This window comes from Balearica regulorum, chromosome 11 (assembly GCF_011004875.1).
Source record: "Balearica regulorum gibbericeps isolate bBalReg1 chromosome 11, bBalReg1.pri, whole genome shotgun sequence".
Taxonomy (NCBI): Eukaryota; Metazoa; Chordata; class Aves; order Gruiformes; family Gruidae; genus Balearica; species Balearica regulorum.
Genome location: NC_046194.1, coordinates 64,264 through 174,207, shown reverse-complemented (window position 1 = coordinate 174,207; position 109,944 = coordinate 64,264). Strand labels below are relative to the sequence as shown.

Sequence of the window (109,944 nt, the reverse complement as noted above, 5' to 3'; positions counted from 1 at the left end):
TCCTTCTCCCCCCTGCAAAATGCCACGGGCTCACCCACAGACTCAGGCTTCACCAACTGACATCAAATTCCTCCTGGAATGTAAGCGTGCACCTCCCCAGAGGTTTTACCCTCCAGTTAGTCCCTACTCCCATGCGTATCTCCCTGACCTTCTCTCTCGCCTGCCACTGTGATTAGAAAGCCTTCGCTCCCTCACACACAGCAGCTGTTTATAATCTGACTTCCCTGTGCTTCTCCAGGGCTCCAAGACTGACTTGGTGCTACAGGCGTTCCAGCTCCTACAGAGCAGAATCGGAGCGGGGAGAAAGCTCTCAGTCTCGCTACTAATGTTAAGTCAGTTCTCCCCACTGTACTGAAACTTGGTCAAGTGAATCAATGCACTGGAACATAGGGCTCACACAGCCATAAAGAGGGAAAAGAAAACTGGCCTGTATTTCCAGGTAGTGGCATATAATGTGGAAGATGATCTCAGCGCTAACCGTTTCAGACAAACTTTACTAGTTCTTTCCATCTAAGTCTTGGCTCCATTAATTTTGCCTGAGACTTAGACCTATTTTTGGAAACCTTAAAAATATACAGGGAGTTGCCAGCCATTTTTATTCCAGTGCAGGAACATTATATACTGAAGACATTAGCCTTGGCTCCTGCTCAGATGGCAGTTTTTTTCCAGGTGAACACCAAACCCTGACCTATGACAATGTTGTTTAGGTAAGTATTGCAGTTATTTCTGGGCTAGAACATGAAGTAAACTCAAAAAAACCCAGAACGTTATCGTGCAGGAGATGCCCAGAGGGGGACTGTAATCTGGGAACATTCATGCTACCTCCCCCACCCAGCTGATTCACTCAGGAGCGAAGGGAATTCCCTCCCGCCCTATTAACGCTACACAGTGTGATCTGCAGTCAGGGTTGCATGACTGTGAGAAACACGCACCCCTGGGCAACCCGAACTCCCCCACGCTCTGCATCCAGTTCTTCTTTTCCCCACAGTAAAACACAACGATGCACCACACAGCGTGCGCGCACACCCCCCCCCCCTCGCCCAGTTAGACACAGGCATGACAGATGGCATCATTTATTTTTCCTAGGTTTTTACTAAACACGTGGCTTCTCTGATCCTAAAATGCAGAGAATTAAGGCATTTAGGATATTTGTACCAGCAGAATGAGTAGGTTATTAAAAAAAAGGAATGGATAGGTGGGGTAGATAGATAACATATAGATATATACATACATCCTATGTTCTTAGCTGTTCTCTGTCCCAGAAATGGATGCCTTCAGCAACAGACACAGGGAAGCAGAGACACTCAGTCCCAATTATGCCTCTTCTGTTTCAGGAGAATTTTTCTATCTTCATAGGGAACACAGACTTCCACTTTTAAAACACAGCCATAACTTTTTTTTCCCTTTGTCTTACAATTTTTTTCTCTAACTCAACCCATTCTGCTTGTTTGTTTGTTTGTTTTTAAGAAAATAAAATCCCCTGAGTTAAAATTACAAGGAAAAATGTCCCCAATGTCAAAACTAGTTTTTCACACCCAAACATATATTTTGAGAAGATTCCCAAGCCCAGGAGCCTTCCCCCTTCCCCACCAGAAACCTCCATCCTCAGCAGTCCTGGGGGCAGGGAGGATTAGCTTACTGATCTTTGTACAGTGCTTTGAAAACACCGAAGCTGTCCGGGTAGTTGTCTTTTAGAAACCACACAGACATCAGGATACCAAAGTCCCTCCCAGTGAAAGGCTAGCGTACAGCTAAAAATAATCATTAAGGAAAAAGGATGGCTCCTCAAGAGCACAGGAGATATCAGAAGCCCTCACTGAAGCCAAGGAGGGAGATGGCCTTCCAACAGTGCCGGGGCTGAGTCGCAACCTACTGAACTCGTGTGTCTGTGCATGTGCCTTCTCACCTTCTGCCATGGTCAGAGAGAAGCAGCAGGGCCAGGGTCAGGCTGCCTCGGCCCTCAATCACCAGCATGAGGGTCCCCTCACAGGTCAGCGAGTCTCCCTGGCCTCCAAAGGCACCATCCTCTCTGAGGGGTGGTGGAGATAACGGAGGGTGCAGCAATTTCCTACAGCACCAGTTACTGGCAGTACCAGGCTCAGGGCACGAAAGTCCCTGTCCCTCCGTAGGGAGAAGCAACCTCTGAGCTCCGAGGAGGACGACTGGAGACTGCCTCACTGTCCTCTGCTGCCAGGCACCGTGAAGGAGATGAGTGCCTAACCCGGATCAGTCAGCAGGCACTTGCTGCTCGGGGAGGAGTATAATCTGCTTCTTGCTTGTATTCCCTTCTTTCTCTTCATCGCAGGATCTCCAAAGTCAGGGAACAGACCTGCACGTTTTGAAAAACACTGAGAACTGGAGGAGGAGTTTGAGCTTCTTTGTTTCGTAGCTGCATCCAAATCACTGTTTTCATGCTTAATGAAAATGTTTGCATTGTTATTATGATTGAATTTATTTTTTCGTTTTAAAAAAGAATATAAGATACCCACACACAGCCAATTTCAGGAGCTCAGGTGTGTAAAAATTGCTGAGGATATTAGAAACTCAAGGTTGAATCATGAAAGCTGGCAATGTTGCTTCACTTTAACCCAATGGATGCCAAAATTCTCTACTGATACAGTTCCAGAGTTACAACAACAAATTTTGGCTCCATATATCTGAAAGTGATTAAACTATCACTCCTTTGGAAGAAGATTTAGCTTTAAGCTTTATGCTACATTATATATTCTCCCTGAAGGACTGCCCCACACTATTGGCTGTATTTAGTACTCTAAAATTACAAGCCGGTCTCCAGTAAGCCATTATGCATTTCATAAATCATGAGATTTTGCTTTTTTAATCATTGCGTCATTTGCTATCTGGCTTTTTTTTACCTTAGTATGAGATGTGTATCAGCACTATGAAGGTGAAAAGCTATATTTTTTCAAAACCGAGGCTGAGATGCTGATCTGGTCATGGGAGTCCATCAGGTGGGTGTTTTAAGGTTTTTATTTCAGATAGTAATAACAGAAAAATGAACGATTTCTCTTCACCCCTCCAAGTCGTTAATTGGAAGTTTTCCATTGTGTTCTCTAGGAGTCGAACAGTCAATAATAGAAGCTCGCTGGGTTGATCCTCCTCCACTGAGACAAATTTCCATCATCTGCATGAAGAACTAAGAAACTTTCCTAGGCCGTATTTGCCTTTGGCCACAGCAAAATCCTAATGCAGCTGTAATTATAGGGCTTCCCTCAGGTCACACCCATCCTGCCTGTTTCCTCAGGGGATTTACACCAGCAAGGTTTAAATTGCACAGCTGAACCATAGGATAACCTTGTTTTTCCTTTTTACTTGGCTGCAGTTTGGAAAAATCAATAGAAAGGAGAGCAGAAAACACAGCCCGTTAGATTTTTCTTTATTTACTGGCATTCACCCACATGGTTGTGTTTGCCATAGCTTATTCTGCGATGGGAACTGCTGACAGTACAAGTGGATGCACAGTGGGCGGCCTCACGGCACTTCAGAGGTAAGAAAACCAGAGGGTTGCTGGTGTTCCCGGAGGAGACTTACAAATTTACCTGCTTTGATGCATGGAAGAGCTGTATATTCTTTGCCCTCCATACCTGCAGGAACTAGCTTTCTTGTTTCCTCTTGCAAAGTCATGGGAACAGAAAAAGTAGATTTATGAGGGGCCTCAAAATGTCATCCAGCATTATCTAATCCCCATTTTGTGGACCACTAGTGGGATGCAGAACATCATACGTGCACACATTGCTTGACACACAGGGAACGGAGCCAGTTCTGCATAGGATCTGCATCTTGCAGAAGGCTCTGAGGATGCAGGAAGGTTATAAAGGAATTTGGGTTTCAATGTTTTCAGTTCAAGGAGAGAAAAGCAAAGAACAGTGAGGAGGTCCATTCTACAGTCAAAGGTAGGCTGGTCAATGAGGAGGTGCTAGAGTGCTCCAAGCTTGACCTTGACCTTAGATACAGTCTGCCTCTCTCTCTCTCTCACACACACACACACAAACATGCACTGTCAAAATGTTGGTGCATGTCAAAATGCACCATTTTGTTTAGTGAGGAAAGCTGGACGTGGAGAGAGGAAGGCACTTCCCTGAAGGTAAGGGCTCAGCACAATGTGTGAATGCAGCCAATTTGCTCCAGAGAGGTTTTCAGTCCTACACTGAAACTGGGACGCGCCCCTGTCCTAGCTGTGGCATGCAGATCCTCCTACCTCTCCCCTCCTGCCCTCCATTGTCGAGCCCACCTGATAACCTCAGCACTCTGATGAGATACAGAATAATAGAAGTTAATTCAAGGCCTTGACACCCCACTACTGTCACAGTGGTATCTGTGCTCTCCTGGTGCCTTGCTCACAGCAGAGCTGGGCATAAATATGCAGGTTCCTGATGCTGTCATCAGAATCTAGCCCTGGATTTCATTGGATGCAGGGTCCTGACAGAGCTGTGCATAAATTTAAGTTCACTTCAGTTCCCAGTGCTGCACCCTGCAGCATTGGGAATGAAAAGCAAACTACTTAATGAATAATAGTCATCTTGTATATATAGCTTTGAAAAAAGCTCCCCATAGTGAAGAATTGAATGGCTTGGTTCTCCCATCCAAAAATAGCTCATGAGGAACAACCCACTTTCGTATTCCAGTAAGTCTAAGTGACACAAATAACAGCAAAACTTATACGTGGCTGTTATTTTTTTGTCTAGTAAACTGCAAGATCATTCTGTTTCTTTTCAATGTCAATCCTAAGTGTGTTTTGTTTACTAGACTTGCTTGTATCGTTCTTCTCTAGACTGACTTGCTTCAGACTTTTCAAGTCTACTTTATGGTAAGACAAATCTAATTTTCTGATGCTATTTGGAGGTATAGGATTGGCTTAAGCCCACATTAAGAGAATACATTTCTGTTCCATAAGGCAGTGGTTCATTTAATTTCAGAGCATCAGTTTCCTTACATATAACACGAACACACTAATTTCTCCTGTTTCAGGAACAAAAAGCTGCCCTATAATTATTGATGTTTGCCAAGCAGTTGGCAGGTGTGCAAGGGAGGGTATGAGTCCAAATGATTACAAATACAGTACTGTGTTTATGAAGCTTGTTACCTTGCTTAGGAAAAAACAAATTTTGCAGGTATCCCACTGTGGTCTGTCTGAAAGGCTGCCCACAGAGACTGTGGCTGAAGAGTGTGGTGTGGAATCAGCCCAGTTATTATCCCTCTCAGAAAAGTTATGAGAGCCCATGTCTGTGAACCTGATTCTGTTCTTCCTTACAGTGGTGCAGTCTGAGTGCAGTGATTCAGAATTAACTGTAACTGAGAGGCAAATCTGACCCACTGGGTCAAATTCCAGGATAGAATACCCAGGCTCAGAAGAGCTTGGCTCTTCGCTTTCCGAGTAAATGTCTCTATTGATTTAATGCTTAGGAAAGGAGGAAGAACCTTTCGCTGTCAATCTCTGCCATATTGAGGGTAGCTTCACCTTTCAAAATTATCAAATTAATTTCATATTGGACTATTTTATATAATCCACAGCTTTTGACTTAACTACCTAGTTTGTAGAGTGATTTGGAATAAAAGTGGGTACTATAAAAAAAGTGAATGTCTGGGAACGGTGAACTGATGTGATTTTGGTGAGGGGCTCCCCTGCGCTTGTCCTCAGCTAAGACCATTTCTTGTATTTCAGCTCTGCTTCTAAAGTAACCGTGGTTCAAGGCATCAATATTTCATGAGGCATAAACAGTTCCCCTTTAGGAAAAGTAAAAGCAGTTTTTCCTGTTTGTGAAATTTCCACGTTGCCAAGAGCAAGAAAACTTTCGAAACTCTATCTTTGCTGCTTGCAGAGCTTCACTGCCTTATAGGGTCTGAATCTCCTGGATTCACACTGGGGGCGGGCTGGGAATGCTGGCGTTTCCTCCTTCTGGGTGATTCTGGGAGGCCCGCAAATGATGTCATGGTACATTTTAGGCTACAATAACAGGAAATCATCAAGTGTTTACACTGGCAGACTGGGCCGTGATGTGATTTTCCTCCTCTTCCTCTCCACCTCCCCGCCCACCTCGCCCCTGCCATTGACTTCCTTGATATATCTGCTTCCTCCAATTAAAATACTACACGGTGACAACGCTGAAGGAGGAAGAAGGAAAGTGGGGGAGGGAGACAGAAAGGCGTACTTTAAAAGGATGATTCCCCTTGTATCACTCACACAGAGTACAATCCCCCTCGCCAGCCCTGCACACAGTGTCAGTGCAGCAGCCCAGACACAAGTCAGAAACTTGGCCTACTGAGGCACTAGAGGATGGACCTCTCCAAGCTGCAGAAATAAAAAAGAAACTCTCCCCTCCCTAGCACAGATGAGTCACATCAGAGATCTCCCCGGCAAAGTTTTACTTCTGAATTTCCCCGTGGCTGGGGGCCACACAGGCACATCTGAAAATATATGGCATAGGCTGATGGACTCCAAGGAGGAGGAGGCCACACTTTCAGGGCTTGGGTAGGATGCAAGCGAGGTTTCACCCAGAGACTGTGCTTCAGTTTGAGGTGAGTGAAGGTGCTGGGTTTCAGGCACTGCTTGGACCAGGGATGGACAGCATGAATGTTAGATATTCCGTCCTTTCCAGCTTGCTAATATGGAGGGAAGAAGGAGGAAGATGTAAGGAAGCATCCAGAAGACAAGAGATTCCAATGAAGAAAAACATGAGTACTGCTAGACTAACTGGCTTTGGAGCAGTTCATGTTCCCCTGAAGAATACAGCATGACTACATCCTTCCAGCTCACTGCTACTGCACTGGGCTAGCAGAACTCACACAAGCAGCTCGGAGTTGGGGGACGCTAAGGAGTAGCTAGGGGTGGCTATCTCTAGAGCAGACATCAGGATTGCTGAAGTTGAAGGAGGATGTATGAAGAGACAGGTCATTTACAGCAATGTGGAAGAAAGCCTGAGATGAGAAATATGGCAAATATTAGAGAAGTTTTCTGTAAATTAAGTTGTGCAAAAGAAGCATACCTCAAGATAAGCTGTGGTCTCCTTTCTACGCTCCGTCACAAGACAAGGTATCCAATGAAACTGAAAAGGCAATTCACTTTAAAGATTTTCCTTTTTTTTAGCACAGTATGCACTTAACCTGACATAAGATATCACTGAGACCACAGAACTTCTGCCTGTTCAGGACAGAATTGGACTTTTTATAGGTAAAAAGGTCCATGGCATATAACATACAGAAACAAAGACTGGAGCAGCAGGGTGTACAATCAGGCTAATTTCTAACCTGTCTCTTGCTAGACTGTATGCAAACTTATCCTGCTGCAAGAAAATGGCAGAGTCACACAGGAGCCCCGTCTCTCTTCCTTCAGCTCTCCTGCCCCTTGGTTTTCCGTGACACAGGAGTTTCACGGCTTGCAACCATGTGAAGATCCTGGTGTGTGTCTTACATTTAGCCATCCTTAGGGAGAAAGGTCTTTTCTGACACCTTCAGTGACTGTGATAGATATGCAAAGAGTGGGCTTTCTGCTCTAAAATCCTTATTTTCTGTGTATGCTTTTTTAGTGTGCGTTGCCCATGAGCTCCTCTGACTACAGCAACAAAATAGTGGAAAGGACACCCCCTGAAACCATATGATTGTCCTCTCCCTGAGACCCTCTGGTAGAGCATAACTGTGTGCTTCCCAGAAACAGGCCCTAGTAAGCTCACTCAGTGGGACATTTGCTTTCTTTTGCAGACAGGAAGGACATCGCATCCTGATTAGGGAACATGTGACTTCAATACAGGAGACATCCATCTCCCATGGCCTGTCCAGTGAGAGGGTTCGCCGTCTTGACCTCGGCACGAATCATCCTCAGCCCAAACGATACTTCTCTGGAGCTGAAAAAATGCTGGATGATAAAGTGATGTGTTCGTTTATCCTCGCTAAGTTTCTAAGTTGCCAACCAAGCCTCAGGCACAGCTGATGGAAACAAAGACAGAGAATGAGGCCACACTTGTCCCAGCTGATGGCAGCCATGGAGGCTTAGCTGATGGAACTGTGTTCTTCCCTTTTATGCTGCATCTCCCTGCTCCTTTCTTGTCTTATCCTGCTAGTTCTAGACCTGAACAGGGTAGGCAGGGAGAGAGCAGCAAATAAAATAATTTTATTTCTATTGTCTATTTCTCTCAATTCATGCAACATCAGCAACATTGACAGCTTTAAATCATGTCAAGAAATCTCCCAAACGGGAAAGCAAAAAGCCTGAAATAGTCACTCTGCAAAACTGCTAGGATGCAGGAAGTCTTTCTCAGAGCACCATGGCTCTGTTCAGAGCATTTAGCAATTGCAGATCTCCATCCAGTTCATAAAGCTCAAGAGCAGAAAGGCAGGAAAACATTTTAGAAAACAATACAGTCAGAGGCACTGAACACCCTGCATCTGTGCTGCAAGCGTAAAGTGCAATTTACAGCAGTTAGCAGAAGGAACAGGAACCATGAAGATGTGACTCCACCACTTCAAGTTACTCATATACTTATCTGCGGTCAGTGACAAGCTGATACAAGCTGCATTAAAGTTGCTGGTGCTATGTTCTCAATGTTGTTACCAATGATGTTATTACCAATGATGTTATTGCCCGAGGCAGCTAAACAGGGCTGTGGGGCAAAGACCATCCCGGCAATGCTCACACTTTCATTATCCTCCAGCGTGGGTGTATCCTGGTCCACAACAAATAGGAAGCTTTTGCCCCAAGCAGGTAGCTGAGATCTTGAGCATACTTAAACATGTACTTCACTCCCAGACACGCTTAAAATGAAGCACAATCTCAAATGCTTTGCTGAATAAGGGGTTGAGGCTTTCCTCTCTTTAATAATCCCGATGACAAATTGTAAGGGTTTACCCACTGGTAAGTTGTGTGGACTAATTAGCTCATCCTTAGGAAGCACTTCAAAGATGAAGAGTCCTGTGCACTCTAATTATTATTATATTGCCTATTATCTGAGGCAGCAATGTGAAAAGAGAGAATTGTGCAGTCACAAGCTTTTTAACAGATAAAAAGCAATAGCCTAAATCTACAACCTGATATATGCTGTGAAACCATACTGGCTGCCAAGAACCATGTGAAAAGGTACGGATATGATTCTTAACACTGCTAATAAAGAGGGCACAGAGGGTCAACTTCATGTGAGGCTGGAGTGAAGGAAGGATATTCGCTTCATATTTTGCTCCCAAATAAATGCTGGGATGGAGATTTGTTTCAGAGAAAACCAAGCAAGCGGTAGATTCAAGTCAACCTCACTACATCATCCATGCCTCATTCTTAAATAGTGACAAAGGTGGCCTCACTGGAGAATGACTTCTGCAGTTTGGCAGCCAGGAGGAAGGGTGGCTGCAAGGCCTTTGGTGAGGAATAATGAGAGTCACTCCTCACCAGTTTTCCTCCAACAGCCCTCTGCAGGCAGGGGCAGGCTGAAAGAAGTATACTCAGAGTATTAAGTAGGAAGGATTTCGCCTTACCGCAGGCAGCTGTTTTTCCAGGCACAACCTTTAGGCTGAAAACAGGTTTGTTCAACACGTGGTAGCATCGGAGTGGTTACAAGCTGCCTGGCCACAGCAAGTGGACAGGACCCCCCCCCCCCCCCCCCCCCCCCCATTCTCTCTCTCTCTCTCTCTCTCTCTCCCATCACTCAGTCACCACTGATTTTCCATCACTTCTTTGCAAACTTTGTGGGATCTGAATGAAAACCTTTTCAGGCAAGTACAACAACATCAAATCTAAATATATCCAGGAGAGCAGTGCTACAATTGCACAGAAGCACAGAAAGTCAGAAACATCTGGAAGGGACACTACTTGTACTTCAGTGAGCAAAAGTTAAAGAGCATGACCGTCTGAGAGTCAGTGTATCTCTTGAGGGTGCTTGTTCTTGAGTCCTGAGAAACATCCAGATTTGGAACTTTCATTCACTTCCCACATATGCCAAATGCATTTGCTTTCTGTGAGTCAGAGCCTGGGGCTTCACCAGGCTCTGACTTCACTATCCGCAACTGAATTTCCCTTTGGTGCTGAGTCACTCTGCCCACAGACAGGCTGTGCAGATGCCCTGTATGTGCAGGCTGAATGGTTGTGGGAGTGTGCTGCACCAGACCCTAAATTTTCCATACCCTGAGAGCCCAAGAAAGTCACTGCCCTCACTGGCACAATGAGCTCTCACCAGTCATGGCACTGGCAGCATTAAGGGTAGCTGAGAACAATGCTTGTTTCTCTGAAAGTGTCCTGATCTGCATCAATGGCCCCTCTCATCCATTTCACGGGTACAGTAAGTCTGACATCCTATCCCTTCTGTGAACAGTATCCATCTCTGTAGTAGCCTTTGTAGGGGACAAGAGAAGCAGTGGATGGGGTTTGGCCCATCCCATAATGAAACACTTGATCAAGAGATTTCTTGCAAGGGACTTAACGGCTTCTTCGTCCCAGCCTTGGGCAGGTTGGGTCCAATAACTGCACCATGTTCAAAACACAGGGAGCACAGAGTTGTCACAACCCCAAGAAGCATAGCAGCAAACATACGCTTTGGAGAATTTGGGGATGCTCTGGAGTTAACATCACTGGAAATTCAGCCCATCAAGTGTGGACAATATTGGGAAAACAGACTCAGAAGAGAGGGACAGGAATACTGAACTTTTAGCTGCTTTCAGGCTGTCACTGGCTGGGAAGCAAGTGGGAGCTAATATTATCTAACAGTGACGAATGGCCACTGTGAGCAGTCTTCTACATCAGTTTGAATCCTGCTCACGTCACAAGCTCTGCAACTGTCAAAGACACAAGATCAAATTGCATCAGCTAATTTGCTGCCACTCTGTGGCAAAAGGGTTAGGGAGATGGAGCATGAAACTGGCTGCAAATCAATGCAAGAAAAGGGTGTGGGACACAGCACACTTGGCTACCTTGGTCAGGCTCCCGCTTGCAGTGGCAGCAAAGAACCTTACTTTGTGCAGTTATGCCTCAAAATCTCATTTGAGCAAGCAAACTGATAACCAGGATGGCTCATTTTGTCTTGCTGCAGAAAGCTTTATTCTTCCTCTCTCTGCTGCTCCTGATGAGTAGACAATGCTAGTCTGAAAGTCGTCGGCTGAGATGGGCACCAGCCACAAAACCCCACTCCTTTAGAAACCTGGCTTGGAAACCAAGCTCACGTGGAAGTGCCAAAGGGTGCAGGGGTCTAGCAGAGAGCTCATGACCACAAATTCATTTATCATGCAGGGCATCAGAAACAGCTTGGTCATTAACCCACTGTGAGACAATTTGTGTTAAATATTTTCAAGTGAAAGAGGAAAGAGTTTCGGAATAGGATAAGAAAACAAGCATTGAGGGTGAATGTAGCAGCCTAGAAGATAGTGACTTCTAAGCACAAAGTGCATGACATGGCTGGTTAAGGAAATCACTCATCTAAAAATCATATATTGGGAGTCCAATACAATCCATCCCCATGCCATTGCTCTCATCTGCTCCTGGATCACCTATGGGCTGAGACCTGACTCTCTACTCCTATCCAAGCACTGAAAAAGAGACTGAAAACTGATCAGAGGCTACAGTTAACCAGCTTCCCAGCAGGGCCAAAAGAGCAGGTCAGGAACATGGATATGCTTGGCGGGGGGGTTGGAACTAGATGATCTTTAAGGTCCCTTCCAACCCAAACCATTCTGTGATTCTGTGAGACGCCTCAGTACCTTCCTTTGCTGGGCTGTGCGGGAGTCATCAGGGAACTGTCTCACAAACTGCTCTTATGGCGACCAGCAGGCAGCAATGCTTTTCCCGTATCACTCACTAAAGCACAACTCTTCGCAGTGCTCCTCCTGCTTGGGAAATCTGCGGCTAAGAGGCCCCCCAAGAGAGAGAGAGGCGTGGTCTAGAGAGGAGAAGGGATTCTCACCTGCTTTGGCAAAGCTGTATTGCCAAGAACAGGCCCCTTTTCCCCATCGCTTTTGCACTGTGTGAAGCTGTGTTGGTGATGATTTCCCCAGTGACAAGCAACTCCTCATCCTTCCACGCTGGGGAGCACTAGGAACACGAAAGGAGGGGGAGCTGTATCTATTTCGTGCCGATTCAGAAGTCAGCACCAGTTAGCAGCACTGGTCAGCACGCGCGAGAGAATTTTCTGCTGTGAAAGCCTAAGCCGTTTTGCAGAACATGTTCTTTTTACTGGTATTTTCATGAAAGAAGTCAAAAGTGTACTTTGTCATATCATTTAGTTTTAGGCAGTGCTGCAAGGAGCAGGCAGCTGGACTCGATGGTCCTTATGGGTCCCTTCCAACTTGAGATATTCTATGTTTTTATGATTCTATGAAAAGTGGATTTTTTTACTTTCTGATCAATAACAATGGAAAGATTTTGATGAGCTAAAAATGCCTCATTACATCTTTCTTCTTTTGTACATTATATCTGTATTAATACATTATTGTGTGTGCATGTTAAACACAGCTGCATGTTTTCTCTCGTTTGCCTTTATTGCAATCAAGTGGTTTTACCACATCAAAATGAGACAATTTGGTATTCTCAAAGTGATTGTTTCACTCTGGACCGACCTGGTGATCACTGGGCTGTGTGAAACACACCCTAAGGATTAGGGAAGTTGCGAGTACTTTAGAGTCTCCTGCAGGACAGCGTGATCAGTGTCCTTCCCTCTCAACACAGTTACCTTTGGGCGTTTTCACACATGACAGCTATAACTTAAATGGTTTTTTGAAAACCACTAATCTTATTTTCAGCCCCAAGATACCAGTTTTCCACGCCTTCAAATCCCTAGCCCTAGTGTGGAGATAGTTTTATGATTTTTATATTATTATTTATATTATTAATATACAGAAAGCTATTTTTCCACAGTATCTTTTGGTGACTGGACAAACCTCAAAAGAGGCAACTCCAGTATGTAGCCAAGAAAATAATTTCTGTCTTTGGCACTTTGAAACTCAGCTGGATAATTATTCTCTGCAGGGAATTATATCATTCATTGCACTGTTCTCTAAGTTAAGCATATTTTTTAAGTCACTGTTTTCCTTATATATATATAGTACTTTGACTCTCAGAAAATGAGACTCTTTCCCCAAGGATACCGTAACATCTTCATTATGAAGATCATGAGCAAGGCATTGAAATCCAACTGAAGCTTGGCAACAGTTCATAGATGATGATCTTCCATATACTGCTCTTTAACTGGACAACAACTATTGATCTAACCAATTCTGCTTGCCACCAACTCCATGCAGGTTTTTTGGATTTAGAGTGCATACTCTTCCTCTGATAAACCCAGTGCTGAGTTCTCAGCAGGGTCAGGTCCGTTGATCCGGAGGAACTACCATTCCTCCATCACATCAATATTGACTTAATGTTGCTGCTCTAACTGCTGTTTTTATGACTGACTGACGTGACAGGAATGTACATTTGGATCTAAATGGAGTCGTGTTACAGTGTAATACCCTGTTCTGATGTTCACATCATGCTTCCTGTGCAGAAATGGGACTGCCATGCGCATTTAGAGAGCACCCTCTTCTGGGGGCAGCAGCGAAGGCTGCTCCCCTCAATTGCAGAAAATGTCTCAGGTGAAGCATCTGCTGAAAAACGTATGTATACCAGCAGAGCTGGCTAAGCACAGAAATAAGCACTGGAGAATTCTGAACCACGTCCTAACTTCACAGCCAGTAAGATGTAACTGTCCCAGGGATTTGACTTGGATTCTTAAAATGGGGCCGTGGCCTATGATAATATCGTGGACCCTTTCCCAGACTGGGGAGAACTCGAGAACAGGACTGGTAAATCTTTGTTAAACTGTTGCAATTAATATTAATTTCCAAGAAGATGATATATGTCCACAGAAAACATAGCACCACTTCCACCTAATTCAGAAAAATTCCTATGCACTGGCATGCGTGGCTTTACCCCGCTCACCCCCTCCCCTCTACGCATAGCAAAGGTGGGTGCACGAGAACATCTAGATCTTCCTTCCACTGCCAGGATGTCTACAACTTCTCATGTGCTTTGTGCCTGAAATGTTTGCAGTGTTTCTTCTTTCTCCTTAGACAAAAATTAATTAATTGTAATGGCATTGGAATAGAGGGAAGTTACCTGGTTTCAATAAAAATAAAGCAGCCTTAAAATGCCACCCTGAACAGAAAAATCATAGTGACAGACAAAACTTAATCAAAATTGCATTTAAAATACAGCCTTAATGAAATTTAAATACATAAATGTTATTGTATACAGAAATTTTTACTTACTAAACAAAATAATCTCAGCACATCATCCTGCTGTATAAACAATGGGATGTATTTTTTCCTCCTATCTCAACAATATTTGTTATTTCAAAATTACACATAAGTAACAATTAAGACTATCCACTTAAAAGATAAATATTCCTAGTTTATATCTATGCCTTAAGAAAGTAAATGACATTAAAATTATATTGAGTCGTGTAGATTATGTTCTCCCTTTTGAACAGCAAAACCCAGGTATTTCGGCTAATTGCTCAGTGACTTTGTTACATAAACATCAAGAACTGTTGAAACGTGTTGATCCACTGGAAGTCTCCAATGAAATTTTGATCTCAGAGGTCAATGAAAGGTTGCCATTGACTTCCGCAGAGCTAAAAAGGACTCAAATGCCACAGCAATTCCTGTGAGCCTGCAAAGCAGGTTATCAGTGCTGGCTCTCAGGACCACAGATACCCAGTGCAGCCTGCTCCCTTCTTTACATCAGTGCGGGTGTGCAGGCAAATCAGATGTACTGGCTTCTTTACGTGAAATGAAGAAACAGAACATTGTTTAAAAAAAACCCCAAGCCCATGTTTCCTCCTCGCTGTCAGATCAGGACCATGCACAAATCTTTCCCAGCATGCAAAATGAGATTATGGCCTGTCAGGCAATGGAGGGCATAGCTAGCGTCATGGGGTTTATGCCAGCTGAGGGAATACGCTGTGGCCCCAGGTCATGGAACTGGGCGACGTGGTGCACATTCAGGCTACAATGCAGCATCACAGCCTGTCTCTGAACAGCTAGATGAGCAAGAGAATCTGTGGCATGTAGAAGAGCATGGGATGAAGTACAATATGGGAAAGACCCACGGCATTCAACAGGTCTGATCAGTTGTGTACCAAGTACTGCAACCTGAGGCCTCACCAATGGTTTGAAATATGCTAAGGCAGCAAGTAAATGCAGTAAGAACTATTTGCACTCCCTTCCCACCAAAGGGAATAAACCACGCTGAAGGTTTATTGCTAAAGGCAAAGGGGAACAGAGGTTCTGAAGTGTTAATGTTTCTTGCTCCTTTTCAGTTTCTGTTTGAAGATAGCAATGTCATAATAGCTTTTAAATTTCACCAGGAAAATGGGTATTGGGATGATAATAGTTAACATGCCGAATACTGCAGCTAAGGCTGCTGTCACTTGGCCAACTGTTGTAAGAGGGATAATATCTCCGTAGCCCACTGTAGTGAGTGTGATCAAAGCCCACCAGAAGCAAACAAGAATGTCAGTGAAGTGCAGCTCTCCTGTGTAGGAGGGATGGCTACCCAGCAACTCCCCATAGAAAAAGAGAGAGCCAAAGAAGAGGGTCTCAAAGGCCAAAATCATCAGCAGGATGCAAATCTCTCTAAGGATAGACTTGAGGGTGTAGCACAGAACCCTGAGGATCAGTGGTGTTTCTATCAGCTTGGATATCTTCAGGAGCTTGAGGAGATAGACAATGCGAACAAAGCCCAACCAAAGCCCCAGGCTCGGTGTTCTCTGGATCTGCCCAGCCACGAAAAGTTCAATATAAACTGGAAAGAGGGAGAGGAAGTCAACCACGTTCAGGGGATTTTGGAAGAACAACTTCTTGTCTGGGCAGAAACAAAACCGCACAGAGAACTCAAAAGTAAACCAGAGAACACAGAAAAGCTCCAGATGAAGCAAGTAGGCAGCCTGGTGGTAATAGAGTTCATGGTTGTCGTGGGAGACCTCAGAATAGCCAACAAAGGTGAAATTAGCAGTAAAGAACTCAAATTGTGCCTTGGTCTCCTCACAGAATATGATGACAATTCCAACGATGAACAGCAGAGAAACAAAAGCCAAGCACTGCAGAGGGAGGAAAAGGCACACATGCAATTAGTCCAACAAATAAGTGTCCCATAACCTCTCTGCCCCACCACAACCCCAGGATCCCCTCCACAGGCACAGAACAATCCCAGACTAATCTTTCTCAAATCACCATTGTTTTGCTCACAGGGAGTGCATTTTCTCCTTCCAGATTTGAAAAATAATAGACAAGATTGGAGTCAAAGAAAAAAACCACCTGAAGTCCTACACTGGAGTTTGTAAGGAAGGGGAAACGTCTGGCAGCTGGACTAATGTGGACAGACTCACACTGAGGGCCTCTTCAGCACTAAATGTTGGCTCCAGAAATACCAGCAGTACAGAAAACGTCCTCTGCAGTCTCTGACTTGGGTTTGTTGTTCTGCATGCCTGACATTTCAAAGAGGCACAGGGCATGCATTTTGTACAGAGAACAGGGACAAGAGGAGGAGAGAAGGAGGAGGTGTCTGTTAATGAGAAGAGATAATTTTATTTTCTTTTTTAATCTGGGACTCAAAGCGTACTTCTCAAAGCTATGAACACCTTAGCATTTTTCATGGACCCATTCCAGTAATCCCAAAAGACATATCCATCTCTCCATATAATATTACCTTAGCAGTGAAAGAGGAAAAGGGTTTTTCAAATAAAGACCAAATCTTTGGCTGCCACCTGGTTCGCCAGCTGAAATCCTGTCTTTCTGTCTGGACTATGAGGCACTGGTCATCAGTCCGTTCATTTTCATCCCAAATGTTAAACTCCTCTGGCTGCACCTCTTTGTTATTCAGCTTCAGCCAGCAGCAGGATGCTAGCTGTGTCTCATTTATTTCCCAGAAAGCCAGCTCTTCTTCTAAGACTGACCTACAGGTATCAATGGGGCAGTGGAAATGTTTGGTCCTATAATAGTTCAACACGTAGCTGAAGATCTCAGGACTCCTATCAAAAAAGAACTCTTTGGTGGTGGGATCGTAGTCGTAGATGCTTGGGGCATGGGGGTCTGTTAGGCTGCACAGCTTGGTCCCTGGGAAGGTCCGGAGGGTGCTGCTGTATGTCTCATATCTGACTCCCCCAATATTCAGGATTATTTTTTCCTTGGCGCCTTCCATCTGTGGAGGAGGGAGGTGCAAATCCTCATATGCTCTTTTTTATCTTCAGTCAAAAAGAGAAGAACACAAATTAAAAGAAGTAAAGCAAGTTTTGGAGCAGGAAGGTTTTCCAGGGTACCTCATTCCAGTGCTTTTAAAGCACATTTTGTGTCTGAAACCTGCATCTCCTCTAAGGGGAAGGAACTTCTGCCATTCCCCATCACATTCAGTACCTGTTCCTAGACTCTGCTCCATGGCCATATTGTCTGAGAGCTTTTCAGGAGATGCATCCAAAAAAAATGTCAAACATCTGGTTTGCTTTGCTCTCCCTCTCAGCTTCTCCCCATGGGGACAGAGCACGCAGTCCAGAGTCTGTTTCACCACATTTTTTCATATACTATACATAACCATTGCAATAAACTTATTTGAGGTGAAGTTCTCATTCCCAAGACATTCGTTCCACTATCCCTCCCCTCATCTAGTTCTTCCATCTCCGCCTCCAATTTCTTTCTCCACAAGCAGTTTTATGCTGAGACCTCCATGTGCCAAACAAGTGAAAGTCCCCAACGGCTTATTCTCCAAACAAGTCTTTAAACATAATCTCCTGTGTTGAGCCTGGCATAACAAGATTCACAAGAGACCCTGCTGCCTGGTGGGAACATTTAAGTTGTCTGAGTTATGCTTTTCCCTTGAGTCTTCCCTGTACAGAGTCCCACTGTGCCAAATCACCTTTCCCTCTGCAGGAAGCTGCTCCTTACCTGGAATCTACGTGCAGGATTCCTGGACTAGATAGAAATGCAGAACAATATACTGCCTCCTCCCCTCAGGGCTGGCTGACACCTCAGAATAGCACCAGAGCCTGCTGCCAAGGCTTCTGGCATTGGAAAGCATGTTCAGTTGTTTATTTCCTGTAATATATCCCCTGATTTGCTCTTCAAAATACAACATACCTGGGAGAAACTCGAACCCTGCTTTATGAACATTATTCTAAGAAGGGAGGAAAACCATCGATCTCTGTAGCCTCAGGAGCACGTAGGAGAACTGCAGAATAGGGACAGGATATTCTTCACAAAGTGACTAGGTTTGTTTTTCACCCACATGTATCCATTTCTGACTGTCTGTACCCCTCCATTTCCTCTCCTCCATTCCTACGCATTTCCATCCACAGCAACCTGTGTATCTTTCCTGCTTGGACTCTCTTACCCAGAGATGGCTGTTCAGTGTGCTGAGACCAGATACACAGAAATTCCAGCTGTCCCTCCTCCATTTTTTGCAGAAAGTGCTGAGAATGGGAGTCACAGGTCACTTCTGCAAAAACCTTTTTCATCCAGGGTCAGCAAGGAAACAAGCCCTGTACCAGGGGAGACTCCCAGAAGTAAAGAACTACATACAGCACCTCATTTAGCCTTTTTTCAGAAAAGGCTGGAAGCTGCAGCTTGGTCACACACTCATGGCACAAGAAAATTACTGTCCATCTGCTGTCCTTGACAATCCCAACATGTGTGAGGCTTGATGCAGCTTCACCCTAAAACTTCCACCAACTTCAACGAGAGCGGGATTGAGCATAAGGACTAACAGTATGCAGGCATTGCTTAGTACTTGCTGCACAGGAATCCACACAGCGTGATTCTAAGCAGGTTAGATTAATTCAGAACTCAGCAAATCTGGAGTTACATTATTGGCCTCTGTTGCCTAGCTCTCTAGAGAGCACAGTGATTTTTGAGCCCCCAACTAAACTTGCCTTTATCTGCTTATAATGCCAGATACCTCTTGCTCAAACATAACAATCCCCATGTGAGAAATGAGCCGAGAAGTGCCATTTCATATTCTTACCTTGGTGCTATGGCAGCAACCCTGCAACCAGAAGAAAGGAGAAGAGACTGGGAAGAAGAGAGACAAATTCAGTGAAAACAGGATGTTCGATGGCTAGTCTCCAAAGCTCAAGCCTCATAGAGGCCAGAAAACAAAACCAGCCAATAGCACTGAAAAGATGCAGAGGCCCCTCTCCCTTGCTCTCTGCCCTATCAGCACTGACTCTCCCCGCTCCAGGGAATAACACTCAAACAAGAAGGCAACAACTGCCAGGCCAGATATGCTCTGACTACTCTGCCACCCACTGCTCTACTAACAATCTCAAAGGTCCATGGTGTTTGGGAAATACATGGGACCAATTAGAGATTAAACTATCAAGCCACAGAAAGGCAGACAGAGCATGGTTCTTTCTTGGCTGTGACTTACTCAAGGTTGAGTTAAAAACCAACATAGAAAACAACAGGAACAAACAAACAAATCGCCTGACCTTCTTGCCACACTCTCTCCTTTTTTGGTTTAAAGGGCTTTTTTCATTTTTGGATGACCCAAAGCTTAGCCTTTTGCATCCACTGATTTTAAATGCCTTTTTTTTTTTTTTTTGGTCATTGGTTACTCCAGGAAGAAGGTTGGCACATAGTTGTTAATCCCAGTCAAGAAAGGCATGCTGCGTGTGAAATTTCCTTTCAGCTGACATTCCAAGGCCATTTCTAGATATCACCTCTGCTTACTTCAAACTCTCTGGAAAGAAAGTAGGAAAAGGAATTTCTTTATTCCCAGCAAGAGCAAGACTACTCAGGAAGGCTCTGGGGTCTTCCTTTTCAGTTATACAAAAGAAAAGTAGATTCATGTCTCTTTAGAAGAAGTATTATCACAGTTCATCTGCTGGACTTTTAATTTTAATCCACTACCTACATTACCATGACAGACTGACATCTCTCTCCTTTTAAAAAATAGGGTTTCCATTTAGGCCTTTTACCTAGATAGCAGTCTGGTTCTTCGCTCTTCATTGGCACTTCACCTGCAGATGCAAGTAATCTCACTCACCCTAACCATCCAGATTCCCAAAGTACTACAGGGACACCACAGACGATCCTGGCCTCTTCTCTCAGCCAACACCACAGCAAGGCTGCAGAAACTAGAATGGCAAATTGCTGCCAGTCTTGTGGGGGACATTCTGGGCAACAAGCCATCTTTGCCCATTATCTCCCAATTCTGCACTGAGCAACCTCATAGCCATACATCACAAGCACAGCAACAGCACAAGCATAATTTCCCATAGATCCAGCCTCTGAAAGCATATGAAATGTGAAATCTATGCTGGTTCAGTCCTTGCTCCCTTCCATCTTTATAACAGACACCAAACTCTCCACATCTTCCTCCCTCTCCACAGAGAATGAGAAATACTCATTTTAATTTAACTTCTGATCTGTCTCTGAGGTTCTGGAAGCAGGTGATACGATCAAGTTTGATGCATCCTATCTGTTCCACAGCACTGCAGTACTTGCCTTTTACAACCTTCGCACTGCAGTTGATTTCTGAAACCCAGAAATAATCTGGCAAGCAAAATGACACATGGTGTTCCTATGCTCTGAATAAGACCTTTTGATTGCAGTAAACAGCTTGTCCTTTCAGAACATTTTTTAAGCAGATGAAAAGTGCAACTCCATTCCCAGAGAACAGGGCCTTATTCCAAGTTTTCTCCCTGCCCCATATCTTCTGAGAATTCACTTTCACTGTATGAGGCACTGCAGGAGTTTGGCAACAAATGTTAAATCTGTTCCCTTGACCTTACACTTCTTTTGAGTAATGAAACCCTTGTTTCAATTTGGCTTACATTTATTATCACCAAAGAACAAGGTAGATTTTTTTTGGGGGGGGGGAGGCAAGGGGTGGAGAGTAAGCTGTAATGAACCGAGGCATTTTTCAAATATGGCATTTTAACAGAACTGATTCGGCACTTCTTTCCCATAATCTTCGGTATTTAATAAAATAAATATTTCGTACAGGGCAGTTTTATAATTTTTTTCCTGTTCACTCATATTCAGATCCACATGGTCTCAAGTATGCATTCAGGCATACTCAGCTTCATCTAAATTAGGGAAGGCTTCATTAACTGCATTTATGCTAGAATATAAGAGGAGGTTTAGCTTTCCAGTATAAGCATTTCTTCAGAGAATGCTCATAAAAAGCTGGTAAGGATGATTAACAGTTTTGCAAACCAAATCTCACTTTGGAATATTGAACAAAAAAGCTTAAGCTATCCTAAAGTCCTGACAGCCTTGGGGAAACACCCAGCTACTCTTTAGGTGCTGGAGATAGCAGAACCTACAGGCTTAGCCTTTCTACTAGCAAAACCAGTGTAAGCAGCTTCTGTGGACTTCCTCCTCCAGTGCTTTTATCCCATCCTGTATTTCAGTTCCACCTTCCCTCTGACCTCTAACACAAGTGTATTCCTGGGATTATGCAAACAAATCAGCCAAAAGAGAAGTTTTTAAAAAAATAAAAAAAGCCTCCAAAAATAAGGTGATTTGTACCCTGGATCATTTTCTGATTCAGCCTACTGCAAAAACCTGTAAAATGTTGCAGCTGGAAAGAAGAGCAGTTGCGTCTCCTGCAAATAGAGATACGTACAGCCAAGGCTGGACAGGGACGCTGAAAGCGTCTACACGACGCGTGCTGCTTCGGTCAGGAGACCTGCCTCCTCCCTCTCCCTTTAGGCCCATGCCAAGCCCCGTCTGCCCAACAGCGCTGGGTTCGGTAAGGTCGCGCAGACAGGGCGTGAAGCCCTACGTTATCTGACTGCCTTCACAGGGACTGTGCTCCACATCCCACCAAGTCCAGCATCCTGCCCAGAAGTCCTCTGGCCACCTGTCCTCACGCCATTCCCTTCACCCTGACCTCAAACACATCTCACCATCCCTCAGCTTTCCCCCAACTACCTCAGGAGCAAACACAGCTGCCCCCCACCAGCCGCAAAACACCCAAGGCCCTTCTAGCTGTGGACCACTGGCCCTGCAGCGAATCACTGGACGAGACAACCCCCCCTAAACCTGGGAGACGAGCCCTACAGCTCTCGGACGAGCCCGGCGGCCCCAGGCGGCCCGAGAAGCGCCCCAGGCTCACGACGCCACAGGGCCGACACCAACCCCCCCGCGCCCGCCGCCACCGCCCGCCGCCACCGCCCGCCCTGGAAGCGGCCCCCGCGCCCCGCCCCGCCCCGGAAGCTCGGCGCAGGCTCGGCGCAGGCTCGGCGCAGGCTCGGCGCAGGCAGCGGCGGTGGAGTGGCGGGCCGTGGCATGGCGGGCTGCGCGGAGCTGGCCTGGCGCCGCGGGCGGCGGTGTTTGTCCCCGGCCCGGAAGCGGCTCAAGCCGCTTCGGACTGTGGTGGCGTGGAGGGGCAGGGCGGAGTGGGACCAGGTGATGGTGGGGCTGTACTGCGGGGACAGCCGGCTGCAGCAGGAAGCGCTGGACCGGGTCTCGGCCTGGAAGAGTCGGTACGGGCCGCACACCGCGAGCAGGCCAGCGCGCTGCGGCCCTGCGGGGCTGGCGCTGCCTTCTAGGCCGCCTCCTGTACACCTGAAGCGGCCCTGCCCGCCCTCCGCCCTCGGCTGGTCCCGACGCTTTCTGTCTTGGGCCCCATGGGCGCCCGGGACCCGGCCGCAGCTCCCCGTCCCCGGTGCTGCGCCGCGGCCGGGGTTATGTGTGCAGATCGCCGGTGCTGCCGGACAGGCAGCTCCGCCTTGCAGGCTGCCGCCCTCACGCTGTGTGCTTCCTGCACGTAGCTCGTGTCAGCAGTAGGCTGGGGCCGGGGGGGCCGGGGGAGGCAGAAGCCCAGCACGCCTGCACTTTGGCAGGCTGGTTTGTCAAGGCAGAGTGCTGCAATGAGCACACGCAGGGCCCCCAAATCGCTGCCCTCTGTTTGTTTTGCCCCTGCTGCGTCCATGCAGAAGGGCAGTCTAGGTATGGCGTCTTGTATTGTGTATGCGCTTAGCGTAGCAGTAAGTACTCGTTTAACATACGGTTAGGAGTAACCACGTAAGCACTCTTTTCCAAATAAAAGCCTTTTGGAACCAGCCTTCGATGCTGTTTTCTGCACAGTATTTCTCAGGCTGCTGCGTTACCACAGAACACAAAAAATATCCAGAAAGCCACACCTCTTGCAGAGGGAGTGTATTGTTGTGAGACTGCTCACCTGGTTTTTCCTTTGTCTAGGTACGGTCCCAAAATGCCTCTTGCAGTGGATTGCACTGCTGAACTGATTCGTTGCAAGGTCCTGGATTCGTCTGGCAGATTGAAGTCGCATGAGCTCATCCTTTCTTATGGGCTGGCTCTTGTAAGGTAGGGCTCTGAAGGCCTATGTGCTGTGAGAGAGAGACTGGGACAGATAGCATTATTCAGCTGTCTGATTTCACTTTGCATCTCTGGGACCACAATGTTATTCAGGCTGTGGGGGACTTGTCTCTGGGGTTCCAAGTTTCTCTGCAGTTCTTGATAGTCATTTATCTTTTCTGTAACCTGCGTGCAGGTTTGTCAACTTGATCACAGAAAGGAAACAGAAAATGGTCAGCATTCCTCTGAGACAATTAGCCAGAGAGGTAAATATCTAATAAGAGTTCCTTGATAATTTATGTATATACAGTAAGCATATGCATTGTCTATTAACAACACTGGATGGAGGGAGTTGTGGGGTGGGTCATTCTTTTGTAACCAAAATAATAGATATAGGTGCCAATTCTTTCCAACTGCAAAGTTTTAAAGAGGCTTGATGTAACTAGATCTAAAACTTTCTTCTTTAGAGTCAGATTAGGAGTAACAAAGGCTGATGTTCATTAAAGCGTTTTGAATCATATGTGATCAAAAGTCTTGATTTGCATATAGATGGTCCCACTTAACATATGTACCACACATTTTTGTTTCTTAACTACTAAGATATGGAAAAAGAGCTAAATCTGTGGTTTATAAATTCTAGTCTTTGACAAGCGAGGTTATACATAAAAAGCGCTTAATCACGTTTGCAGGCATTTTCATTTCGTGTCTCACTTGAGGTGAGCTTGTCCACTTCTCTGTGGAGCAACTTGAGTCCTTTTATTGTCAGCTGCACTGAGCATTATATTTGGGTCTGAACAGCAATTTTTGAAAGTGAAGAACAGACAGTATTTGAGACTCTCTTATATATGCAGCCTTGTCTGGGACCCCTATGTGAGAATGATGAATGGATTTTTTTTTCTTTGCTAGGTTTTTAAGAAAGGTGCTGCTTCTCACCTTTTAAAACTGATTGAGCTTAAAAATGAAAGTCTTGCATAGTTGAAGTTAGTTGTCCTTAGGAAAGTTGCAAAAAATTTGAGTATTATATATGACATGATTTGTGTCTTTGATACACAAACTGTCATCCAGAATGTTTCATCAGTTTAAATGCAATTTAACTGCTTCTCAGTATCTTGTTAAATTATACATAGCACCTCTGTCTAAAAAGACATCTGTTGTGAGTAACATTGAAGAAGTTAAACTGTAAAATCCCAAGTTTGTATGGATCCTAGGCCACAGGAGGAGCGGGATCAGAGAGGAGGGGGTCTCAGCCCACCCTTGAAGTGGGAAGCTGGGGGACTGTGGTGCAGGAGTGGCCTGGAGGAGGCTGTTCCCACCCAGGTAGAGGTTCTCTGCGGCCTCATAGGGCTGCATGCAGTTGTGGCCTCATGCGGCAGGAACTGGGGAGTAACGCCGGTGGCTGTTCTTCCAGGTGGATATCCCCATCTGGGTTGTGGATCTCCGGCATGAGCTGACCCACGGGAAGCTGCCACGGCTGGCTCTGTGCCGCAAGGGTGAGTGCTGCCGGTGGGCGGTGTTGGGAGGGCCTGGTCTGAGGTGTGCTCTGGGCAGCAATGCCAGTGCTGCAGGCCCTGAGGGGAGCACCCCTCCCTCTATTTTGGGGCAGGGCAGGTAGCAAGCTCATCCTGGCAGGCAGGGTTTGCCGCTGCCCTGTGGGCGTAGCTGAACTGTGTCCACTGGCTCTGGGCTGTGGTGCATCACAGGGAAGGTGTTCGGAGACTTTCTCCTTCCCTGCAAAAAAATACTGGAAACAACAGTTCGGCCCTCTTGCTTCTTTACAGCACAGGAAGTTCATCTCAGGGAAAGAGGTAAATGTTTTTCCTGGTGGTTTTAGAGATACCCGAGCCTCTTAAAATCCCATTTAGGGAGAAATGCAGTAGGTATTGCAAGCCTGAATGAATGACCAGCTCATGGTGTTTGAAGGGATTCCTGGGAATTTTGGGTTAAGCACTGAGCAGCCAGTTAAACAACCTTCAGCAGGGTCCTTAGATTGAGTTGGGCAGCGAAATAGTGATGGGAGAAAAGGGGGTTTCTTTCCATTCTATCTAATGTATGCCTACTGTAGTGTGTGCGCAGAAGAATAATGTTATTGTTACAGACACTGTGTTGATCATGATGCTACTAAAGAATTGACTCATTTTCTCATCAGAATGCCACTGCCGGGACTTAGTTTCTGCTTAAATTTGGCCTACCTTGAGCTAAGTGTAGCACTACAGCAGTGTCCCATCTTTTTTGTTGCCAAAAAACCAGTGGGTGGGTTTTACCAGGCCTGTGGTTTTTGTTGGTTGGTTGGTTATTTTTTAAACTCATTCACCTTTTCATTAATGGAGTTGTATCTGATTTCAGTATTTGTAACTTGTTAACAGCATTTCTTTTAGTTAGCAATGTGCCACCTGCATTATTTTTTCCAGTAATGCAGAAAACCTCCCTGAGAAGAGAATGTTTTCTGTTCTCCCTTAGGTTGTGATGTTGTGCTGGACTGGCTACGAAAGACGTATTGGAGCCGTCAGCTGGGCAATAACTTGTGTGAAGAAAGTGAGGATGAGGAAGAGGAGCAGGAAGAGGTAGAAGCAAATGCAGAGTTGGACAATGATGCATGGGAGATTCGAACCCCACAGCATGAGGCCTGTCAGAAGCACAAGGAATTCCATGGTAGGTGTCCCTAGAACAGTGGCAGATACAAGGATTAGGTATGTCCCATGCTAGAGAAAGCAGTTTAAAACTGTCATCTTCTAGCCCTGACAATGCATGAAGATACACCTTCAGCTCAGGTTTTTGGATTCCTCTTTGGGCCTTGGTGGATTCTTGAGGTGACTGACTTTGTTATTATTAGCTCACGGAATATGTAGCATAAAATCTTTTACTTCTATTGAATATGCAGTATCCTAATCAGTAGCAACAGTTGTATTGGGATGGTTTAGGACCAAGCATTGTAAAAATTAGTTCTAGTGTCTTGACAGCCACATTTTTGATATTGAGGCCACTGCTGACAAAGAAGGCTATAGTGCTTTTATAGCCCTCAAAACTCTGTAGATTCAAAACTTGAGCAAGAGCAGGATAAAGGCAGTTCAACCAGTTTCAAAATACTTTGCACATGGACAGAAAAATCAGTAGCTGCCAGTAGTATATAAAAAAAATAAAAATCACAGGTAACTCAACTTGGACGTAATTGAAGATTTAAAGTGCAAAATTGGTAAACTGTTCCAGTAGTTGCTTTTCCATCACCAGAAGTCTGTGAACCCCAAATAAGGAGCTTTTCTCAAAGTGGATTTCTGGTTTGAATGACTTACTGGAGGAAGCAGGAGTTCGGATTAGATGGCTGGTCTGTGAGCTTGAGGCATGTGAGGTATCGAACAGTACCTCAAATAGTAAAACCAATTAGTCTTTTTTTTTTTTTTTTCTCTGACAAAACATGGCATGCTTATGGGAAGCAACTCACCCAACAGATTACAGCAGCCCAATCCAAGGTCCAGAGAGTGCAGAAATGATGAAGTGACCCTTATCGCTCCCTGGGAGGTCATACTAGGTGACTACAATGATCTTTCTGGCTTTAGGATCTACGGATTTGTTGCAAGTCTTTTCTAGATTTTTTTGTAACAGACTCATATGTAGATACAGTGGCTGCGATCCAGAAAGTATTAGCTAATTTGTTGTGCACTTTGAGCTTAATACAGAATTTATGGGAACAATCCAAACCTAGAGGTGGTACTAAACTTTGTAATGGAGCAGGACTTGCCACTTTTTTTGTCATAGTGTATGTCTGGGCTTCTGTCTGACTTCATGTTGGATGAGATCCAAGCATGCACTATTCCTTCCTCTCCCAGGAAGGGAGCAACCCACCCCCAGTTGCTGAAAGAGAGAACCACAGAATGATACAGTAGGTTCTGTGATTTATATGTGCAGAGTAATGGAATGGCAATAGTATATCAGTCCTACAGCTCAAATGCATATCAAGTTTTATCTAGCTGATACTGGGTAGGCGGTGACACTGATAGCAGTGACAATGACACCTGAATGGTGAAGTATTTTGAAAGACAGTGCTATTTCAGGTGCAGTAAAAGTGGTCCACAGATAAAGAACATTTCATGTAGATGGTAAATTAAAGTTCAGTAAAGTCCAATAAGGATACGGTTGGTTATTGAATAGCCACAGTGCTGTTGCAATAGGTTTAAAATGCAAGTATGAGGAATACAAATATGCATCAGAACATGAACTGCCTAAGGGAAGAATTTCTTCCTAAACTGATCTATTTAGGGATTTTTTTTTTTTTTTGAGCTGTCTGGATTTATCCACTTGCCTGTCTTTGGCCACTGCGAGTGATAAAATACTAAACTCCCAGTTCAACCCCACTTGATAAAATTTATGTTGCTAGAAAAGTCTGGGAGCTTCAGAAAAGTAGGAGGCTTCAGAGTGTTGTCTGAATCAGAAATTATGACTTCATTTGACTGATGTCTTCCTTGTGTGTATATTCAGCAGAACTAAGCAGCTTGCCTGGATACAAAATTCCCTTATGTAGTTGATCCATTCCCTGTTTAAACTATATATTTATGTTTATTTCTAGAAAAAGTTAGAGATGTGCTGATATCCTACAAGAATGAGCAGTTTCGGGTAAGTGCAGTCCGATCATCAGCACTTTTGGTTCATTTCCTGCTTGTGGCGATAAGTCTTCTCTTTGTTCTTGCCCGAACTGAAGAACTGGTGCTCTTGGCCAGGCCTCATTTGAAATACCGGAGTGCTAGCTTGACTAAGTTGCTGTGCCAGGAGTTTATTGCATATAACTGCAGGGATCCCCTTTTTCCCTCTGTGTAGCATCCTCCCACAGTTCCAATCTGTCCAGAAGCATCAGTGATACAGAAGTGATATTTGTATCAGTACTGCAGAGGTGGCAGTCAGCCAGTGTCCACAGTGCTACTGACGCTTGTGAGGTTGTGTACTCTTGCCTAAACTAGTGCTACCATCTAGTGCGTAGCCCACAGGGGACCTGTGGCTGCTGCGTGTGCAGAGAGAGGCTTGGTTAGTTCCTTGTTCAGCTGTCTCTCCTAGTGTTCTCATACGTGGCTTGCCAAAGTAAAGTTTCACTGCTGAGAACAAGCAATTTGAGCTGTGATGGTTTCTAATGTGAACGCTTTGTTCGTGTTAATAAATGAGATATGTATTTATCGGACATCCCAAGTCTTCCTTGTCCAGGTGGACAGTGCTCAGTTTATCTTCGTTCATGCTAGTGTCTGTGGAAATTGAGACCTGTCATTCAGAAGTCATTAGCCCATGTTTTCTATTATCCATCGTATGTTTTTGCAGTGGCCCAGTGGCTGAGGTGCTGCAGTTCAGATTTGTGAATAATTTGCCCCAGAAATCTCTCTCTGCTCAGCTTCCCCTTCTTAATAATGGGATAGTTCTTAAGATGTGTTGAGAGCTGTGTTACAGACCCTGTAAAATGTCTTTGGATATGACCTCACCAACGTACTGTTGTTACTGGGGAGCTGTTCTCACTTTTATTTCGATTTATTTTGATTAATATCATTAGGGCCTAAAGGAGAAAGTGTGCTAACATGCCAGTGAAGTGTAGGCTTAATCAGCAATGAGAACTAGGGTCAGGAATTTTATTGAAAATGAACATCCAGTTTCCTTCATTGTCTTAGTTTTGGAGTATATAACATGATTATCCTTTGTTCATCCTTCCCTTTCTGTAGTTGGTACTGACTTATTTTGTACATTTTGCATTGCATTGTAAAGGAGACAAATTGATTATATGTGGTGAGTGACCGCTTAACATATTAACAGAACAGAGGGAAGTATTTCAAACTTAATAGGAAAATGCAACTTCAAAATTTAAACTGGCCAGGGTTGAATGGGGGAAAAGAGTCAGCTGCTAAAGAGTAATTTCAAAACTTTTGTTTCGAAGCTCATGTGAAACTTTCCTTATCCCATCAAAACGATTAAATACCAGCTGAAGAGTAGACTCTGTTATATGCCTCAATTTAATTGTATGCTGCATACTGTGCTTTTGAAATTTCTCTGTTCACCCTGTAAGGCTGCCTTTCTTGTTAAATGATTTCAACTGGTGTACCTCTAAGTCTGTCAGCTGTGAGAAAATACACCTGGAGTGTGAAAAATCAATGCTCTGTAGATATATGTGTTGTGGCTATAGCTTATTTTAATATATCATTTTTGCCACTCTGAGGTACACTAGTTGCACAGTATCTTTGCTAGTCTCTCTGCTGTGAGTCTCCCTGCATAAACGTAAAGTCTGTCTATAATCTTTTTTCATGTAAGAAGGAGAATCACTTATATCTAAGTCATCTTTATAACAGTGTAACTGTACAGTCACTGGTCTGGATACCTCTCTAGCTATTTTGTTAACTACTTATTGTACTTAAAAGTTTATATAAATTTGTAAGGTGTAAGCTAGGCCAAAATAAGCTCTGTCATGAGGGCTGTGTATTTTGTTGTCTGATTGTTCGTATGGATAGGCTAGGTTCTTCAGCACTTCAGGTCATGTCTTTGTACTTGATTTGTCATATAAAGTATCTTTTGCGTGCAGTGGTAGCTTTGCATATATAGGTTAAGAGAGCTAATCGCAGTCCTGAAAAATGACACCTTGGTTTTTCCAGTCTCATTTTACATTACATTCCTGCCTGGCATGAAAAATAATTTCTTCTTTTGTCCCAGTAGTTTTTGTCTTCCAAAAAGAATCTGCTAGATACTTGTTGGTGATGTAACATGCTTCGTGCCAATATTTTATGGAAGGTGGTGATAGTAGAATTGTCACTTGGGTAGGTTGTAAGCATAGGTAGAAGGCATGTCTTGTCTTGTTAGACAGACTCATATATATCAAACCAAGAAATCACTTACTTTGAGAGGAGTATTAACCTTTAATATTCTCTCTTCCATTCTTGGTACAACCTAGTAGTCTGTTTTCTGTATTGTCCTACTCATTAGATGCTCCCAGCTGATTACAGGTTGCCTAGATGGATGTGGATTTGGCATTTTGATCTATTGGCATAATATGACTGGCAAAAACCTTGTCCCAAGTAGGCAACCTTAATCCCTGCCGCACATGTGGAGTTAATGATTCAAAATGAGTCTGTTCTGGATTGTGCTGAAGTCAGGGAGAGCAAGGTTTAGAACCAGAATGAGGATGCCAGGATTGTGACTCCTTGGTGCTGCTGCCTTTTTAATTCAGGCCTTTTCCAAGTATGACATGGCTTATATTAATTTTTAATATACCCTACTAAGAGGAACTTTTCTGAGTTTTTTTGAAGTGTTGTTGGTTGCTGAAGTACATACAGCATGTGCATCTCCTCTTCATAGCAATGCCTTTCTGTTCACCGTTGGAGCATATTTTCTGTTAATGCTTGGATTTTTCTTTCACTCAGGTTATGCAGACTGTGCAGTCTGTTTCGAAGTCTCGAGAACTGTGGTCCGATTCATCTTCCGAAGTGGACTGGATTTTGGCTCAGATCAAAGACCTGATGCAAGAGAACAGGTACATCTCTGATAAGGATCTGAGGTGAAAGGTACAGTGCAGAGCTGGGCCTGTAGACCTGTTGCACTGCCTTTTCACCGTGGTTTTCAGCTGATCATGGAGAAAGGAATTGGTTGATTTCCTCAACATCTTTGAGGACAGAGTTGTTAATCTGTGTTAATGAGTAATGTTTCCTGTGCCAGATGGTCTCCAAGGTGTTGTCGTTGATTTAGCTGTGCTGGCCCCAAGGCATGTCAGCATCTTCAGTGTCTTTAAAAGCTCTCCCGACAACCTTGTGTAGACTTTGGTTTCACAGTAACCTTTAGAATTCTTCAAAATTGCAGGCCAATATGTGGCCTCTTCTATACTTTCTATCTTTCTATTACTACAGTGCCTCTAGGACCCAGTGTGTTGAGACTTTGTTATTACTATATAAATTTGTATGAAGATCCTGTCCCACTCTGAGAAATGTAATCAGTGTAACTGTAGAGGGGAGAGAGTATCACGTTACAGATAGGAGCTATAACTCCTGATGTTTTGAATATAAATGTATGCCATACAAGCTGCTGATTAGTTTGAGGTTATCAGAATTGCCAGAAGAAAACCCTGAGGAAGAGAATTGCACCTTAGTGGCATTGCCCATCGGTTGCTGAGCATGGTGTAATGTCAAGAAGGCATGAAGACTCTGTAACGAGAAACATAACTTACTAAACATGAGACTTCTCTATATTACTTAAACTGCCTCTCACTAGGTGATTGGAAAGTACTGGTGGAAGCAAGCCATTGCACCTACATGTGATTCTGACGCTCTCTCCCTAAGCGAATCCCCTGTTAGCCGCTGTCAGAACATGAATGAACCAAGTGCAGCTGCTTTTATATATAAATAGGTATTTGAACCTGGCATCAGCTACATGGTAGAGGGGAAACAGGCTGCCGCAATACAGAGCAAGGATTTTGAAAGGTTCGGGTGAGAACAAGAGACTTCAGTCTTATGTGGAAGTGTGGTTGCTTTTCAAGTCTTCTCTACATCTGTCAGACCAGAGTTTCCTGTAGTGAGCTGTCGATTAAATCTTCACTACTGTGCCTGTCTGTATTGGCTGGAGCGCAGGTATGTGGGGAAAGAGAAGCCTCTTTGGAGTTCTGTTCAGTGAAAAGATTAGGGCACATGATGAGTTTTATAACATATAATCCTAATATGGAGCCACTGCTGACCCAGGAGTGTGCAGTAAAAAGGGGTATCTCTACTACTTCCAAAGAGAGACTAACTTTAAAACAAACAAACCCCCCAACCCCCCTAACATGAATAGCCAATTTTCTGCTTTGCAGAGAACTGCGTGTCTCCACAGCACTTCCCAACTCCAGGGTACAGGTAGTAGTCTGACTCGAAGTGATGCTTGTGTACAGCATCAGCAATTACCACAGCTTGGCATAACTAGCTGCTGATGAGCTTGGTTACATTTTTCCCCTTGCTTCTGAAGGGTGCTTCTGAGTAAATAGCAAATACTCTGAGCAGCATAGTGGGGGGAGCCTGCGTAGGCCTGCTTGTGGTGTGTCTGGTCAGTGGGCAATTAAACAAGAGTTTGCTGTTCTGTGATCAGCCTGGCACCTCTGAAACAGTTTAACAGGCTTGAATTCAAGCATGGCTTTAAGCTGCTTGAATCTGATTCAGTGGAGTGCTGTTGTGTACAGGTGTCGTGTTTTAACCCCAGCTGGTAACTAAGAACCATGCAGCTGCTCGCTCCTCCTCTCCCCCGCCCAGTGGGATGGGGAGGAGAATGGAAAAAAAACCTCCTGAGTTGAAATAAAGACGGTTTAATACGATAACAAAGGAAGAGAATAATTTTATATATATATAAAATAAGTGATGCACAAATGCAATTGCTCACTACCTGCAAAAAAAACCCCAACACCCGGTGCCCAGTAGTCTTTTTTTAATTCCTTTGGCCAGTTTGGGTCAGCTGTCCTGGCTGTGCTCTCCCAGTTTCTTATGCACCTGGCGGGGTGCGGGAAGCTGAAAAGTACTTGACTTAGTGTAAACACTACAACTGTCTAGCAACAGCTAAAAACATCAGCGTGTTATCAACATTATTCTTATACTAAATCCAAAACACAGCACTATACCAGCTACTAGAAAGAAAATTCACTTTATCCCAGCTAAAACCAGGACAACAGGGTGCTGTCATCAGAATGTGGCGGCCTTTTTTTTTTTTTTTTTGCATTACTGTTTATACAGGAAACTCTGGTCTGGCAGACATAGAGAAGACTTGAAAAGTAACCATCCCACCCCCAACACAACCTCTAGCTTGGAAGGAATCTGTGCAGTTGTCATGTTCTGTTAAACGGCTTCTGTTAGTCCAAAAGTGCCTGTGCGTGAATCTCTTCTTCTAAAAAGCTGTTTTTGTGGATGAATAGTTAAGATGCTTTAGTGTTGTTATTGCAATGTGTAAGCTTGTGTCCTTATATGCTGGTGAGTCAAATGGAAGAGTTAGACTTTTTCTGTTTTTGCAAAAAGACCTATTTGTGGAAATATTTTAGAATAGCTGTAGATTATAAATGAAACATTTAATTCCTGCACAATGTGTTGGGAATTTCACTGCTTTGCAGTCATTTCTTTAGAAGGTAAAGTGGCAGTAGGATAGAATTGTTTTTACATCCTTCCTTCAGGTGTGTGTGATAGCGTGGATTACAGGGCACCATTTAATTGGTGTGCTTAGGAGATGCTGCTTCCAAAATTAAAGCAGTTTAAAAAGTTTGTCATCTATCTGGGAAAGTCTTAGAACTAGGTGGTGCGTCTCAGGAGCCTGATTTCATTTCCAGCTTTCACTGTCAGTTTTATGAGAGCTTTGTTTGGAATTCCAGCCCAGTAACTTAGGTAAGGGTATGAAACTGAGATGCTAGGTGGGGCCTAAAGAAACGTCAAAGATGGAGCAAGAATCTATGAAAAACAGCATCACTGGATCCTTTGTTCCAACAAAAAAGTCTGATGGTATAGTAACTCTAGGGTATCTGTCACTTCTTTTGTAATCAAATCTGGCAGTAACACTTTCATAAGAACTTTGTCTTCACTGCATTGTGCTACATTGAATAAGGCTTTTTTAATGGTTCCCTTAAGCACAGGCTTCAAATAAGACAAAGGAAACAGAGAGGAGGAAGCTGGTTTCTATGGCTATAAAAATGTATTTTTTTCTGTCTTGGGGGTTTTGTTTCTGTTAGCTGTTTTGTGGTTTCCTGAGTGACTGCTGATGATCAGGCAACTTCGTTAAATGAGATGCTCTGATACACGTGGAAATCCCCCACTTACAGCAGCCAAGGATGGGGGACTGTTTCACAGCATACGGCTTGCAAAACTAGCAAAGACCCAAACCCTTCAGTAGTGACACTACTGTAGAGAGATTTTGCAATTGTGTTTAACTGCCTTGTGTGTGCTCCCTGTTCAGAGAGAAGTTTTGGCAAGAATGTTTTTATTTATATATATGTGTGTGTGTATATTATTTCCAGTAAGTACAGGTTCCACAATTCCAGACTTTGGGCCAAATTTGTGGAAAGGAAACATACATGTTTTCTGGATCAGAACAGCTTTGACAGTGAGTTTCCAACCCTTTTTCCTTTTACTTTACAGTCTCTCTCTGCACTCCTTTTGCTTCTTTAAGCAGTATTAGCTCCAGAAAGTCCCAGGAATTGGGTGCAAGGTTACATACTGCTAGTTTTGGTACTTTTCTGTATTTTTCTGCTCTTGTCAACAATAAATGTCAGATAGGTCAGCTGCTGTAATGAAGCATTTTCCTTGATTTGTGCAGAGTGGTTTGACCGTATTCACCTATGTGCTTAGTCTTGGGAGCTGGCAGAGCCTGAGTAGGGAGGGGGGCATGTGTTATAGGAGAATGTGGAAGTCTGGTCACTCTTGGTGAGTTTCTCATTCCTTTATCAAGAGATAGATAAAAGTGGGACAAGGGACTTGATTGACACCTTTCTTCAAAGGTGAAGAGATGACCCTTACCCTTTGCCTTCTTCATTCTAGCTAGCACAGCTGGAGAGCAAGTGCTGAGCATGGCTCTGGTGCTGGGTACTGCTGGGGGTGCTAGTGTCCGGGCCACTGGGCAAGATCCAGTCATGCATCGCATGATAGCTCTGCACGGGTTTTGTTGCACATCTGTGACGCTTTCTGTGAAGTACCTGAAATAATAGTGATGTAAAGGGAATGTTTCACCAGAGTGACAGTGCAAGCTCAGCTCCACGGTTGTTTCAATGTGAGGCAGCAGTCATTGGAACCAGATTTTAGCAGGGTATTGAGGTACAGTAATTTTCCACTAACTGTTGTCATACCAAAGAGTTTCTTTATCCATTCTCAATCTCCCTTTTTAGTTCAAGCAGTGTAGGCCAGATGCTGCCATGCTTCCCTTCATTTAAGCTTTCTTTATGCCTCCTTTCCCCATTTTAATCCTGCAGGATGAAAATTATGTCCTTGAAAATCAGTTTAAGACTTAAAAATAATAAAAATTCACATCTTGAACCTTGCTGGAGTGTCCTTTCTGCAGCCCAGCTATTTAAACCAAACAAACCTACAAGCATACAGTTGTTGGGTTTTGAGATTGCTACCTTCACTACACCTTTAAGAACACTTGTGTCAAAGTTGAGCTGGGCCGGGGCGGGGGGGCGGGGGGAGAAAGCAAGAAAATTCTACTAACTGCTGGTCTCTTGCCATCTTCTTGGCAGCCTGCTGATAGAACTGTGATGACTTATTCAGAAAGTTTTGGAGTTTGTTTCATGCAGCTAGGTCCTTGTCTCAAAACCCAGCTTGCGCTGTTCTCCTGTCTGGATGCTTAAGGGAGAATCTTAATATCACACAGTTATTTGTTTTGCAAAATGCAAGTGGCTTAATAAAGAATTCTATTCCGTGCCTTTACGTTGTTTAACGTTAGAAAATTGCTAGAATAATACAGTTTTTCGTGAGAGAGAAAATGATTCTTCAGTTAATCCGCATTTTCTACTGAAGCTCTCCTCTGCTGGAATACTTCCACTGTGTTGCTCATTTCAGAGTAATAATGTGGCCTTTGTCCACATTGCATCTGAACAAATGCTACACTAGCTTACATAAAATAAGTGTCCTTATGGACAAATGCAAAATCCCAGTAAGAACCAAGCTGAGCTAGCTGAGCATGGTGAACAGTCAAGCAAATCACAAGTACATTCTTCTTATGAAAGGGAAACAGAGGTGGGTTGGAAGCCTCAGAATGGTAGTGCAATCCAGGATATGGCACTCTCTCATAATTCATCCTTGAGAGCCTACTGCATCTCACGCTATTTTTATTCCAGCATCCAGATGCAACTTTTAAAGAACACAAGCTGTTGTATTTATAGTTAATGGAAGGCTGTGCCTATATCCAGCTTTTTAGAACCACCTACACATTTTCTTTGAGAGCCCAAAATGATTAAGAGCAGTTCCCAGAAAGGATTCATACATGTACCTTCTATTTCTGTTTATTAATAATAGTCTGTTAACTGGATTGAAAATGAGACCTTATCGTGCTCTGGTTTCCATTGGTCTTTATATAGCAACGTAAATACAGTGATACGGCATGGGGTTTCTCTTAAATGCAGATTTACCTATCTTTAGAGGGAATTCTCCATTAAATATTCTTGTGTGAATGGCAACAGAAAATCTTATTTCTTCAGAAACTCAAGAAAAGCTCTACCTTCTGTAGCCCTTGCTACCAGTCCGTTCTCCATCATGACATTTGTCTGAGAAGATGAATAATAATGTGCTACCAAAGCAGCAATGAGTGTGCAAGTACTTATAATCAAGTCACTTTTTTACTTAAAAAAACAAAGAAACTCCACAAGCTTTAAACATGTGTTTGTGTGTATATGTTTATGTAAGTGAAGACACATTCCTATAAGTTGTTTTTGAATACCATTGCGGTAATTGCTTCTGCTTTGCTTCGCACCTGTCCTGAAATGCTGCAACCACTCGCTCTTTCAGTCACATGGAGTCTGTCATGTATCACAAATGCAGCTGGGCTAGTGCTTCCCCAGTGGCCTCTTTGAGAATCTACTTTTCTGAAGGACTGATTAATGGTACTTTCCTTCTCAGCTGAAGACAGGGTTGTTCCTGCAGTCTCCTATGTATTTCTGAAGATGCTTAAGGACTCAGCTTCTTGCTTTCATTTAAGAAAGAAATTATGTTTTTATTATTTTTTTTTATTACTCACAGAAAATAGACTGCATGGGAGGGAGGAAGGCTGGCGTGGAATGCGTTGACAAGGTTGTGACTTCATTAGGTTTGGAAACTTGGGTTATGGACCCAGGGATAACAGAGTTTGAGTTCTCTTGAATATGTGAAGCGACCTATGAATTTTATGCTTTTTTAATTTGGCATACCTATGTAGTTCTGCATAAAGCCTTTCATTTCCCCTATCAACATACCCTGTAATTTGGATTGTGCAGATGGCAGAAGATTCCTTTAGACCTAAAGCAAATTGAGCTGCCAAGGATCCTCTGCTCTCTGCTTTGGAGAACTGACCCAGTGGACCTTTCTTAGATGTTCTGCTTAAATGGTTCTCTACTGAAGCCGACATCTGCATAGAGATGTCCTTACTAGTTGGTGGTGATCAGTCATTGCATATAGGAATAATGGTAATTATGCTGGAACAGTTTCCAGAAAAGAGAAGGATTGAAACTGGATTTCATTTTTAGAAAGAAATTAACATTCTACCACTTGCCTTCTGATCTCCCACCACATCATTACTTATGACAAAGTGGTCTAGTGTTTGTGTGCATTGTTTCTGTACTCTGAGATCTTCATCTGCTGTTTGTATTTATAAAAATCCTGTATTGAATCTAAGCCACGCTTAGTTTGGCGTGGCTACTATCATTCGAAATCCAGTGAGTTTGATAGCAAAAGCAGTTGTTTCTGTGGAATTCATTCACTGTTTGAAAATGGCCACATTGGTTTTTATTCTAAGAAGTATTTGTTTTAGTGCTGTATTTTTGCAAGGATAGAGAAGCTCATGGGTAGAAGCGTGAACAGAATAACTCAAGAGAATCCCATGGCTGGAAATTGGGGCAGTTGTGGGAATTTTACTTCTGTCCCTTTTGCTGTGTTTTACTTCTAAGTGTCAGTTCAGTCTACCTGTGTGGGTCCCTGCAGTCTTCTGCTTGCATTAAGCCAGCCTAATAGGAGATGAAGTGGTCCTTGAGCTGGACCGTTCAGTGCTATCAGACTAATTAAAGTTCACAGGATAGCTATAAGGGCAGGAGACATCCAAAAAGAGCTGTAGGGAACAGCAATTTTGACCATACTGCAACTTATCTGCCAAACAGCTGTGTGAAGTGTGCCTTGCCAGCAAGTCAACAGGGTTGGCTTTTCCCCTGAAATTTAACCTAGCTCTATGGGCAGAGGTCCTCAAATCTTGGCTGGCCTGCTGGCAGAAGACTTGGATCATACTGCAAACCATAGTTATTTCAGTTCCTGTGCTTTTGAAATGTTTATGACAAATTTTCCTGTGCTTTTGAAATACCAAGGTATTTGCCTCTGCAACTCGATCAGAAATGTTTCCTTCAAGGTTCTGGTTCTGTTCCAGTTTGCACAACTGCACATTCCCCCCCAAGTCTAGTGGGATCTATCCAGCCCAAAACCGACATACAATTTTAGGGCCTTACAACAAGCTATATCACCAGGTATTTGGCTCTCAAACTGCTTTCAGAACTGGTGCAAGTGGCGTTTTAATCTGTAAAGGAGTAAGTGGCATTAATTAGACTCTCTGATTGCTCTAGGGAGACAGTGGCTGAAGCTCTTCTCAGTGATGGCTTTCTCATCCCAAAGATGGATTGTCTGAAGATGCTAAATATCAAGTATGAAGGTTAGTGTTTTGGGCACCACATAAGTAAAAAGTGCATAGCTAGTGTTACATCCAAGTCTGTTCTTTTTTTCTCATTATATTGAAATACATAATTCTCTGCATATTTTTCATATATCTGAGTCCTTAAACTGTCCTTAAAGTCTGTTCTCCAGACCCCTTTATGGCCATGCTTAGTTATTGCTTTTGCATAAATCTTTTACCATGGAAGGATAGCTCTTCAGCACTGACCAAAACGTGTTTTGAAGCTTGTATCTCTGCCCTTACCTGCAATAGTTACTGATTTAATGAACTCCCACTAGTTTCTTTTCTACATCGAAGGTGTGAAGCAAATCTAAATGGGTTTTTTGAGCGTCATTCACCAGTTGCATCTTAGTTCTGTGCTGCTGCCCATATGTGTGGAGTTGCATGGATTTTCTGCAAGGGAATTAGGTACCTAGAGGCGATGAAAATTAAGCATTTGTCTGTTTCCCTGGGACCTCTTGGAAATACCAGACAAAGAACTTTCCAAGACAGATCCTCAAATTTTTGTGACACTATTCCAGTAGTAAAAATGTAGGAGCTTTTTGATTCTGTGTTGTTTTATTCAGTGTGCCTTCTCTTTGCAGTATATTTTTAGACAGAATAGCTCTTCATTATGTGTGAAGTAAGCTGAAAGGGATTAGCAAAACGGGTAGGTTTTCCTGTGGTTTACCATGTGATTAGATCAGGCATTGTATTTTTTGCTTTCACGGAGCTGTTGTGTTAATTATCAATTTGCTGCTTATTTTACTTCCCTAGCATAAGAAAATAATAGTTCCAGGTTCAGTGACTATTCCAGCAAATACCCTATAACCAGTGACGTCAGCACAGACTACTTTAGTTTGGAACAAGTGTCACACTCGTGGTTCACAAAAAATTACAAACCAGTGGTTTTTTGCTTCTCTTTTTTTCTTCTTCTTCTTCTCCTCATTGCAGCAAATAAAGAGGTATGGCAGTTTAAAATTCCACAGACGTTTTACTGCTTTTGGCAGCCTTTGCTGACAGGCCTCCTTTCCCGAAGTTTTACACAGATCCTAATAGAGAAAATGTTTATGGAGTTGAAGGAATGTTCTGACTCTTCAGAACTCCGGCCTCAGTTCTTGATCAACTGGATTTCTGAGATGCTGACTGGCATTGCCAAAGTAAACGCCGGTGAGTATGTCTTGAATTTCTGTCTGTAAAAAAAAATAAGCATCTCTTCTGTACTATTGTGAAAACTGGGAGAGTGATGTGACCTTTAGATGGAAATATGGAATAATCTAATTGTTACATTTTGTCGTGTGAACGTAGAGCTTTTATTATTGCATTTCTTACACTTTTCAACCTGCAACTTATGTATATCATGCATTTCTTAGCAAAAAATTGAAATTATTACTGGCAACTTTGCTGTAGCCTCCTCAAGACAGGAAAAGTCAATCTCTCCCATGAAAGATCAGGCCCTTAAGTGCTGTTTTTTCCAGATATTAGTACTTGTAGGAAACAACAATAGTAGATAACAAGTAAAGATGTTGTATGCAATGAGTTCCCTGTTCCCTATTCCTCCTCACTTAACAGAAGCCTGCCTTTACAAGGTACTTATATAGTCTTACTGTCCTTTTTTTAATCCTATCACAGGATTTTCATGCCTTCTAAACTTACATAGAAGTGATAAGTAATATTTTGTTTCCTGCTCCTAACTCTTTAGAACTGTATAAATTGGCAAACTGTACGTTTCACTCCACAGACAGGGACACAGAAGAGCTTTAATTATTCGAAGCGTGTCACAGGATTTCTGCTAACAGGACTCCTATACTGCGATATAGTGTATCCCTGAGGAGGTTTCCAGCTGGTTAATTTTGCCACCACTTCTGTCTTTTCCTGGTCTGGCTCAATCTGTACCAAGATTTTGCCAGTATTTGTGGCAGTCATGGGTTCATGTTTGATGCTTTCAGTCAGCACTGAGCATATCTATTATATACCAAGATCCCTGAATGGTAGTAGTTCCTACCTGTTGAGTTTACTCATGGCAGTGCTACCTGGAATGATCTCAGGTCCCAGAAGCAGTATGCTGCATTTGGGACAATACTGTACAAACACATCTTGTGGCTTTCTTGTCTGGGATGGCATGGACGGAACCAGCTTGGGAATATCTGCACCTCACTCTGGTCATGTCTTGTGGAGCTAACCTAGCTGTCAGTGCAAGTCCCTTGTAACAACCTTGATGTATTTGTCAGTACAACTGGTCTTGGACTTGGATTGGAATGCCAGCTTCTTTGAGGATGAGTGTTCCAGTAAAAATGCAAAGGGATGAAGGGCATATTTTTAATGACTTTTGAGCACCTTGTTGTTTTCATTATCTTCTTTGAAGGGAAGAAGAGACAACACTGTAACAAACAGGTGTCCGTGAAGGAGCTGTTCCTCCATAAAGTTCCTTTGCAGTGGATAAGACTGACTGATAATTGCTTGGAAGCTCCCTGCTGGGCAACCCCACACCTTCTTCAGCTGTAAGTTTGATCCTGTGACCTAGAAAAGGCACAGCAAACAGTGCTGTGCAGTAGCTTTGGCCCACTCCCTTGTGATACGCTGAGTTATAGCTGCGTTCCCTTCCCTTCCTTTGCATCTAGTAGAAACTGAGGCAGGTGCATATAAAGCCCCGCTTGTTGCTGCTCATCTCCCCATTGATCCTACAAAGAGAAGGAGGAGAATTTAAAAGGATTGAACCTTTAAAATGAAAGCGGAGATTATCCGGGGAGGTATTAAAGCAGCAACCTGGTCAGAAGGAAAGTGACTTGGTAGCAGAGGTGTGACTGCTTATACAGGTGATATGAATTTAGTGCAGGTGGTAACTTTTTCACATGAAAACAGCAAAGCAGGAGTTCAGTTAGAAGTATCACAAGTCCTTAATGTTAATCACAAAGAGGGAGTATTCCAGCATCCATCCACTAGGGAATAATGGAGGAGATACATGAGCAGGCTGTCCTGGAGGAAGCTCACACTTAAAAGGCTGCTCAGCTTGATAAGCCTTCATCTGGAATCTTGTTTGCTTTAAAGACTTTTACATTACCCTTTTCCTTTCCAGGATCCTCACAATCATGAGACCTCGCTTGCCACGTTCTTCGCGCAAGAACCTTCTCTATCTCGCTTCTGTTTACACGGAAGGAGGTGGCCCTTTGTCCAGTCCAGCCCTCTCTTCAGACTGCAGTGAACAGCCAATTTACACTATAGAGAGCTTACAGTGGAGGGCCAGGCAAGAAAATCAGGTTAAAAATCAAGGGCAGACTGTAGAGAAACAAGAAGATGTGCTGGAGAGAGATGATGGTGTAGAGGAGGTGGAGGAGGAGGAAGAAGAGATGATAACTGAAACAAATCCTTTGGAAGGACTTGCTCATTCTGGTAACATGGTGGCTATTGCTGAGAAAAGGGCAGCACTGCAAGGGTCCGCCTGGCAGATCACTGCAGGTAAAAAATGACTTTGTAAGACTTAGACAATCATCAATGCTAATTGAAACGCTAAGGCATCTCAGCCTTCTGAGCCTGGCCAGAATTGAAGTGTGCTTCAGAATCATCTAAATGCCAAATCACTGAAAACTGTTTTTTTTTCCCAATCTTCTGTTTATCTACAGGAGTCATCTCTCTTAAATTCTTAAAATACCATGAGTGCTTTTTCCAGGAACGTGTTGTTACTGCCTCATTAAATTTTTTATCAGGCTTTTCCAAACTGTTTAAAAGTTCAGTGTATCTAATTGATGGGGCAGCATATATGCCAGCTGTGAATGGCAAAGAAAATATGGATGGTTCTTGGACTTCTGTTTGTCTGACTTGGGAGTATTTGAAAGCACAGTTAGGCTGTGCTGGAAAGCACCGGTCATTTGCTCGTAAGTTCCGTGCTTCAGGAAAATTGCTGTTATGACATGGTGGCAAGCAAAAGAAAGGAGCAAGGGAAGTTTTTAGAGGAAATAAACAGTACATCCAGTGTTTTGTTAGCTTTATTATGGTAGCTGTACTTTCTCATTGGGTTGGAGGGTTCTGTAGCTAAGAAGATTTTTGGAGGGAGTTGAAGACAGGAGGAGGAGGTTGGTGGAGAGAAGTTGTAGGTAAAGGGATGTTTAAAGGAAGAAGAAGAAAAGCAGCCATTAGAAGACAATGAGCTCTTACACCCCATTCACAGGGAAATTTTCCCCAAGTCAAAAAAAAAAAAAAAAAAGAGATCTGCCTAAGCAGCTTGGTTTAGTTATGCTGAAGTGAACAGCTTGTTAGAGCTGGTCGTTTTGAGAACAGGAGCAAAATTGTCCTCTGCACCAGTGACTTTCGTTCAGATCAAACAAAGCTTTCACTGAAGGAACACACATTTTGTCCTGAACCACCTGATTTTTGTGAAGATTCTATTTATGTAGTTGTTTGTGGATAAACTTAATTTCTGTTTAAATAACATCTGTGTGGTTACTATCCTAAAACAATTGGAAACTATAGCTGGTAGGTTTGTACAAACCCATGACAACATGTGATATATCAACTATTTACCAGGTTGTTCCCCAAAAAGAAGGCTTTGCCTGTTAAATATATATAAAGGTAATTTACCTTGCAGCTGCGTTGGATGTTACCAAATGCTATTTCTGTCCCTTTTTTAGTTGTACAATTAGAACACTTGGAAAGCACTTTCCTATGTCAAGATATTTTGTTCTATTAAATGCCCAATAATGGTATAAAAGGAAAACCAGATAAATCTGCTCGTTATTTAGGACAACATTTGGGTTTTTTGAGCAGATAGCAGATACGCAAAACAAATCAGTTTCAGGCAAAGAGAAAGAAATGTCCAAGTTGTTCATGATTAGCAGGGGTCTCAAATAGTCTCTGTAATTATTCCTAGCTTTCTGGAGTTGAGTGCCTTATCTTTTGAAGGCTTCTGTCTGCTGGTCTTTGCTGAACTGCTAGTAAGCATTCCAGAGATAAGTGTGCTGGTATCAAGAAAACACATAGGCTTAAGAAATCTTACTGTCAAAACAGTGACACGTAATAATTTCTATCTTTCATTTAGTTACATGTGACACAAGAATGAAATTTAAAGGGGGATTTCCCTATTGGGAACTGCCTTTGAAATGTTAGCACCATAATGAAAAGGAGTGGACTCACTAATGATACCAGTTTTGATGGATGGTTTCCCATTGCAGAGTTTCTGGCCCCATTTGGAAGCCAAATTTAACAAATGTGAAGTCATGGAGAGGAAATAGCAGTAGGTGCTCATAAAACCAGCAGAATTTCCAAGACATTGTCATAGTCTTTTTCTTTGCCATCTCATCCCAGCCCACCTGTCTGTCCAGAATTGCTTTATTGGTTAATTAGGCTTCCCTAGCCTTATACTCTTCTGCTTTTTTGGCTTCAGTTCTTCTTTAGTCACTGTTGCACTGTTGCTGTGCAGCTGCTAATTTCAGCAAATCGTTAAGAAGCTGATGCTTAGTTTCACTGGAGGAATGAGCTACTGGATGCAAAGATGCTGTTTTGTATCTTCGTATGTGTACAAATGGCTCTTTCCATTTACAGAAGTATGCAGAGTAATTTTTTTAAAGTAAGTTGATGTGTATGTTTCAAATGAAAGTATGCTTAAAAGAGGAAGGTAAATATAAAGGGTTGCTCTAGAATACTGTGGGGTTTCTTTTAAATCGACATTGTCTCACAGTGGTTTGGACAAGCAGCACTGTGTAGATCTTACATGACTCCAGCTGTGTCCCTGTTGTCTCACATACTACAGTGACTTTCTTTGGAAGAGGTAGTAAGGTTAGAAATAAAATTAGTTTAAACTATAGTTCAAATATGGTTTTGCTGAATGGCTGAGTTGCATGAGACAGTATTTGTGGGTTTGGGGGGTCTTGTTTTTTGAAAATCTCTCTGGGGAGCTCAGACTTCTTGTTTATGTACTGTTTTTACCCAGACGAAGTACGATGGAAAGACTTTCCTCTTGGAAAACTCCCAGGTCAGACAGATGACCCTGATGGTCTCATGTTGGATAATTATTCCATGATGTCCCTGCTTGATCAGCCAGTGAGAGATGAGTGGAAGTCTCCCAGTACAAAGTGAGTAATGTTGTGGGCAGGACTGTGCCCCTGAACCTTGAAATGGATTTGTCTCTCTGTGGGTTGTACTACATGATGTGAAAAATTAAGGATGAAATTTACTTTTTACTTCTGTTTGACTAAATAGTTTGACCCAGATGTCTCTAATATCTACTAACTGCACTTCTCATGGATTTTCCAAGTAACGTGTGTGTTTGGAAGGACCTTTGCAGTGCTGGTGTAATAGCATAACAGTCTGCTCTTCAGACTGTACTGACAACTTTCAGTGTTGTCTGATGCTGTTAGTAAGATACAGTCTGCTGATCCCTTAGAGTTACTAGTCTGAAAGTGCAGAATTTTTAAAACAGGCAACTGAGAGCTGTTGCAGAATCTGCCTGGTGATACTCTGAGATGAATAACTTTAATGGGAAGAACTGTGGCCTTGCAATTAAAGCATTCGGGACTAGAAGCCTTGGAAGTCATTTAGCCTCTGCCAATATCAGTTGTCCCAGACTAGCTAATCTTGTACAGGAAGGAGAAGTCATTCTAAAATGCACAGTTGTTTGCTGAAGCACTTGAGGTGCATTAGTGGGAAAGCCTGAAGATGAGGAGAGAAGGTGGCCACAGGAGGTGGTTTGCTGCAGGTTACTTTTGTAACACCTGAGGAAGGAATTGGCTGTACATAACTGGGTGATGAATATGCTGAGATTTTCACATCTGTGAATGCAAACGTGTCTCTTTTCTGTATGATTGAAATGGAGACTATAGTGTGTGCTTCCTAAGGTTTATGCCACTGCAGTCCCATTTTTTCATCCTATGGTTAACCCAGCATGAGACAAACTCTCTTCTCCTCGCCCTTCCCCACCACAACAGGAAACTCTTCCTGCTTGTTTGTACTGCATTAGTCTGACAGTATGCTAGCGTTGTTGATGGACACAGACAGAAGCTACTGCTACCTGTATTACTGTGACAACTCACCCGTGTCATAGCAGGTTACTGCACGAAGCCCTAACAGTCATCCTTCGAAGCTGAAAGTGTACTCAACACTTAGCTCTCTGCATTTGTCTCCTTCATCTTTTCCTGTCATCAAGTCTGAGAGCTACTGTTTGTAATTGCTGCTGTTCTCATCCCCTTCTGGGAGTGTACTTTTGTTTTGCACTCCTTGAGTCTTTTGCACTACCTGAAAGTTAAATGCAGTGGCATAACTGGCAATCAAAAATGTGATTTCTGTGGTATCCTTTGAGGAAGCCAGCTTATAATCTTACCATCTTCACTCCTCCTGCTCTTTCTAAAAGAAACCATTGGAAAAATTATAAGCTACTGGTGTTTAGCAGTTCGGAAGTTATTAGCGCAGCCTCAGCAGGCTTGAAAACTCAGTTTCCATTAACCGGAGCTCTGATCCTCAGCCACAGTGTGCTGGCATTGCCCAGTGACCTTTTCAGAGCTGCAGCTAGTAATTTAAGCTGCAGATCTGACCTCAGTAAAGAAACACCAGGTTGTCATGGAAATAATGGTAACATTCTATGAGGCTTTAGTTAGATCACCTGCTACTGAATGAGGCTTGTCCAGTTAAACCATCCCATTGAAGACATTTTAATAGGGTCATTATTTCACCCTTTGAAGTCAAAGGAACTTGCATGCTGTAAGCTGTCAAATCAATTTCATCACATACACAACAGGAGATGGGATTGTATGTATTTTAATCCAAGAAACACTTCAGAATATAAATGAATGGCAGTTACTTTCTTAAAGGCTTCATAGGATAACTTTGTAATCAGTGATTCTTTGCTTGTAGTTGATGGGCTCAATCTAGTAGCTTCCAAAAACCATGAATAACAGTGACAGTCATGCAGCCTGGGGTTTTGCTTTGGGAAGAGCAGTTGCACATATTCATATTTTCACATATTCAGAGTTGTCTTCAGATTAGTTTCCAGTTCCAGACCTTCCAAAGAGCAAGGTTTTCATTCTCCACCCTCTTGGTCATCCTCCCCAGGACTAGTCTGCTCTTTTGTTGGTTCAAGCCTGCTGACAGGGTAGTGTTTCTGCTTGATTCATCCAATCGAAATGTAAAATTAGCATCTCAGAGATTGCTAGGTAATCAAAAAGAAACTGTCCTTTCCTACTGCTCTTCTTTCTGACAGTCCAAATACTTAATGAAGTCCTTGGTTCCACCACTTCTACAAGAGGCAGGACCAAACCTGCCTCTCTGTTTGTCGAGAGGTTAAATGAGTTATCCTTTTTGAGTCCTCTTGAATGGTGTTATCACTGACAAGACCTATGCTTTGAGTGCTGCATGAATTTCCTCTCAGACTGTGAGGAGAGCAGGTAACCATTTGTCTTCTGATAGTTTATCATCCCCAAAAGGTGAGTAAATCTATACTAGATGCAAAAAACCCCTTTTTGATTCAGTGGAAGAGCCCTTTGGTGTCAGCCAGCTATGAATCATGTTTCTTGCAACATGTTCCATCTTGGGAATAAGGCAGATTCCTGGAATTTACATATCTGCTTCTAGACTGCAGAGCCCCGGCACTCTCACTGTAGTCACAAATGATAGAGTACTTGGTCTCAGAGACTTCAAACATGAAGCTGTTTGACTTGAAGTTTACGTAGGTGAGATCACTGATAAGAATAAGGAGCTGCAGCAGAGTTCTAATTGGCTACAGTAATCAATACTATTTGGCATCTAGCCAGCAGGCTCTGTCAAGACATGGGGCGGGGGGTGTGTGGGGGGGTGTTTCTTAATGTGATCCTCATTGACTCAGTTGATTTGTCTGTGCACAGTAGGTGGAATCGTTGTTATGGAGGCTGTAATGAAGTACATGTGGAGCAGCATGATTCACTCACTGTTCTAGCTTGTTTGTAAGCTGCTACTTGAAACCAGCTGTAGCATGTGCCCTTTCTGATTTGCGTGTTGTAGGCTTCAGGTGTTCTATAACACCAGTATATTTCTTGGAGTGGTTTCTAGAGTAACAGGAATTAAAAATTACCTAATGATTCCAGGTTCTTCTCTACAAGCAAAGGAATTCCTCTAGATATAAACTTTATATCATACCACTAATGTAGATGTTAAAGGAGCTAGAACTTGGCCATACTAAAGTCTGCTGTCTGAAAATCCACAGCACGTATTACTCAATTCATGTGTTAATAAAAATTCACTAAAATTACTAATAAATTTTTTTTTGTCATTTTGCTTTGGACATCGACGAAATCTTTGCTAGCGTCAGCAGGAGTTAAAGTGAGTGCTAGTATTGAAGAGTGATTAGTTACAGCTTTACTCTGACTGTGGAAACATCTCTGTTAAATAAAATATAGAATTAAGAATAGAAAATTTTGGTCAAATTATCATGAAATATAAAAATGCATCTCCAAGTAACATGATATAATCATAGAATACCCCAAGCTGGAAGGGACCTCAAAAGATTATCTGGTCCAACCTTCCATGGGAAAGGGAGCCTAGATGAGATTATACAAACTCCATCCTTGCCAAATTCCTCTTATCTAACAGACTAAGCTTGATAGCAGGAGGGGTGGTGCAAAAGACCCCCAGAAGAGGAAGAAAAGCCACCATCTATTTCTGAATTCCTGAGAAATGTATTTTTGGAGAGAAAACAGCAAGCAGCAACTATTGCTATGGCCAGTGTCTGTCCCCTCAGTCTCTGTCCTGGGAATGACAGCAGGTCTGTGAAGTCATGAATGATGAGGAGTATACATCACAAGGAAGGAAAAATTACCCCATTAGCAGGCTGAATTCAGGGTAATTTCCAACAGCCAGAGGAAGACCATCAGGTCATTACACTGGGTGTGATAGCTGTGATGTTTCTGTGTTGGCTTTGTCTGCAAGGCCTCTGGCAGCGTTTCGTCTGAACAGAGAGTCTGTAAGAGGTGTTTTGACCCTAAAGGAGAAATCATCTGTCCCTGAGGAGCTCTGAGCAGCAGCCTTTGCTATATAGCCAGTTATTGCAGCACTGAACATCTGGAAAAGGCATTGAGGTTTTGCGGTGTATAGCTTGAAGTTGCTGTATAAATAAAACTTTCCAAACAACTCAGTCTTGTTTGCAGAAATTATTTTCTGTCTTCAGAGGTTTTTGATTTTGTTTTAACATGAGACGTAAGTTCCTGTGATGCTTGGATACTTTGGAAAAGCTTGCAGTTTCTTCCTCCCTGGTCCCAAAAGATTGTGTTCTTTGGTGTGTGCTGTGTATGTGTGTTGTCAAAGGTTGCGTTTAGTGTTGCTGTGGCAACCTCCGAAGCTTTGAATAGCTGCCGTTATCCTCAGGCAGACGTTTTAGTTTTTGTGATAAGCATATGTGCTTTTTGTTTACTCCCAGTGTCAGTTTTACCTGACAGCAGGGGCAAATTTGGCAAATAGTGACCACTTGGAGAGTTTTCTGAGGGTGGAGTTGCTGACACGCGATTGCTTTAGGGATTGCGTCAAGTGGTTGCACTGACATTTCAAAAATGGGATTCATCATTTAACGGTCATGGATAATGACTGGATTTTGTTGTCCTAAGGATGAAATGCATAAGGAGGTAGGTGAGAGGGATGGTTAGTGTGTGCTGAAGGGTAAAGACAGTGAGTAGGCAGGGAATATGGTTTTACCCTGTGGGATGCTAGGTTGTAGCTAGGAATGCATGAGCTTTCCTTGGACATAATAGAGCAAGTGAAAAACATGCACAAGACAACCAGGTTTTCCCTTTTTCTTCTTGACAATGTCAGATACCAAGTTTCAAGTGGATCCTTTAAACATTTGTTTTCTTGATAAAATGTAACTTTCACCTTCACCATTCTCATAAAATGAATAAAAATGATAAAACAAACCCTTATCTCCCTTATCTGGCATACTTAACAACATGGTGGTGATTTAACTTCCTTCACGAAGTAAAACTTTGGGTAGGGAAAGGTTTACATATGTCCTCCAACTGTTCTTTGAGCCTGGTGCTTGGCAGCGCCTATCTAAAATTCTACTTGGTCCTTTGTATGCGGTGTTAGCGAGTCATGTAAATGGGTCGTTGTCTGGGGGATCTCCTGGGACTCGGCCCTAACTGGGTAACTTCTGCAATGAAACGGGATTTTATGCCTGTCAGAGTGAGCCTCCTTCTAAAATTAGAAATTACTTAGCATGGTGTGGGTATCACCAAACAACAACTTCCTTTAACGTCTCTGCAAATGCACTCGTTTCTGTGACTTTGTAAAGCCATAGGAATGGCCAGTTTCCATCGGCATTGTGACACTTGTGACAGACTCTTTTCAAGTCGACGCTTCCTGCGTTATTTCACCTGATTAGCTTGTATTCCTAGCTGCAAAGGACAGCTGAAGGTTCAGATGAAAGTTGTTGTGTGGTTATTTCTGAAGTCATGTCTCCCTCACAATTGTTAGTAACTGGTAACCTTTCCTTTGGTTTGTGCTTTGGTACCTTTGGTGCCTCGGGACTATTGCCTCTTTTGAACTAACTGATTAAAAACTAAGGATATTCTGCCAGCTAAATGTTCAGCACTGAAAATGAAAAATGACATTTTGTTTTGGAAATAGAACTTGTTAACAAGTTTAAAGTATATATCAAAATTACTTTGGTGATATCAGCTTCTAAATCAGCTCAGTGCTTATGTGCTTTATTTCTCTTCCTCTCACAGCTCTGCAGAATTGAATATTCCTGTGACAGGAGGATTGTTATGGACCCAGAATGACTTCCATAAAATAAAAAGCGGCCTTCAACTTTTTTAAGACAGCAGAGTGCTCTGCAGCTTTCAGTGTTGGACAAGATAAGTAGCATGGAAGAACTAGTAATGGTGATAGGGAAATAGCCACTCTAGGATTATTTTTTTTTTTGTGAAGATTTACTGATTTTTACCATGTAAAGTCAGTATTTTATAAAGGGTGGTGTGTTTTAAGTTCCATGTGTAGTAACCATTGTCTTGCTTAACCACTATTGTGAACTTGTAGCTCTAGTTGATGTTTGCCACACAGAGTACTTCAGAAGCCCTCAGTGTTCCTTTATTTTTTTCATGGTGAATAAATAAAACCAACTGAAGGCAAACCTTCTTCCTGGATCCCTTTTTTCCTTTTTCACTCAGGTATTCTGGAAAGTGCATGATTTTGCCAGGATAAGATTGTGCTACAATTTTCCATTAGCTAGGATTTCCCATGAAACTTAAGGGTTATCAAGCCTAGTTATAGCATGGCTGAATGCACTGTAGTGCATAAATATCTTCAAAAATTTTTTCTAACTATTTTTTTCAAGTGATAGTCTTGAGGCCACTACTGTCTCTTTTTAATAAAAGTTTTCCACCTGATGTTATTTCTCTTCATGATTTTGCTGAGGTTGATAACTAATACTGTGGTCTTTGAGAGCTGGTGTGATTACTGCAGAGTACCTTGCTGGAAAGTTGTTGAGAAAAAGAACTTCCAACTATTTTTTCCTAAATGCAGTTTTCTTTACCTGTTCCAAGGTTCTTGGAACTTGGAGGCTTCTGCAATTACCTTGTCAAAAAAATGAGTTTAAGCGTATCTTTACTGCAGGACTCCTCAGTAAGAATTCGTTGGCGTGTATCTGCTTAGAGGGTAAGACAGAGCCTTTCTCTGAGTCAGTCTAATAATTTGCAGTATTTACAAACTAAACAGAACTAGGAAACATATCAGTGCAGCACTGGGAAATGGAATCTTTTTTAGTGCTTTAGAGCTACTGCTGACATTATGTATCTCTTTATACAGAACATTAGCGCAAATAGGGACCTACAACTTTAGCAGTACATTGGATAGGATTGAATGGCAAGTTTAGAACAGCAACTTCATGGATGCTTTGGGCTGGCTCTCAAGGCTTAGCTAAATCTCCATAATGTATTCTTTCTTTATTCTAATTTTTTGTCATCCTGTTCTACTGCAGTTACTCTTCACCAGATAGCCAAAAGTTGTTTAAAATGGAAGATCTGTGCATTTCCTTCTCTAAAAACAAGCGGTGCTAATGCAAACAAAACCAAACTTCTCTTTCTGGTAGGAAGGACTTTTCATGTATTGCCCTTCCCCTTTCTAGTATATTTAGAAATTTCTCCTTTTACCCAGCAGTTCCTCAAGCTTATTTAGGAAATTTTGAGTGAAGAGGATTTGTTCTTTTATTACTGTATTTGATAGAGTACAAAATTACTTAAATTATTGTATTTGGTATTTCTGAGATCTGTCAATGCAAACAAGCATAACAGTTCAAAAAGGAAAGGGTGATGCTGACAAAATACTATGCTACGTATATTATTTTTTTTGTTTTGGTAAAAGCTTACTTGGTAAAATTTGTTTTCAACATGCTAATTACTGTCTTTGCTTGTGGCATATTATGAGTAGGGATAGGAAAGGCAATGTCAATGTATTCCAAAATTACTTCATTTTTTCCTTTGCATTGGGTAGGACTTCTTGAGACTGCTTTCTCCATGTAAATTAATCTCTCCAGACAGATTTTTACTGTCTGAAAACACATCTCCAAAGGGAAGCTGTGGCAAGGATTGGAGATAGAAGCCAGGACTAGATAGAATAAATCACGCAAGTAGGAATTGCCGAGGACATTAAGGCCTGAGTCTACTGCTTTTGTGGCCCGTGACCCCTTTGGGCTTTTGGCACTTTTTGAATTTATTTTCAGTGTAAGTAATCGGGTAGATTAGTGGAACCTTATTAGGATAATTTGTTCTTGGCTATTCAAGTCTTTCATATTCTGCTTACTCGTTCCTTCCCTAAGGCAGCTACTCTGACAAGGCCTTCAGCTCTACCCAGGGGTTACGGTTTGGGGGAGAAAACTGGAACAGTAAGAATACCCCGTGGAATCTAATTAGTACTTGTTTTCAGGAGTGGTATACTTGAAGATGTAAATGAAGCACAACGGGCCTGGCATTAGGAAAAAGCAACTTTGCAACACAGGTATTTTTATTGGTTTTGATGGAGTTTGTGCTGTCTTCTGAATCGCCTTGTTCCTGGCCCTTGTGAGAACAAACATGGCAAATCCAGATAGAGATGATCTTTGTCTATCATTTTCCTTTCATTAGCTTTACTGCCTCTTCCCCTCCCCCCCCCAGCAAGTTAAAGCAGTTCGAGTCAAAGCAATGGTAATAAATGACATCATTAAGTTTTTAAATAGCAAAAGAAAATTTGTGTAATACAGAGATTGACGATTTACTCTGACAAGACAGCGGTACCTAAATAGTACTTTCTCCTCTGCTTTTTAAAGAAAACTCTTGTCCTGTTCCTTCACAGATTTAAGCACAGATGGAAAATCTGAACATTATGTATGATTTCAGAATCTGGGTATTTTTCAGTAGATCAGCTAAAAATATTGAGAAATAATTTGGACAGACTACAGCAGTTGTTTTAGATAAAACAGCATTTTGGGGCTCTCGCCTAAAGAGGGTTACGAATAAAAAGCTAGAAACAAATAATCCAATGGCTCTCAGTTTTATTAAATAAGCAAAATTTTTTTATATATATAAAGTATAACACGTTTCATATAGTTAAATAATTGTGCAAACCTTTTACACAGAGCAGAGGAGGGAACAGGTAATAGCCTATATATTTCTCTTAGATTCTTCTCAATTCTTTTAATACATTTACAAACTTTAAATACCACAGACCAAGTTCATAGACACTGTATAACGGCTCCAAAGGCTAACCAAACACTTGTATGAGAATAATTGAAGTGATGGTGCACTTGTATTTTTCCAATTGAAATATTACAAGAAATACAGTTTATAAGGGCTCTGTCACACAAACAAGCTATGGGTACCTAAGAGGATTATTAAAGCTGAATGCTTACCATAGAAATAATAGTGACAGAGCTAATGATCTGACTACTATGAGTCCTGTAGTACTAACGCTTCAGGTAAACTTTTGGCAAGTCAAGATAATATTTCAACTCTGTGGAGCAGTCTCACAGAAGTGATGCACGTTCCTTCTCTTTAGCATGGAGTTTTAAAAATTATACAGTCAAAATGTGTGGTTTGGTATACATCACAGGTATATCTCCACGTCACCAAGTCTTTTTTTAATGGAATTATTTGTTCAGATTCTTTGCGTGTTCTGGCTTTATCATTAAGAATTTCAAAAAGCCCAAATTCACAATTTGAGGCAAACTGGCATTAAAAGTATGTAGGGGGGGATTCACCTAGATAGATGTTTTGTTGTTTGGGGTTTTTTTTTTAATGAGGATTGTTCTGCTTGTTCTAAGCAACTGTACCTCCACATTTTATTTTTAAATTTACAGTTAAAGCATTTTTACAAAAGCTAAACAGACTCATGCTAGTGAATGAATTACATGCAGTACCAACTAGAGCAGTGCACAGTTATTACTACAGAGATTTACGAATACCACATACTGGTTTAACATCTGTTTTCACTCATTTTGTCATTAAGACTTACATTATATTTGGGTCAACCAAAAAAACCCAAAGAGATTTATAAAATTTTACAACAATTAAACAGTAATGTTTAATTCTACAAATGAATAAAGCCAACTACTGCAGCTCAATACGACAACAACAGGACTAACAGTAGTGAAATCATCTATATATGTACAATTTAATATATTACTGACATGTAATGCTTACAAAAAACATTAAATAACTTAGACTGACATCTCATAAAGCATCTGATTTTTGATTCATGAATTTAAGGTTATACGCTTTTAAGTGACAAATTACGTGAAAGTAATTTAGCTAAAGATGAAAGATAGTAAATCAGAACTCCCAGAGGGAACACTCTGGCCCCAGTAAAGGACTAGTCTACTGCTTAACTCTTGCTGATTGCAGTAGGCCAGGATTTTGCCTTACCCCTTTTTTTTTTGTTTTCTCACCTAGAATTGCAATTTCATGGATTTTATTAAAATATAGTTTCTAGAACTGTACTCTTACAGTTTTAAAAACATTTAAATACCATGCTCTCAAAAAGAGCATTTATACAAAGTCTTATATTTACAATATAGACAGTTATGATCAGGTGTTAATAAGATCAACTCTTCCATGTAAGAAGAAATCTAAGCTTATGCGCTGAAGATTAATGTGTCAGTGTTTTGAAGTGGCTTGTAAACATATCTGAGAACAGATGTGGATGACTGAATTATCACTTAAAGTAGTTGATTAGGAGAGACTACATCACATACCAAAGTTTCATTACCTCTAAGGAGGACTAAACCAGCACAACATTTGCAAATTATTTCCACAAGGCTACACTGCCAGTTCTGTAACTCTGTGCATGACAGATGCTAATAGTTTGTTAGAAGACAATGATTTGCCTCTTCAAAGTGCCTTGGGGAAATAGTATGCTGGGTTTGTATTGGCATAGCATTCTCATTGTTTAAAAAGGAATTATTCGATCAGTAAGACAAAAGTTAGTGAAAATTAAAATGACTAGACAAATCCTACAAAAATGAGTATCTCCATAAACCACCCAACACTTCATACGGAAATTTCTGCTCAGTTTTCCACATTAGAAAACATCAAAAAGACCTACTAAACCTCTCTTAAAATAGCTTATCTTTATAACTGGAGAAGAAGGGAACAAACATTTTTCTACACACAAATATTTAATTCCATGCAAGATGGAAAACATGAGTGCACAGTAAACTTCATTTTATACCTGAATAATTTATAAATTAATCCATTAAGAATAAAGCAGGGTCTATAGCAATTATATTGTTACATTTTAAACACATGCAGATGAGTTAACAGCAACATTTTTTTACATAAAGTTCAGTGCAAGAATGTATCTGCTTAATAAATAGACTAAAGATAACTATGTAATGCTTTGAGGTGTACAGCAGTATCTGTGCACATAATAAACTGGTTCTGAAAAGTTGTCCTTGTTTGTCTATAAACTACAAGTGCCCATTTTAAATAAAAAAAGATCCATAATTATTCATGGGCTACTTCCCTGTGACACATGGTGTCACAAACATTGTGGTGAAGATGTAATACTGAAGTTAATCTAGAGATTATTTATTATTTTTTATACACAGTTTTTATACAATCAAGAAAAAGAGATACAATTTGTATCAACAAACAAAAGGTCATTTCTGGTTATTTGAGGCATTGCTCTCAGCTGCTTATACCATGCAAGAGAAGAGAATAAGAATTAATTGCAAATTAAAAATATAAAATGCTGGTTAGTAAGAAATGTTTTTGAAAACTGATCAAGAGTTAAATCTGTTTTCCCCAGCTATTATAAATGTCTGAAGATATTTTTTCCCCCATTAACAGAGATGATAACCAACTAATTAAAAGTTATTTTTAAACACCAAGTGTAAATACAGAATCACCTTCAAGTTAACTCATTTTATATACATAATGACATGGTCATTATATATATATGCTACCTGTACCAACACAAGAATATTTGTTCTGTATGAAATTATATGGTTATCAAATATCAGTAAATTAACTGTAGTTGCACCTGTAATTGTGGTTTGTTGTTGGTTTGGGGTTTGGTTTTTTTTTAATATGACAGGAACATATTTTGCACATGATAAAGAGCCTACAAGATATTTTGAATCAAACCAACCATTACAGTAACACAAGTGGAGGAAAGGATATAACTTTGTTCCTCAAACAGATAACTAGAAAGCAGCATGCAAGCCATTATCAAAACACCAGAAACAACCCTGACTGCAGCCTCACGTTCCGTGTGTTTCACAGTAAGAAACATTTAGGCAGTGTCACACCTTCTCATGAAGAAACAAAAGGCCATAAACCAGGCCTTCTCAACTTTCATGAAAAAAACTACAGTAGAAGTCAACAAGTCCTAGCTCGAGACGTATCGAGTTAGTAATGGTTCGAAATGTTGAAATATACAATGGATTCAAAAAAGGGCGTCCAGTCAGTGCAGCTTAAAAAACAATAAACGCCTCTTTTGGAGACATTTAGCTACAAAGGTTCCCACCCTGAGCAAGATACCAGTTGCACAAACAATGCCACACAAAATTATCTCACCTGTTGAAACAGGAACTCTAAAAGCCTTCATGAGGCAAATGCACACCTTTGCGTGGATCTGAAGAGCAAAAACCAGGCCAGCTTTGCCAGAAACCCAAACTGTAGCATCTCTTTTCAAGAAGCAGCCTTCCCCCTCCACCCCATCTCAGGTTGATCTTGTACAGCCACCTTGAATGTTACGCTCACTCAAACACCATTCTTGCCCCCAGAAGCAGGGCTGTAGTTACTGATGAACTTCCATGTTAACATCCAGTTTCTGCTGCTTCAGGTGGAGTAATCCAATCTACATAAAACCGACAATTTATTTTCAGCTTGTCTAGCCATCTGAGTCAGCAGCTGCTTACTGCACAGTTGAGAGGTGATTCTGAAGAGAGACGCTACAGTTAAACGTCTTTTAGTTTCTTTAATGGCGCTCACTCCGTCACGCTCCTTAATGTTTTGGTCCTAATTTAATAAAATATTTGGCTTCTGTTGGATTGAGCCATCACATTGGACAACATAACAGGTAAACTCTTGGGGAACAGTTTTCAAGTTTAAGTACCAACAACAATATTGACATTCAAAAGCTGAAATCAGTTTTTTTTCTTTTACAAATGAAGTACTTTTTAGTTTTTGTCAGGTTTACTTTTTCTTCAATATTTAATATGCCAGTAGGCAGTGTCAAATGACAAAGCTGAAACCCTAGAAGTCAGCTGGGTGTGTATAGAGCATACTTTTAAAGGCCGATTAGGTATTTATAAGCAAATTGAAAGTTTACATTAATACATGCAATATAATTGCTAACAATAATTTTGTAGTAACAGCTTTGAGACACTGAACTTGACATTGTAGTTCTTAATGAGCTATCCATGCAGCAAGGTATGCATTTCCTATAAAATACTATTAAAAATCCCTATATTTAAAATCTTAAAATTTACAATACAATCAACTCTATAGTGCCTCAGCATGTATATGATTGCTACTGTGTACAGAATTTTATACTATCTTAGTAGAAAATATTTACAATAGATTGGCCCCTTCCTTCTTCATTTAAGTTTTCCTCCAGATCCTGTATGCTGTATAGTTGCATTTATCCAAGGGAGTCTGTAATGCCTTAACGCCCTGTTCTTAATTTGGCAACAATCATAGCTGCCAGCTGTTGTGCATCTGTCATGTGGGGATTCTTTTCCATCACAGAAAGGACAATGCTTGGAGGGAAAATATTGCAGAGGTTCTTGTATGTTTGATACTGATGTTCTGGGATGATATGCGGTTCCCGTGGCTCACCACATATCCCAATCCAGGGATTCCTCCAGAGTTGCTCCATCTTCTCAGGCATGCTTCTTACCATTACAGGTTCATAACATGGCTGCATAAGGTTGTTACTCAATGGATATGAGTGATAAGCGTAAGAGTCTGATGCACATGGTAATGGATCCCAGCTAGCATGCTGCTCTCGACAGAGAGGTGGTCTTCTCTGCCTTGTAGGGTTACTTTCATAAAGCCGTGAGTCAGAAATACTGTCCATTCTTGTCATGACCAAGGCACGGCTTGGTTGCGCAGTTGATGGATGAACATTTTGAGGCACAGGGTATTCTCCTGGACAGCTGGACCGTGCTCCAACAACTGGATGCTGAGCATGCAGGCCTAAGTGGGAAACTGACTGTTTGCGAAGGGATTGCTTAGGCTCTTCAGTTCCATAACTTTGAACTCTATTTAAGGCTTCATGGTAACCATGGGAAAAAGGCTGAAGACGATTTTGCGATGGCAGTCTGTGGATCTTCACATTGTCTTCTGGACTGGCATCTGCTACACCCAGATACAAGTCATTGTAAGAGGAGTAAGAATCATTACTTGTATGGCTTAAGCAATTGTCAGGACAAGGGCTTGAGTTTCTAGAATACATCCCCTGGTCCATATCAGCCCCGTAATAATCTGTGTTACGGATACTACTTATGCTCAAGTTGGAGAAATCACTGAGTAAGGAATAATAGCCATGGTCCCCCAATGATTCATATTTGGGATACTGGTCAGTATAGCTAACTGAGGCGCCATGGCTATTGGTGACTAGTATAGGAGGATATTGCACACTGGACATATGTTCCAGTGAGGATTTCTGATGCATGAACTGTGAGGAACCTGGCACCGGACTGCTTGCAGAACGAGTATTTAATGCACCAGCTGCATGGCTTTTTGGTGGAGGGAGCGTTGGTACACTTAATGCAGAAACCAGAGACGGGACAGAGCTGGCCTCGGACTTCCGGGCTACTGATAACTTTTCCTCAGGCTCCACAGCTACTGATCTAATGCTTGGATCTGACTGACGTTTTGGGGCAATGCGTTTCACTTCAGAACTGATTTCTCCTTTGGAGCTGGATGGCCCTGTGCCACATTTGGCCAAGGCTCCCTCACTCATAGTTTTCACAGCAGATAATTTGGCACTTATTCGAAGCTCATCCGCTACTGACCTTTGAGGCTGGTTTGCCCGTTCTGGGTGGTAATATTTACATTTGTGCCCATAGGTGCACTTTTTACCTGGAAAAAAAGCGTTTTCAGGTTAAATAAACCAAAACCTAATCAATACCACCAGTTGCTATCTTTTTTCTTTATATCATTCACCACTTCTCAATAGTAATATTTCTAAAGTAACCTCCTTAAGGAATATATATTGTATATACAGTCATAGACTTTGCTACCTGTATCCACGTGTATCACTGCATCAAGGGCAAGACACATCACTTTTCTTCTACTGGCTCATGGTTTCAATACTGACAATATACTCAATGCCATATAAAACAAAACAGCTCTAACATAGTTTGTATAGTTACGAATCTGCTTCCTTTAATGCAAGCCAGAAGAAAATAGCAAAAAGCTGTGTTATCCACAAGGTGTATCTGGTAATCCTTAATTTTCTGCTACTTTTTTTTATTAATATGTGTATGAAGGGTATAGCAATGAATATAGTGCTTGGATGGCCACATGAAAAATTGCCTTAGACACTTACCATAAGGACACGGTTGTTTCTTATGTTCAGGAATAACTGGCCTTTTCCTTAAGAAATTTTCAAGGCTTGGACCATGGCGTCCTAAAGGATCATCAGGAGGCATAAATCTAAGGGGAAAGAAATGAAGTGTGAATTTCAGTTTTTACTGAGGATTCTGAATTAGCAAATTCCCTTACTTTTGAAGAAAAAAACCCCATACTTGTCATTCACAAAAGAATACATTAGCAGCCGCTCCTCTATGAACTTCTTCCATTCTGGTTTTTCATTTTGAAGATCCCGATAGTTGTCATTTGATACAATGATGCCATCTGAGTCGAAAGCAAGTTTTACTATGAATCGATCATCATAGCAAACTACTCTTCTTCCCTGAACTCTTCGAGATGGGGTGAAAACAAGAATTTTTTCTTTCTCCAATTTACGTAAGATTTCTTGATCTGTAAAGTAATTTCAGTTGAGCAGCTTTTAAAAGAGTTTTAGAAGAAAGAAATGCAGCCTTTGAAATATGAAACTTCTTGCTTTAATTTCTGACAAAGTATTTTGTAATTAGGTTCAAATATGGTCCCTGTTAGCATAAAAAAAATGTCTACATGCAGAATGCCATTTTATTTCTGAGGTTTCAAAGCACTGGGTAAATATTCAATATTTAAGCTTCATAACCACTCTACTCCTCTGTAAACAAGCATGTACTTTTAGTCAGTCTTCCTGAACACATCAAGAACTCAGTTGTTACTGTATTACAACAGCCTTCTTGTTAGCTAGCCTAGAGTAAAACGTAAGTACTTTCGGTGGGTCAAAACACATGCTGCCTCTTCAGTGTTCAAGATAATCCTACTAAATGAGTCCCTAGCCTAATACTACTTACTTTATACTCACCCAGCAATTAAGAATCAGTTCTTACATGTTTAATAACGTTTGCTAATGGGAAAATTATGACTACTACTTCTCAAAAGTGTTGAGATGATCCAGTAATGTTACAGTAATGTTGTGTGAAAACACAACGGTTTCACTGGTGAAGAAACAAGCATTTAAGTTTTCAAACAAACAGGTGAGTGCAACATCACATCCACAGCCCAGTATGTAGTACTCATCAGAAAGATTACATGGTTGTGTCTTAATGCAATACTTTTTTTTTTCTTTTTAACCAAGGGATCAAAGAAAATACTGATCTGTTACCTGTAATTGGTGCATCAGGTCGAGACTGTTCTTTTCTCCACGCAGGTACAAACACAGTGATATCTTTATGCCCTTTTTCCAGAAACCAATCAACAGCTAGTTGAATCCCCCGACAGGAAAATCCTTCTTTATTCCCATGGCTGAAGAACATGGAAAAGTTTTATAAACATTAAGAACAAAAGTTACATTTGGCTTTGGTTTTTGTTGTTGTGGTGGTTTTGGTTTGTTAGTTTGGTTTTTTCTTCTAAAGCTGCCATGGTCTAAGGTTATAAGGGAAACAAAGTCTGTATTATTAGACCAGCTTACATAATTGGAAAAAACACAATTGTCCAGAGCTATTCGGCCATCAGATTACAGCAACGCTGATACTTAAAACTCTAGAAATGGTGAAATTTCATTATCCCAAAACACATAAAGATAAATTTTTTTCTGCTTTTTCATTTTATTAGCTGAGTTAATGAAAAATATCACTTTCCCCAACAAATTGAGCTTACGTAAAATAGTACCATAAAAAGTTATCAATAATAAAAAAAGGAGTGAACTAACAATGCTGGTTGTCATGAGTGATAGGTGCTTTTAAACATCTAGATTAAAAAAATAACTTTCTCTAATACTCAGTGTTCTCCATTTTTTGTTACAACTTTTTAAGGGAAATAACTCTCTCAACATTGTTTAAGCCCCACCGCCACCAAGAAACACACAGGAGTCTCTAAAACAGCACACAATTCAGATAAAGGGGTTTAATTTTTAAAATGGCTTAAGAAGTCTCTGCAAAGGAAAAAAATTCTTTAGCAGTTTGACAGAAACTAAGTAGAATCTTAATTATGAATCTTACTCAGTCTACCTCATGGGTGCACCTATCCTGATTTGCTAAAGATAGAGTGAACTAAAGAAGCAGGTTTTAAATCCTCTCAGGAAATAGATTAGGAATGCATGAATAATACATAAACACGTATATAAGAGAAGACTATGACAATTATAATATCCTTAGTAGTTAGTCTACACAGGTAAGAGACAGACACAGATCTTTGCATTATGGCTGGATTTCATATTTAGATTCAAGCCAACATTTCCTTTGGCTGAAAAAGAGAGTGCATATATTACTGCTACAGCATATAATTGAATAATAAAAACTAAGAGTTCTGGTTCTTTTCAATTAATATTGTAACTACTTGAGAAAAAAATGTTCTGCCCTTTTTACTAAAAAAAAAAAAACCAAATAAACAAAACCCAACCAAAAAAACCCACAAAAAACCCCCCAACAACCAACCTTCTTTGTTGCACTTCAGTTTGGCTAGCAAAGTGAGCTACTTCCAAAACTGCATTTGAAAAGGATAAACTAGTAAGCCAATGCTATGCTATGCTCCTTGATGCACACTCTTCAAAATGTATTAATTCAATTTTTGCCCCCTCCTTTCTCAACACAGCTGCAATTTTTGATCAATTGTGATAGGATTGATGCTGTCCAGTTAGTTTTGGCACCTACCAGTCATTATTTCTGGAGAGACTTCTATATTAATTTGTGGAAGGGGGAAAAAAAAAAAATTAATGTCTTCAAATCATTCCATCCCTTGCAAAAGTTGCTAACTGAATCACTTCAGCAAGATCCTCACTACGAAAAAGTGGTTGAGTGGCCAGGTCAGGGAAGGTTACACAATGCTGTAGAGGCAGGGGGGGCCGCACGCACCAATGACACTCCCTATTAGAAAAAAACGACCAGGGGTCTAGTTAGCAGTGCTGGGCGGAAAACACAGGAGAGGACTCTCTGTAGCAGCCCTGAAGTGTGTGGGCAGTCCACGCAGTTGGCTGTAATTAAGGAGGCTTTGTGGTGCTATATAACGCCAGGTACTCCTCCCGCTACTTAAAGCGGCTGGCATTTGACTGCACGCAAAGTGGCATCAAGCTGCTGCACCATCCTGTTCCAAGCTGTTAGTTCTGTGTAGCATCCTCCAAAACTATTTACTTCAAGAAAATTTAAATACAGAAAATGCAAATGGTTCCATTTTCCATATATATATAGCCACCTTTCAGTTACAACATATATATTTTACCGTAAAGGCAAGGCCTTAATTTGCATCGTCAATAATTGCAGTATTTTTAAGCACAGGTACAGAAAGAAAGAAAAAAATTTTATCGAATATTGGTGATGTTGTGTTACAGATGCATCTTTTGGATTGATGTAACCACAACGTGGCACTGGAAAATCCTGTATATAAAATATTCTGATAGGATTAGGGATGTTTAAGTATTTCAAAACTCAGAGTACTTGATACATCTATAAAAATCTGAATTTTCTTAATACATTTTAAAAAATTAATTCAGATCACAAATTCTTTCAGAGCAGAAAACTGATATTAAAGGAAATCTATTGTGTGAACACTACCTGAAGAAATCTTGGTATCACTGATGGCTAAAGAGACTGTTTAAAGAACTCCCTCATAGAAAATCATACTTTCTCAATGATAAACAAATCATTGGCTAGCTGAACTGTCTACTCTACAGACACGCTCAAAAGTGGCATGGGACAGATACCACTTGAGTTAATGGTGCCCAAGCAGCCAAGCGCACGTGTGTACGCACGTCTGAAATTACAAGCACCGTATCTGTGTGAGTCAGCATGTTTAGCTCATGCACATCGCTGTACTGATACAGCTAAATTGCTTTGAATTCTGAGCAGGCTGGATCAGCAGGAGCTCAAATACCCTGAAGTCCACTGCATATCATCAGCATACACTGCAATGTCATTTTAGAAAGAACCAAGTTTTCCTCCCCTATTTGGTTGCCTCTGGACATTAAAGAAAAATAATTTTCAATATTGTTCTAGTACTTCAAAAGATTAAACCCATCCACAGAAAAGCACACTACAGCTCGATTGCTAGAACAAAAGATTTGAGGGGAGAACTTTGTTTCAAGAGGAGGGGAGAGGAATTAGAGTAACAGCATAATTAAAAGCCTGGACTAAAAAGTCCATAAAAAAAGATAGATTATCAGTGTAAATATACTACATGACTTAAAATAATTTTGCCAAAGTTGATTGTTCTCATAAATATTTTAGTGATTTATTCTTTTCAAATGTTGTGACAGGGAGACCCACCTCATAGCCACATTGCTTCCATCAATGACAATTGGCCTCAAGTTATCACTGTTATCCACAACTTCATCTTCAAGTGACAATTCAGGGCTTGCTATTTCCTTTGGGCAAGGGCCTCTTGGCACCACAGTACTAGTGGTACCACTGGCACTGCTTTGTCCCTCTGATTCACTTTTGTTGCCAAGTCTCACAAGCTCTGCCAGAACATCATTGATGAGCGCATCTGCTCCCAATTTATTCAGTACGGCCTGGATCTGATCTCCTGCATACCCAAGCTTTAAAGCAAAATCCATTTTAGCTTGGTATTCCTTGTCCAAATTTGTTTTGCATTCATCTAGCTTCAAGTCTTGTGTGATACTGCTCTGTGAAAAACTTGGGCGATCCAAACAAGGGGACCGACAGAGCGGCCGATGTGGTTTAGTGGAAACCTCCTTTTCTCTCCACTGAGTATTGCTACAGCTGCCTCTGAAGTATGGTTGCTCAGGTTCACTTTCTGAGCTCGTCCATTCCTCAGATTCAGCACTGCATTCCCCAGCATCTTGTTCCACATTTCTGTCTTCTCTGGAGTGCCTCTTCTCCATTTTCAGCTTCCCTACCATAGACCAGGCCGTCATCACGTTCAGCTTCCAGCCAGAGATCTCAGTTCTCTTTCATTTCCAAAGCCACCTGGAACTCATACTCAATTGCATTGTGTTGGCCATTTAAACATTTACACGAGGCTGGAGTTAATTTGCCTTGCTTACTATGTTCTGGCATAAACAACACCAACATGAAGTTCCTTCAAAAAAAAAAAAAAAAAAAAAAATTAGCTTTTGACAAATTCTGCGAAATACTCAACTACAATGATTTTGTTTACAAGTCAGTAGAAGTCTCTAGTCATTCACATTTCTGTAAAAATTCATCATAATAAAGCATATAATTATGTTGTCTTTTTAATCACACATTAAACTCTCTTTCCCTCCCCCAGTTACTCTACGTACAAAAAAAACCCTACACTTCCCACACAATAAACTTACAGCTGGGATTAATGGAGTATCTCAGTAATATTTAAAGATAATACAACAAAAAAGGGTGACCCACCACATTTACTAGAAACCTGTCTTTACAACCATCTACTGCAGGAACAGCCTGTCTACATCAGGAACAACTGTGTGGAGTTCCAGTATGCGTAAAATTTAACATAAACCATTTCGGCTTCTTTCAGTAAGGGTTTATTGTCAGAACCAACAAGTTAAGTTTACTGCAAGCTGGCTGTTAGACAGGCAGAGGTCAATAACAAGACACACAAAGGTTCTGCACGACGATCTTCTTGTGCTCTCTTTACTGTACCTACTGCACTGAAAATTCCAAAATCAAGGATGGATATTACTGCATTTTGTCAGAGAGTCAGGATAGACACTCATAATTCTTGTCTTATACCAGAAGAAAAATTGTTCAAGGAATTCTAGCGAGAGGTCTGACAAACTAGAAGTTTCAAGTGGCCTGTGAAGGGCTGAACTCATGTCATACAGCCTTTGAAAAATAGTTCTTAAAAGGAATTGCACCTATAGCAGTGCATGTTTTAGATAAAATAGTAAACTAAGACCTAGATATAAATACAGGTAACGGGAGAAAACTGATTACCAAAGTAATTAGCTAGAGGCCTACTTTCAGAAAGCTGCAAGTCCCACTTTCCTCTCCTCTGTAAAACAGCAGACTTGAGAATGCAGGATCCAGCGTAACGAAAAATAATGATGTAATAGCCTTGAAGAAACCATTTATATTAAATCCACTTTCTCATTTTGATAAATCTTGCTTTTGTTAAAGTCACCTCTTTTAGACGTAGCTACAGACAAAGAGAAGACAGACTGAAAGATAAAAAAATGAAAGGGTACCAAACTTCTGAAAGAGCACAGTTTCAAAGCTACATCTACTGCAGAGACTTCTGTCAGCAAAGATGTAGTCTGAAGAGGCATGAGAAGCATGATCCTGGATTTAAACAGCAGTCACAGAAGACAGACCTAATATTGATACCAGTATTCCAATATACCTTTGCTTTTAACAGTATAACCAGTTACCTTAGTGTTCTGACAAATGCTGTACATACAAGCTGTGGATGCATGAAAAGCTCTTTCCCAGGATTCCTATGAGAACTTTTGTGACACGAAATAACATGACTTTGACACTGGAACAGAGATTGGTCAAAGATGTCCCTTCCTAATAAGCTCCTCATGCACCCAAAAAGAAGTAAAAATAAAATAAAAATTCAAAAGTATAACTCACGGGTTTTTTTGGGGTTGTTGGTCACTAGTGTAACTAAGAGTAAATTTATCTCTCTCTCGTGCACCTTTTTCGTCTCCTCTCATGTCTCTTCCACTCCTTCAGGCTATGAGCAGGCATTAAAAGAAGACAAAATTTTCCTCAAAAGAGAACAAGCACTCAGCCAAGTATATGAATTATTTATATACAGGACATTATCAAATACACTTGTATTCAAAAGCTTTTTAAAAATCCAATCCCTATCCCCCAAGAGACCACAGCTCTTACTTAATTACTGTGGTCTACCAAAACAGCAAATAATAGGAGAAATACTCCCTTAATGTACAGCAGTATAACTCCCTTGATGCACAGTAATGCCAAATCTAGGGACTAAAAATAAGTATTGGAATCTGTCTTGGGGGGAAAATTGTGTCTAGCGTAGCTAGAAGAGCATCTTTGACATTGTTCATTTTATTATTTATTTAATTTTTTCCCCTAAAAATAGAACTTTAAATTTTTCCACAGAACAAAGTTCACTAGATAGTGAAACCAAGAGAATAATAATGGAAATGCTGACATGCATGAATATATTAATTTAGTGATTTAAAACAAACATAATGAATATAAACCCAAAATCTTACATACTAAAAATATCTTTAAAATCAAAACCCGATTTTTTTTTTTTCCCTGGAAAACAGTATGGACATTTTACAAAGCATTATAAGCCACAAAAGAAAAATGAAAGAACCACCAGTGTGCACATAAGTCAAAGCTTATTCATTCTGAATTTTAATATCCTTTCATTTTTAGGTAATAAGATGCTAAAAAAATCATAGTCCCTAATATACCACTCATCTCAGAAAGCTTTCTTCCTTGATTATTTCCCTACATTAAATGGTGGTTTTCTGTGGCCTATGGGAGTATTTCAGAGAACAGCAGGTCTAGAAGAGTGATAAAATTTTAAAATCAAAACCATAAAAACGTCAAAGTATCTCTAAGACAAGTCCGTATTGGCCTAACAACAAAACCCTGAAATTGTCTCAAAGTGAAACAAAGATTATTAATTTGTAAAACATTTACGCAGTAATATATAATTACTTTAAACAGGCCAAACAGTAACAATCTACAAGACTGCACTCTAGTTTATGCTCTTTTGTTACACGTCTTACTTGACTATGGTAAATTTACATATTAGTGGCGATGGTAGATATATATCCAGAATACAATGAACTCCAACCCCGGTTTCCAGTGACACTGGAAAGTACCTGCCTACTAAAGGTGGGTATTTTACGAATTTCTATGTTTACAAATGAGCAATTTTAGGTAAATATCTTAGATTGAAATTTTATTTGTTTGTGTGCTTTGTTTGCTTTGGGGATAGAGATCTTTCATATTCTATTCAATTCACTTGTGACCTCTTATGAGTGGCTAAGAGAGAATTACTCCCATCATTAACTGTAGAGAGGGGGGGAAAAGGTTTAGAAGAAAAAAACTAGAATATTCTAAAATATAGTCCTATTTCTCATATCATGTGAAACACGGTCTGAGTGAAAATTTCTTTTTATGAATATGAACAGCAAGATTTTCAGCTACAGCTGTGTGGTTCTTAGGTAAGCAAGAAAATTAAATAGCAAAGGTGACTAGCTTCACCGATAACCATTAATGGTCTCAAAATTATTCCAAGCAGTGCCAAATGTAATGACTCTTACTTGTTCCTGTTCTTTTTGTGATACACATACATGCAATTAATTTAATTAGGTCTCACGTATAACCTTGTACCTTGCCAGAACTAAAACAAAGGATATAAAAAATTATTATAAAAAAAAAATTTAAAACAACAAGGTTATCAACACACTGCACCCTCAGCTTACAAAACATTGCATCAAAGTAACACTTTATAAAACCTGTGGTAAGACTCATTTTTTTCAAATTTATGACACTGTACTGCTTTGGCACTGCACAAAGAACAGTGTGATTCTGTTGGTCCAAGTTAAAGATCTCCATTCTTTTTCCCCAAGTTGTCATCATTTCTTCAAGCGTAACGTCACAAGAGTGTTTTTTGGCTTTTGTTAAACTTATCGTGCCTGTTTTTCCACCTCTAGTAAATAATCCTAACCCCTTTGCCAGTGGAAATCTCTTAAGCGACTGGAAATAGCCTTGAAAGTATGATGAAGAGGAAGGAGGTTGTTTAGGTTTTCAAATTTACTGTTAACTTCTCCATTGGTTTTATTTCAGCAAATGATTTTCCAGAAGTAATCAATTTAAATCAATTTTTAGAGGACCAAATTTACATTCTCTTATAAATATTTAAATATTAATTTAAACTACCAGAAAAATATTCCTTCCCAGATGGAAAGTAAATCAACTGGACACACTCAAAGAGATTTTTTTTATAGTTATGAAATAATCTGGGTAACACTATCACTATTACTTCTGCATATAGATTTTTCAACTTTTTCTTTTTTTAAATGACAACTATACAGGTCTGGCTCTTAATTTTTTCCCCTCTTTCTTATCTGGAAAATAATATATCTTATACACATATAAACTGATAGCACCATTTTTTGCATTGTCCCATTTCCACATACATACCTCTAGTTTTCTGTTATTTAACATCATATAAGCAATTTATCATTAATTTGTCCTTCTCTGAAAGTAAGATCTTATTTTAACAAGAAGATAGTTTGATTGTAGTCAGATCTAAATAATCCTGAATTCAAAAATTATTTAAAATATAAACAAATTTAATTCTAAGAACAATTTCTATTACTGCTGCTGGCATACTCACATCTGTCACACAAAGAAAGCGGCTCAGATACAATCCATGCTAGGAAGAAGTATTGTGTATCTAGAAGGACTGCTCTCTGCCAGTCCTGTGCTGTGGTTTACTGTTCTTTGGTTGCTAGTGATAGATTGGTGGATCTGTTACGAAAGCTCACTGTATGGAAACACCCACTTCTACGACTCATCTTGGAGTTTCTTGTCTTTTTTTCATTCATGTCAGTCTTTGCTTGAAAGCCACTAACCTACCTATTACCCCACATTTATCACTATAGATTTACTGTGTGCATTCACAGACTATGATCCAGACCCTCGTCCCTGAGCAAACCAGCTCTCAACAGTGAGAAAAGGCATAGCTACAGAATCTGATTACTGCTTGTCCTCAAATTGCAGTTGTGGGTTTTGGTTTTTTTTTTAAACTAAATCTGCAATCCTATTCTGGAGCCCAGGAGCACTACAGTACAGGTACTACCTCTTTTCAGTCAGTCAGTATTTTGCTCTTACAAGCCTGTCAGCCACTGCCTTTGTCAATGTCCTGGTTTTGGCAGGGATAGAGTTAATTTTCTTTCTGGCAGCTGGTATAGTGCTACGTTTTGGATTCAGGATGAGAATAATGTTGATAACGCACTCATATTTTAGTTGTTGCCAAGCAGTCAAGGACTTTTTAACCTCTCATACTAGCTTGCCAACAAGAAAGCAGGGGGCAGTCAAGAAGCTGGGAGGGGACACAGCCAGGACAGCTGACCCAAACTGACCAAAGGGATATTCCATACCCTATGACGTTATGCTCCATATATAACTGAGGGGTTGGCCGGGAGACAGGGGCTCAGGAACTAGCTGAGCATCAGCTTCGGGTGGTAAGAAACTGTGCTGTTCATCACTCGATTTGATCATAATAACAATAATGATAAAAGAATATACATCATTATTATTGTTACTATCTTCTTTTTCTGTCCTATTAAACTGTCTTTATCTCAGTCCATGAGTTTTACTTTTTTTTTCCTTTTTGATTCTCTTTCCCATCCCACTGAGGAGGAGGGGGGCGGGGGAGTGAGCAAATGGCTATGTGATTGTTTTAGCTGCCGGCGGGTTAAACCATGACAGTCAATGCCAACAATCCAGACATAATCAGTACCACCACTCTGAAAAGGCTCAGAAAGAGCCCAAAGAAAACACATTCTAGAATTATGATGACAGGCTACGGATGAATTAAACAAGTGATAACTGGAATATAAGAAAGACTACATGAAACATTTTGGTATTGTTTCAGTTCACTGTTTGTGCAGACACCTTGACAAGGTAGTACTTTCTGGGCACACTACAGGAGTTTATGGAGAGGTTTTAAAGGGACAAGTGGAAAGAAATTATGCATTTAATATACATGTGTGCAAACATACAGATACATATAAAAATAAGCAGTGTAGGAAAGGATCTTAATATGAAGTGAGAGCCTGGATAAATGCTTTGGTGGATTAACAGAAAGGGAAGACTCAATCTCAGCCATCTCCCTGGCCATAACATTGAGAAATCTCAGAAGTAATCTTGCTGCATGGGACTAGGAAGATAGCCAAGTCTAAGAGGATTCCTAGACTTCAGGCCCACATATCCAGGAGAAATGAAAGCAGTGTTTCAGCCTTTTTCAGTTATAATTAGAAGCTGAACATTTAGGGGGAATTGTAAAATTCTATTCTAAGCCAGAAGTTTGAGCAAAAGGAGAGAAGATCTGCAAATGAGAGATTTGTGAAGCAAACAAATGGTTCAAGCCATTTTAATTAACTCCCCAATAACACGGTATAGAATAAAGACTGAAAGGCAACAGTGATGAGACTTGGGGCCCTTTACAGAAGGAAGATAGATGGGGGAGGATTAAGTGAAGAGACAAGGTGATAATCTCAACTCTGCGTACAAAGTTAGCCTGCAAATGTGGTATGTCTTTATCAGGGTAGTATCAGACTGAATAGTACAAGAGTGAAGTATGGATTACATTTAATCTAGTGCAAGCAATTAATGCATCATGTAGAATAGAATGACAACTTTGAGGCAAAGTCTTTGGACAGGCATATATTCGTTGAACTCTATTTCTGGAAGCAATAGGTGATCTACTGAAAATTCTCTATTATTCTCATCGCCTTTATGCTCACTTTGCCCTTTACGTGCACAGAAAAAAGTTACTGGAAAAAAGCACTAATAATCAGTTTACAGAACTATCCTTGCAGCTAGTTTTTCTTTTTTTTTTTTTTTTTTTGTTTTTTATTGCTTATATTGTACACTTTTTAAAGTTAGTATAGATGCATTAAGAAGTTATCACACAGGGAAAAATAAAAATAAATCCGCTTACAAGTAAAAACAGAGCAAAAATTAAAAAAACATAAATAATTTGAGTGACAGTTGATTTTGATGATAACTACAAAATTGAGAAATGAGTCAGTGTGCCTCAAAACTTTCTCAGAGGAATAAAAGCTCATCTCATAGGTCATAAACAATAACATTGTATCACTGAAATTAGTCTTTGTGTAGTATGAGTTACTTTCTCTGCAAAGACAGCTGAACATGAACACACAATTAAGGACAAAAATGAAAGCTATTAACAATTTCTGATTTGAAGGTATTATAACTCCAAAATATATATCCTGCAGCTTTAAAATTTTAATTCTCATTATGTTCATTGCTAAGCAACCAGGTTTTCCTATTAAACACCTCTTTCAGCAGAGTCACGACTGACTAGTAGAATTGATAATGTGATTCAGAGAAAGGAGTGAGGCAAAATTATCTATATTTTGTTCATAAAGGACCAAACATAAAGCATCTATTTAATTTTGCTGGTATTAAAACAGAAGGAAAATGTCTGCTCAGTAATAAAGTACTGTAATATTTACAAAAAATACTTGGAAATTATTTAACAATTACTATTCAAATGACAATGACTATTAAAGAGCTGGTGCTAGACATACTCTATTCAAAGCCTGTTCATTTCAGAAGGACCAACAGGATTTCTCCTTTTGTATTTTTTAAACTGCCAAATAAACATCTTCACAAGAATTAAAAAACCTGGCACTCTTTTATTAAGAAAATTAAGTTATTCCCTCCATGCCTTCCACATGAATTTTAACGTCTTAGTACCGCTCTTTACTCTTCATTTCACTAACTTATTATTAGCATGCTCCTCTGAATATTCTTCCCTGTAAGACAGGCATACAGGAAGAGGCATCTTTCAGGAAGAAAGCTGTTCTAAACAATATCCAAGTCTTTGATTACTGTGGCTATTTCTACATCATCAGAACCTGACTGAAGTACACAAAGACATATATCCAAGCTAATTTTCATGTAGCTAGCTCAGCCATTAAAAGCAACCAAATCATAACAACATGGGCTTCAACACAAACTGCATAAACCTAGCACGATCCCAGGTTACTTGTTCTACAGCACATGAATGAATGAAATCCATTCTATCATCTTCACAACTGAACAACAGGTAGGGCTGACATACTATATGTCTCCTACAACTACACCTCAATAGATTACAGTGTAGACAGTGTGTAAGCCTACTAACACAAAAGCTGACAAACGTCCTGGTTACACACATACCGATTACAGTAAATTAAGCATCTAAAACCATGGAAACAATATGAGTAGAGAGAAAGAAGTCTTCAAAAATTATTCAGTGTTCAGAGACACTGCATCCAATAGGATCTGCAACACGACAGTGTGCTACAGCACAGACTAGTGGTTACTCTAAAGACATGTTCTTTGAGTACGTTTTTGTGATCTTAAATAACTTCCCCAACACATGATTAATTGCCATTTTCAAGACATTACAATTTGGGCCTGCAGCACAAAAAAAAAAAAAACCCAAACAGAAACGCACTGCACAAGTCTTCAGGAATGTGACAAAGCAGTATTTATTAGGCGGTGGTTATTTTCAGAGGACATAGACAAAGAGCAGCTCAAGATGCATAGATGGCACTGGACTTTGGATTAGCCCTTAATTTTGAAAACCGCCTTTCTACAGTGCTCATGAAAAAAGGTGACACAACTCAACATTGGTGTTTTCATAGCACTGAAGACACAACCTTCTTGTTGTATTCTTACTTCTGGAGTAGTACAGATATTACATATTACTGCTTGCCACTTGGAATCTTTTCTGAAGTAGTGAACTATTTTATCTACTGAGAAAGAAGTGCTTAAAGCTGACAAAGTATATGAGTCACAAATAAAAATGGTAGCTTTTTCTCATTCTAATTATACACTTAGGTGGTACACATCTGCCGGGACAGATTCACAACTGAAGAAAAGAGAAAATATTCTAAAATTAACATTCGCGTATTCTGGAATGGATTTAAAAAAAAAAATTTGGAAGAGTTGCGCTGCATGACATTACATGCAATTCTCTTTTGTCCTTAATAAAAAGAAGAAGAGGTGGTGATTTGTAGTGTTTTGCCTGTGTGTTTATACACCTCAAACCACTAGATTTCAATATTTATCATTATTTTAAACAGGAATACATTACAGTTTACACATGCATACCGTAATAATACATATGTTATAATTCAGCAGGAATTAATCACTTTCACCAATTTATTTTTTGAACCTTAGAATTAATTATTTTCAGCATGTAATAAACGTGGTAGCTTAGCATATTTAATTTTCATTTACTGTGTCAAGTGTTGCAAGACTGTAGGAAAATAGGATAAAATGGGCTTTGTAGAAACTTTTCCTATTTAAGTTGGTCATTTTGAAATTAAAGTGACTCCAAAATGTGATCCTTTTGCAAAAATACAATATTCATAATTTGTAGTCACATACCTCAAGCATACCTCTCAGTGTATCATATGACCAAGATCATATGACCAAGCACTCTGAATTTATCTAGCAGGACCTGGAATAAAGAATTCTGCCCTTTCATTCCTTTTAAAACCGTATTTTACATAGTTTTCTTAAGACTGTCCTAAGAGCTACTGTACTTAGCAAACAACACTCATACAAGCATCAAATCATTCACAGATGTATAGCACATATATCCTGATAGAGCATCTATAAAAAGACCAAAATATATACGAGTCACTCAGTGAAGGAAAACAAGTATATCAGGCTTTGACCAAGATAAAAGCAGCTGGCTTTTGATGCAAATATCATTAACATCACGTATAGTACTTCGATTGCTGAGGAGTAAGGAATCTTCCTCATTTAAAAGGAAATCTTATCTTCTTATTTGAAGATACTTAAAATGAACACAAGTTCAAATACCTTCTGTGCTTTTTAATCTAATAAATTAAACCAACTTGTTTCTGCATTCTAGAAGAGATGGTCTAAACCAAAGACCTGAGCACAGATCTGCAGCTCATTTATACATTTAGAGACATGTTTAATCAGTATTCCCAGAGCATGCACTAAGTCAAATAGCATTTTTAACAGAAGCATTAAAATGGCAGATCAGAGTTTTTAGTCCCCTGATAGTTAGAGCCATATAAATGACAGAATTTTGATTCAGTTTAATGGATTTTTTCTTACCTTACTACACAATGTCAGTCTCAACACGTTAATGGGAAGTTTCAACACTGTCATTTTGATGAGCAGAGAAACCTTAAATTCACACAAATCGGAGGCCTGATACTGTATAGTCTTCTATCATTCCAAACTCAGACTAACATCAAGAAAAATATTTTACTTTTTCTACTCACTATGACTATTTTGAAATAAAACACTGCTATACATTAAGTCTAAAGTAAAGTACTAGCAGGTAATACCAGTAGTGAACACCTTGCCCTTAAAATTAATATTGAAAAAACAATTGAAAAATAGCCTGCTGGCTATGGCTAGTAATATTTCTTATTTATAAACTTCCTCCTCTCTGAGCATTTTAAAAGAAAAGCAAATTTGCCATTTCTGTTTCTGCATCCATCTCTCTCAACCACCTTTGGAGTAAAACAATAAGGAGTGTGACTTAGCACACTCCTGTTAGAGAGGCAAAGAGCAAAAGATTTTCAGTGTTGACTCATCAGTTAACATGAATGTAATCATCACCACCCAACCATGAAGGGGATATTCTTTCTTAACAAATGCTGAGGGAACACTCGTAATGGTAGAAGAGGTTCAGCTGTGCAGAGAGGACTGAATTTGAGGAATCCACACACCAGAACGTACAGAACTAGCAATGACTTTAGAAATACCAGTAAGCTTTACCTTTCTGATCTTCTGTATCTTTTTGTGCCTACACGTGTCCTGTCTACACAGAACAGTGACGGAAAAAAACCCACTACATACACACACATACAACCACAGATAGATAGAGTCATCCATAGATATACACATAAGTCCTGAATCTGTCTATGCATCACTTGATAGTTTTTCCTTCCTAAATGCTGCAAAACCTTAAGTCACACAGCTGTTGTTCTACCAACTTCTATTCCACTGTCCCTAAAATCCCTCTACCACAGCTGGCTCAGTTTAAAACAAATGATGAATGCTGTGCGAGAACTATGGAAATTCAGAGTCACTGCCAATGATGTAAGGTAAGGCACTAAGCTAGCAGATCAGTTAATTTTCAAATTTGATGAGAATATCCATGGGTATGACAACTTAGATTCATGCAATCTTGCCATAGACTCTTAACCAAAACACCTAAGCTAAGAACTTACTTGTCCATGACTCCCTACAGTATGAAGAGGCTGATGGGCTCATCATGCCAGCTGGAAAAGGGATTGGGTGGGGATTTTTTTTTTGAAGGGGGAGTTAGGGGAGAAATTTTTATTTTTTTTTTTTAAACACAAAGAGGAACAACATCCTGCACACAAAGGCAAGAAAGAACCATCATGGCAGACAAAAATATCTTACGCAAGCATTGTCATACAAGAAAGTAATTGTCCAACTACCTCCCTAAGAACCTCAGTTTCTCACTTTCCATTTCAACATTGCTGAATACAAGTGATTAGCGTTTGGCTGGACTACTGAACAAGGCATCAGAGAGCAACAGCTTCATTCAGCAATGACAAGATATTCAGCTGAATTACATCCAAGAGCCACTGCTTACTTCCCAGACTGTGAAAGTTAATGAGCACAACCCTCCCTTTTTATGGTCTTTTTATTTGAGTAAAATTAGATAAAATACTACAACAATTCTAGTGATCAAGACTTAAAAAGAAGAAAACAAACAAACAAAATACCCCCAAAACTTCCCATATCTGCCACTCAGTTCCAGCAGGTTACAAAGTCAGAGATCTTGTTTTGGCTGACCTTGATGAAAACTTCCTTGTTCAGCTTAGCAGAAATGGTACCGAGTTACTATGCTATTATGCTCAACCTGAAGACTAAACAGAAAAGCATAGCACTTTGCTGCATCAGAAATAAGACCTCAAAGAAGGCGCTCGGAACTTCATTTTTCTAACTCAGCTCAAACTGTTGTATTGTACATCACAAACATTAGGCATCTGCCCTGCAGGATTGTCTGACAAGTTTTAAAAGTATGACTGAACATATGTGGCACTTTTCCTTGGCTAACCTTTCATAAAGGATTCAGAAATTAACCTAGAGACCATTTCAGACAATGCCAGGAAAAGCAAAACATGATCCTGTTAAGAGACAACAGGGAAATGAGTAAAGGCATTTCAATCAGCTAGAAGTTTGAGAAACCATGGCACTTCTGAAAATCCAAAATACAACCTATTAAACACTAAGGTCACAGTAGATGTGGAACATTAAATAAAACAATGTATTCTTTGCTGTGCAAATATGCGATGAATCCCTAGGCCCAAGTCTACAGCCTTTACCAAGCCTAACCTTGGAAAAGAAGTTATTTTGCTTTGGCGATGACTGCAGGATTTAATTCAAAACATACAATAGAAACAATACCATAGAATAGAAAACCTGGGAGGCAGGTATCCATTTTTCACCTCATTCTTAGCATATTCTGGAGTTTAACAAAACTGAAAAATTGTACTAAGAAACTACAATATCACCTCAATGTTTGAGGTACTTCACATTGATTTCAGTAAATACTTCAAATGATCACTGATAACAGTATTAGGCTATACATAAAAGCAGCGTCTAGTATGTCACATAGTGGACTTGAAATTGCTTGTAAAGGAGTCAACTACAAATTAAGTGTGAGCTGAAGAGAAACGCAGAGGTAGTATAGAATTTAAGCATCTTACCGAAAACTTCACTCATTTTGTCACACTCATAAGTACGAATTCAAAGGGACAGGATGGACATAGCTGGAATTATAAATAGAGGAAGTGGCATTTTAGCTGTTTCTTAAGATACGTCATTTGCGTGTGGAGTTAAGCAATTTCTTGACCTAGAAAGAACAGGTAGTGCTGAGCACAAGACAAGTATAAAGTACAGGCCAGACTTCTGAAGGGAAGGAAATGGAATGTTTCTATTGCACTAGGTATTCAATCACACTTCCTAAGACAGAGAAAAAAAAAAAAAAAAAAAGACAGTAAACATGCATTCAAAAAGAGGTGTTCTAACAATAATATAGTACCTCTTTCCACCACCTCTTTCTAATAATCTTAAGCAGTTACAGCTAGCATTATTGCTACTCAAAAAGTCTGTTGTTCCCTACCAAGGCAACATTTACACTTCAGTTGACGACATTATGTAAAATAGGAGCAGGAGCATAGCCCCTTAGAAGATTACTTGTTAGCAGTTCCTTATAAACTGAGATCATGTATTTAGATCTAAAACCAAAGCAATACACTGACTCTCCTAAACTACATTCTGATAGGAGGCCGTTATGTATTACCTACTCTGCAGATCTAAATGACTCATTAATGCTCTGGGAAGGAAAAAAAAAAAAAGTTGTGATTGCAGCTAAGTCAAAGACCCATCAAAGATGTGATGCATCTTATCATCTTAACTTACACTAATTCTAATTTTGTAATTCAATATTTAGAACACTACTTTGATAGACTAAAGCAAATGTTCCTTTAACCAAAAATCTCGTCCAGAAGCAATCTTTGAGAAACCTGAAAAAAAAAAGGTATTCTGTTTCCAAAGGTCTCAGTATACTGGGGGACCCTCACATGCTATGCCCTCCAACAAGAGGCAGGATGTACTCAGCTGTTAGGATATATGCTTTCTGATAAACTGTAACGACTTTAGAAGCTACTGAAAAAATATGCCAGAAGCGGAGACACACACCTCGCTCAGTAAGCATCAAACAGTACCTTTATGGAAAGCAGCCAGACGAGCTTAAAGGTATCTTGTGACTTTAGATTTTCACACCTGTTACCTTGCTTTTGCAAAACCAAAGTCAGTCCATCGCTAATTAGGTCTGCTTTGAGCAAGGTGTTGGGACTAGACCTCCTGAAGTCCAATCCAAACTAATTACTCTTTTATTCTAAGATTCCTTCATTCTTATCATGACAACACTGCTCATTTCCAAGGTGAAGAAGCTGGAAAGGCATCTTCAAGAAGACAAGTGACAAAGCCTACTGCTTTGCTTTCAAAACCAGCAAATCCCTATGCTCCAGCAACTTAATCTCTCCCTTTCTAAAGGGAGATCTACAAATGCACTAGGCCTGAGAGAGGAAGGTTTTTTGGTGTGGTGGGTTATTTTGTTTTAGGGGGTGGTTTTCTGTTCATTTTTTAACTCAGGACAACCTAAAAATTGGAAAAGGGAAAGACTTGTCAAAGAGTCTGAAATTAGTGTTTGATCTTGGGGAAAAAAAAAAAAAAAAAAAGCAGAGGGGTCAGAGGGGGTAATCACATGTGGTTATTAGTTTAAAATTATCAGACTTAGTTTTGACTTCATGCGATTTGGCTGAGGCGTCTGTGCATATGTTATATTTCTTGTGGATGTCCTTACTAATAATAATTAAGAGTCTAAACTTTTGGCTTTAGTCTAAGGTTGATACTCTGTCCCTGTCATAGCATTCCCCTCCAGACTCAGATAATCAGAACAGATGTTAATCTTGATGAGGGGACTCTCTGCAGATGGACTGATTGTGGAAAAGCAGCTCTTATATTTCAACTACGTAACCAAGAAGTACCTCGGCCTTCTATGCTAGGATTTGTAAAAGGTTTTAGTTAAACTGTACCATGATATCCTAATGAAATTCTAGGAGGCCCACAACAAACCATGTAAAGCCTAGGTTTATTTTGACATGGTGATTCAACCTGCTTTGCTAGCAAGCAATGTCAAAAATAACTCATGTAAGAAAATGAAATACAATAGCTACCTTTAAAACTCAAAGACACTTAGCTGAAGTACTTGTTTAAATATAGAAAGAACATATATATTTGAATAAAAACTGCCAGCTAACGAAGAGTTTTTATCATTATGGCCAAGCTCCTGAATAAATTGTTCACCTCAGAACAATAAAACTACATCTTAGGAGATGCTATACTGCTTAGCTCTGCACTTCCAAATATGTTTCCTAAACCTGAAATATATCAAACGTAATACTACTTATCACAGCATCAGAAAGCCTAGATCTATAAAGGCGGTCATGGCATTCTTACTTCCAGATGATTTATCTGTGTTACCATGAATATATCATCAAATACAGCTTATCAACAAAAAGAGGCAATTCACAGGAAATAAAAAACCCACATTAACAGATGTAAAGAATTTTTAAAATACCAGTATTATTACTCAAACACGCTTTTCATTTATAATGCTTAGGAAAAAAATAGCCTTTTACAATAACCTTACAAAAAATATACGTTTATATATATGAAAATATATTTGTCCACCCACGTACACATGGCTCTTCAAAGCCCTTTATGTCTAGCAGATTCCACGATCAAAATAGGATAGCGTTCTCAGGGATGTGTGTGAGGACTAGGTAGCATTACAGCCACTTGTATATTTTTTAATGTTATGAGATGGACAAATCAATATATCAAACTAATTTACAATCTGGCAGCACCTGGAAACTTCTTCCGAGTTTATAAATTCCATTTCTTCACCTTTCCAAGCCCTGCTTCCATAACTGAACTCACCTGCTGCCTGCCTTATTCCCAAAAGCTCCAACGCTTCTTCTGCTCTTGATGTAAACAGTAACAGAGTGAAAGTGACCGAAGCAATGTTTTATTTCTATTATTCACATATCCATAGTAGAATTGTAAGTGTTTAACAAAATGACATTTCAGTTGCAAACTGTAAAGTGGCTAGGAAAGTCAAAACCAGCAGATGTCTACAATGGAATAACTTCAATTGGAGAAGGCATCCAGAAAGATCAAAGAACAGAAAGCCAGAATTTACCTCATTCACAGCAGTTGACACTAAGAATTGAATTTTTTACTAGTTCGCCTGCATATAAAGTGTCATTGGTGTCCATTCACCCTCTTAACACCTTTTCTTTCCATTCTTTCTGAATAGTGAGTTTGGATGCCATTAGATTTTTTTTTTTTTAAAATACATCTTAAAGAGGTCATTCAAATGAAATTGACTTAGGAAACTTTACAGATTGCTTCTATTAAAACTTGTGAAGCATCAGATCATTTTAGAAGACAAACAGCTCACAGGTCCAGAACATGTCAACAGCCACAGGATCGATATATGGAAAACATATGACAGTGAAAAAGAAAAGACATATTCCAACAGCAGTTAAATTGTTCTAAATTTGAGGATGACCTTGACATTCCCACTAACCCATTTTTCCAGCAAGAAGCAAAGGTAACTTTATAAGTGACATTAGCTACACTTGTGAAACACACCTGTCAGTTCTATATACTATAGTCCATTTATAACATCTGGCAAGCAAAGGATATATCTAATCAATAAATGATATCTCCTATACAAAAATGACTACTTGACAGAAACATCCTTTTCAATAAACAAACATACCAAGCATAAGAAGTCAGATGGCTCTGGAATGCTGCACGCTCCCAGGCACTCAGAACTACTGATACGGATAAAGGAAGTTCATAAGCGACCAGTATTTTAATTTTCTTTCTATCCCTGCTTCCCATTTATGACAATACATGCTAATCACTGAAACACAGCATAAGATTTTTTTTAAAAAAAGTATCACATGTATCTCAAGAAACCTGAAGTAATTTAGATCCGCATTTATCAACTTAAGAAGACACAACGTATCTTTTGATTCAACTTTACTGTTTGCTAACTTGCAAAGGAAATACGCAGCTCTTGAGATGTAATCTCTAAAGGATTAAATGACAATTAGAAAAGCAGACAGCTATGAAAAATAACATTTTTAAATGAAGTGACTAGAAAAAGTATCTCAAACCTCATGAATACTGCAGTGAGTGACCAGTTCCTTATTCACATTCGCACTATAAAGCAAAATGGAAGGATGCAAGTAGTGATCATCAGGTACCCTCTACAAAAGTAATTTCCTTATTCCACCACCTCGCTTTCGTTAACGCAAGTTTATTGCTACCCTTCTTATGCTCGGACGCCAAACACCTTCTTCAAGAGCACGCTAACGCAGCCTTCGCAATCCCTCCTTGGCATTTCCAATCACTAAATGAAACCAGGCGAATTTCCGGACTGAAACTCGAGTGTCCAGGTCACTTCAACCGCCCTGCCACAGCAGCCCCCGAGGCTCAACGCACGCTCCTGCAGGCAGCTGCGAGAACGGCGGCGCCAGGTCCCCGAGAAGGCCCCGTGCCCCCTCACGCAGGCGGCACCTGATGCGGGGCGGGCCGCTGCACGCCAAGGACAGCGGCCACCCCGCGGGGAGGGAGATGCCGGAACGAGCAGTCGCCCCTCCTCCCGCCCCTCCCCGTGCGCGCAGGGCGGCGGGGGGCACCCCCAGGGTGGCCGGCAGAGGCGGCGGCTGCTTACCGCCGAGACGGGCGATGGAAGGCCGCGCCTCGACTGCTGCCAGGCCGGGAGGCCGCCCGGCGGGGCGGCAGGGGGCGTCCTACCGGCCTCTCCCAGCGGGCAGACCCCCTCCGCCGTGCCGCGGGCTGGCGGGGAGGAGGGGGCTCCGCCGGGGCGCTGCGCTGGTGCCCCTCCCCGGGCCGCCCATCACCCTCCACCCGACCCCCCCCCCCCCCCTTCCCCCAGCCGGGGCCTCACCCGCTGTTGTCGCTGCAGACACCGCCCGCGGCTCCCTGCGGGATCTGGCGGCGGAGAGGCGAAGGACGGCGGGGCTCGGCGCGGCCGCGGCACGGGCCCCACTCCGGCCGCTCCCGCCGCATGGAGGGGGAAGGGCAGGCCGGAGCGAGGGGAGAGGAGGAGGGGGGGGATGGAGGAGCAGAGCCAGGACGGGACGGGATGTGGAAGGAAGGGGGAAGGCGTGGGAGTGGGGCTCAGCGCCGGCGGGAGCCCAGGGGCCGCTGCCTGCGCCTCATCCCTGCCTGCGCCTCAGCCGGGCCAACGCCGCTGCTCGGGCGCCGTCGCCTAGCAACCGCGCCCAGCCCCCGCTGCTGCAGGCGCCCGGCTCCTCGCGGCGCCCCGCGCGCTCCCGAAGGCGGCGCACGCGGCGGCGCGCACGCGGCGGCGCGCGCCCGCCAGCCTTTCCCCTCCCGCCTGGCGCGGGGGCGGTGCCGGCACGTTCCCCTCCGCCCCGCCCGCGAGACGGGGTGCGCGTGCAGGGGACGGAGCCGCGCCGGCGGCAGCCCACCGCGTGCCCGGGGCGCGAGCGTGCGCACGTGCGCGGCCGAGCGTCGCTCCGCAGGGTCGCGGCGCGCGGCGCGGGACGCATCCGCCAGCGCTTTGCAGAGTCGCTTTTGCAAACGAGGCCGCTGTGGGTGTGTCTTCCTGCTCGCGACCAGCGCCTGGCTCGTAGAGCACCACTTCCCGGAAACAGGCGGTAAAGCGCCGCGCGTGCTCGCGTCCCGGAAGGGAAGGGGAAAAGGCAGACCGTTCACTCCGCGTTGTCCCCTGCGGGCATCTGCCCCCCTCGCTGGAACGAGGCGGGGAGGGTTGGGGGGCACAGGTGGGCCGGCACGCGCAGATTACCGGAATGGAGCACGAAATGAAGGACGTGACTAAATTCAGGTCTGTTTAGGCCCACCTTTGGAATGGACCAAGATTAACATACGCAGGTACTTTAACTCACCAGGATGCTAATGGGCGCTCTTACACACAGTATATATTGAAGGATTAAGAAAAAACGCAAATACTTTATGCTTTGCATAAATCTGACACTGAAAGACTAGGTGCTGTTAGACCACAGGGCTGGCGTGCAGTTGCCCCCTGTCGCGCCCAGTGCTGCTGTTGACTGTACCTTCAGATTCCCAAAGCCTCCTGAAACCAGCTGCAGCTTCCCTTAAAATGTGAAGTGGGCCGGCACAATTGGGGCGGCCCAGCTCTAGGAAAAGATCTTGCAAATGTCACATTTTCAAGGCTCAAAACCCCAATGAGATACAGAAAGAATCCATTTCCATTTTAAAAACTCAGGAGTTTAAAGGAAATTTCACGACTTAGCATGCACCGTTTTGCCCCATCCATTTTCTGATCTTTAGGTTTGACAACATCGCTACCCATTCTACTCGTGGTGACTTGTACGTAATCCAGCAGTCCACTGGCCAAAGTTCAGTCCTGTTGTGTGTTTCATTGAGGGCTCTTCTCCATTAGTCTTTATTCTCTAATATTTCTTTTAATTTTTTCTTTTTTTTTTTTTTTGTTTTGTACAAATCATGGAGTTCGTATTCCTATATTTTTAATTACTTTACATGAGAGGTCCTGCCAGGAGCCTGCTCCAGCACGGGATCCCCACGGGGTGAATAGAGTAGAATAGAATACAACAGAACAGAATAGAAGAATATTTTCAGTTGGAAGGGACCTACTGTTATAGAAAAAGTTAGTCAAAACTTAGAGCTGGCAGCTTAAACATTAATAGTGAGAGTAGACAAAGCCTATCGATCGTGGTATACGAACTGTAACAACCATGTTACGACATGCTGAATAGCTAAATACAGAATTGGCCAAAACTGACCTAAGAGGATGTGCTTTGTGTAAGAAGATGACAACTTAGCAACCGCTTGGTAACAAAAGAGCAAACAAATCAAACCAATAAAAAAGCAAGAAGATTCCAGACCTTCATCGTAGAATCACAGAACGGTTTGGGTTGGAAGGAACCTTAAATATCACCTAGTTCCACCCGCCCCTGCCATGGGCAGGGACACCCTCCACTAGACCAGATTGCTCAAAGCCCCATCCAACCTGGCCTTGAGTACTCCCCATTCACAACTGATCCTTATTCATTGTCTGTTCCAGAAATACATCTTCTACAATGCCTGCAAGAGTGCATTTGCAAAAATTTGATTTGTATAATACAGATAAATCCTCAAAATCATTACTTGGAAGATTCGTAAGAGACTGAAATAATTTTTATAATGCTCGAACCCTTCAATTTATTTCTAATTTATTGTCTAGTGGAACTGATAGAAAAAGAAGGTAGATGTTTTGTGCAGGTCATCTGAGTTTTTAACTATTGATTATTAAATATAATTAGTGATAAATAGATTATCAACACTAATAATCTTTTGTATGAGGGAGGTTTTTTGATCACTACTGCCACTTGCTCAGGTGTTAGGTGAACCTCAATCACTGCTTCTCATGATGTCCAGTGCTCTCATCTTTTATTCTTCATTCTCTCTTCTTATTTCTTGTCTTATATTTAGGTAAATTATTTGGAACAGGAACCACCAGCTTTAGTCCTTGGATTTCTACAGTGCTAATTATGAAGGGTTCCTGCTCCATAGCTTAAGACTGTAAGCACTACTGCGATGAAATTCCTGACAGGTAAGATCTCACTGTTCAGAGATACCAACTACCTACAATTCACATGATCTCTCAGAGCGGACACCTCTACTCTCATGAAAACCATTTCTCAAAAAGCAAATACCAATTTACTAATGAAGTGTAAAAAAGTAATCAAACTATCCACTATTAATCCTTGAGAGAATGTGGCTTGCTTCACATCCTGAATCAACCCAGGCGCTTCAGTGGCTGGTCAAAAGCAATCCATCACAGGATTTATCTTTATTATGGTTAAGATGATAAGAGAGTGAAAGGCAGGACATACAAAAATCAATTAAGCTATATTCCCTAACTATGGCTATTTAGGTTTCTCAGTTTAGGGCTGTTTACTACAGCTATTAGCGACTTCCCTGCCTCAGACTGAGGACAAACCTCAGTCACAGCAGCTCAGCTCTGAAGCCTGTTTTCTGGCTTTTTATTTCTTCCAACTTCAGCACACCTTCATCCAAGCGTCTCCACAGCTTCCGTTAACAACTTCCCGGGGGGGTGGGGGGGAAGGGTAAGGGTGATTCCCACACCTTGAGTCCATTATATTGCACAAATCTTCCATGTGAAATGCCAGGGACTATGGCATGTGAAGAGTCTCTGAGATCAATTTTTAGCTCAGAACCAGCCATTTTACTTACACTATGTGAGTTCAGTTATCAAGTATTGCAGTAATACATGGCATTAGTTTCTGAGATTTATGGTGGCTTCATAACTTCATGCAAATTTATAGTACTTTACAGGTATATACAAAAATGGGATCCCTGCTCCAAAACAGGATAAGGGACAAAAGTGGTAAACAGAAGCAGCAGTAAAAGGACTTTCAGAGCACTGACTGCCACAGAGAACTAGAGAATAGTAAAGAGCAGGTTGAAGAACACGGGTGAACAAAAGGGGGGGGGGAAAAACCCACCCTGCTTATCCGTGCTTAATGAAAACTAATCATTTTTGCTATTAAAACATCTCATTTTTTAAATGAATGGGGGTATGATACTGGAGTCTGCATTCATTCCAAATTCCCATTTACTTCGCTAGGAATTAAAAGTGTTTAAAAAGATGACTAAAGCTATTATTATCAGGGGAAAAAATGAGCAGAAATCTGCAGTGCACTGGTTCTGATGTCATCCTTGAGTGCTGAAGAGTTTTTATGACTGACCTGATTTCCTGGATCACTCTTTTCCACTGATCAGTGAAAGCAGAAAAAAACCCGCAAAATTGCATCTCTGGGGAATTTCAGATTCTCACACTGCCTGGGACAGGGTCTGATCCACGTTACATTACAGTGATCACTCCACGTAATTTATGTAGGAAAAATAAAATACCACTGATAAACATTTGCTGCCTCAGTTACAAAAGGTTTTGCTTAAACATCATCATTAGGCAAGCAGAGCAGGGCAGGGCAGAGAAGGTATATACTAGCAAAAGTTCTTTGGAGACTGGTCTGGTATCAGATATCAGGAATTTAAGCCTTTTCTTCCTTCTTGAGAAGAACTCAAGAGAAGGTAGAGGGAATGTTAGCCTGTCACAGTCCCATCTACAGGCCTAAATCTCTTTTGTTTCCCAGAACATTTTGCATTTTTACTTTTTGCTTTCATTTTGGTGCCTGGTTTCTCAGTAGGTTTTCTGTATTTGTTTCAGACTATGCGTGCCATTTCCAAAGGTAGCAAGTGATATTTTTATTGTAGTTTTAGTTTTAGCTCAGCTGAGTGCACAAGAGAAGACTGTGTGATTCTTCATCACGACAATAAATGGGAAAGTTCCGGACAATATTTAATATAAATGCATCAGCAACTGAATGAGAACACACTTCAGTTTCTTTAAATTAAACGACCAGGAGTGGAAATATTTACAGGTAAATACGAGCTACTCCTCTGAAGCCTTGGACAGACAAAAATTCTAAATTATCTTTATTTTCAGATCTGTTTGCCTGCCTTCCTCCCAGCTGCCACTCCAGTCTCAGGCCCCATCTCTTCTCCAGACAAACCCTCCTGGCTGCCTACGCTTTTTCATTCTCAGTGACCCCTGGTGAAAGGTCCTCCTCTGCCAGGACACATTCTTTCATTTTTCAGCCCTCTGAGGAGTGCTGCTGTCTGAGTCGAGAACCTCATGCAGATGCTTACATCCATGCTCATGGGTAACAACTCATCCAGGCCCCAGGCCCCTGGCCGTGTTGAGAGGTCACTAAAGAAGCAGGAACAGGTCATCGTAGTGGCAGGCTATGTGGCATATTTGTAAGGGTAACTCAACCCTGATCAGGTCAAAACCCCTACCTCAAAGCAAGGATCTGCAGCACTTGGATTAGTATGGAGACATCTTTATCTAAGTGTTTTTTTAAAAGTAATATGGAGACTCCTGCACCTCCCAGATGGCCTTTCCTAGTGAAGATTTCTGTAGTTGGACATTTTACTGAAATCTGTCCTAAACTTTCTGTATTGCTCATTAAATAGATTACTTTTTAGACTTCTCTCTCAGGTGACCGAGGGGATTATTTGCTATGATGACACTTCTAACACCTTTTTCACACGGAAAGACTATCATTATTATGAGCTGCATCTATACCATCCTATTTGCTCAGCGCTGGAGGCAGAGCACAACACCCCAATGGCTCACACTGCGTATTACCTCATACTCTAGTTTGCTAGCTTTCCAGGCACAGATATTCATACACGAGGTGGACCGCTTGCTGCAACAGTAGAGGCGACTGGCTCAAGACATTCAGTTCTTTGTCCAAGTCCTAACTCAAGCAGGTCTACCTCGTGCCACGTAAATAATGGGCACAGTGTCTTGCATTCAGCCATCTTTCGTGTTCCCCAAAACTCTTAACATTTTCATTGCTTTCCTCTGCATTCTGTCTCTTTTTATTTTTCACCTCCTTTTCAGAGCCTCAGACCAGACACCAGCAAGTTTGATCAGTGCCGAGCAGAGGTTAAGTACTTCCAGTGCCTTCAGTTGAAGGAAAATAATTACCTGGCTGAGGAAAGACTGAGAGTCTGTTCACCAGTCTCTGTAAAAAGTGCCCCGATATTCTTGGCCACGATGTCCATAGAAAGACAAATGGTCACTTTACTCAATCTAACAGTTCTATTTGCATTGTTTTTCTTTTCCATAGTTACAAGTGCTATATGCACAGTGGCAGAAATAAAAAAAAAAAGGAAAACCTAAAGAACAAAATATATCTTTTCTGAACTCCAGACACAGTCACATCACTCAGAACATCTAGCAGGAAACAGTGTGGTAGTACTTAATGGCTACTGGATGTCTTTGTGTCAAAAAAGTTTTTAATCAAAATCGTGAACTCATTCAACAGTCTCTTAGTGCCTATTCCGTAATTTTAATGAAACGCTAAACATTGCACAGATCTCAGGAGGAAGCCGCCTGCTCTTTTTGCGCTCCTAACAACCTTTGACATAATGAGGTGTGACAAATTGATTTAAAATGTAGTTGCAGGAAGAAGGACAGGCAAACTCTGCTCTGCCTTGTGGGCGTTGTAGTCTTTCTGCTATCTAGCTGCCTAGGCAGCAGTAGGAAGCTGGACTCTAAGTCCCATAGCTCCCACTAGAGCCTACCGCACAGGCTCAGAGACCATATGCTAGGAGGGGGTGACTACATTGTGTCTATTGTATGTTTTTTTCTTTTTTTTTTTCCCCCTGGCATTTTGTACATTTCACGGGAGGTTTAAATCGGGAGTGAAAAGCATGGCAGATGAGCAAGAAATTATGTGCAAACTCGAGAGCATCAAGGAGATCAGGTACGTTTGCTTTGTGCCGCATCAGTTACATGAAGCAGCCTTTTCCTCGGGGGAGCGGAGGAGTTGCATCGATCTGAAAGTAGCTATTGTGCTACTAAGGGAGAGGAAGCCACGGCTGGGCTTTATGATAAGAGCTGAAAATACGTTTTTCTAAGTAGGGAAGGAGCATCTGCCGCCGGGAATCGCCGCGGGAGTGCGCAGCGAAGGGCGGCAATGGTCGTGCGTTTCCCGAGAATTCGCCCCGAGCGGTAACGCGGGCAGGACGAGTGCGCGGGTGGGCAGGAGGCAGCAGCCCCGCCAGCTGGCGGAGCGATGGCGGGCTGCGGGTGCTGGGGGCTTTTAAGCCCTTTGAATTATTATTTCTTATTCCTGAAGCTCTGTGACATAAATCTGTTATCTTGCCCCACTCACTCCCCGGCAGGAGCCTTGACGGGCTGGGAAGGGAAGGGGATGGCACGAAACGCGGCGTGTGACACCGACAGCCGAGGACGGACGTGCCCCCGAGAACGGCACGGATAAGCGGCCGGGCAGGGCGCGGATGCCCGAGCACGGCCGGGCAGGGCAGCGCGGCGGGCACCAGGCGGAGAGCAGCGGGAGGGCAGAGAGCTGCCCCGCTGCCAGGGCGGCCGGCCCCCTCGGGCGGTCAGTGTCGGGGCGGGTGGCCTGCGGGGGAGCGTGGAATTTGTGCGTGAGTTACGAGAGGCGAGCCGGCTGAGCCTGTGCAGCGGCCGGCGCTCGGCCGGCTTCTTTCCGCCCTGCCTTCCCGCTCACCCGAAGGCAGAGGGGAGGCTAAGGCGGGCGAGGAAACGCCGCGGAGGTCTCCCTGCCCGCAGGTGCTTCTGGCCACCGTCCCGGGGCGGCGAGTGGCGGGGCGTTACGGGGAGCGAGGGATGGGGACACACCGGCCCGGGGCTTGGACCTGCCGCAAGGCAAGCAGCTGGCTCTGCTGTTCCGTGCAGCACCATCCCGCAAGAATTTGTATATAGCGTCCTTTGAATTGCAGGATGCGTTGAAAGAGGGGGCTCATAAACAACAAGGCGCGACACTGTGCGCGCCCACATCGGGGGCATGCCTTTTCCGTAGCTTCATGTGGGGCATCTTCACCCTTTGCCTGAGGGCACTGATCTCCAGAATAAGGCCCGAGCTGTTTATATTTAGTAAGAATTCATGCATCCAAAAGCCAAAACGGGTTACAAAGAAAGCGAAGGCAGTGATTTTGGATGTAGCTGGGAAGTGGCAGTGGCTAATCCCAGAGTGATGAGGGGTGTTTTGGAACACAACAGCTGGAGACGGGATATCGGGGAGAGAGGACAGAGGGCAGGGGACAAAGGCGCTGCCAGCGGCAGTGCGTGCAGGTGGTCACAGAGACTTCTGGCTCGTAACGGCACCTCTAAGAAGCGCATTTTACCCATGGAAGAGGTGAATTAGGCAGCAGTGTATGGGCCTCGGCCTTCTTCACACAGTACCACAAAGGTGAAAAAAGATCAAGCAAAAATATTTGTGCGTCTAGCATCCCAAAACTATTTGTAGAAAGAGATGGGACAACACACGCTTCACAGAGAAAGAACAATGCTTTTCTATTCAACTGGCTCTGTTTTAAAATGCAGATCTAAATATGGCCTACTACAGTTTGTGGTCCAATTATTATAAAATTAATTTAAATATCTCATTAAATTATCTTTTCAGAGAGAATAGTAGCCTGTATTTGGGAATTTGTGGTGCGTTCAGTTTTCTGATAATATATTCAAAGGTAACATATAAACTGTTATGAAGACATTTTTGCTATTAGTTTGTGGCATAAGGTACTGACTGTAAAGGTGACATTACTCACTTTAGTGTACAATGAAGTATCTAGAAAGTTCCTTGGATGTATTTTAAATTAAAAATAAATCAAAAAGTCAATACTACTTGCAACATTGATGTCAATTTTGATTCGCCTTTAACAAAATCTGATCAAATAAACCTATTCATCATCCCCAAATCTTTTAATAGGAGCTTGCATTCTATGAAGAATTTCCTTCAAAACAAACATGAGAATTTCTTATGTTTACAGACACACCTTTGATGGATTTGGCAGGCTTTATTTTAATCTGCGTTCCATGTATTATTCTACAGGCAGAAGGGAAGAAAGCCCTCACAATCAAAACCAAAGAACATTCCTGTAGTTGATCTCTATCACTTATTAAAGGCAGTTCAGCTGGGTTTTTGAAGGGATTCTGGAATCTCATTTTGAAGACCTGTATCTATATCCATATATATATATAGATATATATAATTTGTAGTCAATGGAGTACTGCTGTCAGTAAACATATGTATGTGCCCACAATCCAAACATACCTGCAGATGCTTATTTATACACATTAAGAAATAACCCCAGCCACAAAATTAAGCAAATACCTTAAGACTGCACCTCAGTGTTCTCACTGGGAGGAGATAAAAGAGAATAAGAGTGAACTTACTGATGACAGATGCTACTTTCACTGCTTAATGCCCTGTAGGGATGCACTTAGTACTACTGTCATCAATGCAGTGTAAGAACTTAAATAGAAGGGAAAAGAATATGAGGGCAGAATTCATTAGGCAGTCTGGAAATCATACTTATGGTTTGTGTTTTAAAACATTACTGCATGATGCCTGATGCTAACAGTAAGAGTTCTAATTTGTGTGCACTTTTTTTTCCCCTAATATCAAAAGCTGATCATTTGGACTGAAGCAATCCCCTGTAACTCATTTGGCATAGCAATTTGGCAGAGCATGGCAGCCAGTGACTAGTAACAGTGAGGAAACTGATCTGTTTCCATTGTCCGAGGTGAACGCAAGCCGTAAATACAACAGAGGAAACAGGGAGGAAATTGGGGACAAATACTCCCAGTTTCAGTTATCAAAGCCACCATTACTAAATAAATGTTTTAAGTAAATGGGCACAATGAGACTTGATGAAAACAGGGATCGATGGTTGGATGGTACTTTTTAGTGGGACATTGCCACATTTAAAATGGGAGGCGGAGAGGACCTCTTTAACTGGTTTAAATCCAATATTTACATTCAGACTAGTATATGTCATTGTTTAGTAAGTGACAGAACACCTCAAATGACATTAAATATTACAATGTTGTAGCTACATACTTGAATTCTATCTACATCCAGGCTTCTTCTGCACTTCATTCATAAAACTTTTACTAATTGACTTATTAGTCCATCAGCTATTTTTTACTCTAGTGGTGAGATACAGACTTTTCGGAACTGGAATGACTGCATAACTTTTAAAGTAAATGTATGCTCACGGGTATACAATTTGTGTTTCCTATAATAAACATACTACATGAAACAAGGTGAACTCTATGGGGAGCTACAGTATAGACATAATAATCATACTTACCAAGTATAGACATAATAATCATACTTACCAAGTGAATTTTATCAAATTTGGTTTTAAATATGCAGAAGTTATTTATGATACCATTTTTATCTCTTGCGGCTTTACAAACTCCTGAAGTGAGAGAGGGAGGAACCCTGGTCACGTTACTAGCTATAATACTTGGAATAGATAGCCATAATTAGTTGTCTGAAGGACTGACTCTGCTTTCTGCCACACTCTTCAGCAAATGCTGGAAGCCTCTTGTGCCAGTGATGTCTCAAACAGTCAGGAAAAGGTTACCAAAACTAGCTGCATGAGCAGATACTGAACTCACAAAGACCGATTTGGAAAGAGAAACAAGGGGACTAAGAGGAGGATTCACAAGCACAACGTGAGAGCCTCCCCAAGAGGGATGGTGACAGAGGGTGAGCTTTGGTCAAATGAAAGCAAGAATAAAATGTATACAGACACCTGCCATATACTTTGAAGAAGAGTCCTTGGGTAGCTTTAAAATTTCTTCGGGAATTTTGGTTGGAATGAATGAAAACAGTAACTCTGTTCAAGCCCAGGATGTATTCTTCTCCTAGTCTTACAAGTTTGATACAGAATAACACCGAGATAAACCATCCATTCCTCGGTGCTGTGGGAGCAATTTCAGAAAGAGCCCTCGGGGACTGGGTATGGAAACAGTTCGTAAGGGGAACAAATGCCCCACAGAGGTCTAGGAATCCCCTTTCCTAGAAAGAGGTGATAGACCAGCTCCCTCCAGGGGCTCAGAGTCTTCTGCTTCCATGAAAAACATCAGAGCTGGCCCTAGTGGGAAGGGAAGTCACGCACCCTGCTCTAAGATCGGGGTGAAAGCCCTGTTCTGGGATTTCATTGCTAATCTAATAGGCAGCTTCCTGTAATCCACAGACTGCATTCTATTGTCAGCTTTGCTGCTTACAGTGAATTTGCATCAAACTTAGCCCACTTTGCATTGGGACAGGAATAGGATATTTAAATATGAATGTAAACCCCTTCCTCCTCAGCCCCCTCTTACATCGTGCCTGTAGGAAGTCCACTGTGTTATTCAGGAGCGCACTTGGAAACCAGTATGGATCTATTTGCACTAGGTGTTAGGTGACTGAAAAGGAATGCTACGTTCTTTGTTTCACACAAGCTAAAGCAAGGAGTCCTGGAACTCTTGATTACATGCCTGAAATGTGACATTGCAGCGTCTTGTTAGAAACATTAAAGTGTTGTTGACACATTGGTTACCCAGTATCCTATTCTAACTTCCAGTACAGGAAAAATAACTAAGGCCTCCTTATTGACTAAACTACAGGATCAAGAACAGTTTGTTTGCTCTGTCCAAGAGCTTGGACAAGTGTTGAATCGTAACAGCAGTAGGCCGTTCTGCCACTTAAAACTGTCTGACGACTGAAACTCACACACTTTGGTTATTAGCTTTGAAGAGAGAGATAAGGACTGAGTAGCTGGACATTTTTGCTATGGAATTACGGGTTGGCACAAATGAAAAAAAAATCAGAATGCAGGATATGGGCAGAAACATTTACAAATATGTAACTGACCTGGTTTCAGCTGAGATAGAGTTAATTTTCTGTCTAGTAGCTGGTATAGTGCTGTGTTTTGGATTTAGTATGAAAATAACGTTGATAACACACTGATGTTTTGAGCTGTTGCTAGGCTTGCAGTGTCTACGCTGAGTTAAGAACTTTTCAGCTTCTCGCGCCCTGCCAAGTGCACAAGAAACTGGGAGAGCACAGCCAGGACGGCTGACCCAGACTGGCCAAAGGGATATTGCCTGCCATAGAACATCATGCTCCATATATGAATAGGGAATCTAGCCAGGAGGTGGGATCGCTGCGCGGAAACAAACTAGGCATCAGGGTTGGGTTTTTTTTTTAATTTTTCACACATATGTGGTGAGCAATTGTATTTGTGCACCACTTGTTTTTTTATATATATATATATAAAATATATATATAAAATATATATTATAATGCTCTTCCTTTGGTATTCTATTAAACTGTCTACATCTCAACCCACGAGTTTTTTTTTTCCATTCTCCTCCCCATTCCACAGCAGGGGAGAAGGGGTGAGTGAGCGGCTGTGTGGTGCTTCGTTACTGACTGGGGTTAAACCACAACTAATTCTTAGCAAAGAACCAAGAGAATGCAGAGTTACTTGCAAGTGGGGTGTTGATGGCCAGTGTCATTTGAGTTTTTACTATTCTTATACGCCATTGCTCTGGAATTTTCCTTAAGTTAGTATTTTAGCAGTTCAAATTACTGTCCAAATAGTTTTAGTCAGTGTATATGACACTATGATCACCTCCAAATCATATTACATTTCTCAGAATCCTGTGCTAAACTTCCCAGATTTTCTGGATTTCTCTCTTTTGGAACTATGGTTTAATCTGAGTTAACCGATGCAGTAGAACTCTATTGGTACAAACTCGCTGAATCTACAGTAACTGTTAAAGTCTGACAATGTTCTGTTAATTTCATAATTCAGTATAGGAATTCTCATAGCACTGAAAAGCTCAGCAAAAGAGCTGGGATTAAAATTCAGTTCTCTCATTGCACCTCATCCTTTCTCAGACACGTTTAGACTCACCCTTGTCTATTACTGCTATTATCTTCTTCCATCTATTAATATATAAAGTGACATCTTGCAAAAATATGTTGCAGTGACTTATTGCTGTCTCTCTATATTTTTGATTATCACTGGGATCCAGGAATAAGACTTTGCAGATGGAAAAAATAAAGGCACGACTGAAAGCAGAATTTGAAGCTCTGGAGTCTGAGGAGAGGCACCTGAAAGAATACAAACAGGAAATGGACCTGCTGCTGCAAGAGAAGATGGCCCATGTGGAGGAGCTGCGACTGATCCATGCTGATATTAATGTGGTATGCAACAGTCTGGCTGTGCACAGCCTGACTAAGACACAATTGTACATGAATCATTCCCCAAGTTGCAGAATTGTGCACATTGTGCACAAGTCCAGATTATTGAACTATCACTGGTTCAATAATCTGGACTTTACAACACCATCCTAGGATCCTATAAAGAGTGCAAAGTAAATTTACCTCAGGATAATTGGGTTTTTTCCTGTCTGGGTTGGGCAGGACATTTCGTAATGTTGGCATAGTAAGCATTCGGACGATTGCAGCTCATTGTGGCTACAACTGTACCAGTAGCCACAGTAACATCACGCTGGCAGTCCCACAGAAAACTGCTCTGCCCCTTACTCTTTTCTCATTTACCACCTGGAAACAGAGAAACTTTGGCAGCTAGGTGGGACTTTTGATTGGAGGTTTTTGGAAGAAAGAAATTTTGGGAAAATACATTATATTTGTTAAGTTCATGGTAAAAGCTGACCTTCAGCACTGAGTGGAACCATCAAACATTAAGAAGGACCAGCCTGAAGGGAATGAATACAAATAAGAGAAAAACAGTTTATAAATGAGGAAGATTAGCCAATTAGAGGGGCTAAATGGGGAATATATTTTTAAACCTGCAGGTTTTATGACATGTTAGGGCACTTACACAGTAAGAAAGAAGCTCCTACATTGTAAGCAAGCACAAGCTACGTATTGATGTGCAGACCGCATTTATTTATTACTGGAAATGTCTGTTCTCCTACCCAGCTGCATAACCTCAGTCTCTGTTTTATCCTCCCCTCTTTTTCCTGTCAGATTGTCTTTTTCTCTGTTGCTTTTCCCATTTACTGCCGTGGGAGAAGCAGGAGCCTTTCCTTAGCTTGTTTGTTAACTTCTAATCATCAGGGTTTAGGTATCTTAGAAGCACAGAAAATGAGCTGATTCGACTTTAATTTCTTTTTTAACATCCCTTGAGAGTCTTCCATAGCTCCTCACTTGCTGACTTATCTGTTGCCCATCCACCTGCTTTTTCTGTTGTTCAGAAGGTCACGCAGGTTGGGTGTACCTTTTCTAAACGAAAATGCATCTCGTATGTCACTTTCAGTTGCTTCTTCCTTGCCCAGCTTTCATCCTTCCAGTATCTTAACTTGTCGTTTCACTATTGCACTGTCTCTGATCTCTTCCAACCTGAGTGAGAAAAATCTCTTCTTTCTGATACTACAGTCTCTTGCTCAATCAGAGAGCTATTCAAGGAACAGTTCTTTAAAAGCATGCTCATCCTCCTGTTTCAGATGGAGAATACTATCAAGCAGTCTGAGAATGATCTCAACAAGCTCCTGGAATCTACTCGTCGCCTGCATGAGGAGTACAAACCCCTGAAGGAGCACGTAGATGCTTTGCGGATGACCCTGGGATTGCAGAGGCTACCAGATCTATGTGAGGAGGAAGAGAAACTGTCCCTCGAGTAAGTCTCCAAAGCAGACACTATCTGGCTTTGTACCGTCTCTCGATTCTACTGGTTATTTTGTCATTTGACTTTTGTCGGTAGGTGGAAAAAAGAACTTGAGAGGTAAGCATGAAAAACAAAAGTTACCAAAAAAAGGGATGTGGAAGCACATGCATTTTATAACATTCAGCCTGAATTTGTTGGAAGTTAAATTTAGCGTATTCAAAGCTGCAAACCCTACATATGAGATGCAAAAATTCAAGGGTGGTTGGTTCTCTAGATTTTTATACCGTATGCTGCTTTTTCTAGCAAGACTTTTTTTTTTCCTGAAAATAATTTTTTTCTGCTTGTTTAGCAAGCGGAGGTAGGAGGCAATACAAGAAAGGGATACAAAAGAAGTGTTCTTCAATTGGTTGGTGCTACTGCTAGTCAGAATTTTACTTGTTGCTGCATGCACATGGCCGTGGCATTTAGCCATATGCCTATGACTGTCAACAAGTAAGTTTACCCTACATGTGGAATAGATTTGGATACTAAATTACAGCTTCATTTTTAGGTATAACCTAGGTGGAGGAAAGTGACAGAATTAGCTACTGTTCAAAGAACCTTTGTTTGACAGATCAGTTTTAAATGCAAGTGATGTTTTAAGAAACTTACATTTCTCTTAACACCCAGCACATTTGGCATAATTTTCAGAGATGCACAGTTTTCAAGATTTCTTTTGTATTTCTTCAGAAATGCTGTTTTCCATTCCAAGCACCTTGACGCTACAAAGAATGTATTAATCTATTGCATACAAAAATTATTCATTTTAACAGAATAAAATATAAAAACTAAGTTTGACAGAGGTGCATCTAAAGCTGTTAAAGATTAAATATCTATGTTGTCAATTTCCATCCCATTAGATTTATTTCCGGTTGTACATCCAGATACCTTAGAAGCTGGCAATCTGGAATCTGGCTGAAGTATACAAATGCAGAGGAAAATACCACCAATTCTATTTATGAACTATTCAGTGGTGTCTAAGTGTAGGCAGTTTGACTGCAGTGGAGGACCACAACAGGGAAATGCAATCCATTATATTTTAACACAAAATATCCTTTGCAAACTAATGGAATACTTCAAAAAGACGGTTATATTTTTTATTTGTTTCTGTTTTGTCTAGCTACTTTGAAAAGCAGAAAGCGGAATGGCAGACAGAACCACAGGAGCCTCCCATCCCGGAGTCTCTGGCCGCAGCTGCAGCAGCTGCCCAACAGCTGCAAGTGGCTAGGAAACAAGATACCAGACAGACAGCAACTTTCAGACAACAGCCACCTCCAATGAAGGTCAGGAGATGGAATGCGCTGGGTTTTCTCTTTTGTCTTTGGAATGTGTTATGTTTATAACGTTGATCAATATTTAGGAAAAGGAAAAATGATGTGTCCTGATTCTGATTTTTCCTGCAGTGGTTCAAATCAAGAGCAACTCCAGTAGGCCTGTAGTAGTAGCACCAGTCGTCAAGGGTTGAGGACAAGGCTCTGCATTATTTGAGTCTTTTATGACTTAAGAGTCTCTGTCAGCAGAGATGTAAGCAATTCCCACTCCTCTTGTGTTTCATGTGGGAGAAAGGCAAAAGGAAAGGAAAAAAAAAAAAAAACCACGCTTGGGCAAAAGAAAAACTTATAGCTGGGAGTTAATCCCAAACGGATTCATATTAGAAGCAATGCACGTATTTTATGAGGGAGAGTAGTTGTTGATGGTACAAATTACCAGGAAAGGCGATTGTTTCTGCACTTCTTGGGATCTTCAAGACTAACGTATGGATTAATTTAACCTAGCCACAGGCACTTAAGTGGCAGTTTTACTCGGCTCCTTCTGCAGTCAGTAAAAAGAGCTAAGTAATCCCATAGGGGTATCCATCCCACCCCAGTTCCAAAGATTCACTGACTAAGGAGGCAAACTGACATAGGTACGCTCCATAGTTACATACTTACTATCTGCACTTAGGCCATCAAAAAGTCTTTCTGAAAGTAATACGCTTCAGTCAAATGGAAGTTAAAAGGCATAGTATGGAGCGAAAGGGCGGAGTTATGTGTCCTGTGTTAAATGTGTGGAATTCATCTAATCACCTGCTCCTGTCTTGAATTCTGTGATAGCACAGTTGGCCTTCACTGTAACTTCTCTGATTCAATGAGCTATTACGCACGTAAATATCTTTAAAACATGTGGGAAATTTAACACAAAATAGAATTTAATGTTAAAGTTATTGATGCATGCCAGATACCTGTGTCTGCTGAACCGTAGTTTCAATTCAATGAGATACTCCAGTTTTTCAGTTGGCCTGAAGTTACTGTACAATCCAGAGACCCGGATTGTATAGAATGTAGCATTGGTTTGCCTCTAGAGACAAGAAGTCTTAGTTATTTTTTTCTCTACTGCAGCTTAGAATATGCTACTCAAGAACCCATGTAACAATGCCACTTAAATGTTTGTAACAAGACACTGTAATGTCGTATTTCAGGCATGTTTATCATGTCACCAACAAATTCATCGGAATGCGCCCATATGTCCGCTCTGCAAAGCAAAGAGCCGATCTCGGAATCCCAAAAAGCCCAAGAGGAAACAGGACGAATGAAACCCAGGAGATTGGCAAGCAAACACATGACCTGTTCCAGTACTCTTCCAGCAGAACGGCAAATGTGGCCAGACTTTACTGAAGTGCAGACTCGAGTATGACCGACCCATTGTTTTCTATTTAATGCAATGTAAGCACAACGTTCCTGTTTTGTCTTAATTTTCTTCCAGTCCTTAGGATTTGGTTTTAGGAAAGTAAGTATTACTGGTGCTACAGTTTAACGTTTCAATCATTCCATCTTTTGGACTCCTACACAAAGCAGAATTCTTACGCAAGTATCCTAAATGCCAGGCTATTCCTATCGGCCAAGTGTGATTACCACAAATGCTTTTACATTCTCTTTTTAAAAACAGATGTTACTAAAAGATTATTATGTTTTCTCCTGATAACAGGAGACTATTTGAAGTGCTGAAATAGCAGACTGTCTGCCTGTTTCACTAAAGAACAATTTGTTTTCCAAGCCAGTAAGACTGCATAGGTTTTGGTATCCAGTAGAGCTCTTTTTATACGGGAAATGTTCAGGAAAAAAGAGAAATTGGTTATACAGGAAATCAGTGCATTAAGGACACACACGAGTTTTGATTTACTGGAGTTTGATTGTAGCATTCCCTCAAACTTGACTTAAAATTTGGAAGGGGGATCAAGTTGCTGGCTGTCTATGAATTTCTAAAAATGATGTAATTTGTCATGCTTTAACATGCTAATATGGTAGTATTTTCAGCAGTCAGAAGACTGATTAAGTACAAGGCTCAAATGAACTGTATTAGCGGCCCTCCTAGGCTCTATGGCCAACCAGCTCACTGTGGTTCTCTAGGGAACAGGCACAAAATATCCCAGATCTCTACGCGCACAGACTGCAGCATCAGCCATTCTGCATGTCTTCTATTCCTGGTTTCTACAGCCAAAATCTCACTTGACACGCATATCCTCCACTGGAGCACAGGGAAGTTCAGTAGCATGTGCCAGGAAAAGCGTCAACTAAAAATGACGTATCTCACCAGAACTGCCTGGCTTTGGTCTCATCGTACTCCCTCAACCAAAACTTCCTATTTTTGTATCTTTTAATAGGTCATTTTCAAGTAAGCTTTATTTCAGCCCAGGTTTCCTTCTTGCGCTATATGTGTGCCAAAAGAACCCTGACTAAAAGATCCTTTAGACCACTCCTTGTATCCCTGTCTTCCCTTTGTTTCACCTCATGTAACAACACAGTTCCTCCAATGGGGAGGATGGCAGTGACCCAACTACAGAATCGGGGCTTAAAACCGACTCCTTTCTAATCCCAGTTTTGTTACCACCTTTGTTGTCTAAACTGATCTCAAGTATTAAATATTCTTTTCACTGACTTCAGGAGGCAGGGCCTGCCTGTTTATATTCTTCTCTCTTTAGCTCAGGTTTTCCTCTACTATTGTGCTAGAGTGGTTATATTGAGAACTTTGCTTGTTCAATAGGAAGAACAGGGAAGCCCCAAATCTCTGGTCAGAACTTTGCCAAATGCCGGGGACTGTATAAATCCACATAAACCAATTTTGCTGGCCAAATCGCATACGCTGCCATTAATTTCCCAACTCTGCCATAAAGTACATGAGTATTTTATTGAATATAGTCCTATAATTTACGCCATGGTAAGTTGGTATTCTCCCATTTTAATGTTTCACGGCCAAATAAGTATCTGCTAACAGCAGAGACAGAATATGGGCCATGTGCCCCTGAAAATATGTGAAGAGCAGATTCTGCTAGCTGAATTACTGGAATTCAGTCTCTGTGAGATAGCAATAATGGAGGATAGTCTGACCCCACACTCGGAATGGCAGTAGCGCGCTAACTCTATCCTTACGCATGTTTCCTAACACAGATACTGGATTCTAATTTTAAATGCCAGAGCGGCCACGTGCTGCGTGCCCTGTTCAGAGCAATTCCTATTGAGTTTAAGGGAAGATGCACACAGAGTTAAAGGACAGTATATTGACACCCCCAAAGTACATGCATGACAGCAGCTTGCTTTGATGACCGTTGGACATAAATTTAAGTAGTGACAATGGAGAATGGGCAAATAGTCTGCAATGAAGTAGTGCAAATAGAAGGATAGATTTGTAGAAACTTTGACTTACAGTTCTGAAATAGGTAAGGTTAGTCGTAGCTGTTCTCACTTCATTGTTACTTTGCCAGGTTCTTTCTTTCTTGGGAGATCTCTAGGGCTCTAGACTGAAGTATGCTTAAGGATGCACCGTTTACTAATTTAGTATGGCAGTTTTGTATTTTTACTTTTTTAAACTAGTGTCTTGTGCCCTCGTGTTTAACAAGGTTTGGGGTTTTTTTTAAAAAAAAAAAAAAAGAAAAAATGTGAGTATGACATACTGTGTTTGTATCAATCATGTACTAGTGTTTACAAATCTGTTTTCATATCCTTTATGAAGTTCTGCCATATGAATAGCATGCATTGCTGGGAATGAGTCTAACTGAATATGAGTCAAAAGTGTGCCCTGGCAGCCAAAAGGACCAACCGTGTCTTGGGGTGCATCGAAACCAGCACAGCTAGCCGGTCAATGGAGGTGACTGTCCCACTCTACACTGCACTGTCTCGAGTACCGTGTGCAGTTTTGGACACCTCAGTACAAGAAGGACATCAAACTATTAGAGTGTGTGCAGAGGAGGGCAACCAAGATGGTGAAAGGTCTCAAGGGCAAGACTTAGGAGGAAGTCACTTGGTTTGTTCAGCTTGGAGAAGAGAAGGCTGAGGGGTGACCTCAACACAGGCTACAACTTCCTCAAGGAGGGCAGCGGAGGGGGAGGTGCTGATCCCCTCTCTCTGGTGACCAGCGACAGGACACGAGGGAACGGAATGAAGCTGCATCAGGGGAAGTTCAGATTGGACATCAGGAAAAGGTCCTTCACTGAGAGGGTGGTCAATCACTGGAATAGGCTCCTCAGAGAAGCGGTCACGGCACCAAGCCTACCAGACTTCAATGAGCACCTGGATGATATTCTTAGTCATATGGTTTAGTGTTAGGTAGTCCTGTGAGGAGCAGGGAGTTGGACTCAACGATTCTTATGGGTCCCTTCCAACTCGAGATATTCTATGATTCTAACTATTTCAAGGAGACAAAATCTGTATTCTGTATTAAGGGATCCTGGGGGTGGAGGGATGGAAGCAGTATCTTTTACAGGGCACCAGTATTCTCCTCTTCTCTTACAGATTAATTAAGGAAGTTTAAATGAAGAGCTCTTTCTGTGACAGCCCCAGACCCTTTTCTCCCAGGCACCTTTCTCAAGGGACCAGAGGGATAATGATGAAATATTGATTTCGTGTTTTTTAGTCAGAGCAGGAAGCTGTCTAAAGTACAGTTCTTACCAAAAGTCTACTGCATTTTTGCACCATGGAGCAACAATGGCCTCTTCCTTTGTACCTCATGTTCTTTGCGGATACTTCTTCACTTGGCTTCAGTTCATTCTTACTTGGGTTAAATTCTCTTAATAGCCACAAAGAGACCCTTCTCAAAGCTTACAAGACTTTTATATTACTAAAGTCTGGTTTAACCCTGGCTTTGTCATTCCCTTTTCAATGGGTATTCAAGCGACAACAAAATCACTGGATTCTTTTGTTCTAGATGGTTTCCAGGGTCTTCTCCTGGTTCCTCACTTGCCTCAAAGAATAGTCCTGTTGTTCTGCAACCAAGTGGCAAGAAAAAACCCCCCAAAACCCACAAGCCTCTCCCCTTGCGTCCCACCTTAAGCTCACACTAAAAGGATGCAGACACTCTACTGTGTCTAAAGGCTTTGCTACAGAAATTTTCACACCCAAGCTGGGGTAGATAAGTTGTTCAAACTTTAATGCCAAGGACCCCATTAACTATAGAGAAAGTGTAAGCCAAATTTTAATACTTGCACTTCCTAAATTCAACTTTAGCTTTCTAAACAGGGCACTGACTGACTGAACCTGCCAGTGGCTTCAAGTTACAGAATCTAATTTTGAAAGAATAGCCATTCGTGTGTTACTCTAAATAGCAGACTATTCAAGAAACTAAGATTTTACTAGCACTTTAAATAAATAGAAGTGCTTTCCTTTATTTTACAGTTTTCTAATTCCTCCAACATAGGTTTTCATTTTAGCATTTAGGTATTTTAACAATATCTGGTGTTTTCACTGGCTTCTGTGTTTTAAATATTTTACTCCTTTGCCCAGTAGGAGTAACAGTGTGCTACCTGTTTAATTTGTTTGTACAGTCCTTTTTAATAAATGTTTGTTTCATGTCATGCTTTCTTCCTGCAGAGTATTTTCACATCTGTTATTTGCTTATGCTACTGAGAAGCGGCCATATCCCAAAAGGTAAAAATCCCGTGCTCTAATTTAACAGGATGCAATTAACCGCAATTATGTTATACCTTTATAGAGACTTTGTGAAGACAAATACGGGGAAAGAAATATCCGCTCTAATGAGCTTCAGAAAATAGAAAGGAAAAGGAGATAGCAAGACAGGTTTTAAACTAGCCAAATTTCTCAGTCACATTTCTGGCATACAAATCACTGTGCGCTTAAGCTCCAAGATTTCTGCATCTGCGTAAGAGTCACAGAAACAGTGTCTAATTCCCCAAACAAGGTACTTCGGAAACAAACTTATCCTCTGCTACCACTGGCTACTAACACTGGAACTGGATAGTTTGCATGCATGAAAATGCCTAATTTGCCCTTGCAGGTGTCCAGTTATGAAACTCAAAAGATAGATACAGAAAAATAACAAGAAAATCGAGTCCCTCTGTTGCAGTTCAATGACCGAAAGCTCCGACCGGGGCGTTTATTTCAGTTTGTGACCGATTCACAGAGCTTCAGCTTGAACTAGTTCCCAGCCAATTTAAACTAATTCAAAACAAACCACTCTTAGGTGGGAACAAGTCTTGATCAGACAGGTTTCAGTTTAAAGGAAAGAGTCACATCCAACACCTTCTGTCAGGTGCTAGATTGCCAAGAGGCCAAAAGCCAGATGTATTCTTCACAGTTCTTTACTTCTGAGGAACTTCCTGCTTTGTCTTGCTTTCTAAAGTTAAACTGAAAGCAGCAAGAGACATGATTCCTTCTCTGATTCAAGGCAGGGGATGGATAGCTGTCTTCCAAAGAGTCCTGCTTTGCCATTAGGAGATTATATCTTCTGCTAGTGCCTGCTCAAAGTTACTTGTCTCAACAAACTGGTGACTGAGGAGCTAATGGGAGCAATCCCTAACCCAGCTCTGTCAGGAGAGCCCACATACGATGAGCACTGCCAGCAAAGGCGGTAACCTACTGAATGGTAATGAAAACAATTCTGGGAAATAACCTACTTCATTGGCGTACCCGGATTCAGAGAAGAATGTCTGTCCCAGACCTCACAGAGCTCAGAGCCTGAACTTGGTTAAATATAAGCAGCATGATTTTTTTTCCATGGGTACTGTCACATAAACCACAAAACCTAACGACTGCCCTAATCTTCCTTTGTACCATGACAGCCATTCCAAGATAAAAAAAGAAATTATTTTTACTTCCGTTCGTTTTGCTTACTGCCATCTGAATTGTTCAAACTTTGAAACATCCTGCACTAATCTCTGTTCATCTAGCTGCTCTTTCCAGTTCCTTAATCCTAACCCCAGTTGTAACATTACTTACAATATTAGTCACAAATCTAAGGCACTGACTCATACCTTCCTAAGAACTAACCCTGAAATATTCCCTATAACTGACATCAGCTTCCATCATATTTTCACGAGCTTAGCTTTCCTGCAACAAAATGAGCTCCCAAATCCCTGATCTTCCTAACTCTAATATTTAAGTGTAGCATTAAAAATCACCTAATATGTTCTAGGGGCGGGGCAGGGGGAGGGGGAGCAGGGAAGCACCGAAGCTTGTGCCAGCCTTAAATCCACTCCTTACAAATTTCTACTATTGTGGTCTTCAGTCTTTATTCTCGCTAACCTTACTCTAACTTCCCTCTCTTCCCAGAAACCAGTAAAAGACCAAAAGATCAGTGATATCTACTTACTTGTATCCCACTAAAGATCCTCAGTGTCTTGCAGTACTTGAGTTTTTCTATTTATTTTGTGCCACTAATTCTTTGTTCTTTGCCATCCTTTAATTGGCACCATTTTATATGTTTGTCACCAAGACAAAATTGTCCCGACTGCGTAACAGTAACTGAATCCAGTAGACTGCAGTAGCTGTCACGAAGAGGAGGGAAGGAGAATATTGGAAATACAGCCGGTTTTTAGCTACGGTCAAAACGGTAATTTGTACAGACAGCTATTTTAAAGACTCATTTTCTGAATGGAAACAGAGCTTTAGTAGGGCTTTTTTTCTGTCTCCGATCCATACAAACTTCTATCACAGTATAGACATTACATGCATGTAGTTAGAAGAGATGGTTTCTTACATAGGTTTTCTCTAAGAGGTTTGCAGCATCTCAGTTCTGTTAGTTTGCTATTCTGATCACGCAAACAGACTGAAGGTGCATTTCCAATGGTTTAAGCTTCACAATTCCACTTAACATAAACATCAAATATGTAGGCTCATGGGTGATATAAACCTCCTTTAATTCAGCCAAACGCAAGTACAGTCATCTGTGTTGAAGCTCTGAGTAATGGATGAAAATTGCACATTTCTGTGTCCACTTTCCTGGAAAACTACTGCCCTCTGCATCCTTATTTCCATCTTTTTCCCCCTAGTTTATCCAAAGGGATCCCAAAATAGTCTCTGATTTTCAGACAAATGTCATCATTCTTTGGTTTGTTTTCATCCATATTTGTAAGAGAATAATAAAAACTAAGAAGGTTGAATCAGTGAGCAATCTTGGTTCAGCTACAGCTCCAAGTAGCTTCTCGTGTTCTTTTGCTAAGTACTCCCTCTCAAACTTTCATATAGAAACACTTAACCCACATTTCTTTCAACACTTAACTGCCTAGAAGAGTGACAGCACTTAACTGATTTCCTGCTGTTTTAAACCTATTACCTGTTTGATGTGTCTCGTATACTTGGATGCTTGCCTCAAAGAAAATGAGTGAAATGAACTACTGTATTACTGTCCAGCTGCTTCTCATCAAGTGTTCTCCTTTGGAAGACTACCCTTCCAAAAAAAACCCAAAAAGAATGTTGAGACCCATTAGGCTATCACACTTCAGAGCACTTTTCCAAAGTTTTAACTGTGACTGATGCAGTAACCGCTCATTACACAAAGGTACACGATTCCATTACTGAAGCCTAAATAGTTTGCTTTATAAATAACTGCTTGGTGGGTTCTGTTGTTCTTGGGTTTTGTTGTTGTTATTATTTTTTGTTTGTTTTTAAAGCTTTACATGTGCTCCACGATCTGCTGGGCCAGAGCGCCAGACATCTATAGCTCCTTCTGCTCTTAGAATACTTCTGGTATTTTAAGTTGGTAATTAATAGTGCCTATTATCCCATCAGCTGGAGTAACACCTTTCTCCTTCCCGAGGATCTGCCTAAAACCCATGCTGCGTCCTTCAGCATGGCCGAGAGTTCCCGTAGCCCTTGAGCATTCCCTTTGGCTTTTCCTGACCCTTTTATTTTCTTAGGCTATTCTTTAGCTTGACATTTTATCTTCATGTTCCCCTTAAGGATTTTGCAACGTGATACTATACCAGACAGGGCACATTTAGAGCCTTATATAGACAGAACGTTCTCAAAGATGGCTTGGAAGAAAAGGAGAGAGAAAAAACCCAACCAAACAAGCAAACATTACCTACGCGTCCACCCATCACCTTGCTCACTAAAAGATGCTGAAAATTCCTTTTTTCTCCAATAGGGGAAAAAAAAAAGGAATTTTTGCGGTGGAGGGAGGGGAGAATATGCTTTAGAAAGCCTCTCAGGCAGCACTGTGGCTATTAATGAAACCCAGCTGTTACGATTAACAGCAGGTAACTACAGCGGGAGCCTGGGGCAGGCTCTGGGCCGGGGGGTGGAGGTTAGCAGTGCAGACGGGGCCCGCGGGCGCGCCGAGTTCACTGCCGCAGCACGACCCCTGCGCTCCCCAACACCACCACGGCCCAGCCCGACGCTCTCGGCGCAGGCCGGGCCCCGCCGGGCGGCACACACACACACACCCCCCCCCCCCCCGACGCGCCCGGTCACAGACGCCCGCCGGCCCGTAGCGACGGTGGAGCAGCGCCCCCGCGCGCCAACGGCCACCTCGCGCCCGCTTCTCCCTTGCGCGCGGGGAGTGGGCGGGCCTTCCCCGCACGTCGCGGCGGAAGCGCGTCACCGGCCACCTCCCGCGCCTCGTCCCCACCGACTGACCCGCGCAGGCGCTGTGGGAGCGACCGGCGGCCGATGCGGCCTTCGCCGACCGCGGCAGCCGGCCCGGGCAGCCGGGGAGGAGTTCCGAGCAACCGACTGCTGCCCCGAACCGCCACATGCTTTGCGAGGTTAGACAAAGAGCTGTAAGTCAAACCCGTCCGCTCAAAAGCCACAGACTTCTTCATACAGTCACAGAGGTGTTTGGGTATTGTTACTAGCGCCAAAGGAAAAAAGGGAAGTTAATTACCCGTGTGGCTATAGGCTTGTGCCATTTTAAAACAAAAGGAATTGATAGACAGGCCCACCTGCCCACCCTCTCCAAAAGAAAGTAGCTGAAGGACATAGGTACGCTTGGTAAAAGAATGGGAAAACAGATGTGTGCTGTGCCTGGTGCTTGGAACACCTGGTTTTTAAAGTCAGCAGAGAAGCTCCCAGGCAGATGACCTCCCCAGCGGCGTACCTTCCTTGTGCCACAGTGTTGCCTGTACGCAAGCAGGCTGTCTCTCCTTGCTAAAATGGCATCTAATACCAGCGAGGACATGGTGAAAAATTTAGGAAACTACAGTATTTACCAGAAACGTTTCCAGCACATTGAGAAAACCATTCAGGGTGAGGATCACAGAGCGTGCAACTAGAATGAATGCTCTGCACAAACGCTTGAGCTGACCAGGGACTCTGGAGGCACAGCACATACATACTGACTGTGAAGCCTATTTACAAAGCATAAGTTCTTACAGTCTGACTGAACGTAATCACTGCTTGTAGAATACAATTCAGCACAGAAATACTGAGCTTTGGGTGTAACCCTAGAGTAAGAGTGAAAGAAAAGAATGCGTTAATAGAACAGAATCGTAGAATTGGTGTGGGTTGGAAGGGACCTTAAAGACCATCTAGTTCCAACCCCCCTGCCATGGGCAGGGACACCCTCCACTAGCCCAGGTTGCCCAAAGCCCCATCCAACCTGGCCTTGAACACTGCCAGGGAGCCAGGGGCAGCCACAGCTTCTTTGGGCACCCTGTGCCAGGGCCTCACCCCACCTTCATAGTAAATAATTTCTTCCCAATATCTAATCTAAATCTTCCCTCTTAAAAGCCATTACCCCTTCTCCCATCACTACATGTCCTTGTAAACAATCCCTCTACAGCTTTCCTGTAGTCCTCTTTAGGTACTGGAAGGCTGCTATAAGGTCTCCCCAGAGCCTTCTCCTCTCCAGGCTTAACAACCCCAACTCTCTCAGCCTGTCTTTTATAGGAGAGGTGCTCCAGCCTTTCATGGCTCTCCTCTGGTCTTGCTCCAATAGGTCCATGTCCTTCTTGTGTTGGGGGCCCCCAAGAGCTGAACGCAGTACTCCAGGTGGGGGTCTCACAAGAGCAGAGGGGTAGAATCACCTCCCTCAGCCTGCTGGTCACGCTGCTTTTGATGCAACTCAGTATATGGTTGGCTTTCTGGGCTGCGGGTGCACATTGTCGGGTGACGTTGAGCTTCTCATCCACTGTCACCTTCAAGTTCTTCTCAGGGCTGCTCTCAATCCATTCTCCGCCAGCCTGTAGTTGTGCTTGGGATTGTCCCAGCCACGTGCAGGACCTTGCACTTGGCCTTGTTGAACTTCATGAAGTTCGCACAGGCCCACCTCTCGAGCTTGTCAGGGTCCCTCTGGATGGCATCCCTTCCCTCCGACGTGTCGACTGCACCACACAGCTTGGTGTCATCTGCAAACTAGAGGGTGCGCTTGATCCCATTGTCCGTGTCATCAACAGAGATCTTAAACAGCACCGGTCCCAATACCGACCCATGAGGAATGCCACTTGTCACTAGTCTCCACTTGGACATCAAGCTGTTGACCGAACTCTTTGAGTGCGACCATCCAGCCAATTCTTTATCCACTGAGTGGTCCATCTGTCAAATCCACGTCTCTCCAATTTAGAGACAAGGATGTCACGCGGGACAGTGTCACATGCTTTGCACAAGTCCAGGTAGATAACATCAGTTGCTCTTCCCTTATCCATGAATGCCGCAACCCCATCATAGAAGGCCATCAAATTTGTCAGGCACGATTTGCCTTTAGTGAAGCCATGTTGCTGTCACCGATCACCTCCTTATTTTTCAAGTGCCTGAGCTTAGTTTCTAGAAGGATCTGCTCCATGATCTTGTGGGGCACAGAGGTGAGACCGACCAGCCTGTAGTTCCCCAGGTCTTCCTTTTTTCCTCTCCTTTTTTAAAAAATGGGGGTTACGTTTCCCCTTTTCCAGTCAGTGGGAACTTCATTGGACTGCCATGATTTCTCAAATATGATGGATAGTGGCTTAGCAACTTCATCCGCCAGTTCCCTCAGGTCCCATGGACTTGTGCACCTTCAGGTTCCTTAAATGGTCTTGAACCTGATCTTCTCCTACAGTGGGTGGTTCTCCATTCTCTCAGTCCCTGCCTTTGCCTTGTGCAACTTGGGCGGTGTGGCTAGAGCATTTGCTGGTGAAGACTGACATCCAAATTTCTGTCATGAGATATAATCTCCCCCATATCTCTCACTTCCAAAACAACGCTTACTGTGAATCTGTTTTCACCCGTAGACAGCATATCTGTGACAAGGAATATTTTTTCCTAGTTGTTCTACAACTTGATGCAATAGCTTTGGCTATGAATGGTGATAACGCAATAAAAAAATAGTCATTTACAAATCATGAGTATCTTACTTGTTTGGGAATGACTTGCATTAGCACTGTACATCACTGTTTCGACATGAAATCTGAACACAGAAATGTGTTGCGACAATGTTGAGAAAAGCTGAAAAAATTTTAACTGAAAAGGTGACAAAATATTCCACCGATATCTCTGTCACCAGATAATTTTCATTAGAAATGACAAAACTTGTTCTAGTTTGAGTACTGAGCTTTCAAAATCATGACTCTATATAAAATAAATAAATAAATAAAAAAATCACAAAATATGCAAAATGTCCTGAGTATTTTCCCAGAGTTATCCCAGGAAGTTACGAACCACAGTAGGATATTTGTTTCTCCTCCAAAGGAGTACAACCACGTAAAGAGATACTGAATTTATCTTTAGTCACTGCTTTATTCAGCA

The 109,944-nt window shown here is 41.6% G+C and overlaps 4 protein-coding genes and 2 long non-coding RNA genes across 15 annotated transcripts; 4 read left to right on the top strand and 2 right to left on the bottom strand.

The window, feature by feature from the left end:
- Nucleotides 1-2,955: 2,955 nt before the first annotated feature.
- On the top strand, nt 2,956-9,367 carry LOC142603294 (uncharacterized). The gene is made up of 3 exons (XR_012837185.1): nt 2,956-2,969; nt 3,076-6,534; nt 6,615-9,367. It is a non-coding gene; the product is annotated as an uncharacterized LOC142603294 (long non-coding RNA).
- Nucleotides 9,368-14,147: 4,780 nt separating this feature from the next.
- LOC104640561 (voltage-gated potassium channel KCNC1-like) lies at nt 14,148-19,127 on the bottom strand. Of its 3 annotated transcripts, XM_075762947.1 has the most exons (4): nt 18,974-19,127; nt 16,670-17,204; nt 16,350-16,448; nt 14,148-16,061 (listed from the first exon to the last, which is right to left on the bottom strand). In XM_075762947.1, the coding sequence occupies exons 2-4, from the start codon at nt 17,159-17,161 to the stop codon at nt 15,258-15,260; spliced, it is 1,395 nt and encodes a 464-aa protein (XP_075619062.1). In that variant the 5' UTR covers nt 17,162-17,204; nt 18,974-19,127; the 3' UTR covers nt 14,148-15,257. The 3 variants fall into 3 exon arrangements, with proteins under 3 accessions (XP_075619062.1, XP_010307257.1, XP_075619061.1); XM_010308955.2 differs by lacking the exon at nt 16,350-16,448 and having other exon boundaries at nt 18,974-19,116; XM_075762946.1 differs by lacking the exons at nt 16,350-16,448; nt 18,974-19,127 and adding an exon at nt 18,091-18,946.
- Nucleotides 19,128-22,202: 3,075 nt separating this feature from the next.
- Nucleotides 22,203-50,680, top strand: LAS1L (LAS1 like ribosome biogenesis factor). The gene is made up of 13 exons (XM_075762940.1): nt 22,203-22,445; nt 23,164-23,289; nt 23,477-23,546; nt 24,689-24,770; nt 25,738-25,929; nt 27,839-27,885; nt 30,654-30,763; nt 38,516-38,601; nt 39,556-39,771; nt 40,967-41,102; nt 41,678-42,057; nt 44,525-44,666; nt 50,277-50,680. The coding sequence occupies exons 1-13, from the start codon at nt 22,249-22,251 to the stop codon at nt 50,365-50,367; spliced, it is 1,875 nt and encodes a 624-aa protein (XP_075619055.1). The 5' UTR covers nt 22,203-22,248; the 3' UTR covers nt 50,368-50,680.
- Nucleotides 50,681-53,057: 2,377 nt separating this feature from the next.
- On the bottom strand, nt 53,058-82,260 carry ZC3H12B (zinc finger CCCH-type containing 12B). 7 transcript variants are annotated; one of them, XM_075762934.1, is made up of 6 exons: nt 81,858-82,260; nt 63,848-64,622; nt 60,754-60,893; nt 59,780-60,014; nt 59,581-59,687; nt 53,058-59,111 (listed from the first exon to the last, which is right to left on the bottom strand). In XM_075762934.1, the coding sequence occupies exons 2-6, from the start codon at nt 64,456-64,458 to the stop codon at nt 57,691-57,693; spliced, it is 2,514 nt and encodes an 837-aa protein (XP_075619049.1). In that variant the 5' UTR covers nt 64,459-64,622; nt 81,858-82,260; the 3' UTR covers nt 53,058-57,690. The 7 variants fall into 7 exon arrangements, with proteins under 7 accessions (XP_075619049.1, XP_075619052.1, XP_075619048.1 ...); XM_075762937.1 differs by lacking the exon at nt 81,858-82,260 and adding an exon at nt 81,464-81,480; XM_075762933.1 differs by lacking the exon at nt 81,858-82,260 and adding an exon at nt 65,492-67,821.
- A 472-nt stretch (nt 82,261-82,732) lies between these two features.
- LOC142603292 (uncharacterized) lies at nt 82,733-85,466 on the top strand. Its single transcript, XR_012837183.1, has 3 exons — nt 82,733-82,828; nt 84,410-84,530; nt 85,277-85,466. It is a non-coding gene; the product is annotated as an uncharacterized LOC142603292 (long non-coding RNA).
- A 2,522-nt stretch (nt 85,467-87,988) lies between these two features.
- ZC4H2 (zinc finger C4H2-type containing) lies at nt 87,989-102,842 on the top strand. 2 transcript variants are annotated; one of them, XM_075762941.1, is made up of 5 exons: nt 87,989-88,281; nt 94,383-94,554; nt 95,820-95,992; nt 97,140-97,302; nt 98,478-102,842. In XM_075762941.1, the coding sequence occupies exons 1-5, from the start codon at nt 88,229-88,231 to the stop codon at nt 98,589-98,591; spliced, it is 675 nt and encodes a 224-aa protein (XP_075619056.1). In that variant the 5' UTR covers nt 87,989-88,228; the 3' UTR covers nt 98,592-102,842. The 2 variants fall into 2 exon arrangements, with proteins under 2 accessions (XP_075619056.1, XP_075619057.1); XM_075762942.1 differs by lacking the exon at nt 87,989-88,281 and adding an exon at nt 91,799-92,064.
- The last annotated feature ends 7,102 nt before the right edge of the window (nt 102,843-109,944 follow it).

Excerpts from the sequence above, each read along its gene's own strand:
- LAS1L (XM_075762940.1), top strand. The coding sequence starts at position 22,249 with ATGGCGGGCTGCGCGGAGCTGGCCTGGCGCCGCGGGCGGCGGTGTTTG. Across the intron at positions 23,290-23,476 it reads TATGGGCTGGCTCTTGTAAG|GTTTGTCAACTTGATCACAG; the intron begins GTAGGGCTCTGA and ends ACCTGCGTGCAG. Across the intron at positions 24,771-25,737 it reads GCTGGCTCTGTGCCGCAAGG|GTTGTGATGTTGTGCTGGAC; the intron begins GTGAGTGCTGCC and ends GTTCTCCCTTAG.
- ZC4H2 (XM_075762941.1), top strand. The coding sequence starts at position 88,229 with ATGGCAGATGAGCAAGAAATTATGTGCAAACTCGAGAGCATCAAGGAG. Across the intron at positions 88,282-94,382 it reads GAGAGCATCAAGGAGATCAG|GAATAAGACTTTGCAGATGG; the intron begins GTACGTTTGCTT and ends ACTGGGATCCAG. Across the intron at positions 95,993-97,139 it reads GAAGAGAAACTGTCCCTCGA|CTACTTTGAAAAGCAGAAAG; the intron begins GTAAGTCTCCAA and ends TGTTTTGTCTAG.
- ZC3H12B (XM_075762934.1), bottom strand. The coding sequence starts at position 64,458 with ATGACGGCCTGGTCTATGGTAGGGAAGCTGAAAATGGAGAAGAGGCAC. Across the intron at positions 60,015-60,753 it reads ACCTGATGCACCAATTACAG|ATCAAGAAATCTTACGTAAA; the intron begins GTAACAGATCAG and ends ATTACTTTACAG. Across the intron at positions 59,688-59,779 it reads TATTCTTTTGTGAATGACAA|ATTTATGCCTCCTGATGATC; the intron begins GTATGGGGTTTT and ends CTTTCCCCTTAG.
- LOC104640561 (XM_075762947.1), bottom strand. The coding sequence starts at position 17,161 with ATGGAAGGCGCCAAGGAAAAAATAATCCTGAATATTGGGGGAGTCAGA. Across the intron at positions 16,449-16,669 it reads TTTCCTCTTTCACTGCTAAG|GCATGCAGAACAACAAACCC; the intron begins GTAATATTATAT and ends TTGAAATGTCAG. Across the intron at positions 16,062-16,349 it reads GTGCTGAAGAGGCCCTCAGT|TGCTTGGCTTTTGTTTCTCT; the intron begins GTGAGTCTGTCC and ends CTCCCTCTGCAG.